We start from the raw sequence: 144,179 nt of genomic DNA, 5'->3' as shown, positions 1-144,179 counted from the left end.
TCTACTGTTCAGTCGTGTGATCAGGTGCCACAAAGAGGGACTTAGGAAAATTGCAATAGGCTCAGAACAGGGCAGTACGGCTGGCCCTTGGATGCATACAGAGAGCTAACATGAACAATATACATGTCAATCTCTCCTGGCTCAAAGTGGAGGAGGGATTGACTTCATCACTACTATTTATGAGAGGTATTGGCATGTTAAATGCACCACTCGGACACCCATGCATACTCCACATGCTACAAGAGGTCTCTTCACAGTCCCCAAGTCCAGAACAGACTATGGGAGACACACAGTACTACATAAAGCCATGACTATATGGAAGTCTATTCCACATCAAGTAACTGATGAAAGAAGTCAAATTAGATTTTAAAAACAGATAAAAATACACCTTATGGAACAGCAAGGATTGTGAAGAAACCCAAACATAGGCACCGACACATACATACACACACACACACACACACACACACACACACACACACACACACACACACACACACACACACACACACACACGATAACATAAAATCAAATCAAAATCAAATTTTAATGGTCACATACACATGGTTAGAGGATGTTATTGCGAGTGTAGCGAAATGCTTATGCTTCTAGATCCGACAGTGCAGCAGTATCTAACAGGTAATATCTAACAATTCCACAACTAAACCTAATATCTAACAAATTCCACAACTAAACCTAATACACACAATCTAGTAAAGGAATGAGATAAGAATATATCAGTATAAAATATATGGATGAGCATTGACAGAGCGGCTAAGATGCAATAGATAGTGTAGGATACAGTATATGAGATAAGTAACGCGAGATATGTAAACATTCTTAAAGTGGCATTATTAAAGTGACTAGTGTTCCATTTAATAAATTGGCCAATGATATCAAATATGTAGGCAGGCAACCACCTCTCTGTGCTAGTGATAGCTGTTTAACAATCTGATGGCCTTGAGAAAGAAGCTGTTTTTCAATCTCTCTGTCCCAGCTTTGAAGCACCTGTACTGACCTCGCCTTCTGGATGGAAGCGGGGTGAACAGGCAGTGGCTCGGGTGGTTGTTGTCCTTGATGATATTTTTTGCCTTCCTGTGACATCGGGTGTTGTAGGTGTCCTGGAGGGCAGGTAGTTTGCTCACGGTGATGCATTGTGCAGACCGCACCATCCTCTGGGGAGGGTGTGGGCAATGCAGTTCCCGTACCAGGCGGTGATAGAACCCGACAAGATGCTCTTGATTGTGCGCCTGTAAACGTTTGTGAGGGTTTTCGATGACAAGCCACATTTTTTCAGCCTCCTGAGGTTCTTCACCACACTGTCTGTGTGTGTGGATAATTTCAGTTTGTTGGCGATATGTACACCGAGGAACTTAAAACTTTCCACCTTCTCCACTGCTGTCTCGTCAATGTGAATAGGGGGGTGCTCCCTCTGCTGTTTCCTGAAGTCCACGATCATCTCTTTTATTTTGCTGACATTGAATGAGAGGTTATTTTCCTGACACCACACTCCGAGGGCCCTCACCTCCTCCCTGTAGGCCGTCTCGTTGTTGTTGGTAATCAAGCCTACCACTGTTGTGTTGTCTGCAAACTTGATGATTGAGTTGGAGGTGTGCATGGCCACGCAGTCGTGGCCAGGGAGTACAGGAGGGGGCTGAGAACACACCCTTGTGGGGCCCCAGTGTTGAGGATCAGTGGAGATGATGTTTAGTACCTTCACCACCTGGGGGCGGACCGTCAGGAAGTCCAGGACCCAGTTGCACAGGGCGGGGTCAAGACCCAGGAACTCAAGCTTAATGATGAGTTTGGAGGGTACTATGGTGTTGAATGCTGAGCTGTAGTCAATGAACAGCATTTTTACATAGGTATTCCTCTTGTTCAGATGGGATAGTGCAGTGTGCAGTGTGCAGTGTGATGGAGATTGCATCGTCTGTGGACCTATTAGGGCGGTAAGCAAATTTAAGTGGGTCTAGGGTGACAGGTAGGGTGGAGGTGATATGATCCTTGACTAGTCTCTTAAAGCACTTCATGATGACAGAAGTGAGTGCTACGTTGCGATAGTCATTTAGTTCAGTTACCTTAGCTTTCTTGGGAACAGGAACAATGGTGGCCATCTTGAAGCATGTGGGGACAGCAGACTGGAATAGGGATTGATTGAATATGTCCATAAACACACCAGCCAGCTGGTCTGCGCATGGTCTGAGGACGCGGCTAGGGATGCCGTCTGGGCCGGCAGCCTTGCGAGGGTTAACACGTTTAAATGTTTTATTTATTTCAGCCACGGAGAAGGAGAGCCCACAGTCTTTGGTAGCGGGCTGCATCGGTGGCACTGTATTGTCCTCAAAGCGGGCAAAGAAGTTGTTTAGTTTGTCTTGGAGCAAGACATTGATGTCCGCGACAGGGCTGGTTTTCTTTTCGTAATCCGTGACTGTCTGTAGATCCTGCCACATACGTCTTGTGTTTGAGCCGTTGAATTGCGACTCCACTTTATCTCTAAACTGACACTTTCCTTGTTTGATTGGCTTACAGAGGGAATAACTACGCTGTTTGTATTCAACTATATTACCAGTTGCCTTGCCATGATTAAATGCAGTGATATGTGCTTTCAGTTTTGTACAAATGCTGGCATCAATCCACGTGTACTGGTTAGGGAAGGTTTTAATAGTCACAGTGGGTACAACATCTCCTATACACTTCTTATAAACTTGCTCACAGAGTCAGCGTATATTTCAATGTTGTTCTCTGAGCCTACCCGGAACATATCCCAGTTCACGTGATCGAAGCAATCTTGAAGCGTGGAATCCGATTGGTCAGACCAACATTGGATAGACCTAAGCACGGGCACTTTCTGTTTTAGTTTCTGCCTATAGGAGGGGAGCAACAAGATGGAGTCATGGTCAGATTTGCCAAAAGGAGGGTGGGGGAGGGCCTTGTATGCATCGCGGAAGTTAGAGTAGCAATGGTCGAGTGTGTTACTGCAATCGATATGCTGATAGAATTTAAGTAGCCTTGTTCTCAAATTAGCTTTGTTAAAATCCCCAGCTATAATAAATACAGCCTCAGGATATATGGTTTCCAGTTTGCATAAAGTCCAGTGAAGTTCCTTGATGGCCGTCTTTGTATCCACTTGCGGGGGGATATACACGGCTGTGACAATAACCAAGGAGAGTTCTCTTGGGAGATAATACGGTCGGCATTTGATTGTGAGGAATTCTAGGTCAGGTGAACAAAAGGACTTGAGTTCCTGTATGTTGTTACAATTACACCATGAGTCGTTAATCATGAAACATACACCCCCGCCCTTCTTCTTACCGGAGAGATGTTTATTCCTGTTGGTGCGATGCACTGACTCCGACAGCATGTCCCAAGCTAACCATGTTTCCGTGAAACAGAGTATGTTACAATCTCATATATCTCTTTGGAAAACAACTCTTGCCATGATTTCGTCGACTTTGTTAACTAGGGACTGGACATTAGCGAGTAATGTACTCGGAAGCAGTGGGTGGTGTGTGCGCATCCGAAGCCTCACTAGAAGACCGCTGCAGCACCCTCTCCTAAGGCGTCGTTTTGGGTCGGCCTCTGGAATCAGTTCAAATGCCCTGGGAGGTGCAGACAAAGGATCCGCTTTGGGAAAGTCGTATTCCTGGTCGTAGTGCTGGTAAGTTGACGTCTCTCTGATATCCAATAGTTCTTCCCGGCTGTATGTAATAACACTTAAGGTTTTCTGGGCTAACAATGTAAGAAATAATACATAAAAAAACGAAATACTGCACAGTTTCCTAAGGACTAGAAGCGAAACTGCCATCTCTATCGGAGCCATCTTTCTACATACACACTATACACACACGTACACATGGATTTTGTACAGTAGATATGTGGTAGTGGTGGAGTAGGGGCCTGAGGGCACACAGTGTGTTGTGAAATCTGTGAATGTATTGCAATGTTCTTAAAATTGTATAACTGCCTTAATTTTGTTTGACCCCAGGAAGAGTAGCTGCTGCCTTGGCAGGAACCAATGGGAATACATAATAGATACAGTACAGTGAATGCATAGGGAATCAATTCCTACAGGGAATTGAGCCCGCGACCTTGGCAGTGTTGTCATCGTGACACTCTTACCAACCAAGCCACACGGGACCATAGCATAGGTTGGTCTATCCACTGAGGGACAGTAGCTCTGAAGGTTGCCCTATGTAATCGCTGCAGGAATTGAACCCACAACCTTGGCATGTAAGGTGTTGGGAGTACAGAGCAGGTTCTAGTATCTACTAAGTGAGGTTGTCCTACTCCTAGCCAACTCATCAGAAGTCTCACTGAGTAGCTGTCTGGTTGGTTGACAGACAGACAGACAGACAGACAGACAGACGGGTTTGATTGTGTTTGAATACCAAATTGTCCGTGCAGAGCTGCACTCATACGGAAAATTGGATCATTAAATTTGCATAATTTACATTGCTCAAACAGGAGTTGTTTCTATGAGGGAGAAAAGTAAAGAAAAAGGTTTTGGACAGAATTGAACAATATGGGGGGTGTTGTTGGTATCACCATCTGTTTATAGAGAGAGATGTAATGATGGGGAACACATGTACATGTACGCACGTACACACACACACACACACACACACACACACACACACACACACACACACACACACACACACACACACAAACACTCAGGAAGTATGTTCTCCTAGATAGCTTCAGTCAAATATGCAAAGCGAGGAAGCAGAAACGAGGTCAGTGTTAGAGACATCACCACTTTAGAAACAGAGAGACTGTCTGGCTGTTCATAATTTACTAGTTTCAACATGCCATTACATTTTCATTTAGGAGCCTTTAGTGTAGCTTTCCTAAACTGCAGGAGTGTGAAATCTGAATCATCATTAGCATTACACAGCACTCTTCCTTTTGAAAAACAAACCACTGAATGTTATTTTAAAGCAGATTAATCCCAGAATGGTTCAACTAAATGAATAGCTTGGATAATCAAAATGTGATTCTGTTGAGTTTTTCCAGTCCCCTCATCATCACCAACATTAGGCTTTGCTTTGTGACTGATTTCTGTTTTGTTGTTCATTTGTGTGCTTGTTGCTTACTGCAATTCAGCTTTTAGCTGCCAATGTATACATAATACTAAACTATCACCCACGGCTGGGATGTTGTGAGGACCGTTCGTGAATAACTCCCTAATGACTTAATTCCAACAAACATCATGTTAGACCAACCTGTCAAATATGAATACATAAAAGGCTGAAATGTGGCCCCTGACTCAAACAGACAACATATCCCTCACTCAGAGTAAATAACAAACTTTCCCCCAAAAAGATGCTGCTAAACATGTTCTGGTATAAATTACCCTGAATAATTATGACTAACTGCACGGGAGAAGTTAATACTCTTTGGTTACCCACAATAAACTTGACCGCAGTTGCTGTTATCGCATGAAACCAACATTTTGAGATAAATATATTTTTTGAAGATGTGTATACTGCCATCTAGTGGAATGTTTGCTTAAGGTTTGCATCACACAGACCCTTAATCCCAAATTAACCCCTTCCCCCATCCACCAATCCCATCTATCCCATCAGAGGGCAAGATGGAGCAACAACCATATTGTTTACACCTATCCAATCCTATCAAAGTGCCTAGGCCGTAGGGGCGAGGGGTTGGTTTGGGGAGTGAGGGAACGAGGGATTGGGGATAAAAGTTCCACTGCAGTTTATGCAACAAGCCCCCTGCTACATCCTGTAATTAGGTTATCATCAGGCTGATGATGAGTGAGAAGAGACCCCTCAGTATAAAGCCATGAAGTTCTGTTGTGGAATGATGCTTTAGTTGACCCAGTTAGATGACATAGTTAGTTCACATAGTTAGTTGACCCAGTTAGTTGACATTGTTATTTGACCCAGTTAGTTGACATAGTTAATTGACCCAGTTAGTTGACATTGTTATTTGACCCAGTTAGTTGACATAGTTAGTTGACCCAGTTAGTTGACATTGTTATTTGACCCAGTTAGTTGACATTGTTATTTGACCCAGTTAGTTGACAGGGTTAGTTGACCTAGTTAGTTGACCCAGTAAGCTGACACTGTGAAACAGGAAGAAACTGTCAAATAGGCATCATCAGTCCCTCCACACCAGAGACTATGTGTGTGTGTGTGTGTGTGTGTGTGTGTGTGTGTGTGTGTGTGTGTGTGTGTGTGTGTGTGTGTGTGTGTGTGTGTGTGTGTGTGTGTGTGTGTGTGTGTGTGTGTCTGTGTGTGTGTGTGTGTCTGTGTGTGTGTCTGTGTGTATGTGTGTGTGTGTCTCCACACCACCAACACCAGAGCCTGTCTCCAGTCCTGCAGCTGTAAGCTGTAATTACATATGTCCGGCTCAGACCACCCCAAATAATGGCACGGCTCATTAAAGTTTCAGTGCAACAGACACCCCTGCTGTGTTTAAAAATGTAGCTGTAGAACGGCTCAACTGTTGTGTGCTGGTCAAATGCATCCAATCCAACTTCACTCCAAACTAAGAATGACAGAAGGACACCCACTCTGATCAAATATAAGGAAGACAGCTGTGTGTCGACTGTCAACTAAAGGAGTCAGAATCTCCTATTTCTACACAGACAAATACTGCATTTCACAAGCATTTCACAGGAGCCCTTTATTCATACAGACTCTGCTTTTAGCAGGGTTCAGAGAGCCCGCTTTTCTAAAATTCTATACCCAAATACACCAGACAGACATTGTGGATTACTCTAATGTCTGCAAAGCCTGTCCTAAGAAGAAGGCTTTATGAATCCACTATTACATTCCATCATCTGACCTTCATTGACCTCTACAAACACACACACACACACACACACACACACACACACACACACACACACACACACACACACACACACACACACACACACACACAGACACACACACACACACACACACACACACACACACACACACACACACACACACACACACACACACACACACACACACACATACCTGTGTTCACTACATTAACCCCCCCAGCTGTACTGTAGGATGAAAAAGTTTCAGCATGAGCTGCCTATGAACACTTTTCACTGTAATTGCTGTTTATTGGGGGTGTGTGTGGCCCCAGCACAGAGGGCTGATGTTGCTGCTACTGTGGTGTGTGTGTGTGTGTGTGTGTGTGTGTGTGTGTGTGTGTGTGTGTGTGTGTGTGTGTGTGGTGTGTGTGTGTGTGTGTGTGTGTGTGTGTGTGTGTGTGTGTGTGTGTGTGTGTGGAAATGTGTGTGTGAGAAGCCATGCGAGGGGGTTGTTACAGCAGGACGGACACAGGCCACCTGACAACTAACCCCCATCAACCTCCCAGGGGCCACGGACCTTGTCACACACAAACACTCTCTCGTGCAAGACATCAACAACACCTCCTCTAAACCACCACTGTCACTCACTCCATCGCTCTGTCCTTTCAGCCTGGGAAGATATGGAGGAGGTAGCGTCTGTTCGGCTCCAACTGTCAATCAATCAGGAGTCAACCTCACAGCATGTACATCATTCCAGAATCAGCCACACTGTTCAATAACTTTATGGCCATATTGAAAAAACTTGGATACTTAGATTATTCATCAAATTTCAGACAATATGTCCCTGTCTCTTCAAAACTCTTAACTGTTTACCAAGCTTTAATTCAGAGAGACCGTACATTTGCCTTATCTGTTTACGTCTCTTTTTTAAAGTGATGCAATTTAAGTTACACCATGTTGAAGTAAAGCCAGTCTGGAAAGACTATCTTTATCCACTGCCTACGGTTGGAGCATTTATTTATTTTGCACTAGTCTGTACAGAGTAACTCAACTCAACATTTCCACAGCCAGCCAGGCACTAAACAGTCATGATGAGTGTATTTAAACAAGGAGCCAAAAACCTGGGCTTAGCACTGAGCCCTCTTTCATGAAATTGAGTGAGCTGCTAATTCACATTAAATCATCTGTTTTAAAGAGGAAATCGCTCTCTCTGTATGCACGTCACACACAAAGCATAAAGAAAACAACAAAAGGTCAAAGCAGAGAATTTGGCCTTCAGTCAAATATGTAGAATATGAAGAATATGAAAATCCTTAGGCCACTCCTGGTGAGAGTATGGAGGCAGCGATTACAGCAGTAGTAAACAGAACACACACACACACACACACACACACACACACACACACACACACACACACACACACACACACACACACACACCACACACACACACACACACACACACACACACACTGATTGGCATGGGAAAGTAAACAAAATTGTCACAGATAGGTGCAGTGAAATGTGTTGTTTTACAGGGTCAGTCATAGTAGTACAGCACTCCTGGAGAAAATTAGGGTTAAATGTCTATCAACAGATTTTTCACCTGGACGGCTCAGGTATCCGAACCAGCAACCTTTCGGTTACCAACCGCAATGCTCTAACCGCCTGGCTACCTGCAGCCCAAAGTAGCTAAGTCTGTTTCAAAATAGTCACCCCAAACACCCAACAAAAACACATGTATTTGTCCCTCTCGTCAGGCACGGGGCACTGTAGACATGGAAAGGTTAACATTAATATTCATTTTCCCAAATAATAATTAAATAGGATCTCCGTGCAAAGTTTGTCAAACCGAGCAGTGAAAGAAAACAACAAAATGGCTGAGAGGGATGACCAAGCCATGTGTGCGTCCCAAATTACACCTTATTCCCTATGCAATGCACTACTTTTGACTAGGCACTATATAGGGAATAGGGTGCCATTTGGGACACAACCTTGGTTCTGAGTCAAATGCTGCAAACCAAACTCAGCATGCATCACCATCACCACCACCTCTAGTCTGTTAACGTCTCTAGAAGAGAAAGTACAACAGTCCAATCCTTGTCATTTCGATAGAGTTATCTGTGGGCGTAAGAGAGTGCTCTCTCTAGTCACTATAGACCCCTTAGTCAGATCCCCCTTCAGAGACATCTCTCATCTGATATCAAAGGCACTACCTTGTAAAATAAAGGTAAAAAAAATGAAGAACTTTTGGCCACCTATGTTTACGGCTCTGGAGTAGAATACAGACCTTGTCATTTCTACAGTTGACGTCGGAAGTTTACATACACTTTAGCCAAATACATTTAAACTCAGTTTTTCACAATTCTTGACATTTAATTCTAGTAAAAATTCCCTGTTTTAGGTCAGTTAGGATCACCACTTTACATTAAGAATGTGAATTGTCAGAATAATAGTAGAGAGAATGATTTATTTAAGCTTTTATTTCTTTCATCACATTCCCAGTGGGTCAGAAGTTTACATACACTCAATTAGTATTTGGTAGCATTGCCTTTAAATTGTTTAACTTGGGTCAAACGTTTTGGGTAGCCTTCCACAAGATCCCACAATAAGTTGGGTGAATTTTGGCCCATTCCTCCTGACAGAGCTCGTGTAACTGAGTCAAGTTTGTAGGCATCCTTGCTCGCACACGCTTTTTCAGTTCTACCAACAAGTGTTCTATAGGATTGAGGTCAGGGCTTTGTGATGGCCACTCCAATACCTTGACTTTGTTGTCCTTACGCCATTTTGCCACAACTTTGGAAGTATGCTTGGGGTCACTGTCCATTTGGAAGATGCATTTGCGACCAAGCTTTAACTTCTTGACTGATGTCTTGACACGTTGTTTCAATATATCCACATAATTTTCCATCCTCATGATGCCATCTATTTTGTGAAGTACACCAGTCCCTCCTGCAGCAAAGCACCCCCACAACATGATGCGGCCATTCCCGTGCTTCACGGTTGGGATGGTGTTCTTCGGCTTGCAAGCCTCCCCCTTTTTCCTCCAAACATAATGATGGTCATCTTTGTCCCCATGTGCAGTTGCAAACCGTAGTCTGGCTTTTTTATGCCGGTTTTGAAGCAATGGCTTCTTCCTCGCTGAGCTGCCTTTCAGGTTATGTCGATATAGGACTCATTTTACTGTGGATATAGATACGTTTGTACCTGTTTCCTCCAGCATCTTCACAAGGTCCTTTGCTGTTGTTCTGGGATTGATTTGCACTTTTTGCACCAAAGTACGTTCAACCTCTAGGAGACAGAACGCGTCTCCTTCCTGAGCGGTATGACGGCTGCGTGGTCCCATGGTGTTTATACTTGCGTACTATTGTTTGTACAGATGAACGTGGTACCTTCAGGCGTTTGGAAATTGCTCCCAAGGATGAACCAGACTTGTGGAGGTCTACAATTCTTTTCTGAGGTCTTGGCTGATTTCTTTTGATTTGCCCATGATGTCAAGCAAAGAGGCACTGAGTTTGAAGGTAGGCCTTGAAATACATCCACAGGTACACCTCCAATTGCCTCAAATGATGTCAGTTAGCCTTTCACACGCTTCTAAAGCCATGACATCATTTTCTGGAATTTTCCAAGCTGTTTAAAGGCACAGTCAACTTAGTGTATGTAAACTTCTGACCCACTGTAATTGTGATACAATAAGTGAAATAATCTGTCTGTCAAAAATTGTTGGAAAAATTACTTGTGTCATGCAGATGTCCTAACCGAATTGCCAAAACTATAGTTTGTTAACAAGAAATTTGTGGAGTGGTTGGAAAACGAGTTTTAATGACTCCATCCTAAGTGTATGTAAACTTCTGACTTCAACTGTATATAGATATCTGTGGATGTAGGAGAGTAGCAGCGTTCCCTTCCCTGGGCAGGCTTTGCTAGTCAGTATGGACCTCATAGCCAGGTCTCCCTTGGGAGAGGTCTCTCTTCTGACCTCAATGACACTACCTGGTTAAAGGGGCAATCTGGGATTGAAAAATCAATGAAGTGGTCATCCCACCATTTGTTTAGGCAGCCAAGGGATAGGTCTGGAGAAATGAAACCAAACAAATAGAAAGAAACATTTGACAGAAAAAATAATTCACTGTGGGCCTACCTGTACTACTGCTGGTGGTGCTGGTACTAAGGGTTAGTGTAGAGGTGGGTAGAGACCCAGTAGCTGGTGCCGGAGCCGGAGGAACCTCCCCATTGTTCATCTGTTTGATCCTCTTCAGGTGGGACCTCCCGTTGTAGTGCACCTGGGCCTGAGCCTGGGAGTTCAGCTGGATGTTACACACGTCACACATCGAGTAGAACAGCTTCTTCTTCTCCTGCTGCTGCTGCTGTATATCCATGTTGATCTGGGCTTGGCTGTTGGTGGTAGGGTCCATCCCCATCAGCTGATTCAGCTCCAGACAGCCTTGGAAGGGGAAGGCCATCTGGCCATGCTCTATGAAGTGGGCAGGACTCAGCGGTGTCTTCATACCTGCAGTAGACAATGACAACAATGGATTAGAATGATAGACTTCGCTACCATAAAGCAAACTTGGTGCAGGCACACACACCCACTCGCACACGCAGGCACGCCAAAGCCCCTGGGACTGTGTAACGGAGCTTCCTAAGGTAGAGCTAGAGCTCAGCTCCACCTATGATGATATCGCTATACTGTCTGACAGTCTGGTCCCACAGCGTCATTCATACTGTCTGACAGTCTGGTGCCCAGCGCACGCCCGCGTCGGGCCACGCGTCTCATACTGTCTGACAGTCTGGTGCCACAGCGCCCGTCGACGTCTGGGCCCGCGCACGCCTATCTGACAGTCTGGTGCCACAGCGTCATTCATACTGTCTGACAGTCTGGTGCCACAGCGTCATTCATACTGTCTGACAATCTGGTTCCACAGCGTCATTCATACTGTCTGACAGTCTGGTGCCACAGTGAGCATCCTTCATACTGTCTGACAGTCTGGTGCCACAGCGTCATTCATACTGTCTGACAATCTGGTTCCACAGCGTCATTCATACTGTCTGACAGTCTGGTGCCACAGTGAGCGTCCTTCATACTGTCTGACAGTCTGGTGCCACAGCATCCTTCACACTGTCTGACAGTCTGGTGCCACAGCGTCATTCATACTGTCTGACAGTCTGGTGCCACAGCGTCATTCATACTGTCTGACAGTCTGGTCCCACAGCATCCTTCACACTGTCTGACAGTCTGGTGCCACAGCGTCATTCATACTGTCTGACAATCTGGTTCCACAGCGTCATTCATACTGTCTGACAGTCTGGTCCCACAGCGTCATTCATACTGTCTGACAGTCTGGTGCCACAGCGTCATTCATACTGTCTGACAGTCTGGTGCCACAGCGTCATTCATACTGTCTGACAGTCTGGCGCCACAGTGTCATTCATACTGTCTGACAGTCTGGTGCCACAACGTCATTCATACTCATTAAACTGGGAATTGCTGCATACCTAAAACTCACAAAATATCCCTTCATAAGCATGAAGAAAATCAATAATGCTGCATTTAAAGCAGCAAATCTTTGCAAATGCTTGCAAATCTTAACACACTTTACTTCTTGTATCATATCTGGCAGGCACCAGGGGTATATCAACAGTCTCTATATTCAGAGTGTGAATTATACCGTGACCTTTGGGGTCTCTATTTACTTCAGAGTGGGAATTATACTGTGATCTTTGGGGTCTCTATTTACTTCAGAGTGTGAATTATACCGTGACATTCGGGGGTCTCTATTTACTTCGGAGTGTGAATTATAATTTGACCTTCGGGAGTCTATTTACTTCAGAGTGTGAATTATACTGTGACCTTCGGGGGTCTCTATTTACTTCGGAGTGTGAATTATAACTTGACCTTCGGCAGTCTATTTACTTCAGAGTGTGAATTATACCGTGATCTTCGTGTGTCTCTATTTACTTTCACGGGACCTCCTATGCGTGCACACTTCTTTTTTATTGGCCTAATAGTAAAGACATGTCATTTGACTGTAAAACATGTCTTATTATCTGACAAATGACTTTTTTTGGAGAAAGAAAAGTTGGGACACGTGAAAACGGGCTGAGATACCGGACTGTGCAGCCACATGGGGGACATTTTTTTTAAACCATGACACAGAAGCGGGGGTAGTCGTTTGATTTGGTATAAGCTATTATTTTATATTTTACCACTGTAGCAGTACACATTGCATTTTAAACAAATAGCAGAATGGTTAAATTAGCATTATTTAGAGACCCCACCAAGGTTTGACTTTGTTGCATTTTGGGGGGCTCATGTCTCATTCAAGGGGTCTGAGAACCCCCTTGGCCCCCGTAATGCGCACTCTGTCTATATCTATGGTTAGTTATGATATCAGGATGAAAGGAAAGGAACATGCTTTTGATTGACTGGAATGGCCAAGCCAACTTCCCCTTGCAGTAGCTTCCTGTGCATGATACTGTTTGTCTTCGTCCAAAACAGCACCCTATTCCCTATGTGGTCAAAGGTAGTGCACTATACTGCATATGGAATATGGTGCCATTTGGGATGCAGTTTGTATCTGTGATGATATAGTGAAAATGGAGGCTGTATTGTATGAGGGAGGACCCATAGTGCAGTGTGGCCATGTTACATGTCCCTCTCACTGGACAGTAAGATAATCCTTCTGACACACGCACACACATACTCCCTCTGACACAGACAGACTGGGTAATCTCTATGGGCAACTGCAGGCTTCTAATCCCAACAGATAAACTTCCTCAGGGCTTAGTGTTGTGGCCATTCAGTTTCATTTACTACTAATCCCTTCCCTCAGAACACCTTTACATTTCACACAACAGGCATGCAAGCAAGGCAAGCACAGTGCAAACAATCAGCATTCAATAGTTTATGTGAATATCCTCAGTGTTTCTTCTGCTAGCAAAGCTGCTGTGTTCAGTGGCTTGTCCTAGTTAGAAGAAGTAAGGAGAACACTTAGAGAAATAATAAATGCTGAATTGCTTTGTTAGGGATGTATTCGTTGTCTGACTCTGTGGCAGGAAGATGTCTTGTACTGTAAGTGTGTGTGTGTGTGTGTGTGTGTGTGTGTGTGTGTGTGTGTGTGTGTGTGTGTGTGTGTGTGTGTGTGTGTGTGTGTGTGTGTGTTTGTAGGCTCTCCTTCTTGAAGGGTCGGAAACAGGGACAGATCTGACTACACGGTCATTCCATCAGACAGGGAGTCAGGGGACTAGAGGGCCAGGGAGACAGGGAGCCAGAGGGAGGGCAGGGTCCAGGCAGTGTGGCCTCACACACCACCAGCCCACATCAACATACACACACTAGTGAGGTTATGTTTGATGCCGGAGCTCTGAGGCATGCGCCAATGCCTGTATAACTTTATCAGAAGCACGTGTTCAATGACGTCCGAATCTTCGTTTCCACCTGATTGGTTTGGTATTGGCTTCGGTAGTAGATAAAAAGGCTACGCTGTGCACGCTCAAAGGTGTGTGGGACGTCATCTATAATAATTTGGCTGCTCTAAATTCTTTTGACCAGCAGGTACCACTAGCATACACTGTGTTGATCAAAGCCTAGATTAATGAACCTACTTTAGACACAATTGGCAGGAAAACCTCAACGCTTCAAGAATCTTTGTTTCCCCATTACTAACACACACCATGACAGTGACCTCCAGCAACAATGAGACGTTACTAGGCTTCCTCAACTGCAAAGGGTACTCTTCTCCTTGAAGATGGTACACAGCAAACTCGCTAGTGTTAAATCAACACTGAGAGTGAGGACCCATATAGACACTGGAACAAGGTTAATGATAACATATGCATTTAGGATCTTACTTGGTGATGTTCACAGCACAGACTACAGATGAATGCACAAAGTATGTCTATGTCACTAACAAATTCAGTCATGGATGGTAACTTTACAAATCACTTTAAAATGCAAGGCAGTCTGAGAAATATGCAAATAAAGCTTCACACTAAGCATTGTGTTAAGTCAACACTGTTCAGTGTCTATACGGGTCCACACGTTCAGTGTTAATTTAACAGTGGGGAATTTGCTGGGTACTTAATGGTATTCCATTGGGTATTATAACAATACTTTACAACAAATACCATGTTACAATCTTTCTACTTGCTCTTTAAACCAAGTAAATATGTTCATCTTAAATCAAGCTACTCACTGTTAGCAGTTGTTGTAATTTTATCAGTAACTTACTGTATTTATCAACAGTATGATACTGTATAAACTGAATAGAGTAGATTACTGTAGAATGAACAGGAAAATATTGTGCATTTGTTTCACAGCACACCTTTCAGTAATTTCAAAAGTAAAACAATGTAGCATGCACAGTAAAATACTATAAATATGTTTTACAGTATTAATTATGGTGCATTGTGGTACAATGTTGTTGGTGGGGAGAGAGTCTCTGGGTCATTAACATATTTTAAGGCTTGCCTTGTAAGCAGCTCTATTTGTTGCACCCCAAAGTGAGAATGCTGTACCCACACAGACTACAGAAATGTACTGTAATTTAGGAGTTCTACAAATCTTGTCTTAAAACTCTGCAGTAGTTTACAGGCCAATTGCTGCTAGTAATTTACTGTAATTCAGAATACAGAACCATACACCATTTTTGGAGCGCCAAAAATCTTTTGAACACTAGTGGGTGCATGGTATTGTTGTTTTTCACATTTTCAAATATTTATGGCGTGTCTTGAAAGAGGCTATATTTGCTGCATCCATTAGTGAGAGTGCTTCAAGAGTTTAAGTGATATGTGGTAGTGGTTTGCTAACAATAACATCTATATAGGAGACAGAGCAGAGTGGCAGCAAGTCTCAAACTTTTAATGGTTGAGTGTTTAGCCATGTCCTTTTGATCTGTTTTGGCTTGCAATCACTGTCAGTTTAGAAGCATTTGTTAAAGCTTAAATTGCAAGTGATATAAAACACCAAATATCAGTTGATATGCTGTAATATATAAATACACTTTAACTTTTAACAATTGCTGATCATATTTTCAATTCATTTAACAATAAAGTGCTGTTTGGCTATATAAAATAAACATCCTCTCACTGTCAAGTGCGTTTATTTTCAGCAAACTTAACGTGTAAATATTTGTATGAACATAAGACTCAACAACTGAGACATAAACTGAACAAGTTCCACAGACATGTGACTAACAGAAATGGAATAATGTGTCCCTGAACAAAGGGGGGGTCAAAATCAAAAGTAACAGTCAGTATCTGGTGTGGCCACCAGCTGCATTAAGTACTGCAGTGCATCTCCTCCTCATGGACTGCACCAGATTTGCCAGTTCTAGCTGTGAGATGTTACCCCACTCTTCCACCATGGCACCTGCAAGTTCCCGGACATTTCTGGGGGGAATGGCCCTAGCCCTCACCCTCCGATCCAACAGGTCCCAGACGTGCCCAATGGGATTGAGATCTGGGCTCTTCGCTGGCCATGGCAGAACACTGACATTCCTGTCTTGCAGGAAATCATGCACAGAATGAGCAGTATGGCTGGTGGCATTGTCATGCTGGAGGGTCATGTCAGGATGAACCTGTAGGAAGGGTACCACATGAGGGAGGAGGATGTCTTCCCTGTAACGCACAGCGTTGAGATTTCCTGCAATGACTACAAGCTCAGTCCGATGATGCTGTGACACCGCCCCAGGCCATGACAGACCCTCCACCTCCAAATCGATCCCGCTCCAGAGTACAGGCCTCAGTGTAAGGCTCATTCCTTCGACGATAAATGCGAATCTGACCATCACCCCTGGTGAAATAAAAACCGCGACTCGTCAGTAAAGAGCACTTTTTGCCAGTCCTGTCTGGTCCAGCGATGGTGGGTTTGTGCCCATAGGCGATGTTGTTGCCGGTGATTTCTGGTGAGGACCTGCCTTACAACAGGCCTACAAGCCCTCAGTCCAGCCTCTCTCAGCCTATTTTGGACAGTTTGAGCACTGATGGAGGGATTGTGTGTTCCTGGTGTAACTCGGGCAGTTGTTGTTGCCATCCTGTTCCTCTCCCGCAGGTGTGACGTTCGGATGTACTGATCCTGTGCAGGTGTTGTTACATGTGGTCTGCCACTGCGAGGACGCTCAGCTGTCCGTCCTGTCTCCCTGTTGCGCTTTCTTAGGTGTCTCACAGTACTGACATTGCAATTTATTGCCCTGGCCACATCTGCAGTCCTCATGCCTCCTTGCAGCATCAGTAGAAAGGCATCTTTAGTGTCCTAAGTTTTCATAACTGTGACCTGAATAGCCTACCGTCTGTAAGCTGTTAGTGTTTTAACGACCGTTCCACAGGTGCATGTTCATTAATTGTTTATGGTTCATTGAACAAGAATGGGAAACAGTGTTAAAACCCTTTACAATGAAGATCTGTGAAGTTATTTGGATTTGGACTAATTATCTTTGAAAGACAGGGTCCTGAAAAAGGGACACTTCTTTTTTTGCTGAGTTTATATCAATGGTTCATTTTCTTCCCCTCATGCTTTAAACTGTGGAGTATCGCAGGGCAGCTGCCTTGGACCACTTCTTTACTTAATATATACCAATGACCTCAAGCTACTATATTTGCAGGTGATACTACACTTTATATAGCAAGACAATCGGTTGAACAGGTACAGCAAGCTCTACAAGTAGATTTGGAAAATATCATGGAGTGGGTTTGCCAGAACAAACTTGTTTTAAACACCAAGAAAACCAAAGTTATGTTGGTCTGTTCCACCAGGGAAAGGCAAACACAGCATGGGATACAATTAATTATGGGGGGAGTACAAATTGAGGAAGTGCCAGAAACCAAACTACTTGGAGTGCAGCTAGACAACTGCTTATCATGGTCGTCTCAAATAACTAATCTATGTAAAAAAATATATATATATATTATAACTGCATGCATGATTAGAAGGATAGCTAAATATTTACCGGGAAAGATTCTTAAGCAAATAACACAAGCATTAGTTTAGAGTCAGGTGAACTACTGTTCTGTGTTCTGGGGAAATGCATCATCAAGTGAAGTTAGGAGGCTGCAGTTTGCACAGAACAAATCAGCAATGATTGGTGAAGATGGAGGTATGGTGGAGATATGGTTCTTCTGTTGTAGTCATGCTCAATTCTCTTGGTTGGTCATCAATCAACAAGATCATTGAAAAAAACATATTTTATTTCATAATATACACCATTTAAAACGGCCAAACTCTATTCACAACAGTATTCAGTTGGTAAGAGACAGACATTCAGTAAATACTAGGAATAGATTGTCCACTATCTATGTGTTATCCAGACAGAAAAGAGAAATAGGCAAAATAACATTTCGATTTAGAACAATAAAGAAATGGAATAATTTATCTGAGCAAACCAGAAACCTTTCAATATATAAATTCAAACAATACTTTAAAACCATGTAAATGTAATACATAGGAAAATTGTGCTGGACTATGGTAGATGAAGAATCAATCTATCTTTTTAGACTGTTAGAGTATTAATCTGGTCAATATGTTAGTGTATTATGTCTGTTTGTAACAGTGTGTTTTATGTGAAAATGTGAACATATTATGAAATTGTATATTAATGTTTAAGGACACATGGAAGATTAGTCAAAATGAGGATCCTACTAAAATAATATAAAATGTCATTGCACAGGTGCACCCTGTGCTGGGGACAATAAAAAGCCACTCTAAAATGTGCAGTTTTGTCACAAACACAATGCCATAGATGTCTCAAGTTTTGAGGGAGCGTGCATTTGGCATGCAGACTGAAGGAATGTCTACCTGAGCTGTTGCAGGATAATTGAATGTTCATTTCTCTACCATAAGCCACCTCAAATAGCATTTTAGAAAATTTGGCAGTACGTCCAACTGGTGTCACAACAGTAGACCATGTGTAATCATGCCAGCCCACGATCTCCACATCCAGCTTCTTCGCCTGCGGGATCGTCTTAGACAAAACACCTGGACAGCCTATGAAACTGAGGAGTATTTCTGTCTGTAATAAAGCCCTTTTGTGGGGAAAAATGTTTTCTGATTGGCTGGGCCTGGCTCCCCACTGGGTGGGCCTATGCGTGAGCAACATCTGTCAAACTACGACATTTCTCTGAAAACACAGGTATGTCGATTTGCATGGGTCTACTATTATCAGAGAACCTTGGAGTTCGCCAAACAGCAGGTTATTCTGGCTGGAATTGTTACCCTCCTGCCATGTAAATGGCAGTTTCAGATGGGACTAAAATTACAGATGTGGTGTTTTGTACTTGTGCACATAATTACAGTGCATTCGGGAAGTATTCAGACCCCTTGACTTTTTCCATATTTTGCTATGTTACAGCCTTATTCTAAAATGGATAATAGTTTTTTCACTCATCAACCTACACAGAATACCCCAAAACGACAAAGCAAAAACAGGTTTTTAGAAATATAACATATACATAACTATTCAGACCCTTTACTCAGTACTTTGTTGAAGCACCTTTTGCAGTGATTACAACCTCGAGTCTTCTTGGGTATGACGCTACATGCTTCGCACACCTGTATGTGCTGAGTTTTTCCCATTCTTCTCTGCAGATCCTCTCAAGCTCTGTCAGGTTGGATGGGGAACGTCTCTGCACAGCTATTTTCAGGTCTCTCCAGAGATGTTCGATCGGATTCAAGTCCGGGCTCCGGCTGGGCCTTTGCCCCAGTCTGAGGTCTTGAGCAGTCTGGAGCAGGATTTCATCAAGGATCTCTCTGTACTTTGCTCCGTTCATCTTTCTCTCAATCCTGACTAGTCTACCAGTCCCTGCTGCTGAAAGACATTGCCACAGCATGATGCTGCCACCACCATGCTTCACCATAGGGATGGTGCAAGGTTTCCTCCACACATGTCTCTCATGATGTTGCCACCACCAAAAGACTCTCAGACCATGAGAAACATGGTTTCTCTGGTTTGATGAAACCAAGATTGAACTCTTTGGCCTGAATGCCAAGCTTGGTTCCTCCAATCTTGGTTTCATCAAACCAGAGAATCTTGTTTCTCATGGTCTGAGAGTCTTTTAGGTGCCTTTTGGCAAACTCCAAGTGGACTGTCATGTGCCTTTCACTGATGAGTGCCTTTCATCTGGCCACTCTACTATAAAGGCCTGATTGGTGGAGTGCTGCAGAGATGGTTGTCGGTCTGGAAGGTTCTCCCATCTCCACAGAGGAGCTCTGGAGTTCTGTCAGAGTGATCAGGGCGGCCCTCCTTGACCAAGGCCCTTATCACCCGATTGCTCAATTTGGCCGGGCGGCCAGCTCTAGGAAGAGTCTTGGTGGTTCAAAACTTCTTCCATTTAAGATTGATGGAGGCCGCTGTGTTCTTGGGGAGCTTTAAAGCTGCAGAATTGTTTTGGTATACTTCCCCAGATCTGTACCTCGTTACAATCCTGTCTCAGAGCTCTATGGACAATTCCTTCAACCTCATGGCTTGGTTTTTGCTCTGACATGCACTGTCAACTGTGGGACTTTATATAGACAGGTGTGTGCCTTTCCAAATCTTGTCCAATCAATTGAATTTACCACAGGTGGACTCCAATCAAGTTGTAGAAACATCTCAAGGATGATCAATGGAAGTAGGATGCACCTGAGATCAATTTCAAGTCTCATTGCAAAGGGTCTGAATACTTATGTAAATAAGGTATTTCTGTTTTTTATTTGAAATACATTTGTCATTATGGGGTATTGTTTGTAGATTAATAAAAAAAATGGAATCCATTTTAGAATAAGGCTGTAACGTAACAACATGTGGAAAAAGTCAAGGAGTCTGAATACTTTCTGAATGCACTGTATATGTCACACCCTGATCTGTTTTCACCTGTCCTTGTGATTGTCTCCACCCCTCTCCAGGTGTCACCCATCTTCCCTATTACCCTCAGTGTATTTATACCTGTGTTCTCTGTTTGTCTGTTGCCAGTTTTTCTTGTCTTGCCAAGTCAACCAGTGTTTTTCCAAGCTCCTGTTTTCCCCGGTCTCTCTTTTCTAGTCCTCCTGGTTCTGACCTTTTGCCTGCCCTGACACTGAGCCCGCCTGCCTGACCATTCTGCCTGTCCCTGACCTTGAGGCTGCATGCCGCCCTGTACCATTTGAACTCTGACCTGGTTATGAACTCTTGCATGTCCTCGACCTGCCTCTTGCCTGCCCCTCGTTGTTTAATAAATATCAGAGACTTGAACCATCTGCCTCCTGTGTCTGCATCTGGGTCTCGCCTTGTGTCGTTATAGTATAAGTAGATGCATGTGGCATTCTGTCAACTTTGAGAAAAACAACTTAGTTGTTGTGCCTGTTGTTCAGAAGCGTATCTGACTTCTCATTGGCTAGAATGGTCCCACCTGATCTCGCATGCCTTCCATCGTTGAGCAGGCATGTACACAGATAGGGTTCTACCTGTACAGACCACATTCCCCTTTGCCCTTTCTGTCTCAAAAGTGCACATTTGGGTGGTGATATAATTTCTCCATAAAAATGTTTTTGTATACATTTATCATCGCTGTTCGGAACCCACTGCCCGCAGGTCGTCATCAAGTTCGCCACCCCCCATCCTTCACTCCTTCTGTTGGATGTGCCTGGATCTGCCCTGTACGGAGCTTGTGTGCGCCCGGTTGCACCTTTTTCCCAGTCTGCCATGTATGGAGATTGTGCGCACCCGGTATCCAAACATGCATGGCTTGAGAGATGCGATCACTGGTCGAGTGTGTGTAGCTAGCTACCTAGTCAGTAAATATCAACAGTGCTGCGACAGAAGCATAACATTTGATTAACACTTGATAACACTTGATTTAGCCTACATCATCATCATCAATATTGGGTCTGGTTGGCTGATACATGCAGCATAGAGATGCAGAAAGACATAGAGAGGTAAATCACAATCAGCAAAAGAAATCGAGCTAGCTAACTTCAAGATTTACATCATCAACAACAATAATCAGCTGATAGCCCACCCTCTTTTCACAATGTCAATCATGTCTTAAGGAGGCACTGTAACCAGCTTGCTTGCAATTTGTGATGAGTGAGTGTATTGTTGCAAAAATGCATTTAAAACATTTTGCTACAGAGGCATTTGGTATGTTGTGAATTTTTAAATCAAGTGGGGGAGGGTGCCCTTTTTTTATTTTGAGCACCTGCCCCCTGAAAGGTCTGTGCACGGCTGTCACGCCCTGACCTGAGCGAGCCTTTTTATTTCTCTATTTAGGTTTGGTCAGGGTGTGATTTGGGTGGGCATTCTGTCTGTATTTCTATGTTGGGGATTGCTTTGTTTTGGCCGGGTATGGCTCCCAATCAGGAACAGCTGTACATCATTGTTGCTGATTGGGAGTCATACTTAGGCAGCATGTTTTTCCTTTGGGTTTTGTGGGAAGATAATTTCTGTTTAGTGTTTGCACCTGACAGAACTGTTTGGCTGTCGGTTTCTTGTCTAACGTGTTCTTTCTTGAATAAATTCATGATGAGCACTAACCACGCTGCGCCTTGGTCTACTCTCTCCAAAGACAGCCGTTACAACGGCCCTGTCGTTGAGGACATGTATTTCCATTGTTAGAGTGGTCACTCATATATCTTGTCAATTTTATATTTGTATTTATTAAACCAGGAAAAGCCCATTGAGACCCAGAGTCTCTTTTTCAAGGGAGACCTGGCCAAGAAGGCAGCAACAATCAATACATTTCAGAATTAAAACATACAACAATACAACTACCATGACACAAGGCGAGACCCTAATCCAGACACAGGAGGCAGATGGTTGGAGTCTTACAGTGTTTATTAATCCAATAGGGCAAGGCAAGAGATTGGTTGTAGATAGGCAAAAGGGTCAAGGTCAGGGCAGGCAGGATGATCAGGCAGGCGGGAAAGTAGTCCAGAGTCAGGCAGGGGTCAAAACCGGGAGGACTATCAAAAAGAGAATAGCAAAAGGAGTACGGGAAAAACACACTGGTTGACTTGACTAACGTACAAGATGAACTGGCACAGAGAGACAGGAAACACTGGGGAAAATAAGTGACACCTGGAGGGGGTGGAGACAATCACAGGAACAGGTGAAACAGATCAGGGCGTGACAACAACAACATGATCCAGCCTAAAAAAAGCATTTACACTCCTCTGTAACAGAGTCTTCCATCAATATTTTATATTAATTCAATGGCACTAACATATCTAGATGAAGCATGGATTGTAGACTATTCCATGTGTCTGGTGCACAAGAAGAGAAGGCAGTCTTGCCTAATACTATGAATGTCCTGGGGACTTTAAGTAGCAACCACCTAGCAGACCGGGTATGGTAACTGCTGGTGGTGAAGGAGACCAGACTACAGAGGCAAAGAGGGAGTTTACCCAAAAGGGCTTTGTAGACAAACACATACAAATGTGTCTTTCTGCGCATATAAAGTGAGGTCCAACCTACCATTTGGTACAATGTGCAATGGTGGGTGAGCGACTTGGCATTTGTAATAGAGCACAAGGATGCATGATAAACAGAGTACAGTCTCTGTAAGACAGAGGAGGTTGCATACATATACAACAAGTCAACATTTTTTTTTGTACCTTTATTTAACTACGCAAGTCAGTTAAGAACAAATTCTTATTTTCAATGACAGCCTAGGAACAGTGGGTTAACTGCCTTGTTCAGGGGCAGAACAACAGATTTTTACCTTGTCAGCTCAGGGATTCAATCTTGCAACCTTTCGGTTGCGAGTTCAACTCTCTAACCACTAGGCTACATGCCGCCCCAACCATAATCAATTACAGAGAGAAAAGTGGCCTGAACAAGCTTCTTTCTAGCCATAAGCGGGAAGGAAGCCTTAATACGAAAATAAAAACCCAATTTCAACTTAAGCTTTGTCATAAGATTATCCACATGAACTTTAAAGGACAAATTGTCATCCAACCAAATACCTAGGTATTTGTCGGATGACACTTTTTCAATGGATAAGCCACCAGATGTGACAATGCTAACCTTCTCTGGCAGAGTGCTAGCTCTGGTAAATTGTTTGTACATTCAAGACCAGTTTGAGACCATAAAGTGGAGGCCTGCAGTGACTGAAAATCAGTCTGGAGCTCCTCAACAGCCTGAACCAGAGAAGGAGCACATGAATACAGTTGAAGTTTACATACACCTTAGCCAAATACATTTAAACTCAGTTGTTCAATGTCAGAATAATAGTAGAGAGAGTGATTTATTTCAGCTTTTATAACTTTCATCACATTCCCAGTGGGTCAGAAGTTTACATACACTCAATTAGTATTTGGTAGCATTGCCTTTAAATTGTTTAACATGGGTCAAATGTTTTGGGTTGCCTTCCACAAGCTTCCCACAATCATTTGGGTGAATTTTGGCCCATTCCTCCTGACAGAGCTGGTGTAACCGAGTCAGGTTTGTAGGCCTCCTTGCTCGCGCACACTTTTTCAGTTCTGCCCACAAATTGTCTATAGGATTGAGGTCAGGATTTTGTGATGGCCTCTCCAATACCTTGACTTTGTTGTCCTTAAGCCATTTTGCCACAACTTTGGAAGTATGCTTGGGGTCACTGTCCATTTGGAAGACCCATTTGCGACCAAGCTTTAACGTCCTGACTGATGTCTTGTGATGTTGCTTCAATATATCCACATCATTTTCTACCTCATGATGCCATCTATTTTGTGAAGTGCACCAATCCCTCCTGCAGCAAAGCACCCCCACAACATGATGCTGCCACCCCCATGCTTCACAGTTGAGATGGTGTTCTTCAGCTTGCAAGCATCCCCCTTTTTCCTCCAAACGTAACGATGGTCATTATGGCCAAACAGTTCTATTTTTGTTTCATCAGACCAGAGGACATTTCTCCAAAAAGTACAATCTTTGTCCCCATGTGCAGTTGCAAACCGTAGTCTGGCTTTTTTCATGGCAGTTTTGGAGCAGTGGCTTCTTCCTTTCTGAGCAGCCTTTCAGGTTATGTCGATATAGGACTCATTTTACTGTGGATATAGATACTTTTGTATCTGTTTCAACCAGCATCTTTACAAGGTCCTTCGCGTTTGCTCTGGGATTGATTTGCACTTTTTGCACCAAAGTACGTTCATCTCTAGGAGACAGAACACGTCTTCTTCCTGAGCGGTATGACGGCTGTGTGGTCCCATAGTGTTTATACTTGCGTACTATTGTTTGTACAGATGAATGTGGCACCTTCAGGCGTTTGGAAATTGCTCCCAAGGATGAACCAGACTTGTGGAGGTCTACAATTTTTTTTCTGGGGTCTTGGCTGATTTCTTTTCATTTCCCCATGATGTCAAGCAAAGAGGCACTGAGTTTGAAGGTAGTCCTTGAAATACTCAAATTATGTCAATTAGCCTATCAGAAGCTTCTAAAGCCATGACATCATTTTCTGGAATTTTCCAAGCTGTTGAAAGGCACAGTCAATTTAGTGTATGTAAACTTCTGACCCACTGGAATTGTGAAACAGTGAATTAATTATAAGTGAGATAATCTGTCTGTAAACAATTGTTGGAAAAATTACTTGTGTCATGCACAAAGTAGATGTCCTAACCGACTAGCCAAAACTATAGTTTGTTAACAAGAAATTTGTGGAGTGGTTGAAAAACAAGTTTTAATGACTCCAACCTAAGTGTATATAAACTTCCGACTTCAACTGTATGTGACTGTATCATCTGCATATAGATGTAACTTTGCTGGTTGCATCCCATTTCCCAATCATAAATAAAAATTGAGAACAACACAGGAGCTAGGGGCACACCTCTATTAATCTCAAGAAAGCTAGACTTGCAATTGTCAGTATATACACATTGTGTTCTGTCAGAAAGATAGTTCCTAAACAAATGTACTGCCCCTTCACTGAGACCAGTGTTTCTGAGTCTAGCTAGCAACAATTAATGGTCAACTGAATCAAAGGCCTTTGATGAATCCACAAACAGAGCAGCACAATGTTGTTTTTTATCAAGTGCCTTAATGAAGTAATTTGCCACTGCCATAGCAATTAATACGTTTTTTTAACTGTGATTTCACTAGGGATTCATATACTTTGGCCAGGATAGGGAGTTTAGAGATAGGACAATAGTTATTAGCAACTGAGGGATGTCCACCCTTTAGCAGTGGGAGGACATAAGCTGATTTCCAAATGCTGGAATTGGTCAAGATACTCAAGTTGAAAATGTGAGCCACAGGTTCAGAAATAATATAATAGATAATCTTTGCCAATACATTGCATCAGCAATCCAGGGTTTATATATACTGAACAAAAATATACACGCAACATGCAACCATTTCAATGATTTTACTGAGTTACAGTTCATATAAGAAAATCAGTCAATTTAAATAAATTCATTAGGCCATAATCTATGGATTTAACATAACTGGGCAGGGGTGCAATGAGGCGACGCACAATTGGCCCATTGTCGTCCCGATTAGGGGAGGGTTTGGCCGGCCGGGATGTCCTTGTCCCATCGCGCTCTAGCGACTCCTGTGGAGGGCTGGGTGACACGCTGACACGGTCTCCAGGTGTACGGTGTTTCCGGGATAAGCGTTGTGTCAAGAAGCAGTGCGGCTTGGCAGGGTTGTTTTTCGGAGGATGCATGGCTCTCGGCCTTCACCTCTTCCGAGTCCATACGGGAGTTGCAGCAATGGGACAATACTGTAACTACCAATTGGATATGATGAAATTGGGGAGAAAAATGGGGGGAAAAATAATAAAACAGCTCTGGTGGACATTCCTGCAGTCAGCATGCCATTTGCATGCTCCTTCAAAACTTGAAACATCTGTAGCATTGTGTTGTGTGACAAAACTGCATATTTTAGAGTGGCCTTTTATTGTCCCCAGCACAAGGTGCACCTGTGTACATCTTCTTGATATGCCACCCTTGTCAGGTGGATGGATTGTCTTGGCAAAGGAGGATTTCCTCACTAACAGGGATGTAATCAAATGTGTGCAAAGAATTTGAGAGAAATAAGCTTTTTGTGCGTATGGAACATTTCTGGGATCTTTTATTTCAGCTCATGAAACATGGGACCAACACTTTACATGTTGTGTTTATATTTTTGATCAGTATACATCATTGATGCAAACTCTTAGTGGATCTAACAGCAAGGAGGAGGAACTGTGCCGCTTGAGTGACGGTGCGGGCTTGGTGTGTGGAAAGCAACTGCAAGAGGAAAAATATAAATGAATGAAACTATAAAAATGGATGTTACACACGTCAACAAAAAATGTTTGCATAATTTTTTTTTTTAAATCTCTTGCGAATTGAAATCGCACAAGTCAATATTGTGATTTCAATATGAATTTGATATATTGTGAAGTCCTACTCCTGACTCCACACCAGGAAAGTATCAATAATCCATATCATCCTGACTGTAACCCAGGACAGTATCAATAATCCATATCATCCTGACTGTAACCCAGGACAGTATCAATAATCCATATCATCCTGACTGTAACCCAGGACAGTATCAATAATCCATATCATCCTGACTGTAACCCAGGACAGTATCAATAATCCATATCATCCTGACTGTAACCCAGGACAGTATCAATAATCCATATCATCCTGACTGTAACCCAGGACAGTATCAATAATCTATATCATCCTGACTGTAACACAGGACAGTATCAATAATCCATATCATTCTGACTGTAACCCAGGACAGTATCAATAATTTAGATAAACTCGGATGAATCCTTACTATTTATATTCCTTGACACCTCGTAGATCCCCCAGAAGCCCTTGTCTCTGTGAGTCACATCTGATGCCAGATGTACTATTCAATAAGAGATCATAAAGTGCATACTGTAAAGGTACAAAGAACTACTGTATTGGAACTCAATGTTATTATGGAATACATAAACTGTCTGAAAAGGTAAATCACTTCCTAAACTACACAATTAAGTCAGTTCTTCCTGGGCTTACCTTGGCCATATTTTATGAAAACAGCAGTACATGTACTTGAGGGGTGATTTCAATGTGGGCAGCCGTACTGGAAAAGCATGACACATTAGCCTCAGCGCACATCAACAGCAGAGCAGACACCAACTCACTGACGCCCACCCAACCAGCACTGTTTCAGGGTACGGGCAGAATCGTTGAGGATTCATGTAGGCCTGGATGGAAGTAGTACAACTAAAAGGGATGTTCTAAAAAGTGATGTTGACATTCTGTAGAAACATGGGAACATTTTGTCATGAGATTTTTGCCATGGAATATTTGTCTATATGTTTGAAAAGTATGCTGCCAAGTGTCAAAAAGTAAGCTATAAAAACCACACACAGCAAGTTCCCCAGTGTTAAATTAACACTGAAAGTGTGGACCCGAATAGACACTGAACAGTGTTGAATTAGCACACTGCTTAGTGTAAAGCTTTATTTGCATATTTCCCAGACTGCCTTGACTTTTGAGTCTGGTTACTAACACTAACACTGGGGGTTATTTTACACTAACGAGTGTTAATTCAACACTTACAGCGTTAATTGTTATGAGTGTAGGGCCTGTGGTGGATGTTTAGTCTAGTCTGGTCTGGACAAGTCTGACAATAACACAATGGATAAATACCCCACAGAGCCAGATTATATTTCAAAGGTTTTACATTAATTCTAATGAAACATACATACGTATAATGCAACCAATGAGAGCCATACAGGATGATTCCAATGTTTTAGCTATCAATCTCTCTGTCCCCCACTGTGTTTCCTTGCTTGATTTATCATGGCCCGCTGTGGGCTACTCAGCATAAGGACATGTTGTGTTTGTGTGTGTGTGTGTGTTTTATTGTTGCAACCCACAGCAGACACACGCCATAGTGCTCTGTAGTGCTCGGCTTGCCACAGTGTGTACTGATATACAGTATGTGTGCGATGAGTTCCATTTCATAGGCAGACAGACAGTCACCTTGGACAAAGGCATCAGTCTGGTTCATAAATATCGATATATACCATCTATTTACAGGTTGTCCAGGAGGATGACACCACTCTTTGTTGCCAAGTACTGTGTGATATTCACAGTGACATACAAGTTGAGAGAGCTTAAGAGAAAGAGAGAGCAACAGAGACAGAGAAAGAGGAGAGAAAGAGAGAGAGAGAGAGAGAGAGAGAGAGAGAGAGGAGAGAGAGAGAGAGAGAGAGAGAGAGAAAGGGGAAGGTAAAACGTGGGAGGCCTGCCTGTAAGCTGTGAGGACCAGATGGCTTGGTGAAGGGGTGAAGGGTTGGCTTATTCACATGAGAGGCACATAACCACAACCCACTACAGACAGGAGCGGAATGTGACCCCATTACTAAGAACAGAGAAGAAGAAGAACATTACGAGAAAAAGTTGTTTGGTCCATAAAGAGAAAGAACTCTAAGAATGCTGTTTGGTCTGAATAGAGAAAGTGACTACAGTTGAAACTTTTCCCTTCATTTCTGACCACTTCGGGCTGCTCACCCAAGCAGCAGACTAACCTAACGAATAGGGCAAAACATTTCCATTTGCTTTTTGACAGGTTGGAAATCAGACCTGTTTCTGTGAAGGATTTTCCTCCTCCTGAGAACACACCTGAAAGTCATGGTGCCCAGTAATTGCCTGTGCAGTCCTGCCTGTCTGTCTGTCAGTATGGCAGTGTAGCTGAAAGGACTAGCGACTAGAGAGACTAGAACAAATTTGGGCAATCTGTGTTAAAGTCATGGATGGCTGTGTCCCTTAACATACGCTGATAACACTGCATGCCTGACAAGGGACTCATTCCTCCTGGTGGCAGGGTGGTGGTGGGGGTTGGACTGGAAACTATATTCTATGATGGAAATGGGCTTAGTCAGTTGTGCTCCAAACACAAAGGCTCATGGAGCAGACAAAGGAACAGACCAGTCCAAAGTATGCTGCAAATCAGTCTCCCATCTAGGATAATACAGTAACTACAACTAATACTACCACTACTGCTGCTACTATAGAGAACAGACTACTGAAGTATGCGCCAGAGCTACATAATCAGGGCCAAGAACAAGCCACTAGGAGAGTGTGCCATGTGCTGTGCATTTTAAAGCAAAATACTGTAAGTTTGCAATCCATGTTTTTTTTTAACTACCCGATTTGGGTAAATATTGGACAGAGCACATGTTGGGTTATTTTTGACCCAGCCAGTGTAGTCACTTAGTTGGATTGTTGGGTTATTGATGCTGGGTTATTGACCGATGACCCACCGGGTCAGATCAGTAGACTGGAGGTGTGGCTTAGTAGCCGTGTTGCTTTCAAATAGTTATTTTGGGCCACCCGTGATAGTGAATGTAATTCCAGTTCATGTTCTTTTGTATTGTCATCACATGTTAAGGTTTAGCACTGACACTTTTGTAGGTTTTATGAGGCTTACACAAGAGTATGAGTTCCTCAAGTGCCTATGCATATCCCAATGTTGGGATAGTTATCACTTTGTTATAATGTTTAAATAATAGAAGTGTACAAACTAGGGTTGGGTGGAATCCAGATTTTCATAACGTCATACTGTTTCTGTACCATACCGGGGAATACGGTATTACCAAATGGCACACAAGGGAAGCAAATAATGTATTATTTTGATGCAACAGGAATTTTGATCCACGAGAGGATTGGATGTCTCTGGTGTAACCAAGTAGCTTGATCTTGATAGCAAGTTAGCAAACCAAACGCATAGCTGGAGCTCTGAGCTGGATATAATTTATTTGACACATCTTAGATTTCTTACAGCTATACTTAACATAATTATAAGCAGTGGTGTAGCACACACACCCACACCCCCCCAAAAAAACTAACAAAAATAAATAAAATACAATAAAAAAAATGTTAACAAATGATAAATTATTGTACAGGGCCTCCCAAGTGGCGCAGCAGTCTAAGGTACTGCATCACAGTAGCCGGACGGAATTTCCTTGCCCCATTGCTCTCTAGTGACTCCTTGTGGCGGGCCAGGCACCTGCAAGCTGACCTCAGTCACCAGCTGGACGGTGTTTCCTCCAACACATTGGTGTAGCTAGCTTCCGGGTTAAGCAAGCAGAGAGTCAAGAAGCAGTGCGGCTTGTTTTGTGTTTTGGAGGACGCATGGCTCTTGACCTTTGCCTCTCCCGAGTTGCAGCAATGGGACAAGACTGTAACTATTAATTGGATATCATGAAAAAGGTATATATTTTTTTATATAATATATATATATATAAAAGGTACTACAAAATACTCTGGTATTGGGTATAAACGCTATATCGACCAAACTTAACATGATGAACAGGAATTACATTTACTCTCACAGGTGGCCAAAAATAACTATCTGAAAGCCAAAGCCCTACTAAGCCACGCCTCCAGACTTCAAAGAAAACAACCCGACTAAGTCACCCAACTGGCTGGGTCAAAATAACCCAATGTGTGTTCTGTCCACTATTTAGCCAGCATTTTTCTGAATGTGGGTTGACCTTTTGCAATGGACTGGCCGGCTTCCACCAACAATACAGGTGTGAGGAAGCGAGGCAAGCAAACGTACTGAGAATTACAAAGGCTTTTAAGAAGATGACAAGAACTCCGGGATAGCAGCAAAATAACAGAAGGTTAAGAAGACTATTTAAGTGCTGCCTGCTCCTGAGTCCTGACACTATTTATTTGCAGAGATGAACAGGAGTAACACTGTGTGCAAAGTGAACTAACAGAGTTACAGGAGATTAAACAGACAGCAAACAATTTAATGCATACACCACCACCAAATGCAAATGCTAGAAAAATTGTGGATAAAATAAAATAAACATTTGTGGTAAACATCAAATCCTTCCGGGATTATAGAAAATTCATGTTGGAGAATACCAGGAATTTACATAATCAGTTATCACACATAAATACCAATGGCATGCTGTGTCATATAATAAAATAGAACAGTGTATTATCTATCTCTATGTGCATTTTCCTCAGTATGGTAACAGGAGGGGCATAAGAGGGGCAACCAATCACTCACGCTGTGTGACATAATATAATATCCTACGCTTCATATTTTGTGAACGACAAAGACCCAATGGATTACAGACGATCACAGGTCACATGTCACAGGCGATTTACTAGCACGCTAGCTGCATCACTACATCACGAAATGGAGGGAATGACAGAATGGAGGTGGAAATTATTTTCAATATCATAACCGTGCATTAGAAATGGACATGTTGATCCATACTGCTATTACGCATTCGGTATTAGGATTATTTAACCTCACAATTATCTCTGGGTGAGTAATCCTAATCTGGCCTGGACCAATAAACTCACAGATAGCCTTTACAAAGCCTGGCTGTTAACCTACATGCCGGGCCATTTGTGCTATAATTTGAACCTTCCTGCAATCAGATTACATCTAATTTAACTGATTTGTATCCTCACTGACTGGACAGATTATCCCTAAAAAACAGCCAGGTTACAAGTGTTGTTCTGTGAGATCTGTGTAGTATTGCATGGCAAAAGGGTGTGTCTAGAGAGCTGATTGTGATGTGCGAGGTCAGCTGGGGTATGAGGTAGGAATATGTACTGTAGCTATAGGGTACTAGCCACAACATCTGTGGCTGCCCATCCGTCACACTTTGCACTTTGATTCAAAGCAGACAGCTAGACTGAAAAAGGGAAAATAATGCTTCATACAATATTAAACTCCAATCGTAACATTTAGAGTAAAACATAAAATGAAATATTCCAGGCTAGAGGGCTACAACAGAAGTAAAGATTATGTTCAGAGTCTGGCTGCAGTGATTTCAGACCGATGTGATTTAGCCTTCCCTGTAGCTCAGTTGGTAGAGCATGGTGTTTGCAACACCAGGGTTGTGGGTTTGATTCCCACGGGGGGCCAGCACAGAAAAAAAAAATGTATGAGTTGTATGAAATGTATGCATTCACTACTGTAAGTCGCTCTGGATAAGAGCGTCTGCTAAATGACTAAAATGTAAAATGTAAATTTCTGTCAGGTCCAGAGAAGATGATGATGAACAGTGGAAAGAGGAGGTGCCGTGAACCAGTCACAATTACGACAATTCTCTTTTATGTAGTGCAGGTATTCCCAAACTGGGGTACGCCAAATAAAAATCTGATTCACATTTTTCTTATATATACAGTTGAAGTCGGAAGTTTACATACACTTAGGTTGGGGTCATTAAAATTTGTTTTTAAATCTCTCCACAAATTTCTTGTTCACAAACTATAGTTTTGGCAAGTTGGTTAGGACATCTACTAAGTAATTTTTCCAACAATTGTTTACAGACAGATTATTTCACTTATAATTAATTGTATCACAATTCCATTGGGTCAGAAGTTTACATACACTAAGTTGACTGTGCCTTTAAACAGCTTGGAAAATTCCAGAAAATTATGTCATGGCTTTAGAAGCTTGTGATATGCTAATTGACATCATTTGAGTCAATTGGAGGTTTACCTCTGGATGTATTTCAAGGCCTACCTTCAAACTCAGTGCCTCTTTGTTTGACATCATGGGAAAATCAAAAGAAATCAGCCAAGACCCCAGAAAAAGAATTGTAGACCTCTACAAGTTTGGTTCATCCTTGGGAGCAATTTCCAAACGCCTTAATGTGCCACGTTCAGCTGTACAAACAAGTATACACCATGGGACCACGAAGCCATCATACCGCTCAGGAAGGAGACGAGTTCTGTCTCCTAGAGATGAACGTACTTTGGTGCGAAAAGTGAAAATCAATCCCAGAACAACAGCAAAGGACCTTGTGAAGATGCTGGTTGAAACAGGTACAAAAGTATCTATATCCACAGTAAAAGGAGTCCTATATCGACATAACCTGGAAGGCCGCTCAGCAAGGAAGAAGCCACTGCTCCAAAACCGCCATAAAAAAAGCCAGACTACGGATTGCAACTGCACATGGGGACAAAGATCGTACTTTTTGGAGAAATGTCCTCTGGTCTGATGAAACAAAAATAGAACTGTTTGGCCATAATGACCATTGTTATGTTTGGAGGAAAAAAGGGGGAAACTTGCAAGCTGAAGAACACCATCCCAACCGTGAAGCACGGGGGTGGCAGCATCAAGTTGTGGGGGTGCAGGAGGGACTTGTGCACTTCACAAAATAGATGACATCATGAGGTAGAAAATTATGTGGATATATTGAAGCAACATCTCAAGACATCAGTCAAGAAGTTAAAGCTTGGTCGCAAATAAGCCTTTCAAATGGACAATGACCCCAAGCAAATGGACAATGACCCCAAATTGTGGCAAAATGGCTTAAGGACAACAAAGTCAAGGTATTGGAGAGACCATCACAAAGCCCTGACCTCAATCCTATAGAAAATGTGTTGGCAGAACTGAAAAAGCGTGTGCGAGCAAGGAGGCCTACAAACCTGACTCGGTTACATCAGCTCTGTCAGGAGGAATGGGCCAATATTCACCCACCTTATTGTGGGAAGCTTGTGGAAGGCAACCTGAAACATTTGACCCATGTTAAACAATTTAAAGGCAATGCTACCAAATACTAATTGAATGTATGTAAACTTCTGACCCACTGGGAATGTGATGAAAGATATAAAAGCTGAAATAAATCATTCTCTCTAGTGTTATTCTGAGATTTCACATTCTTAAACTAAAGTGGTGATCCTAACTGACCTAAGACAGGGCATTTTTACTAGGATTAAATGTCATGAATTGTGAAAAACTGAGTTTAAATGTATTTGGCTAAAGTGTATGTAAACTTCTGACTTCAACTGTATAAATACAAAATACAAAAATAAAAAATGTCTTCCCATTTTTAAACAGTACATTTATATTTTCCAACGGGGCTATACATTTGGGTGATTTTTTTTCCCTCATCTGAGTAGCCTCATTTCACTGCCAAAAATAAAATTAAACCATCTAGTGTTCAGAGAAATAACAACACGATGTCAAATACAGGTAGCCTAGTCAAATAATTAACATCCAATCACATTAACCGTTACTCTCTCGTGGGAAACCTTCAGTCTTGCGCAGACGTTTAGAAAACGAAATATGACAATTTGAAAAATAAGCCATGGGAGTTTTTTGAGCGAGAATAAAGACGCATTTCGAGTAGTAAGACATGTTTAAAAGCAAAATATACCATTAATAAGAAGGGGCTAGAAGCGTCTTATATGGTGAGCTACCGAGTGGCTAGGACAGGCAAGCCCCATACTATTGTGGAGGACTTAATTCTTCCTGCTGCCGCGGATATGGCTGGGACTATGCTGGGGGAAAAGGCCAAAAAAACTATACAGACAATGTCTCAATCAAACAGCACTGTTTCATGATGCATCACTGACATGGCAGGAGATGTTTTGAAACAATTACAGCTTCGCATATAAGCCAGTGAATTACATGCATTACAGCTGGATGAGTTAACAGATGTGGCGGGCCTGGCACAGCTCCTGGTATTTGTCCGTTACGTTTATCGGGGGTCAATTAAGGAAGACATCCTCTTCTGCAAACCACTGTAAACCACAACAACATGAGAGGGTATTTTTTAAGTACTGGACAGTTTTGTGACATCAGATGGACTTTGGTGGTCAAGATGTGTTGGTATCTGTACTGATGGAGCAAAAGCCATGACAGGGAGACATAGTGGAGTGGTAACGCGCGTGCAAGTATTTGCTCCCGACGCCACTTGGGTACACTGCAGCATCCACTGAGAGGCTCTTGCTGCCAAGGGAATTCCTGACAGCTTGAAAGATGTTTTGGTCAGTACAGTGAAAATGGTTAACTTTGTTAAAGCAAGGCCCCTGAACTCTCGTGTATTTTCTGCATTATGCAATGATATGGGCTGCGACCACGTACCGCTGGTTATCAAGGGGCAAAGTACTGACACGTCTTTTTGAATTGAGAGACGAGCTTAAAGTTTTGTTTACTGACCATCATTTTCACTTGTCTGATCGCTTGCATGATGAGTTTCTCACACGACTGGCCTATCTGGGTGATGTTTTTTCTCACCTGAATGATCTGAATCTAGGATTACAGCGACTCTCCCCAACTATAGTCAATGTGCGGGACAAATGTAAGGCTATGATCAAGTTGGAGCTCTTCTCTGTCTGCATTAAAAAGGACAACACACAGGTCTTTCCATCATTGTATGATTTTTGTGTGCAAATTAACTCAAGCTTACGGACAATGTCAAATGTGATATAGCGAAGCACCTGAGTGAGCTGGGTGCGCAATTACGCAGGTACTTTCCCCGAAATGAACAACTGGATTCGTTATCCCTTTCATGCCCTGCCTCCAATCTGAACAAGAGAGCCTCATCAAAATTGCAACAAGCGGTTCTGTGAAAATTGTATTTAATCAGAAGCCACTGCCAGATTTCTGGGTAGGGCTGCGCTCAGAGTTTATTGCAACCACTTACTGTACCTATGTGAGAGTGGATTCTCGGCCCTCACTAGCATGAAAACTAAATACAAGCAGACTGTGTGTGGAAAATTATTTCAGACTGAGACTCTCTCCAATTCAAGTCAACATTGCAGAGTTATGTGCATCCTTTCAAGCACACCCTTCTCATTAACCTGTGGTGAGTTATTCACCAATTTTGATGAACAAATAAGGTTTTATATGTAAGATGGCTAAATAAAGAGCAAAATTATAGATTTTTATTATATTATTATTTGTGCCCTGGTCCTATAAGAGCTTGTGACAAAAACTCACACTCATTCTTATGTTTAATAAATGTATCATATAGTGTGTGTGTGTGGCAGGCTTACAATGATGGCAAAAAACAACATTTGAGAGTCCGCTAACACTGGTGCTAGAGGGGGTACGCAGCTGGAGGTTGGATGTTTGAAGGGGTATGGGACTATACAAAGTTTGGAAACCACTGATCTAGTGGAACCACAAATAATTTAACAGCAGCGCACTTCAGCTAATGGAAGTATTCATGATCCTTGTAATGTTACTCCCAGACAGCAACACGTACCTGAGGCTGAGGGACGGGAAAGTAAGGAGGGCAAGTTAGAGGAAGTAGAACGAGGACTCAACTCTGTGCTAACCTCTGTGGTCCACCTGCCATATGGGACTATGGCTACATCCCAAATGGCACCATATTCCCTTTATAGTGCACTAGTTTTGACCAGGGCCCTCTGCACTATATAGGGAATAGGGTGCCATTTGGGACACAACCTACAGTATGTTCAACTCTATTTAAAACCCTCTGTGGTACACTTGTATGCTACACTCCATTTAATGTTCCTATTAAAAGGCCTTTACTATTGACCCGGTTCCAAAGCAGTGCAGATGTCAGGGACTGACCGTGGACATGTTCTATTCGCAGTGGTTGTATAAGACGTCCGTGTGTGTGTGAACGTGAGTGTGTGGCCTACTGACTGCAGCCGACCCTCTCTCAGTTTCTCGGTCAGTATCAGGATATGGTTAACGTGGTGTGTTTCCTATTACGTCAGCGGAGTGTGTGTGTGTCCTGCGTGGCACTGTGGTGTCAGTGTTGAAAGGATTAGAGGTGCTGTAATGTTTCCCAGCTGTCACTGAGCCATTCTCTCTCTCTCTATCTCTCTCTCTTGCGCTCTCTCTCGCTCTCTCTCTCGCACTCTCTCTCGCTCTCTCTCTTGCTCTCTCTCTCTCTCTCTCTCTCTCTCTCAATACAAATCATTCTACACATAACTTAATGTTGCTTCCTTGCCGATTTTCACTTCTCCCATATTTTTCACAGGTTTGATAGAGTGAAAATCTTCAAACTGATTTTTGCAATGTTTTGCACTTTTTTACCCGATTTGACTCAATCACTCTTTATTGAAATCCATACGAAAAGAAGGTGCTGATGCTACAACAACTAGGTTAATGTTAATTGAAAAGAAGGTGCTGATGCTACAACAACTAGGGTAATGTTAATTGAAAAGAAGGTGCTGATGCTACAACAACTAGGGTAATGTTAATTGAAAAGAAGGTGCTGATGCTACAACAACTAGGGTAATATTAATTGAAAAGAAGGTGCTGATGCTACAACAACTAGGGTAATGTTAATTGAAAAGAAGGTGCTGATGCTACAACAACTAGGGTAATGTTAATTGAAAAGAAGGTGCTGATGCTACAACAACTAGGGTAATGTTAATTGAAAAGAAGGTGCTGATGCTACAACAACTAGGGTAATGTTAATTGAAAAGAAGGTGCTGATGCTACAACAACTAAGGTAATATTGAGCGGAAAAGTGATTAAGGACTCAAATGTGAGAGAAAAAGATGACATGAGGCATTATTTTCCCAGTCAGTGTCAGGCAGCATGTCTGCTTTGAATCAAGGTGTGGCAGTACAGTCACAACTGTCTGTGGGCAATTTTAATTGAGGTGAAAGTGATTAATAAGTACCTTCTGAAGTTCAAAAATCAAATGTAAAAAAAATACAACCGCATCATTGTCAGTGGTAACTAAGATTCAACAGATCATCTCACTGAAACTCTTATGTCAAGAATTCCCTGAATAATTAAAACACATATATATTTAACCAGGTTCACTCCTGCATGAGTAAGCTAAAACACTAAAGGATTCACTCAACTCAGAACCCACAAGAAAAGCTGTTTTTCCCTGTAAACCACATTGACAGTTTGTAGGTTGAGGAATAGTATGTCAGTCTCTCGTCTAGAACCCCGGAGATAGTAAAAGGGCCAGAAAAAGATATCAGGAACCAGAAAAAGATATCAACAGAGGAAAAGGTGGTAAAGTTAATCAAATAATACAAATGTTCAACTGAGGTTATAGCCCACTGGGCACTAACATCAGTTTAACGTCTAGTTTTGATGTACATTTTGACCGGGAGACCCATGAGGCTGCGCACAATTGGTCCAGCGTCGTCTGGGTTAGGGGAGGGTTTGGCTGGCCGGGATCTCTTTGTCCCATCGCGCTCTAGCGACTCCTGTGGCGGGCCGGGTGCATGCAAGCTGACTCCAGTCGTCAGTTGTACAGTGTTTCCTCCGACACATGTGGCTGGCTTCCGGGTTAAGCAAGCCGTGTGTCAAGAAGCAGTGCAGCTTGGCAGGGTTGTGTTTCGGAGGACGCATGGCTCTTGACGTTTGCATACTAAAACTCCTGTGATAAATAAATACATGTAAAACTGAAAATGTATCAGCTGTTGCATTTTGAAGTTAAAAACACACTCCTGATTGGATCAGTATCCAGCTCTGGCTGTGTGTGTAGTTGACAGGCTTTTTCTTAACCTGTGGTTTAATGAAAGTTCTGGTACTGAGCGTCTGCTTGGCCTGCCAAGAGTGCCAGGTGGGTGGGATTTGCACTTTTGCAATATTCTATTGGTTTCATTGCACCAGGCAAGATCAATCAAACACCAGCTTAAGTATTTGAAATTATTCCAAGCAGTATATGAACCCAGTTTTACTTGGACATACAGACCAGTGTCTGGCAGGGACCACACTCTGGCTCCACATTACAGCCTTGGGAACAAGAGGATGTTACAGACTGCGTCTGTTCAGTCAGTGGCTACAGTAGCAATGTAGCACCCACTCAGAGAGAGAAAGCAAACTGGGTACCGGTCTATTTTTCAAAATACAGCTTATTTTAACTTCTCATCCAGGATACAGTGCATTCGTAAAGTATTCAGACCCCTTGACTTTTTCCAAAATTTTATTACGTTATAGCCTTATTCTAAAATGGATTAAATAAGTAAAATTCTGCATCAATCTACACACAATAGCCAATAATGACAAAGTGAAAAAGGTTTTAGAAATATTAGGAAATTTATAAAACACAAAAAACTGAAATACCTTATTTACATAAGTATTCAGACCCTTTGCTATGAGACTCAAAATTGAGCTCAGGTGCAACTTGTTTCCATTGATCATCCTTGAGATGTTTCTACAACTTGATTGGAGTCCACCTGTGGTAAATTCAATTTATTGGACATGATTTGGAAAAGCACACACCTGTCTATATAAGGTCCCACAGTTGACAGTGCATGTCAGAGCAAAAACCAAGCCATGAGGGTGAAGGAACTGTCCGTAGAGCTCTGAGACAGAATTGTGTCGAAGCACTGATCTGGGAAATGGTACCAAAACATTTCTGCAGCATTGAAGGTCCCCAAGAACACAATGGCCTCCATCGTTCTTAAATGGAAGAAGTGTGGAACCACCAAGACTCTTCCTAGAGCTGGCCACCCGGCCAAACTGAGCAATCGGGGGAGAAGGGCCTTGGTCAGGGAGGTGACCAAGAACCCGATGGTCACTCTGACAAAGCACCAGAGTTCCTCTGTGGAGATGGGAGAACCTTCCAGAAGGACTGGACAACCATCTCTGCAGCACTCCACCCATCAGGCCTTTATGATAAAGTGGCCAGATGGACAGTAAAAAGGCAAATGACAGCCCGCTTGGAGTTTGCCAAAAGTCACCTAAAGGGCTCTCAGACCATGAGAAACAAGATTCTCTGGTCTGATGAAACCAAGATTGAACTCTTTAGCCTGAATGCCAAGTGTCACGTCTTGAGGAAACTTGGCACCATACCTACAGTGAAGCATGGTGGTGGCAGCATCATGCTGCGGCAATGTTTTTCAGAGGCAGGGACTAGGAGATTAGTCAGGAGAAAGATGAATGGAGCAAAGTACAGATAGATCCTTGATGAAAACCTGCTCCAGAGCGCTCAGGACCTCAGACTGGGGTGAAGGTTCCCCTTCCAACAGGACAATGACCCGAAGCACACAGCCAAGACAATGCAGGAGTGACTTCTGGACAAGTCTATGAATGTCCTTGAGTGGCCCAGCCAGAGCCCGGACTTGAACCCGATTGAACATCTCTGGAGAGACCTGAAAATATCTGTGAAGCGGCACTACCCATCCAACCTGGCAAAACTTGAGAGGATCTGCAGAGAAAAACGGGAGAAACTCCCCAAATACAGGTGTGCCAAGCTTGTAGCGTCATACCCAAGAAGACTTGAGGCTGTAATCGCTGCCATGTGCTTCAACAAAGTACTGATTAAGGGTCTGAATACTTAAGTCAATGTGATATTTCAGTTTTTTCTTTTTAATAAATGTGCCAACATTTCAAAAACCTGTTTTTGCTTTGTCATTATGGGGTATTGTGTGTAGATTGATGAGGTAAAAAAACATCAATTTTAGAATAAGGCTGTAACGTAACAAAATGTGGAAGAAGTGAAGGGGTCTGAATGCTTTCCGAATGCACTGTATGTCCTGTTAGTGGTTCTGGCATGTCTCAGTAGATGCTTGTTATGTTACGGCCTTGCCTCCTAGACCCGTATTCACAATGAGTCTCAGAGTAGGGGGTGCTAATCTAGGATCAGTTTTGTCTTTTAAATCATAATGAATAAGAGCGGGGACCTGATTCTATACTGTACATCAACACTCCTACTCGGAGACAGGCCCTCATCTTTTCTGCTTCCTGCTGTGCTGTTTTTACTATGTGTTCATTCTACTGGTAGCGCGACCATATTTGAGGTATTGCATATCGTTCCATAATAGTGTAGAGTCAAGAAACTCATGACACATAAATTACACGTCAAGTACTGAAACGCAAAGTTACATCCCCTGACGATCTGTATTGCCTTTGCAATGAGTACTCATCTTAATGTTTTAGATTAGAAGCTGTAGAATATGAACTTTAATTCCTGACAAGAAGAAAATGTCGAAATGAGCATATATCCTGCCAGCCCGTGGCAGTGTACTAGCTGTGCCATGCTGGGTCAGGGGTTAGCATTAGCATTTTGAGAAAGAGACAAACAAACAACAGAGAAATAAGACATGCATAAAGAGAGCTTAGTTGGAGGATGTCATGCCAGTGAACCACACAGTATTGTGGCCAATGAGACAACCTGACAAGACCAGAGGCAGGGGAGCAATTAAAAGGCCATTTGAAAGAAAGAACCATAGGGTGAAATAAGCTGTTTAAGTCAGAGGTGAAATGGAAGTAGTAACGAAAACAAACATGCAAGAAGAAAATAAAAAGTAATGTGTAATACTGTGTGGTTCAGTTAATAAGAGCAAGCTCCTAGCAACACCAGGGTTATGGGTTCAATTCCCTCTGGGATCACATATAAAATATATATGCACCTGTGGTACTGTAAGTTGCTTGGGATAAAAGCATCAGCTAAATGGCATATCAAAGTATGTAGCATGGATTTCACACATCAAATCTTTATTGGATGTTCTCAGGCAGACAGTGTTCCTTTTCACTTTCTGTTTCTCCTGAAATAGGACCTAACGCCCTAGTCCTGTCAGGAACGACACTGTATGATTCATTACCCCTTTAGAAAGAAAGAAGAACACTCTACTTCTTTCTTCTCTTCTTTTCCTCTACCTTCCAGCCTTGTCCTTCCCTCCATCCTGCTATACTGAACAAAAATATAAATGCAACATGCAACAATTTTAAAGATTTTAACAGAGTTACAGTTTATATGAGGAAATCAGTCAATTGAAGTCACATAATTAGGCCCTAATCTATGTAGTTCACATGACTGGGAATACAGATATGCATCTGTTAGTTACAGATACCTTAAAAGAAATGGGCCTCACAATGGGCCTCAGGATCTGTCATTGTATTTCTGTGCATTCAAATTGCCATCGATAAAATGTAATTGTGTTAGTTGACCATAGCTTATGCCTGCCCATACCATACTCCACCATCACCATGGGGCACTCTGTTTACAACGATGACATCAGTGAACCGCTGTGGCATTGGGTTGTGTGACAAAACTGCACATTTTAGAGTGATCTAGAGTGCACCTTTATAATGATCATGATGTTTAACCAGCTTCTTGATATGCCACACCTGTCAGGTGGATGGATTATCTTGCCAGAGGCGAAATGCTCACTAACAGAGATGTAAAAAAAAATGTGTGCACAACCTTTGAGAAAAATAAGCTTTTTGTGCGTATGGAACATTTCTGGGATCTTTAATTTCAGCTCATAAAACATGGGACCAACACTTTACATGCTGCATTTATATTTTTGTTCAGTGTAATTACTTAGAGCAGCTGAACTTCCCTCCATATTTCTCTCCATCCCTCCATCCTAGGCTATATCCCAATTGGCACCCTATTCACTATGTAGGTATATATTAGATAGGGAATGGGGTGCCATTTCGGATGCAGACTCAGTCTCCTGGTTATCATTTGTTAAACTCCGTAGAGATGTGCTGTAGAGGTGGGGTGGCTATGTATTAGTTTCTGCCCCATTCCTGACCACTTTACGAGAGGCAGCCCCTGGGCTCAGAGAGAGATAGAGAGAGAGGTGTGTGTGTAAACATATTTTATATTCAAACCAACCAACAATTCATTCCACTTCGTCAACAGTTTGTATAATTATGTAACCTTGACCAGAAAACATCTTACAGTAATGTACTGAAGTAATGTACTGTTTGTAATGTACCAAATGCATTGATTAGAGTCAGCATCACTCATACATATCATACCTAGAAAGTGGGTGTGAAACAGTAGTGTTGTGCTCCTAGACAAGGCTCATCATATCATTGTCAACAGTGTCAATCTCATTGCTTCCAATACACTGAGAATGATTACAACCAGAGCTTCAGGAGAGAACAGGTGGAGGGCTGAAGAGAATATACAGTGCTGTGTCCCATAAGGCTCTGGTAAAAAAGTAGTGCACTATATAGGGCAGGCCTGGGCAACTCCCGTCCGGGCAGGCCTGGACAACTCCAGTCCTCAGGGCCCTGATTGGTGTCACACTTTTTCCCAGCCCCAGCTAACACACCTGACTCCAACAATCAACTAATCATGATCTTCAGTTAAAAATGCAATTCGTTTAAATCAGGTGTGTTTGCTAGGGATGGGGGAAAAGTGTTACCCCCGAGGACTGGAATTGCCCAGGCCTGATATAGGGAATAGGGTTCCATTTGGGATCCAGACTGTTTTTCAGTATCTTATAGATCACCTTCACACTGAGAGGGATGCTCTATAAATCATACCAGACAGAATGGGACTAATTACAGTCTGCACCCTATTCCCTATATAGTGCACTAAAAGCAAACGCTAAGAAGCATTTGAAAGATTTCAACTATAATTTTCACCCAGGTCTGCCAGTAAAAGCCATCTCATCTCACTGCACAGCAGCAGCAGTCAAACAACAGGGACAGGGATAGGGACAGGGACAGGGGTAGGGACAGGGACAGGGATAGGGACAGGGATCACATATGCCTATCCTATCCTAAGAGTCTGCACAGTAGCAAAGTGTGCAGTAATAATAGCTGTTGACTTTATTATAGATGGCGATTAAAGCCCCAATCCTGAGTTTGTGTTTCAGCCCAACGACAGCCCCGCACCACTTGATTTGGAATTGAGGAATGGTGCTGGGGATAATACGAGTTATAGATACAAGGAGTGTCAGTCCATGAGATTGGCATGATAGTTTGCAACTGAATAAAGCCAGTCCATTTTGTTACAATGAAAACAACCATTCCCTCTCTCTGTCTCTCTCTGTCTCCCCACACACACGCACGCACGCAGGCACACACACACACACCTTTCATTGCCCCACTCACTCAATAAAATCTCTCTGTACTCCATTGGTGTCGTCAATAAGCAACCATGACAAAACAATGTGCTCCTCCTCAACCTGCCTGCCAAGAGTGATGGTTGGCAGCCGGGCAGACAGGTGGCAGAACAACACACTCAGAACATGCCAGGTCACCAGGCCACAGATAGATCAGGTCCTAATCAGTATGTCAATGCAAAATACACACCACACACACAGGCATACACAAGCACACATACACATAAAAACACACACACACATACACGCACCCACAGATACTCCATAAACGGTATATAAAAAATGGTTGTGACTTGGTATTTTGGTATTTTATTAGGATCCCCACTAGCTGTTGCAAAAGCAGCAGCTACTCTTCCTGGGGTCCACACAAAACATGAAACATGACATTATACAGAACATGAATAGACAAGAACAGCTCAAGGACAGAACTAAATCACTTTTTTTCATTCTATCCTGCAATAAAACGTGTATAGAAAATTATGTGTCAATGTCAAACAAGGTTAAAAAAAGTGAATATAGCTATTGGTGACTGCTGCAGTCTCATCCACTTATTCTAACATTTTCAAACAGCATTCTGGGCACTGTAGGCAAAACAGTTCTTCCACTGAAGCAAAACACATAGCCTAACAGACAACAAAACCCATGACCTTACGTCGGAATAATGGATTTGTATAAAGGAATGTAGCCCATTGATTGACAACATTATCACTAGGCTACACAAAACGAAACCGTTAGCCTATCAGTCTTCGCAGACAGTCTTCTATCTCACGCATTGCCTACAATCAAGGTGGACTGACCTGCGCCAAACGGTCACTGTAGCTGTAGAAACTAAAACCTAATAATTAGATGGAGAGATTTATTTGTATTTGATTTCCTTCTTTTTTGGAATAAATGCATGTCCTATTTAGCCACCAAGGAAATGATATACTTAACACTATGCCATCGATGTATTTCCTAACAGGTGGCATGTGTGCAAGAGCCGAGACAAATGTAAGAAATAACCTCTACTGGTGTATTAATAACACGTGCATTACAGGTCCGCAGAATATAAACTATGCACTACGATGCTCAGTTGACATAACTTGGTCGCATATCACAGAGCCGACAAGCGCGCTTTCAAATTGTAATGACAAATAATAAAGAAACGATTTTATTGCAATCTAAAACGTCCAGATAACTTTTACCTAAGAAAATAGATTCCAAAACTAGACTAATCTTAGCGTAAATTAAAGCAAAATGCCCCTTATATATTCTTTTAGTGAAAAGTGAAGAAATTTTTTTTACTGGTTGCCCTATTAGTGGAAATAGAAATATGAAACTTCCCATTGACTCCATCTATTTACCTTGCACATTTTCGCTGTAAAATACAAGGAAATGCGATCGAATGCATTTCATAATCAATCACGTCTTGCAGTTTATTGACTTACCTGTGGTTAGGCTTGGGTGTCAGGAAAGTAAAACGGTCTCCGTTCTGTTCTTGCTGCTTGCCGGCCGGTTATTCCAAATGCCTTCTCCACTGACTCGCGCTCCAAATATTTGACAGCGAGGAGCGGAGTAGTATTCTGCCAGCAGCACAAACAATGACGTTACTTCATATGGTAATAAGAAAACGTTCAAAATAAAAGCCCGCATTTCAAAACATTGCAATATGGATAACTCATTCAAATGATATTGAATTTGACTCTATGGCCACTTTTATTATGCCAACAAGAAAATAAAATAAAAAATGTATGAAAACAAATGAAAATATGGTTTAAAAAACATTAAGACCAATAATGAACAAATACAAGGTATGTACTGGTATGTTGTGAATATTGGGCTATAGAGATACCTTTTGTACTTGTATCAGCTAAAGTGGGGTGGAAAATACTCAGTAGGGTCTCAATGAACCAAATATGTTTAGTTTTGGAGGGGCACTGTATCGTACATACCCAGCAGCACTTAGTTCTCCACCCCTTCCATAGCCTCCAATGCAATACACTCTAATAGACTGTACATGGGATGCTAAGTGGCTTGCAGAGAGAAAAACGTTCTACCTGTCTCAGTGGGGTGGGAAATACTCAGTAGGGTCCCTACTAACCAAATATGGTACGTTTTGGAGGGGGACTGTGTTATAGATATATGTATTTAGTCCTGCGTTTTATATTCATTCCAAAACAATACATTCATGTACTGTTGTTGTGTTGAATGTTAGTTGTTTTGCTTACCCTGTTTGCTTCCAGTGTGAAATAAAATGTAAACAAAGACAGACACAATGTAAACGATGATGGACTGGCATACCTGTTAAAGACCTAGATTAACCTAATGGTGATGGTAATGAGGGCACCTTTACACATTTAAATCAGCCCAAGGACCACCTTGACATGTGCCAAAAAATCAGGTCAATCACTTGGCCAGACAAATAAAATATATTTTAGATAGCATCCTAGTAAAATCATGTTGCTATAGGCAGGGGCAAAAATCTGATATCAACTTTGGAGGGGACAATTACATGAAATTTTCTCAAGAGCAATTCCTGAGGGGGACACCAAAAGTAGTGCTGTAACACATAGCCTACATTGTAATATGGTAAATGTATATTGAGGAACCAAAGAAATAAGGTGTTTGCCGTACTCCTAACTACCGGTACCCAAAACTACACAACTAATCACAACAGCAATACCATTGCCTTTAACAAATCTTAGTTCAGTCACCAGTTTAAGTTGAGAGTGGGGGTATCCATGGCATTTTCCAATTATGTTCCTATTTTACAAGTCAAAAAAATTGAGAACCTTTCATAATGTTGCCAAACAAAGACTCAACAAACTTACCTGAGACTCCCTGTCTCTGCCAGTCTGTCCCTGCATATCTGTCCCCAACTCTGCTGTCTGTGTGCCATCTGTTGCCTGCTCTGCCTAATGACATCATTGTGAAACATTTCCATTAGAATTTCATTTCTTTCTTATGAACATTTTATCAACTAGTCTTTGAGATATTAGGCTACTAGGGTTCTTACTATGCGTTTTGGTGTATTGAAAAATACTCTGATGTCCATCTTATTTTTCTGCCATTTTTCTACCTGGCTGGCTGGCTGGCTACACACACAGTGTGTAGGTTATTTACAGTAGGAGATGGGCTTCTATCATCTTCAATCATTCTATTTGGGCTTCGATCTAAAAGGTAGCTAGCAAATGTGAAATGGGTTAAAATGACAAGAGTTGACAGCTGTATGAGTTCACCATTTACACAACATACGACGCCACATAAATGGAATAGGTACTAGCTAGCTTAATAGTTAATATTTGCCCGCTAGCTCTGCATATTCAGCTAGTGTGTGTGCGCGATTGACTGGATTAACCTCACGTCAGTTACGTGCATTGAGTGCCTTTCAGACAGTAGATACGACCTCTCTGTTACCTAGCAAGCTAAGGAACTGGCAGTGGATCAAACCATTGTGAGGCAAAGGGTGGGGGGGTCGCAATCTTTTGAAACTTAAAAACGCGCTATTAAGTGTCTATAATCAGCACAATTGCTTTCATTGCGTATTATTAATATTATTTAAATTACATAGTTATGTTTCAGTGATATATTGGGGGGGACAAATCATATTTTTCCCAGGATGGGGGGGTCGTGTCCCCCCCGTCCCCCCCGGGATTTCCGCCCCTGGCTATAGGTTTATATCACCCATTATGCATAGCCTTCCAATAATTTTCCTAAACCCACCTTGGACGCAATCAATCCGAAGGTTGGCCTCCTGAACTTGGGTTTTGGACTGATTCATGGATCATAGCCCATCTCTCCAAATTGTACTTTGTACTTAGTAGACAAAGAATTTGGACCAACACTCCAGATATTCTTATACTTTATGATTCTCATGTAAGGTCACCACTGTAATACGAAACCCTGTATCCCCATCTCGCTTTATTGATTTTCCAGCACTTGGCAAAGAGCAGTTGACCTACAGATTGAGTAATCAGTAATCTCAGTAATCTGTCATTCAGGGATAACCACCAACAAAGGACACTACTGGGCACAGTTTATATTTGACTCTCTTAAGATTATCTCTATGGAGATTATCTCTATAGAATCTACAAACATTGAGGACACAGCAACAGCTATATATTTTTTTTATGAATTATGTAATGAGGGAGGGCCTTTACAGAATCTCTGATATAACTACTTGACGAACATTTCATTCCAAAATAATGGGCATTATTATGGAGTTGGTGCCCCCTTTGCTGCTATAACAGCCTCCACTCTTCTGGGAAGGCTTTCCACTAGATGTTGAACATTGCTGCGGGAACTCCATTCAGCCACAAGAGCATTAGTGATGTCGGGCACTGATGTTGGGCAATTAGTCCTGGTTCGCAGTCGGCGTTCCAATTCATCCCAAAGGTGTTTGATGGACTTGAGGTGAGGGCTCTGTGCAAGCTAGTCAAGTTCTTTCACACCGATCTCGACAAACCATTTCTGTATAATGGACCTTGCTTTGTGCATGGGGCATGTCATGCTGAAACAGGAAAGGGCCTTCCCCAAACTGTTGACACAAAGTTGGAAGCACAGAATTGTCTAGAATGTCATTGTATGCTGTAGAGTTAAGATTTCCCTCCACTGGAACTAAGGGGCCTAGCCCGATCCATGAAAAACAGCCCCAGACCATCATTCCTCCTCCACCAAACTTTACAGTTGGCACGATGCATTGGGGCAGGTAGCGTTCTCCTGGCATCCTCCAAACCCAGATTTGTCTGTCTGACTGCCAGATGGTGAAGCGTGATTCATCACTCCAGTGAACACGTTTCCACTGCTCCATAGTCCAATGGCAGCAAGCTTTACACCACTCCAGCCGACGCTTGGCATTACACATGGTGATTTTAGGCTTGTGTGAGGCTGCTCGGCCATGGAAACCGATTTCATGAAGCTCCCGACGAACAGTTATTGTGCTGACGTTGCTTCCAGAGGCAGTTTGGAAATTGGTAGTGAGTGTTGTAACCAAGGACAGTCCCATTCTGTGAGCTTGTGTGGCCTACCACTTCGCAGCTGAGTCGTTGTTGCTCCTAGACGTTTCCACTTTACAGTAAGACCACTTACTGTTGACCGGGGCAGCTCTAGCAGGGCAGAAATTTGACAAACTGACTTGTTTGAAAGGTGGCATCCTATGACGGTGTCACGTTTAAAGTCACTGAGCTCTTCAGTAAGGCCATTCTACTGCCAATGTTTGTCTATGGAGATCGCATGGCTTTGTGCTCAATATTATACACCTGTCAGCAAAATGTGTGGCTGAAATAGTCAAATCCACTAATTTGAAGTGGTGTCCACATACTTTTATATACATAGTGTATCAGTGAGCAAGTACAGTCCTGTAAGTCAGATTCAGGTATTGATGTTATTACAACATGTAACTATTTACCCAATCATCTTGAGGGTAAAGCCTTTCCTGTTTTGACATTTCTGAAGAAAACATCCGCTTTCAAAGAATGTCACAAAAGATTACTTAAAGCAAACAGTCCAAATCAGCAATTCAGTAACTTCATCTCACAGTTGGATGCAGTGAAAACAGGACAGACTACACGACCATTGCTTCAACAGAGGCTTCATAACAGCAATATGTGTGACATTAAATAATATTTTGTGAAGGAAATGCTAACTTCAACTTTCTTAGCAAATGATCTCCTCTTACACATTTATGCTCTCAAAATTGCAGTAATTTCAAGAAAACCATGTATAGCCAGGGTAAAAAAAGACGAGTTGAACCAAGTCATATTTCAGAAAGAGGCATCAAGGAATTACTTTCACTGCAATCATCCCAAGAAAACAAGATTTGTAAAACATGTAATACTGCTAATATATTTCAGTGGTCAAGCTTTAATGTCAACCTGCTCCAAATACATTATTTGTGAAGGTAAGCCGGTCAGCAGAGAGCTGGTTACCCAAGAGCTTGAATATATCCTGCATATACACTACTGTTCAAAAGTTTGGGGTCACTTATAAATGTCCTTGTTTTTGAAAGAAAAGCACATTTTTTGTCGATTAAAATAACATACAATTTATCATAATTACAGTGTAGACATTGTTAATGTTGTAAATGACTATTGTAGCTGGAAATGGCAGATTTTTTATGTAATATCTACAGTGAGGGAAAAAAGTATTTGATCCCCTGCTGATTTTGTACGTTTTCCCAGTGACAAAGAAATGATCAGTCTATAATTTTAATGGTAGGTTTATTTGAACAGTGAGAGACAGAATAACAACCAAAAAATCCAGAAAAACACATGACAAAAATGTTCTAAATTGATTTGCATTTTAATGAGGGAAATAAGTATTTGACCCCTCTGCAAAACATGACTTAGTACTTGGTGGCAAAACCCTTGTTGGCAATCACAGAGGTCAGACGTTTCTTGTAGTTGGCCACCAGGTTTGCACACATCTCAGGAGGGATTTTGTCCCACTCCTCTTTGCAGATCTTCTCCAAATCATTAAGGTTTTGAGGCTGACGTTTGGCAACTCGAACCTTCAGCTCCCTCCACAGATTTTCTATGGGATTAAGGTCTGGAGACTGGCTAGGCCACGCCAGGACCTTAATGTGCTTCTTCTTGAGCCACTCCTTTGTTGCCTTGGCCGTGTGTTTTGGGTCATTGTCATGCTGGAATACCCATCCACGACCCATGCCCTGGCTGAGGGAAGGAGGTTCTCACCAAAGATTTGACAGTACATGGCCCCGTCCATCGTCCCTTTGATGCGGTGAAGTTGTCCTGTCCCCTTAGCAGAAAAACACCCCCAAAGCATAATGTTTCCACCTCCATGTTTGACGGTGGGGATGGTGTTCTTGGGGCCATAGGCAGCATTCCTCCTCCTCCAAACACGGCGAGTTGAGTTGATGCCAAAGAGCTCCGTTTTGGTCTCATCTGACCACAACACTTTCACCCAGTTGTCCTCTGAATCATTCAGATGCTCATTGGCAAACTTCAGACGGGCATGTAAATGTGCTTTCTTGAGCAGGGGACCTTGTGGGCGCTGCAGGATTTCAGTCCTTCACGGTGTAGTGTGTTACCAATTGTTTTCTTGGTGACTATGGTCCCAGCTGCCTTGAGATCAAGATCCTCCCGTGTAGTTCTGGGCTGATTCCTCACCGTTCTCATGATCAATGCAACTCCACGAGGTGAGACCTTGCATGGAACCCCAGGCCGAGGGAGATTGACAGTTCTTTTGTGTTTTTTCCATTTGCGAATAATCACACCAACTGTTGTCACCTTCTCACCAAGCTGCTTGGCGATGGTCTTATAGCCCATTCCAGCCTTGTGTAGGTCTACAATCTTGTCCCTGATATCCTTGGAGAGCTCTTTGGTCTTGGCCATGGTGGAGAGTTTGGAATCTGATTGATTGATTGCTTCTGTGGACAGGTGTCTTTTATACAGGTAACAAACTGAGATTAGGAGCACTCCCTTTAAGAGTGTGCTCCTAATCTCAGCTCGTTACCTGTATAAAAGACACCTGGGAGCCAGAAATCTTTCTGATTGAGAGGGGGTCAAATACTTATTTCCCTCATTAAAATGCAAATCAATTTATACCATTTTCGACATGCGTTTTTCTGGATTTTTTGGTTGTTATACTGTCTCTCACTGTTCAAATAAACCTACCATTAAAATTATAGACTGATCATTTCTTTGTCACTGGGCAAACGTACAAAATCAGCAGGGGATCAAATACTTTTTTCCCTCACTGTACATAGGCTCACAGAGGCCCGTTATCAGCAACCATCACTCCTGTGTTCCGAGGGGCCAGCATCCCAGAGTCGCCTCTTCACTGTTGACGTTGAGACTGGTGTTTTGCGGGTACTATTTCATGAAGCTGCCAGTTGAGGGCTTGTGAGGCGTTTGTTTCTCAAACTAGACGCTCTAATGTACTTGTCCTCTTGCTCAGTTGTGCACTGGGTCCTCCCACTGCTCTTTCTATTCTGGCTAGAGACAGTTTGCGCTGTTCTGTGAAGGGAGTAGTACACAGTGTTGTATGGGATCTTCAGTTTCTTGGTAATTTCTCGCATGGAATAGCCTTCATTTCTCAGAACAAGAATAGACTGACAAATTTCAGAATAATGTTCTTTGTTTCTGGCCATTTTGAGCCTGTAATGGAACCCACAAATGCTGATGCTCCAGATACTCAACTAGTCTAAAGAAGGAAAGTTTTATTGCTTCTTTAATCAGAACAACAGTTTTCAGCTGTGCTAACATAATTGCAAAAGGGTTTTCTAATGATCAATTAGCCTTTTAAAATGCTAAACTTGGATTAGCTAATACAACATGCCATTGGATCACAGGAGGTGATGGTTGCTGATAATGGGCCTCAGTCACTGCCTATGTAGATATTCCATAAAAAATCTGCCGTTTCCTGCTACAATAGTCATTTATAACGTTAACTATGTCTACACTGTATTTCTGATCAATTTGATGTTACTTTGATGGACAAAAAATGTCTTTCAACAACAAGGACATTTCTAAGTGACCCCAACATTTTGAACGGTAGGTTATATCATACACCTCTTTGAATAATCTAGTATTATAACATTTTCTGATAATTACTCATTTGTGAAATCGTACACACTACATGGCAAGCTCTGGTATATTGACTGCACTCAAGTATCAAAATCAAGTTAGAGTAGGTCCAAGAAGCAAGCTGTGTTCTATTTGGTGTCATATGAAAAGAAACACATTGAAAAAGTACTACATTTTCTTCAGAAAGATAAAAGTAATCTGTACTCTGACAAATGCACAAAGATTGACTCTTCTGTGTCTAAACTTCTAATTCCAACCAATTTACTAAAGATGATTATAAAATATGAAACAATGTCAACAAGTGGTTCAATGACCGAATAATTGACGAGTACACTTATCTTTTGAAGTCCCATCTGAAGGAACAATTTCTGTTAATGTCCCCTGCGTCTTTTGCGAGTCAGAAATGACAGAGTCTGTTTTGTGAAAGCAAACAAGTTATGCCAAATGTGCCTGGAACGGTGCACAATTTCTGGCGTTTTCTGCATGTGATAGTGCCTGTGAACTTAAAGTCACATTGGACAGTTATAGCCATAGATGTGCAACTTATAGTTAGTAGCAGTAATTGCATTACATTAAATCTAAAATGTATGGATTCCTTAAGCCAGTATGAAAAATAATTAAAGGATACACTACAGTATCTGGTAATGCATGGATTTGTGGTGGATTTGACACCTAACTATGCATTTTTTCATCGGTGCCCCCATTTTAGAAAACAGTCAGACGGTTGTAGTTGTGGTGTTTGTGTACTTATTCTCTAAAGCAGTGTTATTAGAGGGCAATGTGAATACGCTTTGTCACAATGGCATGCAAGAGTATGTTTTATATCAATTATCAGAGAGAATTATTATGTAATACATTTTAAACTCGACAGAAAATGCCTTTGCTGACCTTGATAGATAATCAACACCTCTATGTATTATGTATTATCTTACAATCTTGCCTCTGTTTTTTGTTTTGAAAACATGGTTAATAGGCCTTTAACATGTACTGGTAACCTTGACAGAAAAGCAACACATAGGGGGCTATAACTTGTAAATAATGTTCTCCAGTGTTGTTCTAAAAGCTTGATAAACTGTGTACTGTTAGCCTTGTAGTCTCTTGTAATACATTTTAAACTCTACAGAAAGTACCATTGCTGACCTTGATTGATAATCATGACAATATAGCTGGTAAATAATCTTGTTAATCTTAAATCCTAATACCCTGGTTAATATTAATTACATTTAACTTGTGAATAAATTCGTTTTCATTTTAATAAAAAAGTTTGGCTTTTGTGTTTATTTTTTATTGTTGTTGAGTGTGTATTGATTTCAGGAACATGGATAGTACCAGGTAATTTAAAGCTGTGTTGATGGATGTGTACTACACACTCCCCCTCCAAAACTACACATATTTGGTGAGTAGAGACCCTACTGAGTATTTCCCACTCCACTTTAGCTGAGAGAAGTAAAAAAGTTATCTCTACAAGCCAATAAGTATCCCATGTACAGTGTATTGCACTGCAGTGAAAGGAGTGGGTGGAGTATGGAGTCACTAGTACTCTGTATTAAACCCTTTTCCCAGCACAAGAGACCCATTGACTTTTTGCAGACTCTGAGTAATTCCCCCATAACATATATTTGTATTTTATTGCGAGTGTATTTCTTAAAGTATACATTTTACATATGAAAAAAAAGTATGCACTGACTACTGTACGTTGCAATGGATTGAACCTTTATATAACTAGGCAAGTCCGTTAAGAACAAATTCTTATTTACAATGACAGCCTACCCTGGCCAAACCCAGACGACACTGGGCCAATTGTGCGCCGCCCTATGGGACTCCCAATCACGGCCGGACGTGATACAGCCTAGATTCAAACCAGAGACTGTAGTGATGCCTTTTGCACTGAGATCCAGTGCCTTAGACCGCTGCGCCACTCGGGAGCACTTGGATAAGAGTGTCTGCTTAATGACTAACATGAAAATGCAGTATAACCCTCTGTTTTTGTAATATAGCCTACGCCCAATAGCTTTCAACATACCAGTATTTGTGTAAACATTCAAAATAAATGCTGTTATAAATAATACAAATATAAAATATGTGAAATTATCCATTTATGTGTTTACAATTCTGTGAAAAGCAGTTGTACTGCACTAGTAGTTAAAAAAATGTGATATTCCCAAAATGTAGCATGTCTTTGCAGGGGTACTCTTTTTTTCAATTTTTTATCCTCTATCATGCTGCCAGCATAATATACTGCTGCTAGGAGAACTGTAATACACTTCGGTGTTGTAGCTCTGCAGCCCAGAAAACATCCACGCATGATCATCCCTGGGCCTTTAGGGGCAGTAGCAGCACTACCTGAGCCTGTGCACAAGGCTATGCCCTACATTACGCTGCTCTCAAAGTCTTCCATGATTCTTGCTGCTTGAGTCTCACTGCTTTTTATTTAGAAAAGGAACAAAGTTCGACATTACCCGCTGGGGCTTACTATAATAAACATGTGTAAATGCACAGTTGTAGGCTAAACTATATTTTAATACTCAGAGGATAAAATCAACATACACAATCTCTTGGGAGATGAGACTTAATTGTATGCTATAGCGTTGGTCATCCTGTAAACCTACTATTTTAGAAGTTAAATGCAGTGTTCAGAACACCACCCACACACAGAGGTCCTCCTCCTCTCCTCTCCTAAACTTCCTGTGGTCAGTTGGCTAGGGAGATTATACACCCCTTCTTTCTCTGGATTAAAAAGCATTCATGAGTAAAGCCACATGAAAATGCACACACTTAGTAACTGTTCCGGGAAAATAGAGCACTAACATCCACAAATGCATCCCTAGTAGGCTACCTACAATATAGATTAGAGACATCATTCATTGGAACACCACCTACTCAGCATGTTTAAGGATGGAACAAAAATATTCAAGACTAAAAGCACATGAGATTGCACTCTTACTAACTGTTCTAGTATGATAGTTGCATGCATCCATCCTCAAATCGATCCCTTCCCTACCTACAGTACAGAGAGAAACATTCTTTAGCGCAACACCAGCAAATGTACATGAAATTGCACACTGCTCCAGTAAAATTGTTAATTGGGCTACATTCATCCACACATCCTTAGTCCTACCTACTGTAGGCACCTTTTTAGCACAGGAGAGGCAGGGAATGTAAATCTGTCCTATGTATGGCCCAGGGGCAATCATCACACTAATGCTATGCTTGATGTAGTTTCATTATCAGTGTAAAGGCTGCCTGCCTGTTTCCTGTGGCTGCCTGTTGCCTGGCTGCCTGCTTCCTGGCTGCCTGCTTCATGACTGCATTATACCTGCAACCTGGCTGCCTGTTACCTGGCTGCCTGCTTCCTGGCTGCCTGCTTCATGGCTGCATTATACCTGCAACCTGGCTGCCTGCTTCCTGGATGCCCGCTTCATGGCTGCATTATACCTGCAACCAGGCTGCCTGCTTCATGGCTGCATTATACCTGCAACCAGGCTACCTGCTTTATGGCTGCATTATACCTGCTTCATGGCTGCATTATACCTGCAACCAGGCTACCTGCTTTATGGCTGCATTATACCTGCTTCATGGCTGCATTATACCTGCAACCAGGCTGCCTGCTTCATGGCTGCATTATACCTGCAACCAGGCTACCTGCTTTATGGCTGCATTATACCTGCTTCATGGCTGCAACCTGGCTGCCTGTTACCTGGCTGCCTGCTTCCTGGCTTCCTGCTACATGGCTTCTTGCTACCTGCTACCTGATTCCTGGCTGTCTGCTTCCTGGTTTCCTGCTACATGGCTTCTTGCTACCTGCTACCTGATTCCTGGCTGTCTGCTAACTGGCTGCTACTGCCTGGAGTGGAAGGGTGATCTGTGGAGCTCCACAGAGAAGAGTCCCACGAGTCAAGAGATGTGTTCCAAATGGCACGCTATTCCCGATGTAGTGCACTACTTTTGAGCAGAGCCCTGTGGGCCCTATATAGTGAATAGAATGACACTTGGGACAGAACCAAGGGGGTATGAGGGACTGAAATTCTTCAGACGCATAAGCTATCAATATTTGGAAGTAGCACTACTATCTCTGAGCCTCTCTATGAACCCCCTTCTGAATAAGTTCATTACCAATTTACAGCTGCTCTCCGATTCACTATATATCCACTCAGGTTATATATCATATAACTATTGCATATAGGTTATCACATATATCCTTTAGGACACACTGTAAATACTTACATATTCTGAAGGGTTAAGAGACTGTTCTGTTTCTCTGAGTTGAGCAGTCTCATCCCAGTGCAACTGGTAATGGAAAAGCTTGTCTCTACCTCAATTGGTATTTCCACCATTCCTCGACTCCCATCTCCTTGCTCCCTTCAAAACCTTACTGGAGGAGAAGGTCTAAGGTCTCTCCCATCAGACCATCTTATCCAATGCATTCTGAGGCAGCGAGGAGGATGAATGCAAGGAAATCGAGGAAAGATTAACTGAGAAAGTGCCAAGGACTCCTTCTAGATAACCCATTGAGAATCTACCAGGCATTATATTCCTCCTTTCATTGTTCTCTAAGAATTCTCAACCATTTGTATGACAGTTGAAATGAACCAGTACTGTTCTCTTGGAATCCAATATTTGAAAAGGAAAACACTGAGCAGGAAAAAAAAAATTAAAAAAAATGAAATATCACATTTACTTAAGTATACAGACCCTTAACTCAGTACTTTGTTGAAGCATCTTTGGCAGCGATTACAGCTTTGAGTATTTTTGGGTATGACGCTACAAGCGTGCCACACCTGTATTTGGGGAGTTTCTCCCATTATTCTCTGCAGGTTGGATGGGGAGCACCACAGCTATTTTCAGGTCTCTCCAGAGACGTTTGATCGCATTCAAGTCTGGGCTATGGCTGGGCCACTCAAGGACATGTCCCAAACCCATTCCTACCTTGTCCTGGCTGTGTGCTTAGGGTCGTTGTCCTGTTGGAAGGTGAACCTTCGCCCTAGTCTGAGGTCCTGAGTGGTCTGGAGCAGGTTTCATCAAGGAGCTCTCTCTACTTTGCTCCGTTCATCTTTCCCTCGATCCTGACTAGTCTACCAATCCCTGCCACTAAACAAATAGATGGTGCCAGGTTTCCTCCAGACAAACACTTGGCATTCAGGCCAAAGAGTTCAATCTTGATTTCATCAGACCAGAGAATCTTGTTTCTCATGGTCTGAGAGTCCTTAAGGTACCTTTTGGCAAACTCAAAGCGGGCTGTCATGAGCCTTTTACTGAGGAGTGGCTTCCGTCGGCCTGATTGGTGAAGTTCTGCAGAGATAGTTGTCCTTCTGGAAGGTTCTCCCATCTCCACAGAGGAACTCTGGAGCTCTGTCAGAATGACCATTGGGTTCTTGGTCACCTCCCTGACCAAGGCCCTTCTCCCCCGATTGCACAGATTGGCCGGGCTGCCAGCTATAGGAAGAATCTTGGTGGTTCCAAACTTGGAGGCCACTGTGTTCTTGGGGACCTTTAATGCTGCAGACATTTTTTGGTACCCTTCCCCAGATATGTGCTTTAACACAATCCTGCCTCGGCGCTCTAAGGACAGTTCCTTCAACCTCATGGCTTGGTTTTTGCTCTGACATGCACTGTTTACTGTGCCTTTCCAAGTCATGTCCAATCAATTGAATTTACCACAGGTGGACTCCAATCAAGTTGTAGAAACATCAAGGATGATCAAAAGAAAAAGAATGCACCTGAGCTCAATTTCAAATCTCATAACAAAGGCTCTTAATACTTATGTAAATAAGGTGTTTTTTATTTTTAATACATTTGCAAAAAATATAAAAATCACTTTTCACTTTTGTCATTATGGGGTGTTGTGTAGATTGATGAGTAACATTTTTTATTTAATCCATTTTAGAATAAGGCTGTAACGTAACAAAATGTGGAAAAAGTCAAGGGGTCTGAATACTTTCCGAATGCTCTGTATGCTGATTTTATTATTTCGATTGTGCTTCAAATTTTCAGTGGCATCATAAAGCAAAGCTTGAATCAGCTCCCCTACTCCCCTTCCCCACCACACTAGGGCATGATTCTGACAGACATCAGGGGCGTATTCATTACGGAAACCGTTACCTTTTATGAACCAAATGGAAGCAAACTGAGCAAAACCAGAACTGCCATTGGACAAATTCAGTTCTGTCCCGCCCGCTTCATTTGCTTCTTTTTTTTTTACCCCTTTTCTACCCAATTTCATGGTATCCAACTGGTAGTTACAGTCTTGTCCCATTGCTTCAACTCCCATACGGGAGAGGAGAAGGTCGAGAGCCGTCCGTCCTCCGAAACACAACCTAGCCAAGCCACACTGCTTCTTGACACAATGCCTGCTTAACCCGGAAGCCAACCGCACCAATGTGTCGGAGGAAACACTATGCACCTGGCGACCGTGTCAGCGTGCATTGTGCCCGGCCCATCACAGGAGTCGCTAGTGCGCGATGGGACAAGAACATCCCTACCGGCTAAAACCTCCCCTAACCCGGACGACCCTGGGCCAATTGTGTGGCGCCCCATGGTTCTCCCGGTCACAACCGGCAGCGACAGAGCCTGGACTCTAACCAGGATCTCTAGTGGCACAGCTCCTTAGAACACGTCGCCACTCGGGAGGCCGGCTTCCATTTACTAAACGTTTTGGAACAGAACCGGCGTAATGAATACACCGCGATTTGCCAGAGTTCCCAGCCTGGTCTCCTAGACTAGATGTGACACAATAAACATAAAATTGGGACACTCAAAACTAGTGTCATATGTCATGTTTGGTGTGGTTACATAAGACAGGTGTACTTTAAGCAAAAATGAAAGTAGGGTGGTTGGTCGAGGTGGATGGGTAGGTGTATAACGGGAACTTCTAGTAACCGAAAGTTTGCATGTTCAAAACTCATCACAAACAATTTTAGCGAATTTGCAACAGCTTACTACTTTCTAAGCTACTTTGCAACTACTTAGCATGTTACCTAACCCTTCCCATAACCCCTAACCTAGCTAACGTTATCAATAACAAATTGGAATTTGTAACAATTCATACGTTTTTCTAAATTCATAACATATCATACAAAATGGATGGACATCCACAAATAAATACATACTATACGAAATGTAACATACTATTTGGAGTGTCCCCGATTTACATTTACTATGTTACGTCTTCCATCCCAATATTGACCCAGTTTTCCTGGAACCCTGTGTAATGCATTTTGGTATGTATGCCCTTGGGGAAAATGTTGAAGGTCAAATAAGGTAGGATCCATCTGGAGATCACAATGTGAAGATCTATGTAAATTATGTAAGCAGCATGTATTCATACTGTATGCATGTTGTATGTACTGAAACTGTGATGACAGGTTATTGAATGCATTCTTACAAGTGTTTAACATAAACAATGTTGGAATTGCTCAGAACTGATCCTTTGTGGGTTGATGTGTGTTAGCAATCACCTGCTGGGTGTCCAAAAATGGTGGCGATTCAACAATTTAATGAACTGAAGTTGGCGGCCGATGTTCTGTAGTCAGAGGCAATAAGATTAGGGTTAGACAGCACCCGCTGCTTTTAAGTACACTCTGCCATCCGTTGCTCTGGTGTATAATATATACTGCTCCAAAAAATAAAGGGAACACTTAAACAACACAATGTAACTCCAAGTCAATCACACTTCTGTGAAATCAAACTGTCCACTTAGGAAGCAACACTGATTGACAATACATTTCACATGCTGTTGTGCAAATGGAATAGACAACAGGCGGAAATTATAGGCAATTAGCAAGACACCCCCAATAAAGGAGTGGTACTGCAGGTGGTGACCACAGACCACTTCTCAGTTCCTATGCTTCCTGGCTGATGTTTTGGTCACTTTTGAATGCAGGCGGTGCTTTCACTCTAGTGGAAGCATGAGACAGAGTCTACAACCCACACAAGTGGCTCAGGTAGTGCAGCTCATCCAGGATGGCACATCAATGCGAGCTGTGGCAAGAAGGTTTGCTGTGTCTGTCAGCGTAGTGTCCAGGGCATGGGGGCTCTACCAGGAGACAAGCCAGTACATCAGGAGACGTGGAGAAGGCCGTAGGAGGGCAACAACCCAGCAGCAGGACTGCTACCTCCGCCTTTGTGCAAGGAGGAGTAGGAGGCCAGAGCCCTGCAAAATGACCTCCAGCAGGCCACAAATGTGCATGTGTCTGCTCAAACGGTCAGAAACAGACTCCATGAGGGTGGTATGAGGGCCCGACGTCCACAGGTGGGGGTTGTGCTTACAGCCCAACACCGTGCAGGACGTTTGGCATTTGCCAGAGAACACCAAGATTGGCAAATTCGCCACTGGCGCCCTGTGCTCTTCACAGATGAAAGCAGGTTCACACTGAGCACGTGACAGACGTGACAGAGTCTGGAGACGCCGTGGAGAACTTTCTGCTGCGTGCAACATCATCCAGCATGACCGGTTTGGCGGTGGGTCAGTCATGGTGTGGGGTGGCATTTCTTTGGGGGGCCGCACAGCCCTCCATGTGCTCGCCAGAGGTAGCCTGACTGCCATTAGGTACCGAGATGAGATCCTCTGACCCCTTGTGAGACCATATGCTGGTGCGGTTGGCCCTGGGTTCCTCCTAATGCAAGACAATGCTAGACCTCATGTGGCTGGAGTGTGTCAGCAGTTCCTGCAAGAGGAAGGCATTGATGCTATGGACTGGCCCGCCCGTTCTCCAGACCTGAATCCAATTGAGCACATCTGGGACATCATGTCTCGCTCCATCCACCAATGCCACGTTGCACCACAGACTGTCCAGGAGTTGGCGGATGCTTTAGTCCAGGTCTGGGAGGAGATCCCTCAGGACACCATCCGCCACCTCATCAGGAGCATGCCCAGGCGTTGTAGGGAGGTCATACAGGCACGTGGAAGCCACACACACTACTGAGCCTCATTTTGACTTATTTTAAGGACATTACATCAAAGTTGGATCAGCCTGTAGTGTGGTTTTCCACTTTAATTTTGAGTGTGACTCCAAATCCAGACCTCCATGGGTTGATAAATTGGATTTCAATTGATTATTTTTGTGTGATTTTGTTGTCAGCACATTCAACTATGTAAAGACAAAAGTATTTAATAAGATTATTTCATTCATTCAGATCTAGGATGTTATTTTAGTGTTCCCTTTACTTTTTTTGAGCAGTATATATACATATCTATCTAATATCTATATAATATTCAGTAATAAATCAAGTACAATTGAACAGTTGAAGGATTTTTTTATGTTTTGTCTTATTTTTTATCAACACAAAAATAGGTTGCCACTAATACAAAATAGGTTGATGCATCAAATACAAACTCACAAGCTTTCTTGACTTTACCAGTCTTACATTGTTTCTTTCACTGGGTGTTATCAATCATAGAAACACTACTTTTGCAAGCAGATCTCTGTACTGTTATTGTTCCTATACAACCGCTGAACCATTCCTAACAAAGATTTCATTGGGCAATATAAAATTGTAAAGGTTATGCATAAGATGCATACATTGAGAGAGACAGACAATGACAGAGAATGAGATGGTTGAGTTCAAGCTGGCACATGAACAGCATTACTATCATAACTACTATGGCTCTGTTTCAATGTCTGCAGTAGCACACAACTTCAAATTATGCAAGTATGGACATTGGAAAGTAAGCCTACTACTTTTCTCATTGGTCCGGCTATCTCCGTCTGCGCGGGGAGCTATTCCTGCTCCGTTCCTCGTTTCGCCTGGGTTCTCTGTATCTGTCAGAGTGATGGCGGTTCTCCCTGTTCTCCTTGTCTGCCCGCTCTGCCCTCTCCGCCTGCCGCTCCACCCCGTTCCTGTTCGAGTCCCTGGAGGAATCCATGTCCTTCTCCTTGCGGCTGCTCCTCTCCCGTGACTTTGACCTCTCTTTTTCTCTGTCCCTGCCTCTACTGCTCACTGGTTCCTTCTCTTTCTCAGTGCTACGGTGTCTGACTCGGTCACGGTCGGCCTGGGGGGCTTGGTGTTTCCCATCGTTTCCCCCCCCATCGTCCTTGTTGTGCCTGCGGGCCTCTGGCTGTCTGTCCCCGTCCTCATAGTCTCTGTCTCTGCCAGGCCTGCCACGAGGCAGCTCCTTGTCTTTGTGCCCTCCACGGTCAGCACGGTCGGGTCTCTCGTGCGTGGGTGGCGGAGCGTCTTCTACTCGACCCCGGTGGCGAGAGGCTTTGTGGCGGACCTCAGGCCCGGGTCTCCCCCCACTGCGCTCCGCCTCCTCTTCATCGCTACTGCTGTCATCACGGCGACGGTTCTCGTGTCTCAGACTCCTATTGGGCCGTTCCTCCAGAGGTGACTTCTGAAGGGAGATCTTTTTGGAAGAAGCCTTGTCCTTGGTCTTCTTATCTTTCTTCTTGTCTTTGTCGCTCTTCTTTTTGTTCTGGCCCTTGCTCTTTTTACGCCTAGAATCGGAATCTGCAAAACAGTACATTTGTCTTAGAAACTAAATATATCCAGACTTTGAATCAAAATCTATTAAACATGAGTAAAGAGCCTTAATACATCCAGAAGCATGCACACAGTTTGCCAGCCCATAGAGGGGCACATTCTCTATGCTGTGTATAAAAAATTAAAATAAATTGACAGTCAGTTTTGCCATTCCATACGAGTGGTCTGAGCTATGCCATGTGATGGGAGGTTGAGGGGGGCTTATGTGTGTCCTAAATGGCACCCTATTTCCTATATAGTGCACTACTTCTGACCAGAGCCTTCTACGGAATAGGGTGCCATTTGGGATGCAAGCCTGTGTGCAGATGATGTGTGGTGATGACAGACTGTGCTTTTGGCCAGTGCCTGGAGTGCTCTACTCTGCCATGTTAACATGTCACTCTGCCCTACAGAGAGCAGGCCAGGGGCACCCAACACCATACTAGTCAAACAGTCACTAGACCGCCAGAGTACAAAACTGACTGCAGGCGTTTGTTTGTTTGTGTTTGTGTTTGTGTTTGTGTGTGTGTGTGTGTGTGTGGACCACTGCCGGACTGTCTTTGCGTGCATGTTTTGCATAGAGATTTGTATACATATACACACAGGCTGAATGGTAAATAGCCACATCAACATCACAGCCGAGAAACACCTCACACAGGCTTGATGTTCAGGACAATTTACTGAGAAACAACTAAAGCTCAGAGGTATTGGACATTTCAGTGAACAGAGGTCATTTTGTCACTATTGATTTGAAAGCAGTGATTATGTAGAGGACATCTGTTTCACCAGGACAATCGCTGCTCTCTTGTTAAATTGGATATTTAAAATTTAGCCCTGAAATATAAATGCTTTCTTAAATTGAAAAAGTGAATACAGACTGGTCCTTGGTTGGCAGTATTTGCATTTCATCAGCATGGGACTGACACAAAAAGCCATCTTAATGTCCCTGATGCCACGATTCACACTATGTAGCCTAAACACTCCCATAAGTTGCTTTGGATAAAAACCAACACTAAATGGCAAATATTATTACCATATAATGTGACATGGGGGACAGGCCTTTTCTAGGGAAATAGTGATGTGATTCAAAACAGACAAGTTTCATGTCAATAGAGCTGGCCAATTAAAATAATTATCATGCTGAGTTAGAGGGCTAAGTACAACACTGACATTCCTCAAGGTGAGGCATGCAATGATGCAGGCTGACACACACACACACACACACACCACACACACACACACACACACACACACACACACACACACACACACACACACACACACACACACACACACACACACACACACACACACACACACACACACAAAGCAGGCTAGGCCACCTTCACAGCAGGGACAAGGAAAGAAGGGTACAACCATAGGAACATAATTACTAATTGAACAGGCCCCACCACCTCCCCGGACACAACACAGGCATTAGAATTAGGTTGAGGTGAAGGGCAGACAGTTAATAAAGGACTAGTACTTTTAATTCGTCTAAGAAAATATTCAGACTGCTGGTTAAAAGAGAGCTGGGTTGTAAGTTGATTGCAATGATGTCCTCTCAACTACCTAAGTCTAAGTGTATCAATTAAAAAAAGCATAGTGAGGGTGGCCTGGTCCCAGATTGTTTAAAGTGCTGTTTGTGCCGCCAATGACCAAAGTAGAAATAACAAACAGATCTGGGACCAGGCTATTGTAAGGGACTATCAGGGTGGTAAAGCTACTCTGTACCTGAGCTGTTGCTGGACGAGTCGGAGTCAGTGGAGGAGTCAGAGCTGTCACTGTCGCTGCTGTCACTGTCTGAGGAGGACGAGTCAGAGGAGGAAGAGGACGAGTCGGAGTCTGACGACTCCACGTCCTGGTTCTGGGTCATGATTATCTTGGGGGCGTTCTTCAGATGCTCACGGAGCTCATCCCTATGGGAGGGAGGGAGAGTGGGTAGAGCGAGGGAGAAGGAGAGAGAATGAGAGAAAGAGAAGGGGAAAGAGAGCAAGAGAGAGAGATCGAGAAAGAATAAATTATGACACATAGCCTCGTTATTGTGTTACTTTTATTATTACTTTTTATTTTAGCTTACTTGGTAAATATTTTCTTCTTCTTGAACGGCACTGTTGGTTAAGGGCTTGTAAGTAAGCATTTCACGTCTATACTTGTTGTATTCGGCATATGTGACAAATAAAGTTTGATTTGGCAGGAGATCACAGCAGGATGGTGACGCAATACCCCAACCTGTTATATTACAATGTGTTCCTGTGTGGCTCAGCAGGTAAAGGCAGCAGCAATGTGAAGGTTGTGTGTTAACAAATCACAAACACAAAACGTATATGCAATCTCATTGTGCTGTTGCGTTGAATGAAAGCGGCACGTATTATGATTATATTATTAGAATGGAGACACTTACGTAAGTCCACCCAGGCCAATGGAGGTGAAGAAATTTATGGCGAATCGGGTGTTCCTGGGGTTGTCACGAGGGAAGAGACCCTCGAAGAAGGGCTGCAACGTCCTGGAAGATACAAAAAAGATCGGATGAGACAATCCCATCCATCAAAAAGTGACAACTAAATGTATTTATATTCAACTTAATTTATCCCCTCAGAGAATAACAGAGCCAGATTACAAGTATCAACATTCTCAAGTGACATATTAGTTGACAGTGGAGGGGGAAAAGACTAGATTGACGTACATATCCTTGAGTCGTTCATTGAGCCTGGGCAGACCCATGTAGGCACAGAGCTCCTGGAACAAGATCTTGACGAAGATTCGACTGGACGACGTGGTGGTGTCCTCACTGACTTTAATACATTCCAGCACCTGAGAGAGAAACACACAGACACGCAGTGTAACTAGATTAGTAGCTGTTGAAGGGAACTCAAATCAACTACGTTGCCTTAATGCCCAGCATCAGATGAATAGATCAATAAGATTTAAAGCCATATTGATGCTGTAATACATTCTGATATGAAAGAGAGGATGCATTATGTCACGAACCCATGTGCGTGGTAACGGCAGAGTCAGCACAAGGTTTTAGGTTAGAGATGTTGAGTTACTAGGGCCAAAATGGCACCCTAATCCCCATGTAGTGCATGGGGATTAGGGTGCCGTTTGAGACGCAACCCTAGAGAGCTACAATACATACACTCCACGGGACAGAGTCAGTGTACAGGAGATGAGCAAACATCCTGGCAACGTTTCTCAGTTTATTGGTCTCTAGGCGATGGATGGTTTCATACTGCTCCATGAAGATGGCCTCAAAACTCTCCATATAGTCCTTCTTCAGCAGACAAAACCTCTGAGAAATTAACAGAGTTCACCAATGTTAGTTGAGAGTAGAATATAGTTGGTCTTAACGCAGTGCTCTTGAATGCGAGACAAATTCCTGTAAAAAGCCAAATGAACTGCAGTAAACTACAAGGCTTATCAACAAATGTAATTTCAAGGGTGATGAAATTCCAACTTTCAGCATGCAACATAACAGACTAAGTTAATGAAAATTGTCTCAGGGATAACGGAAAATGATGAAATATATATTTTGGTTATATTTAAATTAAAGAATATAAAAACATATATTATTTGGTCTTCTTACCCCTGCTAGAAGACCAAAAAACTTCTCGTAGGTCCTCTGTTGGGCACAGCAGTCTAGAATCATGTTGCACAGCTCTTTCTGTTGGGAGAAGGCAGACACAAAAATAGCTTTAATCACTGGAACATGGACACAGAGGGGATGCTGAGACTTGGCCAAGCCAGGAAGGACTGCACCTATGGGGGATATAAAAAGACCCATCTGTTACATCGTCCTGCAGCCAGCGAGAAGCCGGTCCTAAATGGGACCCTATTCTCTACAAAGTATACTACTTTGACGTGGCCCAGGTGAAAAGTAGTGCACGACATAGGGAACAGGGTGCCATTTTGGACATAACCATTCTGTGTCCTCTCATCCTCCAACCAATATCCCAGCCAAGCAGATTATTGATTTCATAAGACTATATTTTCATTGAGGAGGCCAGCCTTGGGCAACCATGGGCTGTGGTGTGATCAATCTTCAAATGAACGTCCTGGACAGGCCATGACCTGGCAGGGGCTGGCACCAAATTACACAGGTGGTGAGGAGAGATAGGAGAATCATGTTTGTGATATGGAGGGAGGAAAAATCGATACAAATTGGACTATTTGCTCATCATGTAAAATCTGAATGATTCCTTGGAATCATACCAAAGAACGCCGAAGTCATGTCAGAAAATGTTTTTCCGGGGTGTGATGTAATATGGAAGACCCGGCAAGCCAGCATATTTCTTATAATGTAAATTCCAACAGATATAACTTCCATGTATAACTTCAAATTAAAGCAAATCGTTTGCACTCATGACTGCTGGTTTCAATAAAATGTTCAGGTAAGTTACAAGCAAATACTTTATGAATTTATTGTTACAAATCAATTTGCAAGGTTGCTAGCCAACTAGCCTGCTAACATTAGCCCTACCAGCCTGCTAATGTTACGTTAGCACCGAGTCAGCCAGTTGCTATCAACGCCTATCTTACAGCTACATCAAAGTAAATCAAAGTTTTGGAAATATATAACACAATCTAACCAGTTATCAAAGAATGTTAGGTATATGCAGTTATCTTAGCCAGCAAGTTAGCCAGCCAGCTCACATTAGCTCTTTAGCCAACTAGCTATTAGCCTAGCCAACCACCACGGTGTAGGTCGGCAAGCTAAAGCCCAACTACTGGAGACCAGCTAGAATACAACTAACACAACACAACTAAAACATAACCGCAGATTAAAAGAAAAGAGAGCAGAGACTTACAGACGGATGGCTGGGGCCCAGCCAAAGGTAACACGCTTTTAAATTAGTCCAGGCTGAGTTAGCTTTCAAAGCGAGGGGGAGGCGGGCGCTTCACCTGGCTGAAATCCAAATTGGATAGATTACAGATGTCAGTCTGCTAGCGAGGTAGCACTAAGCCAAGGTAGAAAAAGTTACAAAACTCCCCAAAAGCACCAGTCTGCCGTACTGACGAGTTCCCACTAGAGAACACAGAACACAAAATCTGTGAATAGCATGAGGCGTGGCTATCGTAAACCAGCTTGAGCTAGCTACCGAGCTAGCAAACAAATTGGTAGCCAGAGTAGAGTAGATCCTTCATGACGCTGACAAATAGTGCATTGTGGGGAGTTTAGAAGTATTCCGGAATTAAGTTAATAAATATGTAATAACCTTGAAACATAACTATATTGTACTTATAGGTAACCAGATTGAGACTACAACTAAATATTTGACTACACTGAGTTACATTGGTGAGGAAAAACTCATGCTTCCTTGCATTTAACTTATCATGTGGGCTAAAACCTGAATGATTCATGTGTGAACACATTTAAATTCATTGAGAAAGTAAAGGTGTGAGCGAAAGTTCTCAGCATGTAGCCTTGCTAGCTGACAGACTGAACAACTCATTTAACATCTCAGCACAGTTATCAAAATAATGATGGTTATGACTGAGGCTAGAAGCTGTATGGTTTGTTATTGAGAGGCACGTCTGTCTGGTAACTGTCTCTCTGCCACAGACGAAAAAGCCCTGGCAGCAGACAGCAGCAGGAGGCTGTGTTATGTTGTGTGATACTGAGATTGGAAAGTGTGATGTTCACACAGTGTGCCTGATTCTCTGCCTGGCATGGCAACACGATGGGAATGCAATGAGACTCTGTTGTCTGTCCCCCATCTCATCTCAGAACCCTCTCCATCCTGAGAACACTCAGGGTACCTCCCAAATGGCACCCTATTCCCTAATAGTGCACAACTTTTGACCAGAGACAAAAGTAGTGCTCTCTATAAGGACTAGGGTGCCATTTGGGATATATCCTCATTCTCAACCACATCCACTACATTACCAAAAGCATGTACCCCATGCTCGTCGAACATCCCATTCCAAAATCCTAGGCATGAATATGGAGTTGGTCGCCCCATTGCTGCTATAACAGTCTCCACTCGTCTGGGAAAGCTTTCCACTAGATGTTGGAACAATGCTGCAGGGACTTGCTGCCATTCAGTCACAAGAGCATAAGTGAGGTCGGGCACTGATGCTGGGCGATTAGGCCTGGCTCGCAGTCGGCGTTCCAATTAATCCCAAAGGTGTTTGATGGGGTTGAGGTCAGGGCTCTGTGCAGGCCAGTCAAGTTGTTCCACACCAATCTCGACAAACCATTTCTATATGGACCTTGTTTGTGCACGGGTCATTGTCATTGTATGCGTCTTGCGGTTATCATTTCAACAGGAAAGGGCTTTTCCCAAACTGTTGCCACAAACTTGGAAGCACAGAATCGTCTAGAATGTCATTTTATGCTGTAACGTTAAGATATCCTAACGAAGATTTTCTAACTAAAAGGGCCTAGCCCAAACTGTGACATTTGGCACTATGCAGTCGGGCAGGTAGCGTTCTCCTGGCATCCGCCAAACCCAGATGGTGGAGTGTGATTCATGACTCCAGAAAACAGTTTCCACTGCTAGGCTTGTGTGCAGCTGCTCAGCCATGGAAACCCATTTCATGAAGCTCCTGACGAACAGTTATTGGGCTGACATTGCTTCCAGAGGCAGTTTGGAACTCGGTAGTGAGTGTTGCAACCCGAGGACAGACAATTCTTACGCGCTACATGCTTTAGCGGTCCTGTTCTGTGAGCTTGTGTGGCCTACCACTTCGCGGCTGAACCGTTGTTGCTCCTAGACGATTCCACTTCACAATAACCGCACTTGACGGGGCAGCTCTAGCAGTGCAGAAATTTGACTTACTGACTTGTTGGAAAGGTGGCAATCTATGACGGTGCCACGTTGAAAGTCACTGAGGTCTTCAGTAATGCTATTCTAGTGCCAGTGTTTGTCTATGGAGATTGCATGGCTGGGTGCTCGATTTTATACATCTCTCAGCAACGGGTGTGGCTGAAATAGCCGAATCCACTAAATTTCAAGGGGCATCCACATACTTTTGAATATATATAGTGTATCAGCCAGGGCCCATACAGGGCCAGCAAAGTCAATGCATAGAAATGACCAACTCTACCAACACTTTACAACTAGTGGTTCAGGTACAGTTGAAGTTGGAAGTTTACATACAGCTTAGCCAAACACATTTAAACTCAGTTTTTCACAATTCCTGACAATTAATCCTAGTAAAAATTCCCTGCCTAAGGTCAGTTAGGATCACCACATTTTAAGAATGTGAAATGTCAGAATAATAGTAGCGAGAATGATTTATTTCAGCTTGTATTTCTTTCATCACATTCCCAGTGGGTCAGAAGTTTACATACACTCAATTAGTATTTGGTAGCATTGCCTTAAAATTGTTTAACTTGGGTCAAACGTTTCCACAAGCTTCCCACAATAAATTGGGTGAATTAAGGCCCATTCCTCCTGACAGAGCTGGTGTAACGGAGTTAGGTTTGTAGGCCTCCTTGCTCGCACACCCTTTTTCAGTTCTGACCTCAAATTTTCTATAGGATTGAGGTCAGGGCTTTGTGATGGCCTCTCCAATACCTTGACTTTGTTGTCCTTAAATTTTTTAGGATAGGGGGCAGCATTCGGAATTTTGGATGAAAAGCGTGCCCAAAGTAAACTGCCTGCTACTCAGGCCCAGAAGCTAGGATATGCATATTGGTAGATTTTGATAAAAAAAAAAAACACTATAAAGTTTCTAAAACTGTTAAAATAATGTCTGTGAGTATAACAGAACTTATTTGGCAGGTGAAACACCGAGGACAAACCATCCAGGATAGTTTTTTTTTTTAGGTGAGACTGTTTTCAACGGAACCTAGATTTCTGTGGCACTTGGTTGCAGTTCCTATTGCTTCCACTAGATGTCAACAGTCTTTAGAAATTGGTTGATGTTTTTCTTTAGAGAAATGAAGAAGCACGGCTGTTCAGAACGAGGGTCCAGCCTAGTGCTCTCTAATGTTTTGATGCGCGCTCCAGGTCACACGCTTCACATTGTTTTCATCCGGTATTGAACACAGTTTATCCCGTCTTAAATTTGATCGATTATTTACATTTTAAAATACCTAAAGTTGGATTAGGAAAGTTCTTTGAAATGTTTGGACAGCGTTTACAGGTAACTTATTAGATATTTTGTAGTCATGCTGGTCGAGTTGGAACCGGTATTTTTCTGAACCAAATGCTCCAAATAAATGGAAATTCTGGAGATATAACGAAGGAATTAATCGAACAAAAGGACCATTTGTGATGTTTATGGGACATATTGGAGTGCCAACAGAAGAAGTTCTTCAAAGGTAAGGGATGAATTATATCGTTATTTCTGAGTTTTGTGTCGCGCCTGGCGGGTTGAAATTTGATTTTCATGTGTTGGTATGCTGGGCACTGTCCTCAGATAATCACATGGTTTGCTTTCGTGTAAAGCCTTTTTGAAATCTGACACGGTGGCTAGATTAACAAGAAGTTAAGCTTTAATTTGGTGTATTGCACTTGTGAATGTATGAAAGTTAAATATTTCGAATAAAAACATTTTTGCGCTCTGTAATTTCACCGGATGTTGTTGAAACGTTCCGCTAGCGGAACCCCTATCCATAACAGGTTTTAAGATATTTTGCCACAACTTTGGAAGTATGCTTGGGATCATTGTCCATTTTGAAAGATCCATTTGAGACCAAGCTTTAACCTCTTACATCTAGACGTTCCGCTAGCGGAACACCTGCTCCATTATCCAATGATGGGCGTGGCGCGAAATACAAACTCCTCTAAAATACAAAAACTTCCATTTTTCAAACATATGACTATTTCACAGCATTTTAAAGATAAGACTCTCCTTTATCTAACCACACTGTCCGATTTCAAAAAGGCTTTACAACGAAAGCAAAACATTAGATTATGTCAGCAGAGTACCAAGCCAGAAATAATCAGACACCCATTTTTCAAGCTAGCATATAATGTCACAAAAACCCAGAAGACAGCTAAATGCAACACTAACCTTTGATGATCTTCATCAGATGACAACCCTAGGACATTATGTTATACAATACATGCATGTTTTGTTCAATCAAGTTCATATTTATATCAAAAAACAGCTTTTTACATTAGCATACCCCCCGCAAACTTCCGGGGAATTCGCTAACATTTTACTAAATTACTCACGATAAACGTTCACAAAAAGCATAACAATTATTTTAAGAATTATAGATACAGACCTCCTCTATGCACTCGATATGTCCGATTTTAAAATAGCTTTTTGGTGAAAGCACATTTTGCAATATTCTAAGTACATAGCCCAGGCATCATGGGCTAGCTATTTAGACACCCGGCAAGTTTAGCACTCACCAATATCAGCTTTACTATTATAAAAGTTTCATTACCTTTTGTTGTCTTCGTCAGAATGCACTCCCAGGACTGCTACTTCAATAACAAATGTTGGTTTGGTCCAAAATAATCCATCGTTATATCCGAATAGCGGCGTTTTGTTCGTGCGTCCCAGACACTATCTGAAATGGTAAATCAAGGTCGTGCGCATGGCACAATTCGTGACAAAAAAAATCTAAATATTCCATTATCGTACTTCAAAGCATGTCAACCGCTGTTTAAAATCCATTTTTATGCCATTTTTCTCGTAAAAAAGCGATAATATTCCGGCCAGGAATCTCCTTTTAGCTAAACTGAGGAAAGTAAACAAAGCTTTCGGTCGATGCGGGCACGAGCCTGAGTCTCACAGTACTGTAACCAGCCACTACCCAAACGCGCTACTTTGTTTCAGCCAGAGCCTGCAAAGCCACGATTCAGCTTTTTACCGCCTTCTGAGACCCTATGGCAGCCGTAGGAAGTGTCACGGGACAGCTAAGATCCTCACTCTTCAATAAACAGAGACAAGAAGAACGACACCTTGTCAGACAGGCCACTTCCTGCCTGAAACCTTGTCAGGTTTTTGCCTGCCAAATGAGTTCTGTTATACTCACAGACACCATTCAAACAGTTTTAGAAACTTTGGAGTGTTTTCTATCCATATGTAATAAGTATATGCATATTCTAGTTACTGGGTAGGAGTGGTAACCAGATTAAATCGGGTATGTTTTTTAACCAGCCGTGAAAATACTGCCCCCTAGCCATAACAGGTTAACTTCCTGACTGATGTCTTGAGATGTTGCTTCAATATATCCACATCATTTTCCTCCCTCATGATGTCATCTATTTTGTGAAGTGCACCAGTCCCTCCTGCAGAAAAGCACCCCCACAACATGACGCTGCCACCCCCGTGCTTCACGGTTAGGATTGTGTTCTTCAGTTTGCAAGCCTCCCCCTTTTTCCTCCGAACATAAGAATGGTCATTATGGCTAACATTTCTATTTTTGTTTCATCAGACCAGAGGACATTTCTCCAAAAAGTACGATCTTTGTCCCCATGTGCAGTTGCAAACCGTAGTCTGGCTTCTTCCTTGCTGAGCGGCCTTTCAGGTTATGTCGATATAGGACTTGTTGTACTGTGGATATAGTTACTTTTGTACCTGTTTCCTCCAGCATCTTCACAAGGTACTTTGCTGTTGTTCTGGGATTGATTTGCACTTTTCGCACCAAAGTACGTTCATCTCTAGGAGACAGAACGCGTCTCCTTTCTGAGCGGTATGGCGGCTGCGTGGTCCCATGGTGTATATACTTGCGTACTATTGTTTGTTCAGATGAACGTGGTAACTTCAGGCGTTTGGGAATTTCTCCCAAGGATGAACCAGACTTGTGGAGGTCTCCAATTTTTTCCCCCTGAGGTCTTTGCTGATTTCTTTTGATTTTCCCATGATGACAAGCAAAGCAGCACTGAGTTTGAAGGTAGGCCTTGAAATACATCCACAGGTACACCTCCAATTGACTCAGAAGCTTCTAAAGCCATGACATCATTTTCTGGAATTTTCCAATCTCTTTAACCTGTTGGGGTGTAGGCGGCAGTATTTTCATGGCCGGATGAAAAACGTACCCAATTTAAACAGGTTACTACTCTGGCCCAGAAACTAGAATATGTATATTATTAGTAGATTTGGATAGAAAACACTCTGAAGTTTCTAAAACTGTTTGAATGGTGTCTGTGAGTATACCATAACTCATATATGGCAGGCAAAAACCTGAGAAAAATCCAAGCAGGAAGTGGAAAGTCTGAGAATTGTAGTTCTTCTTTTGATTCTCTATCGAAACTACAGTGTCTGTGGGGTGACGTTGCACTTACTAAGGCTTCCATTGGCTGTCAACAGCCTTCAGAAAGTGGTTTGAGCATTCTCCTGTCACTGGGCAGAGTATAGGAGCTCAGTTACTGAGTGGACTGCCTGGCAACAAAGGGATTGGATATGCTCGGTCCCGCGAGCACGCCGTTCCTTCTTTTTCTTCTTGAATGAATATGCTATTGTCCGGTTGGAATATTATCGCAATTTTACGTTAAAAATACCAGAAAGATTGATTTTAAACAGCGTTTGACATGCTTCTAAGTACGGTAATGGAACATTTTGACTTTTCGTCTCTGGTTCCGCGCTTGCGCGTTATGCCTTTGGATAAGTGATCTGTACGCACAAACAAAATGTAGGTATTTGGACATAAATATGGAGTATTTCGAACAACATTTCTTGTGGAAGTAGCAGTCCTGGGAGTGCATTCTGACGAAGATCAGCAAAGGTAAGACAATATTTCTAATACTAATTCTGAGTTTAGATTCCCCCGAACTTGGCGGGTGTCTGTATTGCTCGCCGTGATGGCTGAGCTATGTACTCAGAATATTGAAAAATGTGCTTTCTCCGTAAAGCTATTTTAATATCTGACACAGCGGTTGCATCCAGGAGTAGTCTATCTATAATTCTTTAAATAATTGTTATATATTTTGTCAACGTTTATGATGAGTATTTTTGTAAATTGATGTGCACATTCACCGGACGTTTTGGTGGGAATACATTTTCCGAACATCACGCGCCAATGTAAAATGCTGTTTTTGGATATAAATATGAACTTTATCGAACAAAACATACATGTATTGTGTAACATAATGTCCTAGGAGTGTCATCTGATGAAGATCGTCAAAGGTGAGTGCTTCATTTAGCTGTGTTTTGGGTTTTATTGACATGTCCTTGCTTGGAAAATAGCTGTGTGATTATTTTTGTCTATGTACTCTCCTAACATAATCTAATGTTTTGCTTTTGCTGTAAAGCCTTTTTGAAATCGGACAATGTGGTTACATCAAGGAGAAGTGTATCTTTAAAATGGTGTAAAATAGTTGTATGTTTGAGAAAGTTGAATTATGACATTTTGTTGTTTTTGTTGTTTTTGAATTTGCCGCCCTGATATTTCACTGGCTGTGTCCCACGTAGCCCATAGAAGTTAAAGGCACAGTCAACTTAGTGTATGTAAACTTCTGACCCACTGGAATTGTGATACAGTGAATTATGAGTTAAATCGGTCTTTAAACAATTGTTGGAAAAATTACTTGTGGCATGCACAAAGTAGATGTCCTAACCGACTTGCCAAAACTATAGTTTGTTAACAAGAAATGTATGGAGTGGTTGAAAAACAAGTTTTAATGACTCCAACATAAGTGTATGTAAACTTCCGACTTCAACTGTAAGTTAAGGTTCATGTAAAGACCAAGGGGATAGATTTGAGACAGAGAGAGACAGGCCGCTCACAGAAGATAATAATTTCCCTTCCTGTTTTAATAGAGTCCTTTTCATTTGATCTCATTTAAAAACATAGACAGTGTTCCTGTGTGTGTCCAGTGAGTTCTGAGAAAAGAACAGGGTTGTGGTCTGCTGTGCAGTGGTTGTGAAGAATTGGGCGACTGTTACTGATTCATTCATTAGCTTTCCTAATGTGTCTATCCATCACAGCTGGAATATTGAGCAGACCATGAGCTCTATAGAAGAGCCTGTTCCTCAGGATCATAGCAGGCAGGGAAGGAAATCTCCAGGTCTCAGTTCTTATCCTATCCATTTGGCTGTCAGTCCAGGGAAATCTCTAAATGCCTGTGTACTCATAGAATTACATAGCCTATAGAATTATATGTGAATTATAGGATCTCTGTGTGTACCCCTGTCCACCTGGCTGTGGATGCAGAAACCCCCGTCGCTGACACTCCCTGAGTCCATGCATCTGGGTGAGTATTACTCTGGTATTATTCTGCTACTCTAGGCTCCATAGGAAGTGTGAGGATTACATGCATAGACATAGAACCATATAGAAATACACTATATATATTCAAAACTATGTGGACACCACTTCAAATTAGTGGATTCAGCTATTTCAGCCACACCGGTTGCTGACAGGTGTATAAAAATTGAGCACAGACATGCAATCTCCATAGACAAACATTGGCAGTAGAATGGCCTTACTGAAGAGCTCAGTCACTTTCAACGATGCACCGTCATAGGATGCCACCTTTCCAACAACTCCGTTTGTAAAATGCCTGCCCTGCTAGAGTTACCCCGGTCAACTGTAAGTGCTGTTATTGTAAAGTGGAAACATCTAGGAGCAACAATGGCTTAGCCACAAAGTGGTAGGCCACACCAGCTTACAGAACGGGACCGCCAAGTGCTGAAGCGCGTAAAAATCGTCTGTCCTCGGTTACAACTCTACCTCCCGAGTTCCAAACTGCCTCTGGAAGCAACGTCAGCCCAATAACTGTTTGTCGGGAGCTTCATGAAATGGGTTTCCATGGCCGAGCAGCCGCACACAAGCCTAAGATCACCATGCGCAATGCCAAGCGTCGGCTGGAGTGGTGTAAAGCTTGCCACCATTGGACTCAGGAGCGGTGAAAACGCATTCTCGGGAGTGATGAATCCCGCTTCCCCATCTGGCAGTCCTACGTACGAATCTGGGTTTGGCGGATGCCAGGAGAAGGCTACCTGCCCAAATGCATAGTGCCAACTGTAAAGTTTGGTGGAGGATGAATAATGGTCTGGTGCTGTTTTTCATGCTTCGGGTTAGGGCCCTTATTTCCAGTGAAGGGATATCTTAACGCTACAGCATACAATGACATTCTAGATGATTCTGTGCTTCCAACTTTCTGGCAACAGTTTGGGGAAGGCCCTTTCCTGTTTAAGCATGACAATGCCCCCGTGCCCAAAGCGAGGTCCATACAGAAATGGTTTGTCGAGATTGGTGTGGAAGAACTTGATTGGCCTGCAGAGAGGCCTGACCCCAACCCCATCGAACACCTTTGGGATGAATTGGAATGCCGACTGCAAGCCAGAGCAAATCGCCCAACATCAGTGCCCGACCTCACTAATGCTCATGACTGAATGGCAGCAAGTCCCCGCAGCAACATATAGTGGAAAACCTATCCAGACAAGTGGAGGCTGCTATAGCAGCAAAGGGGGACCAACTCCATATTAATTCCCATGATTTTAGAATGAGATGTTCGACGAGCCGGTGTCCACATACTTTTCGTCATGTAGTGTAGTTCTATGATTACATGCTTTTTCCTTACCATGAAAGCAGTCTATGGACAGGGAAAGACATCAATACCTGCGAGCTAGGTGGGTATAGTACCCTGGTATGACAATGGTATTACTTTGGGCTGGGCCGTAAAGGAAGCGTGGGGATTACATGTTTCCCAGCAGCATTAGGCCCACACCCTACACAATTCCTCCGGCAGCACCTGGGGTCTCTGTGGCTATGTGGGTGCAGTGTAGCAGCCTTCTCAGGACATAATGTCATGCCATCTCTCTGTGGTCGTCAGGGCCTATAGCCTCAGGAGGGGGATGCAGGCTGGGGCTATACAGGCAGGCTGGGTGACATTCTCATCCCTTACAGCATGTACTGTCCTTTCCCATCTGGTGTGTGTGAGAGAGAGGAGCCCAACACTAACCTTTGGCTCAGGGACTTGAAGCTGCAGGCTGAGGAGACTTAGCCTAGGTTGAGGAGCACAGGGAATGTGATTGACACTGACAGAACTACTAGCTCGCTACCCATCAGCAGCTGGAATTCCATATGGAATAATAAAAAGCGTTCAACAAGAATAATTTCAGAGCCGTCTCGAATATGAGTCTTGCTTTGCCTTGACTAGCTTGAACACCCAGGGCCACTTCAACACATATGGTGTCATAGACAGTCACGTTACTTAGTGTGAAACCCTGAAAGCAGGCAAACAAACAGGCTGTCCTCTGAATGCTCTTAGCACTGGATAGATAGCTTCACGGGCAGACAAAGCCCTTCCATCTCCCCCTCTCCTTTCCTGTGTTCCTTCCATCCATCTTCCCCCTTCCCCAAAGGACCACTGCTGTGCTAATGCATCTCCCGCCACCATGGGACAGACATTCCTGTTCTTATAATTATATTTCTATGGGCTTCCCTCTGCCAGAAGGGTCTCACTCCATGCGGCTGCATCACAGGAGGCTGAATACTTAACAAATAATTCCAAGGAGAGAGACAACTTCCAGTAAAAGGTTTGTCAAAGAATTAACCCATATTGAGTCAAGAAATGACTTTGAAAAATAGGAAATAAATATTTCAATCCACATAGGGTTCGGTAAATGAAAGTACATTCTTTCATATGTCCTGGATTCTAAAGATGAAACAACTCCTACAAACAACAGCATATAATTTATAACACCATCCCTAGACAATCTCCGAGGCTCTGCAGCTGAAAGACTGTAAACTAACAACATTGGTGTGCTTAGCTACTACTACGGGTAGTATCTATGCATGCCATATGGGTATGAACCAGTAAAATGTAACTTCAAAAAAATTATCTAATATGAAAGATCACTGAAATACTGGCTGAGATTTATCTGTCCTGCTTTATCAATCTTAATTTTTCTAGCAGACCAAACTAGCATGGTGAGTCATGGAGGCAAGCAGATGTGCTGTGAATAACGAGAGTGGAATCGACTGATTCATTCTTCACTCTCACTCCCCTTACAGTGATGTGTTCTCTCTCTCTCTCACTGCTGACAAGGACAATAATCACATTGCCAGACTAGTAGACAGTGGTGGTAGCGCTGCTAGCCGTCCACACAGCCCATCTTCTTTATTAAGTCTACTTTACAGTTCACACAATCACACCTCATAGAAATGAATGAATAATAGGCTGTGTGACTGCGTCATACAGGCCAATCCAGCACCAAGATGTAGCCTAGGGTGTCAAATTTGGGATATCACACCTTATATAAATGAATAAAACTGTGTGAATGTGTCATAATCCTAATATGTTCACATTATCCCCCGACCCTCCGTTATCCACACCATTAATATATTAGATATACTATACGAAATCAGAAAAATCTAAACTCCTATTAATGTTTCTTGCCTCAGAGGAGCCTAATTATCTTAACAGAAATCCATTGGGTAAAATAGACACAGTGCCTTCAGAAAGTATTCACACACATTGACTTTTCCAAATTTTGTTGTGTTGCAAAGTGGGATTAAAATGGATTTGTCATTTTTAGTTAACGATCTACACAAAATTATTTAATATAAAACACTAATACAGTACATCTTGATTAGATAAGTATTTAACACCTTGAGTCAAATCCTGTTAGAATCACCCTTGGCAGCGATTACAGCTTTCTGGGTAAGGCTAAGAGCTTTGCACACCTGGACTGTACATTATTTGCCCATTATTCTTTAAAACAATAACTCAAAGTCTGTGTAGTTGGGTTCTAGGTAAGCAACTCTAGTGTATATTTGGCCTTTTGTTTTATGTAATTGTCCTGCTGAATGGTGAATGTGTCTCCCGGTGTCTGTTGGAAAGCAGACTGAACCAAGTTTTCACTCTAGATATTTGCCCTTTGCTTAGCTCTATTCCTTTTATTTTTTATCCTAAAAAACTCCCTAGTCCTTGTCGATGATAAGCATACCCATAACATGATGCAGCCACCACTATGCTTGAAAATATGAAGAGTGGTACTCGGTGGTGTTGTGTTTGCCCCAAACATAACGCTTTGTAATCAGGACAAAAATAAAAGAGTATTTCTTTGTCACATTTTTTGCTGTATTACTTTATTGCAAGCAGGATTTATTTAGGCTTGCCATAACAAAAGGGTGGAAAACTTGACTCAAGACATTTCAGCTTTTAGTTTAATTAATTTGTAAACATTCCTAAAAAGAAAGCCACTGACATTATGGGGTACTGTGTGTAGATCAGTGACAAAACATCTAAATTTAATCCATTTGAAATTCAGGCTGTAACACAACAAAATGTGGAAAAGGTCAAGGGGTGTGGGTTTCTGAATGCACTGTAGATAGATGCTGTGTAGATTAAAGTGTAGTTAAGGAAACTAGGCGTATGACGTGCATCACAACTTCACAGGAAAGCCATTTGAACGCAAACTAAAAAAAAAAACATTTTGGCACAAATGCCTTCTGGAACATGTGCCTTAACAAAATTGTATGCCATCTGTAAATATGAATGCAATTGTTATTTACGAGCCTAGTTGGTTTAGCCATGGAAAAAGACAGCATCCGTCCCGCTAGCCATGATTGGCTGAGACAATGGATTGGCTGGACATGCCGAGAGATGAGTTTGGATTGGTCTGCCATGTAGCATGCTTCTGTCTATTTGAGCTTGTCAGTATGTCTAGGTAATCCTTTCTAAAAATATATATATATCACTTAGTAGAACTGCTTAAGTGTTGGTCTCCACTTTCTGGAGGACCGAGTTTTGAAATCAGTGGAAGGCCTGGTGGAATTAGAGTATGATAGCTAAGGAGATGGAGACAACACCTGTCTCAGGATTACATATTCAAACTAAGGGCAACCATGGCATCTGTGAGAGAGGGATATACAGGTAATGTATACAGGTAATGTATACGGGTAAGACAGCCTAAGCCAGCTACATTTTCAAATATTACACGTTTCTAATTCTGTCAGAAAGTAATTTTCATTTCAAGTTAAAGTGTACTGTTAGCTAGCTAGCTAACATTAGCTGGCTGGCTGGCTCGATCGCTAGCTAACGTTACGTGCATGATCTGTGTAGTAATATTATTCGTATCTCAGAGCCATTTGCTTTGCTAGTTATAGCCTAATGTTAGCTAGCTAACATTGAACCTGGTTGGTTAGCTACCTGCAGATTCATGCAGGGTAGTAACATTATGAGTTGGGATTATGGTTCGTGGTTTAGCTTGCTACATGTCTTAGCAAAACTCCACTATGCAAGTAACCATTTCATTAGAATGTTTATGATGCCACTGCGACAACTGTTGATAGACGTAGCTGGTAAATTCGCTCAGAATAACTGACAAATTTACAAATGCTCAACACCTGTTGAATATAGCTGGTGTCAGTAAACGTTGGCAAAAAATTGTTGCCAGCAGCACAGTCACCAACGCTCTGGATAACATAGAAACAGCCTAACCAGCTCTATATGGGAGCGTAAAATGGTCAGAGTGAGCTGTCCTCTCATTTGTGTCTGGAAGGAGCTAGCAAGCTAGCCAACGTTAGTCAGTTAGCTTGGGTCCTTGACTGGTGTTGTTAGGACAGAACGTTCAGATCAACCCTACTCCTCGGCCTCCCACGCAAATCCTTAAAGAGATATAGGGGGCTAAACCTTAAGAGGGTGTGAACGATGCTGAATGGGTGTAGACAAAGAGACAAAGAGCTCTCCAGTAGGTGTACCAAAACATTCAAAGGCCATTTTCTCAAAAGTGAGGTTACAAGTTGATCAACTTTCAAAGCAGAATGACTTTTCTATTGTTCCTCAATTGTAGTGTATGATATACAATTTCTAGCTATGAGTCTCTACTTTTATCCAATGTAAAAAAACACAATTTCAAATGTTCCTAAATAAGACCGAATCGAGCCGGTCGGTCACTTATAAACTCACCCTAGCCATGACAGTATACTTAACATTGATAGAGTAAAAATGATTCAGTGGACCCAGATTAAGCATAGTCCTGGCCTAAAAAGCAAGCTCAGTGGAAAATCCTAATTTAAAGGGCTTCTTTCCCAGGAGTAGGCTTAATCTGAATCCAGGATATAGAGTGGCCAAACCTCTGCCCCCCCCCCTCTAATGACCTTGTATTTCAGACAGACAGGACCTGCAGGGTTGTTTAATCATAGTCCATCAGTACTCATTACAGTCACTCCTCACTTTAACAAAGACCTTTCTCAATCTTCTTCCATCTCTAATTATCTGTGACTGATATGGTAACAGAGAGCTAGGGGGAAGGATAGTAGGTGAGCGTGAAAAAGAGAAAGTGAGCAAGAAAGAGTGAGCAAGAAAAATATGTAAGGAAGGAGGAGTGGGACAGGAAAGGGAAGAGTAAATTGTCTCTAATTGTCTCTACAAACGGTACAGTATAGTAGCCTATTATCTCAATTATCCAGGTAATGACTGTGGCTGTACAGTCTGAGCTGGACCAAGTGGCCAGTAAACAGTTACAATTAAGGTCTGGATGACAGCTGTGAGAAACTGACAGTTCCTTACTCTGTGCTCATCTCACAATGATGTGTTTTGGAACACCTCAGCATGTATTTTGGAATCGATTATAAGGTCATGATGTAGAAGCCATGAACAAAACACAGCTATAGGTTCAGAGAACATGTTAATTAAAATACCATAGGTTACAAAAACGTGAACCAAATAGTCTAGTATGTCAATCATCCGCATGAGCTCAAGAAATGCCACGCCCAAGAATAGCCATATAGCTATATAATACAGCCACTACCAGATTAAGCTCTGTCAGACGCTCTCCTGACACAAAAAAACTAGACGATGGGCATACTGATGATTTTTTTTTAAGTTAAAAGTGACCTACTTAGTAGCACGCTCACAAAAGCAGCCATTTGATGTGTTATATAACTGCTGACCCCGTGGCTATATGACACAATGTACACGTGATCTAAGCCGAAGTGATTCCTTAATACAGCAGGGAAAAGACAGATATCAAAGATGGCTGGGTATATTGTCTTAGCTACACTATTTACTTACATATCATAGCTTTATTTTCAATCAATCTCTTATGGAAATGCATAACATACCAAATGTATTGCAGAGTTCAGGTAAATGAGAGTGATCACATAATATTATTTCCACCCACAAACGTTTGTAGTGTTGGCAGGCTACTAGAAGAAACACGACCTATCGTACAGCTATTAAAGGGAACATACAGTGCCTTCAGAAAGTATTAATACTCCTTAACTTAATTGCACATTTTGTTGTATTACAGCCTGATGTATTAAATATATATTCTTTCTACACACAATTCCCAACAATGAAAGTGCTAACATTTATTGAAAATGTAATACAGAAATCTCATTTACGTAAGTATCCACACCTTTGGCAGCGATTACAGCTTTGAGTCGTCCTGGGTATGTCTACCAGCTTTTCTCCCATTCTTCCTTGGAGATTTTTTCGGGGAGCGGGGAGCGGCAGTGAACAGCAATCTTCAAGTCTTTCCACAGATTTTCACTGGGATTCAAGTCCGGACTTTGACTTGGCCACCCAAGGACTTTCACATTCTTGTTCTGAAGCAATTCCAGCATTGCTTTGGCTGTATGCTTGAGGTCATTGTCCTGTTGGAACGTGAATCTTCGCCCCCACTCTAAGGTCGTTCGCACTCTGAAGCACCACCATGCTTCATGGTAGGGACGGTGTTACATGTGATGAGCTGTGCTTGGTTTTCTCCAGACATAGTGCTTTGGCCAAAGAGTTTGATTTTTGTCTCATCAGACCACAGAATCTTTCACATGCCTATTTGCAAACAACAGGCAGGCTGTCATGTGCCTTTTTCTCAGGAGTGGCTTCCATCTGACCACTCTCCAATAAAGTCCTGATTGGTGCTATCGAGACTGTTGTCCTTCTGAGAGTTCTCCCATCTCAGCCAAGGAACGCTGTAGTTCTGTCAGAGTGGTCATTGTGTACTTGGTCACCCCCCTGACCGTCCTTCATGGCCGGTTGCTTAGTTTGGCCAGACTACGGTTTGCAACTGCACATGGGGACACAGATCATACTTTTTGGAGAAATGTTCTCTGGTCTGATGAAACCAAACCAGAACTGTTTGGCCATAATGACCATCGTTATGTTTGGAGGAAAAAGGGGGAGGCTTGCAAGTCGAAGAACTCCATCCCAACCGTGAAGAACGGGGGTGGCAGCATCTTGTAGTGGGGGTGCATTGCTGCAGCAGGGCCTAGTGCACTTCACAAAATAGATGGCATCATGAGGTAGAAAATTATGTGGATATATTGAAGCAACATCAAGACATTAGTCAGGAAGTTAAAGCTTGGTCTCAAATGGGTCTTCCAAATGGACAATGACCCCAAGCATACTTCCAAGGTTGTGGCAAAATGGCTTAAGGACAACAAAGTCAAGGTATTGGAGTGGCCATCACAAAGCCCTGACCTCAAGCCTTTAGAAAATGTGTGGGCAGAACTGAAAAAGTGTGCGCGAGCAAGGAGGCCTACAATCCTGACTCAGTTACACCAGCTCTGTCAGGAGGAATGGGCCAAAATTCACCCAACTTATTGTGGGAAGCTTGTGGAAGGCTACCAGAAACATTTGACCCAAGTTAAACAATTTAAAGGCAATGCGATGAAAGAAATAAAAGCTTAAAATCAATCATTCTCTCTACTATTATTCTGACATTTCACATTCTTAAAATGTGGTGATCCTAACTGGCCTAAAACAGGGAGTTTTTACTAGGGTTAAATGTCAGGAATTGTGAAAAACTGAGATTAAATGTATTTGGCTAAAGTGTATGTAAACTTCCGACTTCAACTGTATGTATGTATGTATGTATGTATGTATGTATGTATATATATATATATGTATATATACACATATATATACATACACATATATATTTATACACATACATACATACACACACACACACACACACACACACACACACACACATACATATATATATATATATATATATATATATATATATATACACACACACACACACATATACACATACATATATATACACACATACATATATACACATGTATATATACATACATATATATATACATACATACACTATATTTACTATATATATATATATTTACTATATGTATTATATATATACACACACATACATTTATTTATTTTAGGCCTATATTTATTTTGTTTGCAACTATAGTTGAAGTGTTTTCTATTTAGCCTTTTTAGATTTTATATATTCATATTTTGTAACAATGCTTAATTGAAAATTTGCACAAAGGTTCTAAATAAAAGGATAAATAATCAAATATGAGTAAGCACCTTTTATTTGTTGAGTATAATTCAACATGTAATAAGAAATAGGAATTTACATGTAATCATTTTATATAAACTATTTATTCATTGAATTTACAGAAAATGTGCTATATCGGGATATGAGATTTTGGCCATATCGCCCAGCCCAATTTGGTGTCACAGCAAAGGGGTGTGAATACTTAAGAAAATTTGATATTTATGCATTTCATTTTCAACAAATTTGCTAACATGTCTAAAAACATGTTTTCACTTTGTCATGGGGTATTGTGTATAGACAGGTGAGAAAAAAATACACTGCTCAAAAAAATAAAGGGAACACTTAAACAACACATCTAGATCTGAATGAAAGAAATAAACTTATTAAATACTTTTTTCTTTACATAGTTGAATGTGCTGATAACAAAATCACACAAAAATAATCAATGGAAATCCAATTTATCAACCCATGGAGGTCTGGATTTGGAGTCACACTGAAAATTAAAGTGGAAAACCACACTACAGGCTGATCAAACTTTGATGTAATGTCATTAAAACAAGTCAAAATGAGGCTCAGTAGTGTGTGTGGCCTCCACGTGCCTGTATGACCTCCCTACAACGCCTGGGCATGTTCCTGATGAGGTGGCGGATGGTCTCCTGAGGGATCTCCTCCCAGACCTGGACTAAAGCATCCGCCAACTCCTGGACAGTCTGTGGTGCAACGTGGCGTTGGTGGATGGAGCGAGACATGATGTCCCAGATGTGCTCAATTGGATTCAGGTCTGGGGAATGGGCGGGCCAGTCCATAGCATCAATGCCTTCCTCTTGCAGGAACTGCTGACACACTCCAGCCACATGAGGTCTAGCATTGTCTTGCATTAGGAGGAACCCAGGGCCAACCGCACCAGCATATGGTCTCACAAGGGGTCAGAGGATCTCATCTCGGTACCTAATGGCAGTCAGGCTACCTCTGGCGAGCACATGGAGGGCTGTGCGGCCCCCCAAAGAAATGCCACCCCACACCATGACTGACCCACCGCCAAACCGGTCATGCTGGAGGATGTTGCAGGCAGCAGAAAGTTCTCCACGGCGTCTCCAGACTCTGTCACGTCTGTCACGTGCTCAGTGTGAACCTGCTTTCATCTGTGAAGAGCACAGGGCGCCAGTGGCGAATTTGCCAATCTTGGTGTTCTCTGGCAAATGCCAAACGTCCTGCACGGTGTTGGGCTGTAAGCACAACCCCCACGTGTGGACGTCGGGCCCTCATACCACCCTCATGGAGTCTGTTTCTGACCGTTTGAGCACACACATGCACATTTGTGGCCTGCTGGAGGTCATTTTGCAGGGCTCTGGCAGTGCTCCTCCTGCTCCTCCTTGCACAAAGGCGGAGGTAGCGGTCCTGCTGCTGGGTTGTTGCCCTCCTACGGCCTCCTCCACGTCTCCTGATGTACTGGCCTGTCTCCTGGTAGCGCCTCCATGCTCTGGACACTACGCTAACAGACACAGCAAACCTTCTTGCCACAGCTCGCATTGATGTGCCATCCTGGATGAGCTGCACTACCTGAGCCACTTGTGTGGGTTGTAGACTCCGTCTCATGCTACCACTAGGGTGAAAGCACCGCCAGCATTCAAAAGTGACCAAAACATCAGCCAGGAAGCATAGGAACTGAGAAGTGGTCTGTGGTTACCACCTGCAGAACCACTCCTTTATTGGGGGTGTCTTGCTAATTGCCTATAATTTCCACCTGTTGTCTATTCCATTTGCACAACAGCATGTGAAATTTATTGTCAATCAGTGTTGCTTCCTAAGTGGACAGTTTGATTTCACAGAAGTGTGATTGACTTGGAGTTACATTGTGTTGTTTAAGTGTTCCCTTTATTTTTTTGAGCAGTGTATTTAATCAATTTTGAATTCAGACTGTAACAACAAAATGTGGAATAATTCAAGGGGTATGAATACTTTCTGAAGGCACTGTAAATCATAGGCAGTGAAAAATCTCAACACAGGTTTTGAAACATAAAAGGTGTAGGTGCATTAAAAAGGTGAACTCAGAAGATATGCTTCCAAACATAAAAGTTGTAGGTGCTTTAACAGTGTGTAGGATGCCTATAAACCTCCTCTGCCTACTACTGAACTTCTACAGAAAAATATATAGCAGTTGGTTATTACAATGTCCACAAATGTTGAAAAAGGGCCACTTGGGGGGGGTATTTTATCATTTAAATCATTGTGGAGTACACCAAGTTCCTACATGAGGGTTTTATTTGGGCTGTGTAAAGCTGCAAAACAAGGAAATTAAGATGACAAATGCTTCCCGAGTGACTTGGAAGAATCCAACAACCCAGGAGGCCAGTAACAAATATTTAGATGATGGTCGGGGTTCAGATAAAAGGCTTTGGAAGCTCTTTAGATTAGATGGGCATGACACGGCAGGCTGGCAGCTAGGGAAAAGTACACTGGTGGAAGGGTACTGGGACAATAAGTATTGTAACCTACCGTTTGGCTGTCAGGAAAGTCCATCTTGATCAACTTGTGGGCACACTCCTCAAAATCCAAACTGTTGAAAGACGAGAAACATTTATTCATAATTCATTATCACTTTATAATAATTATCCTATGAGTGCATACGTTTGCATGATCAACTTTCAAACAGCTTCATCAAGTCATATGGATGAGGACATAGTGTCTGGGCACAAGGTAAGGTAACAACTTGCTCTGTGATGAAATGTTCCAAAATTATCACACAAAAAAAGAAGTCTATGTCCTCATGTATATTTTAGAAGTACGTTCAGTACCCATTTAGTGGAGTTTATATATCCATAAACTAACATGGGGCAGATTACTTATTTGAGTGTGATCACATTGGAAAATTCCACCCAACAGTTCAATTTAGGAAGCAGGCAGAACTGCATCCTGCAGACATGGTATAAAACTGTGGTGAACACCATGGAGTTCTCATTTCATTCAGACATGGTGTAAAACTGTGGTGGACACCATGGAGTTCTCATTTCATTCAGACATGGTGTAAAACTGTGGTGGACACCATGGAGTTCTCATTTCATTCAGACATGGTGTAAAACTGTGGTGGACACCATGGACTTCTCATTTCATTTAGACATGGTGTAAAACTGTGGTGGACACCATGGAGTTCTCATTTCATTCAGACATGGTGTAAAACTGTGGTGGACACCATGGACTTCTCATTTCATTTAGACATGGTGTAAAACTGTGGTGGACACCATGGAGTTCTCATTTCATTCAGACATGGTGTAAAACTGTGGTGGACACCATGGAGTTCTCATTTCATTCAGACATGGTGTAAAACTGTGGTGGACACCATGGAGTTCTCATTTCATTCAGACATGGTGTAAAACTGTGGTGGACACCATGGAGTTCTCATTTCATTCAGACATGGTGTAAAACTGTGGTGGACACCATGGACTTCTCATTTCATTTAGACATGGTGTAAAACTGTGGTGGACACCATGGACTTCTCATTTCATTCAGACATGGTGTAAAACTGTGGTGGACACCATGGAGTTCTCATTTCATTCAGACATGGTGTAAAACTGTGGTGGACACCATGGACTTCTCATTTCATTTAGACATGGTGTAAAACTGTGGTGGACACCATGGACTTCTCATTTCATTCAGACATGGTGTAAAACTGTGGTGGACACCATGGAGTTCTCATTTCATTCAGACATGGTGTAAAACTGTGGTGGACACCATGGACTTCTCATTTCATTTAGACATGGTGTAAAACTGTGGTGGACACCATGGACTTCTCATTTCATTCAGACATGGTGTAAAACTGTGGTGGACACCATGGACTTCTCATTTCATTCAGACATGGTGTAAAACTGTGGTGGACACCATGGACTTCTCATTTCATTCAGACATGGTGTAAAACTGTGGTGAACACCATGGACTTCTCATTTCATTCAGACATGGTGTAAAACTGTGGTGGACACCATGGACTTCATTTAATTCAGACATTTCTCTTCTCTAACCGCCAAAACTGCTGACACAGACCGACACACTGCTGAGCCAACGGTGTTGATTCACAACGTCTGTAAAATTCACAGAACACGAAAAACTGTCCTGACCGTGTCACTCAGATGGTATAGCATGGCACTTGCAAAGCCAGGGTTGTGGGTTCGATTCCCACGGGGGACCAGAACGAATGAAAATGTATGCAGTCACTGGATAAGAGTGTCTGCTAAATGACTAAAATGTTAAACATTTTTTTTTATACCATGACTAGACAGGGGAATTCTGATGGGGGCGGTGTTAAAACACATAGGTTGGATAATCCCAGGTAGTGAATGTTACGTATCCTTATTCAATACATGTGACTATCACATTTATGAAGGAAGATTTGTAGAAACTCGTTTGGAAGACGACACTGATCGGTGTGTAAATTATGCAGAAGGATATGCATCATACCGGCTATATTCATGTTTCTGTAGACGAAAAAGAGGAGAGCGCAAGGCCTAATGTTATCCTCCTCCTGCTGGCCTTTGCAGATTGTGCAGTTATGCTTCTGAAGTTGCGGGTAATTGGCAATTTATCTTACCATGTCCTATGATTTGCAGCCACTTTTGATTTTCATATGCATGTTTTTGTGGAACAGTTTTATTTCATTTTTAACAGTCTTCTCAAAATCATTGTCTGTGGTTAATCTACATTCTATCTAAATGAAAATGATACAAATCTAAAAGTAGCTTATTGCCAACCATGTTAAAATAGACTACACAAACAAATAAGCTTATAATTGGCTCATTCATCCCCCCTCCTCTCCCTTGTGACTATTCTCCAGGCCATTGCTGTAAATGAGAACGTGTTCTCAGTCAACTTACCTTGTAAAATATAACGGTTAAATAAAAATAAATAAAAACACCGCAGCTTACAGGTAGAAATTATCCTGATAAAAATAAATATCCTATAAATCACATAGGCCATGCGTAGCCAGTCTACAACCAATTTGAAAATATTTTATCAACTATCAACTGGGTCAGCCCAAAACTAGTGCTCGCAAATTTGCAACATAATATAAAATACTCTGAGAAATACATTTTTCTCATTCATGCCGAGTGGTTATCGAAAGGAAGAGAGCTGGAAATATTTCTCAAATACATTGAGGAACTATTGTCATTCTCAATAGATTCTAAAAAAAATACTTTTTTGACTTGTTGTTTGAGGTGAAGAAAAAAATACTTTGAGAAGCTCCACAGATCATCAGTGGTGGTGAGTTAACTTCTCTAGGGTAGGGGGCAGTATTCTGACATCCGGATGAAAAGCGTGCCCAAATTAAACTGCCTGCTACTCAGGCTCAGAAGGTAGGATATGCATATTATAAGTAGATTTGGATAGAAAACACTGACGTTTCTAAAACTGTTTGAATGATGTCTGTGAGTATAACAGACCTCATATGGCAGGCAAAAACCTGAGAAAAATCCAACCAGGAAGTGGGAAATCTGAGGGTTGTAGTTTTTTTCAATTGATTGCCTATACAGTGACTTAGGGTTCATTTTGCACTTCCTAAGGCTTCCACTAGATGTCAAGTCTTTAGAATGTTGTTTCAGGCTTCTACAGTGAACAGAGAGCGAACAAGAGTCAGATGACTGAGAGAATGACATGAGTTCAGTGGCGCGCATTCACGTGAAGAGGTAGCTGTGTTCCATTACATTTTTGAAGACATTGGAATCGTCCGGTTGGAATATTATTGAAGATTTATGTTAAAAAGGCCCTAAAGATTGATGCTATACATCGTTTGACATGTTTCTAAGAACGTAAATATAACTTTTTTTGACTTTTCGTCGTGAAATTTTCAGTGCGCTTCCTGCATTTGGAGTAGCTTACTGAACGCACTAACAAAAAGTAGGTATTTGGACATAAATGATGGACTTTATCGAATATAACAACATTTATTGTGGACCTGGGATTCCTGGGAGTGCATTCTGATGAAGATCAAAGGTAAGTGAATATTTATAATGCTATTTATGATTTTAGATGACTCCAAAATGGCGGGTATCTGTATTACCTGATGTTGTTTTCTGAGCACTGTACTCAGATTATTGCAAAGTGTGTTTTCCCCGTGAAGCTTTTTTGAAATCTGTCAGCGCTTGCATTAAGGAGATGTTTATCTATAATTCTTTGAATAACAGTTTAATATTTTATCAACGTTTATGATGAGTATTTCTATAAATTGATGTGCTCATTCACCGAAAGTTTTTGGAGGAAAAACATTTCTGAACATTACGGGCCAATGTAAAAATGGGTTTTTTGGATATAAATATTAACTTTATCGAGCAAAACATACATGTATTGTGGTTTTTGTGATGCCTCTCCTTGCTTGGAAAATGGCTGTGTGGTTTTTCTTGTCAAGGTGATGTGCTAAGATAATCTAATGCTATGCTTTCGCCGTAAAGCCTTTTTGAAATCGGACAATGTGGTTGGATTAAGGAGAAGTGTATCTTTAAAATGGGATATAATAGTTGTATGTTTGAGAAATTTGAATTATGAGATCTTTGATGTTTTGAATTTGGCACCCTGCTATTTCACTGGCTGTTGAATAGTGTGTCCCGCAGGTGGGACGGTCACGTCCCACATACCCCAGAGAGGTTAAGACATTCTGAAATACTAACAGACATCCCCAAATAGTCACATTTCTAGGCCTGCAATTGCACGCAGGCCAGGTAGCCTTGGCCTACTTCTGAACAAAAAAAGAAACGTCCCCTCACTGTCAAGTGCGTTTATTTTCAGCAAACTTAACATGTGTAAAAATGTGTATGAACATAACAAGCTTCAACACCTGAGACATAAACTGAACAAGTTCCACAGACATGTGACTAACAGAAATGGAATAATGTGTCCCTGAACAAAGAGGGGGGGGGGGGGGGGGCAAAATCAAAAGTAACAGTCAGTATCTGGTGTGGCTACCAGCTGCATTAAGTACTGTGGTGCATCTCCTCCTCATGGACTGCACCAGATTTGCCAGTTCATGCTGTGAGATGTTACCTCACTCTTCCACCAAGGCACCTGCAAGTTCCCGGACATTTCTGGGGGGAATGGCCCTAGCCCTAGCCCTCTCCCTCCAATCCAACAGGTCCCAGATGTGCTCAATGGGATTGCGATTCGGGCTCTTCGCTGGCCATGGCAGAACACTGACATTTCTGTCCCGCAGGACATCACGCACAGAACGAGCAGTATGGCTGGTGGCATTGTCATGCTGGAGGGTCATGTCAGGATGAGCCTGCAGGAAGGGTACCACATGAGGGAGGAGGATGTCTTCCCTGTAACGCACAGCGCTGAGATTGCCTGCAATGACAACAAGCTCAGTCCGATGATGCTGTCCCAGACCATGACGGACCGTCCACCTCCAAATCGATCCCGCTCCAGAGTTCAGCCCTTGGTGTAACGCTCATTCCTTCGACGATAAACGCGAATCCGACCATCACCCCTGGTGAGACAAAACCGCTACTCATCAGTGAAGAGCACTTTTTGCCAGTCCTGTCTGGTCCAGTGACGGAGGGTTTGTGCCCATAGACAATGTTGTTGCCGGTGATGTCCGGCGAGGACCTGCCTTACAACAGGCCTACAAGCCCTCAGTCCAGCCTCTCTCAGCTTATTGTGGACAGACTGAGCACTGATGGAGGGATTGTGCAATCCTGGTGTAACCCGGGCAGTTGTTGTTGCCATCCTGTACCTGTCCCGCAGGTGTGCTGTTCGGATGTACCAATCCTGTGCAGGTGTTGTTACACGTGGTCTGCCACTGCGAGGATGCTCAGCTGTCTGTCCTGTCTCCTTATTGCGCTGTCTTAGGCGTCTTACAGTACAGACATTGCAATTTATTGCCCTGGCCACATCTGCAGTCCTCATGCCTCTTTGCAGCATGCCTAAGGCACGTTCACGCAGATGAGCAGGGACCTTGGGCATCTTTAGAAAGTCAGTAGAAAGGCCTCTTTAGTGTCCTAAGTTTTCATAACTTTGACCTTAATTGCCTACTGTCTGTAAGCTGTCAGTGTCTTAACGACCGTTCCACAGGTGCATGTTCATTAATTGTTTATGGTTCATTGAACAAGCATGGGAAACAGTGTTTAAACCCTTTACAATGATGATCTGTGAAGTTATTTGTATTTTTACGAATTATCTTTGAAAGACAGGGTCCTGAAAAGGGGGCATTTATTTTTTTGCTGAGTTTATATGCGTAATCAGGTGGGTGTCCTTACTCAACATTGACAGGAGCGATCTAAAAAAAACTATGAATAAATTGACCAAACTCGTAAATGAAATAAACCAAAACTTGTTTCTCACAAATGTAGCATAGGTTGTGTGCTCTGCAAAAAAAAGTACGGTGGTCCCGGACTAAACGACAGAGTCGTCCTTTTCTTTCGACCAATTGATAGGTAAAAAATATTTTTACTTATTTTTCCAGTACAGACACACCCTTTGTTTGAATAAAACCGACCACATATGCACAGAGCTTGTCTAATGCTTTAAGCACACCGTTTGATTAAATACACACAAATGACTCCAGAAAAATCTGACAGCAAGTGCCTGTGTGACTGACGGACGTGGTCTAACTCTCCTCCTTACTGCAGTGAAAAGGCACCACAACACAACAAGTGTTTATTGCAGTGTCTGTGCTAAGGGCATCATTTCAGCGATTTAGTTTCTTACTTGTTTCTGACTGAAAAGTTCTGTTACGGAAATCGCTAATTTGTTTACAAAAAACATCCCCTATTCCCTCAACCCCATAGCCTATCATAATCACATCAATAAATTGGTTAGAACAATATCTGAACAAAGTAATGTTGACAGCAAAATGGATGCAGAGGACGTGAAATAGAAAACCGAAAAGGTGAAATAGAAAACCGTTGCTCAGGGGGGAAAGGGGAAGTCAGATGTGTGGAAGACATTTGACTTAGTTGTGGAAGCTACTGGAGATCCAGAAAAAGGAGGGTATAGGAGCAAGCTTTGTGTGAGTACTGTGTGTGTCAAACGGTTGCTGTTAGACTACAATATTATAATTTTATCTGACCATTTGGAACAATTATTTGTTGCTTTCTCCAACATTTTGCCATTGTAGGAGGCTTGGTGCTCACTCAATCAGTAGGCTATTAAAGAAACACTCAAAACAGGCACCAAACGCAAGATCTGTCTTATTTCGGAAGATATACAGTGCCTTCGGAAAGTATTCAGACCCCTTGACTTTTGAATTTTTTTTTACATTACAGCCTTATTCTAAAATTGATTAAAAAAATAAATCCCCAGCAATCTATACACAATAGCCCACAATGACAAAGCAAAACAGGTTTTTAGAAATTACCAAATATATTAAAAATAGAAAACAGAAATACCTGATTTACATAAGTATTCAGACCCTTGCTATGAGACTCAAAATTGAGCTCAGGTGCACCCTGTTTCCATTAATCATCCTTGATATATTTTTAAACTTGATTGGAGTCCACCTGTGGTAAATTCAATGGATTGGAAATTATTTGGAAAGGCACCCACCGGTCTATATAATGTCCCACAGTTGACAGTGCATGTCAGAGCAAAAACCAAGCCATGAGGTAGAAGGAATTGTCCGTATTCCGAGACAGGATTGTGTTGAGGCACAGATCTGGGGAAGGGAACCAAAACATTTATACAGCATTGAAAGTCCCCAAGAACACAGTGGCATCCATCATTCATAAATGGAAGAAGTTTGGAAACACCAAGACTCTTCCTACAGCTTGTCACCAGGCCAAACTGTGCAATCGGGGGAGAAGGGCCTTGGTCAGGGAGGTGACCAAGAGCCCGATGGTCACTCTGACAGAGCTCCAGAGTTCCTCTGTGGAGATGAGAGAACCTTCCAGAACGACAACCATCTCTGCAGCATTCCACCATTCAGGCCTTTATGATAGTGGCAGATGGAAGCCACTCCTCAGTAAAAGGCACATGACCATGTGAAACAAGATTCTCTGGCTGATGAAACCAAGATTGAACTCTTAAGCCTCAATTCCAAGTGTCACGTCTGGAGGAAACCTGGCACCATCCCTACGGTGAAGTATGGTGGTGGCAGTATCATGCTGTGGGGATGTTTTTCAGTGGCAGGGACCGGGAGACTATTCAGGATCGAGGGAAAGATGAACGAAACAAAGTACAGAGAGGTCCTTGATGAAAACTTGCTCCAGAGTGCTCAGGACCTCAGACTGGGGTGAAGGTTCACCTTCCAACAGGACAACAACGCTAAGCACACAGCCAAGACAACGCAGGAGTGGCTTCGGGCCATGTCTCTGAATGTTCTTGAGTGGCCCAGCCAGAGACTTGAACCCGATCGAACATCTCTGGAGACCTGAAAACAGCTGTGCAGCGACATTTTTCCCAAAACACAGGGCTGTCGATACACACGGGACTAGTATTATCAGAGGACCTTTGAGTTCGCCAAAAAACTATTGGTTATTCTGGCTGGAATTGTTACTCTCCTGCCATGTACAAATTAAAGACATGGCAGATTCGGACAGGACTAAAATGACGTGGGGTTTTGTGCTTGTGCACATAATTACATTACCCGATCATCCCCAGTAAAACTAATCCGTCCAAATAGGGTTTAAGGCAAGGGCTGTTACCACGCCTCCGCTGCTACTGCCTCCACTGCATTGTTCTCAATCCAATTATGCTGGCAAATTTTGCTATTATGCACATAGCAACAAGCGCCAATTCTACGGCGCACTGAAAATTATATTTCAGGACCATGGACAGCGACCATATCCAAAGTGGGAGAAAGAGCATTTGTTATAAAATCTTAGATTTATTAGTGTTGCACCATTATTTTCACATAATATAACCATATACAATTTCAATACCACATCTTTGAATGATTGACTGTGCCATCCCTGTGGCCTCCGCAATGGATTAGTCCACTGAGACAGGCGCGAATCAGACCAGTGTCTTGTGCACCATGGAAAAAAATTATAATTGCGACTGCTCGGTCGACCAACTGCCTATAAACCAAACAATCGGCCAGTTGACTAAATGGGGTCAGCCTTAAAACAAAGTGTCCACTCTGACAATGAGAATGGTAAACGACTGTAATAATAACACTAATGATATATTGAATACATTAACCAACATTACCATAACCAAATATTGTAGATGAGAAATTATGGGAATTAATGTTACATGTAGGCAACTACGGGTGACATATACAGCTGAAATCGGAAGTTTACATACACTTAGGTTGGAGTCATTAAAACTCATTTTTCAACCACTCCACAAATTTCTTGTTAACAAACTAAAGTTTTGACAAGTCGGTTAGGACATCTACTTTGTGCATGACACAAGTAATTTTTCCAACAATTGTTTACAGACAGATTATTTCACTTATAATTCACTATCACAATTACAGTGGGTCAGAAGTTTACATACACTAAGTTGACTGTGCCTTTAAACAGCTTGGAAAATTCCAGAAATTTGTGCCTTGGCTTTAGAAGCTTCTGATAGGCTAATTGACGTCATTTGAGTTAATTGGAGGTGTACCTGTGGACGCATTTAAGGTCTACCTTCAAAAAAGAAATCAGCCAAGACCTTGAAATACATTGTAGACCTCCACAAGTCTGGTTCATTCTTGGGAGCAATTTCCAAATGACTGAAGGTACCATGTTCATCTGTACAAAACAATAGTACGCAAGTATAAACACCATGGGACAACACAGCCGTCATACCGCTCAGGAAGAAGACGCGTTCTGTCTCCTAGAGATGAACGCACTTTGGTGTGAAAAGTGCAAATCAATCTCAGAACCGCAGCAAAGGACCTTGTGAAGATGCTGGAGGAAACAGGTACAAAAGTATCTATATCCACAGTAAAACGAGTCCTATATCGACATAACCCGAGAGGCCGCTCAGCAAGGAAGAAGCCACTGCTCCAAAACCGCCATAAAAAAGCCAGACTCCAGTTTGCAACTGCACATGGCGACAAAGATCGTACTTTTTGGAGAAATGTCCTCCGGTGTGATGAAACAAACACCATCCCAACTGTGAAGCACGGGGGTGGCAGCATCATGTTGTGGGGGTGCTTTGCTGCAGGAGGGTCTGATGCACTTCATAAAATAGATGGCATCATGAGGATGGAAAACTATGTGGATATATTCAAGACATCAGTCAGGAAGTTTAAGCTTGGTCCAAATGAACAATGACCCCAAGCATACTTCCAAAGTTGTGGCAAAATGACTTAAGGACAAGACAGTCAAGGTATTGGAGTGGCCATCACGAAACCCTGACCTCAATCCTATAGAAAATTTGTGGGCAGAACTGAAAAAAGCGTGTGCGAGCAAGGAGGCCTACAAACCTGACTCAGTTACACCAGCTCTGTCAGGAGGAATGGGCTAAAATTCACCCAACTTGTGGAAGGCTACCCGAAATGTTTGACCTGAGTTAAAAAAATTAAAGGCAATGCTACCAAATACTAATTGAGTGTATGTAAACTTCTGACCCACTGGGAATGTGGTGAAAGAAATAAAAGCTGAAATAAATCATTCTCTCTACTATTATTCTGACATTTCACATTCTTAAATAAAGTGGTGATCCTAACTGACCTAAGACAGGGAGTTTTTACTAGGATTAAATGTCAGGAATTGTGAAAAACTGAGTTTAAATGTATTTCGCTAACGTGTATGTAAACTTCAACTGTAGCTCCAGTCAAAAGTTTGTACACACCCTACTCATTGAAGGGTTTTTCTCTATTTTTACATTTTAGAATGATAGTGACGGCATCAAAACTATGAAATAACACATATGGAATCATGTAGTAACCAAAAAAGTGTTAAACAAATCAAAATATATTTTATATTTGAGATTCTTCAAAGTAGCCACCCTTTGCCTTGATGACAGCTTTGCACACTCTTCGCATTCTCTCAACCAGCTTCATGTGGTAGTCACCTAGAATGCATTTCAATTAACAGGTGTGCCTTGTTAAAAGTTAATTTGTTTAAATTCTTTCCCTCTTAATGCATTTGAGCCAATCATGTGTGTTGTGACAAGGTAGGGTTGGTATACAGAAGACAGCCCTATTTGGTAAAAGACCAAGTCCATATTATGGCAAGAACAGCTCAAATAAGCAAAGAGAAACAACAGTCAATCAATACTTTAAGACATGAATGTCAGTCAATGCTTCACAGAGTTCAAGAACTTTGAAAGTTACTTCAAGTGCAGTCGCAAAAACCATCAAGCCCTATGACGGAAACTGGCTCTCATGAGGACTGCCACAGGAAAGGAAGACCGAGAGTTACCTCTGCTGCAGAGGATAAGTTCATTAGTTATCTGCACCTCAGATTGCAGCCCAAATAAATGCTTCACAGAGTTCAAGTAACCGACACATCTCAACATCAGCTGTTCAGAGGAGACTGCGTGAATCAGGCAATCATGGTCAAATTGCTGCAAGACTACTAAAGGACTCCATAATAAGAAGAGACTTGTTGGGCCAAGAAACATGAGCAATGGACATTAGACCAGTAGAAATCTGTCCTTTGGTCTGATGAGTCCAAATTAGAGATTTTTGGTTCCAATCGCCGTGTCTTTGTGAGACGCAGAGTAGGTGAACGGATGATCTCTGCATGTGTGGTTCCCACCGTAAAGCATGGAGGTGGTGTGATGGTATGGGGGTGCTTTGCTGGTGACACTGTCAGTGATTTATTCAAGGCACATTTAACCAACAGCATTCTGCAGCGATACGCCATCCTGTCTGGTTTGCGCTTAAAAAACTATCATTTGTTTTTCAACAGAACAATGACCCAACACACCTCCAGGCTGTGTAAGGGCTATTTGACCAAGAAGGAGAGTAATGGAGTGCTGCATCAGATGACTTGGCCTCCACAATCACCCGACCTCAACCCAATTGAGATGGTTTGGGATAAGTTGGACCACAGAGTGAAGGAAAAGCAGCCAACAAGTTCTCAGTATATGTGGGAACTCCAAGATGGTTGGAAAAGCATTCCAGGTGAAGCTGATTGAGAGAATGCCAAGAGTGTTCAAAGCTGTCATCAATGCGAAGGGTGGCTACTTTGAAGAATCTCAAATATTATTTTGGGTTCCTACGTGATTCTATATGTGTTATTTCATAGTTTTGCTGTCTTCACTATTATTCTACAATGTAGAAAATAGTAGAAATAAAGAAAAACCCTGGAGAAGGTGTGTTCGAACTTTTGACTGGTACTGTATGTAATGGGGAATTGATAGACTACCAATCAGAGGGCAAACAATTCACACAATTAAGTTATGAAACAATGAATGCGCACGAAATGGCAGGAGCGCACATTCTGGAGACGTGCCTTGTGCATCTTAGCCACAATCCCAATATTCTTGGACAGTGGCAACTCTGTGGCCTCCTCAATGGATTATTCCACTGAGACAGGCCCAAATGACCGGTGTCTCGAGTGCCATGATAAAAAATGATATTTTGCACTGCTCGACTAAAAAAAATCTTGGTCAACCAACAGCCTATTGAACATCCAACCCCACTACAGACACAAACCCAGCTAATCCAAGCCAAATTGTAAGGGGCTGGCCTTGCTACACATTCACCATAGTGGCTTGAACCATGCTGTAAAGGCCAATGTGAAAGGAAAATAACCAAGCCGGCCCAGTTCGATTCAGGTCAGTACAATAATGTGAAAAGGCTAAGGAGGAGGACCAGGATCACAGCTCTACCACAGCCTTTCAGATTGAGTACGGTCTGGGTATTTTCTGTCTCCTCTCTGGGGTCCTGCTAATCTTTTAATTACAGACTATCACACTAAAACAGACAGGCCAGTCAATGGAAACCGACTTGAGTAGAATGGAAAATAATGGGAAATGTGACAAACAACTAGGCTAAGTCAAACAACTAACCTTCAATAGAAGGACTGATCGATACGCCAAATGTCTACGTCAACATGCTATGCAAACATGCTAATGCTATGCAGTATGCAAACATATAATACAAATAGGTCTACGTGGGAGGTCTACACTGTGTACATAAGATACATACAAATACTCTGGCTATGTCTATTCGTGGCCTGAAGACATTCTTCCAGAAACAAGATTCAAAATAGACTGCACACATGCATAACCGCTTATCTAAAAGGGTTTAAAAGAGAAGAGCTTTCAGCATCATTAACATCTGACTGGTCCCTGAATGGCCCCGAGGCAGACTGTCTGATAGACAAGTGAATGGCTCTGTGGTACCTTCCTTCCACCTACCTACTTCATCTGACAGTAAGTGAATGGTTATCTGCTCTGTGCTCTCCTTCCTACACCCTACACCTGCTGGAAAAAGACCAGCTCAGCTTTAGGGAAGGAGAATGTAGGCAGAAAAGCCCACAATGGTTGCCGTTCTCTTTGAACTCTGACTAGGGTTCATTCATTAGGCAGCAAATGGAAGCAACTGTGAAGGACAATCTGGACCAATGTTGTTACGATCAGGGACGCAAACTTGTGAGGGCCCAAAAAGTGACCTTTTTTTGGGCACTGAAACATGCAAAAAAAATCCCTGCTAGGGGGAATGAAGGTTTTAACTAATTAAACAACAAAGAACATGATCTATATGATTAGTCTCTGTGTGTAAAATAAAGTGGTTAATGTGAACCTAACTCACAGCTTAAAAAAAAAATAGCAATCCAATGTTATTTGTTGCCTAGACTTTACTGCAAATGACACTCTTGAGAAAAAACATTACACTAATATTGCAGTTAGCCATGACAGCCTTTATAATAGAACGCTTGTGACCACACACAGGTCTAAATATTGCAATTGGGAAAAACGCATCTTAAAAGAAGAAATAGAATGAAACAAACAGGCATTCTATTTTTGCTCTATTATAGTGGCCACTATGGTAGACATCGATCAAGTGCACAAGGCTACATGTGTGCAAAAATAATGTTCACTGAGTAAAACATTTTATAATCCCCCATCACTCAAACACAAGTGTTACTGTCAAATTCAACACAACAAAAGCAATATCTTTGGGCTACACATTATTACATTGTACACTTTCTGCCTGTGGACATCTGTTCTACAATGTGCCAGCGGAGCATGATTCCGTTTGTTGGCATAACTGATCTCTTTCAGGCAGAATACACCTAGCATACTCATTTTCATCTACTGTATTTTAAAAAGTGAAAAAGACGGAGCGTGTGGCATCCAGCTTAAGCCAGGCCCAGCTCCAGCTAGAGTACACCTGATCCCTGAATCCACTTGTTTAACCTGTTGGGGCTAGGGGGCAGTATTTGCACGGCCGGATAAAAAACGTACCTGATTTAAACTGGTTACTACTCTTGCCCAGAAACGAGAATATGCATATAATTAGTAGATTTGGATAGAAAACACCCTAAAGTTTCTAAAACTGTTTGAATGGTGTCTGTGAGTATAACAGAACTCATATGGCAGGCCAAAACTTGAGAAGATTCCATACAGGAAGTGCCCTGTCTGACAATTTGTTCTCCTTCATTGCCATCTCTATCAAAAATACAGCATCTCTGCTGTAATGTGACATTTTCTAAGGCTTCCATTGGCTCTCAGGGCGCCAGAGTGGAGCGCCCAGCCGGGCGACGCGGGTGGAGGGCCGGCGAGCGTGCCGGGGCGCGCGGCCCCCCGCGTCCGTCGCCCGGGAAATATTATCGCTATTTTACGAGAAAAATCGAATAAAAATTGATTTTAAACAGCGTTTGACATGCTTCGAAGTACGGTAATGGAATATTTTGCATTTTTTAAAGCACGAAATGCGCTCGCGCGTCACCCTTCGGATAGTTACCTGAACGCATGAACAAAACGGAGCTATTTCAATATAACTATGGATTATTTCAAACCAAAACAACATTTGTTGTTGAAGTAGAAGTCCTGGGAGTGCATTCTGACGAAGAACAGCAAAGGTAATCCAATTTTTCTTATAGTAAATCTGAGTTTGGTGAGGGCCAAACTTGGTGGGTGTCAAATTAGCTAGCTGTGATGGCCGGGCTATCTACTCAGAATATTGCAAAATGTGCTTTCGACCGAAAAGCTATTTTAAAATCGGACACCTCGATTGCATAAAGGAGTTCTGTATCTATAATTCTTAAAATAATTGTTATTTATTTTGTGAACGTTAATTGTGAGTAATTAAGTAAATTCACCGGAGGTTTGCGGTGGGTATGCTAGTTCTGAACATCACATGCTAATGTAAAAAGCTGGTTTTTGATATAAATATGAACTTGATTGAACAAAACATGCATGTATTGTATAACATAATGTCCTAGGAGTGTCATCTGATGAAGATCATCAAAGGTTAGTGCTGCATTTAGCTGTGGTTTTGGTTTTTGTGACATATATGCTTGCTTTGAAAATGGCTGTGTGATTATTTTTGTCAGGGTACTCTCTTGACATAATCTAATATTTTGCTTTCGCTGTAAAGCCGCAAGCGTCCCACCTTGCCCAGTGAGGTTAACAAGCAACACCTCATTTTCACCTAATTCTCTCATTCTGGAAATTAACCACATTCTGTAGAGGGAAAACATTAGTTAACAGATAGATAGTGGTTAGTTCGTTAGATAGTTAACATTTCACAGATTGCCAGGGTCCAATAAGCAACTAACACGTTATAACTTGAGGAACGGCAAAGGAGTAGTTAATACTATAGCAAATTGGTTAGGTTACTAATGTTAGTACATCTGATGTTGTAACGTTAGCTAGCTAATGTTAGCTGTGTGACTTTATTAGCCAGCTAATTCTCATAAACTCAATGATTTGATCAGATAAATTGGCTAATGTTACTCAACATTTCTCTGGCTACCTAACGGAGAATTCCATCCAGCTAGCAAGATTCTTAACAATGCTAACAATACTTGTTCCACCACACTTTCTCCCTCACCTCAAACTTTCCAAATGCCAGTTGTTTTCAGTTACAGCTCATGAAGTATGCTTCATCAACTTCTCACCCCCAACTCCGTGGTCAGGCTTCTCACCTAACGTTACCTTTCAGGGGACAAGCTGCTGTAACTGGCAAGCTGCCTTTCCACTCTCTGCGGTCTTTCCAGAGCGCGCGCTGATGCTGTAACTAGTAAATTGGTTGCCTCATTCTGTTATGTGAACGATTGGCTGAACCTTGGATACAGCCAGTATTGCTCCAAAAGCGCATCACTGGCTTACTACAGCCAGTAGTGATCCGAAACGTTTCTCATCGGATCTACACGAATCACGCAGGTCACCTATTTTGGATTCAAAACGGTGAATTTCTCCACGAAAGCTGACTAGTTTGTGTAGTATGATCTAAAATAAGGACGCACGACAACGAGGTTCTAGCTCCAACATGTTTATTAACCTAACCCTCGCATGTCATACATAGGTACGGATACCTCCAAGGGACATCCAACTACATCTTCCCCTCTCCCATGAACAAGAACTCAACATGTATAACCACTGAAGCATAACTGAAATGCAATTTGGAAACCAGTATTATTCTCTAACATGCTACTTCACATCCTGAAACAGTATGAAAGCATTAAATCACACAGTATGAACATTAACTTAGGTACAGTCTCTTTTTGCTGGGTATGGTCCCCAACAGTATGTTTTCTCTTCACGTAACATAGTTTTTCAGCCACTCTGGTGGCTTCACATCCTTTTTTGGGCGTGCTTGTGGCTCTGTGAGCATTCTCTCTCCTTCACCCTCTTTTTGTGCATTTTCTGTGGCCTCATTCTGTGTGGCTAGTAGATCTGGAAGAGCTCTGAGGTGTGTTATGTTCCTTCGTACCTCTTCTGAGCCTGTGTCCACCACATAGGTGCGTGGGGCATCCGCTTTCCTCAGCACTATTGCTGGTGTCTTTGAGTTTGTAATCCACACACGTTGACCTTCGGTCAGCTCTGGCCTCTCCGTAGCACGGTGTCTCCGATTAAAGTCTCCAGTTTGCATTTGTTTCAGCCGTTTGTTCCTCTCAGCGAAGGCCTTCCTGTTAGGCCATTGGGGATTAAGCTGAGCCGGCGAGACAGGCAATGGTGAACGCAGCCTCCTGCCCATCAGGAGCTCGGCAGGCGATGGCCCATGATGCAGTGGTGTAACTCTTTAAGCTAACAGAGCCCTGTATGGATCGCTGTTCTTTTTCAGCAGTCCCTTGACTGTTTTCACAGCTCTCTCTGCCTCACCATTCCATTACTCGGTGCATGGTAGGCTACTGGTCACATGTGTGAAGTCATATTCTGCGGCAAAAGCAGAAAAGGAGCTTGCAGAGAACTGGGGAGCTTTATCTGTAACTAGGACCTCAGCAACCCCTTGCTGGAAAAAATGTACTTTAAGTCATTGATAATACCAGCTGATGTGGTTATGGGTGTCTTTGCTATTTCAATGTATCTTGAATAGTAATCTACCACTAGCAGATAAGTGTCATTTTTCCAATAGAACATATCTGCTCCTACCTTTTGCCATGGCCGTTTTGGCAGCTCCATTGCCATCATTGGCTCCGGATGACAAGGTTGACATTTTGTACAGACCTCACACTGGGCCACCAACTTGGCAATCTGAGTGCTCAGACCAAGCCACCACACCGACTGTTGAGCCCTCAGTCTGCATTTGGTTATCCCCATGTGTCCCAAATGCACTCTGTCTAGCATTTCTGGTTGTAGAGTCTCTGGGATAACTATCCGTTGTCCTTTCATGAGAAGATCTCCATTACAGTGGAAGTCACTTTGGTGCACCCAATAGGGCTTCAGCAGCTGAGGCAGTTCCTCCTGCCTGGGCCATCCCTTTTTGCACTATCTGTCGGCAGATGGGGTCTCGTTGTTGCTCCTCTGCAATCTGCTGCAGTTTGGTCTGAGATGCATTAATGGACACCTGTACCTCACCCTCTAGACACGGCTCCTCTTCTGATAATGGACGTTTAATTGGGGCCCTGGAGAGTGCATCTGCTGTGATCAGTGCCTTCTCTGGCACATACACCATCTTGTAGGTGAACCTCAGTAATCTGAGGCGAAAGCGCAGAACTCTGGGAGGCAAGTCGTCCAGTGCTTTTGTCCCTAACAGAGCCAACAGTGGTTTGTGGTCAGTCTCTGCTGTAAACTGCAGGCCAATAAGGTATTGGCTGAACCTTTCACATGCCCATGTGATAGCCAACACCTCCTTCTCCACTTTAGCATACCTTTGCTCTGTGTCGGATAAGCTTCGGGAGATGTATGCTATTGGACGCCACTCCATGTTGTCCTGCATCTGTGTGAGGACCGCCCCTAGCCCAAAGGATGATGCATCTGCTGATACTTTTGTCTTAGCGTGGGGACGGTACTGGGCCAGCACTCTCTGTGAGGCCAGGTCTCTTTTGATTTTGTCAAACGCCACCTGTTGCATGTGACCCCATGACCAGTCATTCTCTTTGGCTAGTAAGTCTCTCAGGGTTTTGGTTGTATCTGAAAACTGTGGGAGGAACTTACCCACATATGTGGCCATGCCTAAGAAGGTCCTGACTTCAGCCACATTCTGGGGTCTGGGCATATCTGTGATGGCACTGATCTTCTCTGGGTCCGGCTCTATTCCAGCTGCACTGATTTTGTGTCCCAAGAACAAGACCTCTGACTGTGCAAAAGTGCATTTTTCATTGAGTGTTAGGCCAGTCTCCTGGAGTCGGGTCAGAACTGCTGTGAGCCTTACATCATGTTCTGCTCTGTCCCTTCCGCACGCGAGCACATCGTCCTCGTGGACTATGACGCCACTCAGCCCATCCAACAGCTGGGACATGCGTCTTTGGAAATGCTCAGGACCGGAAGCGATTCCAAATGGCAAAACATTAAAACAGTAACGTTGTGAGCGCCCTACTCTCTGATGACAGCGGTATCTGCCAGAAACCTGAGCAGGCATCCAGCTATGTGAAGACTTGTGAGCCATCCAACTGAGCCAGTGACTGCTCCACTGATGGTAAGATGTGTCTCTCTCTGCAGAGTGCCTCATTCGAGTTAGTCATGTCCACACAGATCATTATGTCCCCATTGGCTTTTGGGACCACTACCATCCCTGCACACCAGTCAGTGGGACTCTCTATTTTAGACACCGACATTTCCCACATTTGCGACAAACACTTCAACTAGCTACTGGTGTTGTCTGTGATTGTTTTCTCCACGTCTGTCTCTGTTCTGTGTTCCCCTCTGTTGTTTTAGCTCGGTATGAAAATGCATTTATTTCCTCACTCTCTTAGCTCTGCAAGGAGGTGCTGTGGCACAGCATCGTCTGCTGTCTTTTTACTGTCTCACTCTGCCTAACCTGGTTTACAGCTTTGGACAAGGTAAGCTGGGAATCCAACTGTAACTTTTCAGAAAGTGATATATTTCTTATTCCCACTACAATCCGATCTCGGATCAGCTCTTCCCTGAGCGCGCCAAACTGACAATGTTCTGCTAGTTTGTGAACAGCTGTGATAACTGTCGGTGGTATCACCCTGCTCCTGTTTGCGCATATTAAACCTAGCTCTCTCAAATATAACGTTGTGTCTCCCTACAAAATGTGTTTCAAAACAGTCTTTAACGGCACTGTAGTTAAGTTTCTCTTCCTCAGTCAACGTTGAAGCATTTAATATATCCGCGGCTTCATCACCCATAGAGTAGATCAGTGTATTAACTTGAAATGCCTCATTTTTCACTTTTAAGCCTGATGCTACCCTGTACCTTTCAAAGCGTCTGATCCATTTCGGCCAGTTTTGAATTACCATATAATCAAAATTCTCCGGGGGACTAATGCGAATTCCGTCAGCACTAGCCACTGGTGTTTGCGCCAGAGCCCGTTGAACTTGGAGTCGCAAACTATGAAATCCCGCCAGCTTCTTCCTCTTGCAACATGTTGCTTAGCAGTAACTTAGTCCTTGCTCGTTAGCTAGCAAAATAATGATATGCTCTCTTATCTCCAACACTGTGCCCTCCCTGCTTTGAAACAGCCTGAATGTATGATGTACTTGGTTCGTCCTTCACGTTTATGTGAATTTTAAACCCACTTCTGACTCCATGTAGTATGATCTAAAATAAGGACGCGCGACAAAGAGGTTCTAGCTCCAGCATATTTATTAACCTAACCCTCGTATGTCATACATAGGTACGGATACCTCCAAGGGACATCCTACTACAGTTTGCATCCCTGTACGATGTACTCTAATAACCCAGCCATGCACGCCGCTACACTGGGGCTAGGGGGTGCTATAGCCCCGTCACAAATCTGCGGAGCCCCCAGTTAAGCCCCCTAAAGCATTTTAGTATTTAAAAAAATAATTATTAAACAAAGCATTCTGATCCTAGACTTCACCTCAGCTGCTGTGCATTAATGAATACTTCACCACCTGCTGCAGCCCCCCTACGGGCTCACACACACCAATAGCGTTTGCTGGCCCAGAGTACTTAGCAGCTCTGAATGTAATTTGCGAAAGACCGAGTGTGCACCAATTTTACATGTAGAATTGCATGAAAAATTTCAGCAGGTCTACAGCAGGTGGTCCCTAAAACACAGTGCGCTGAACGATCACCCGAAAATGCAAGATCCACATTCGGTGTGCTGTGCTCAAGCCTTAACAGCAATTCTATATCTAGAGTCAATAAAACCTAGATTATGCCCCCCCCCCCCATTTTTTCACCCATTTAAAACATTTTTTGTTAATGAATGTGTGCAAACCAAACTTTTCATGAAACTAAGGGGGCGGGGGTGTTCTTAAAATACAGCTTTAAATAAACTGCATCCTTCTACACTCTTCTCTCTTTATCTGCAGTGGACATGGAGGGATTTTCAGCCATCTGGTTAGGGTTTTATTTGAGCCCAGAGGAAAAGTCTACTACTGCCCCATTTCTGTTGAAAACATCCGTGGATTTGGGCATATTCCCATTCTGTTGGCATTAGCAGCCCTAGTTTACTTTTGTTAACAGAAAAACAGCATTCAGGCAGCGCGGACACACACACACAGTATAGTACCCACCTTGACTGGATGGCGAGATAGATGGTGCGACGAAATGCGACCAGGTTGACTTCCGTCTGGTCGAAGATGGTGACTTTCTCTGCTTCTATAAAAGGAAAACAATCAATAGTTGGAGGGGTTGTATTCATTGTTGCACCATCACGAGTTTGTCATTCTATCCGTCTCCAAACAGAGGTCAGTCAGTCTGTCTCACTCTTCACAGAGAGTTATTTAAACTCTTCTTAAATTGTTAGTGAAGTAAGGATGCTGAGCAAATTAGCAATGAACAATGTGGTTCTGTGGCATGGTGCAACTAGCCCACAGAGATAACAGACATGGCTCTTGGGCAGTTCAAAATGTTGATTGGGGACCTCCTTGCTGCGAAAAGTGAATATTCTTCTGGAAAATGTGTATTATATTGTATTTTACATTGTAGATTGTGTATATGCAGGGCTCCCTTGTAAAAGAGACTGTGGTCTCAATGGAGACTCCCTTTGAAAAAGGTAAAATAAACAAACTGAAAAAAGACTGCACTCACTGTAGTAGAAGTCACTTTGAATAAGTGTCTGCTACGTGGCATATCATATTTTATTGAAACTGTGGGGTCACACAAGTCTATAAAGTAGGAGTACTTTATGGATGTAGTGCAGAAGTGTTCTGACAGGTTGTCTAGAAGGAGAGCAGAGCAGTCAGACCACTCCTTCCTTCCTAATGGTCTTGGTATGTGGTGCATTTCCTTTGCAGTTCTGAGCCGCTGGGGATGAGATTTCTGGGACAGATAACCTCTGGGACCAACGAGGACAGCCAAGGCCACCAACACTGTCCCCAAGTGCTCCCCTGTCAGTGAGGACACAGAATACCTACTGCAACATCAGTGAAAAGTTACATGTAGCCTAATCTATACCTTTTCAGGTGTGTTCAGGTGTCTGTCTGTTTACTGTTGTTTGTTTCTTATTTCGATTCTATGTGACTTGGGAGCTGTGGAAAGAATTGGCTCATGAGGGATATCCCTAATAAAAGTAATCAATGGCATCAATCAATCAGTCACTATCAAGAGTCACATGGACCCTAGTACATGCATATATACCATCTCCGCCCTCTTCCCCCTCTTTTTCTCCATCATCTTCATCATCGTCGTCACTTCCATCCACGTCTTCTCCAGAGTCACTGCTGCCCTCATCCAGGATCTCTGAGGGGAAAAGACAGGTAAATGGTATACTGTACCGTTAAAACAATAACTTCCTTCCACATTTTTCTCCCAAAACAACAAACTGAAATGTCTCCCAATATGTTACCATAACTATGTTAATTAACATAATATGTTAACAATGTCATTGTGACAGTAGAATGCAATTCAATTGGTTTTGGTAATACAAAATGACTACTCTATGGTAGCTGCAACACTAGCTAGGTAGCAGCATGGCTCCACAACCACTTGTCCATTACACTTTACGCAGCATTCATTTCAACGGTATACAGTAATAAGAATGGCCTTATTGCTTCACCTTAAGGCATTTAATTGGCCGTGTGATCTATCAAACTATCAACTCACCCTTCTTAATTGCTTTGTACTTCTCCTCGTTCTCCAAGAAGTCTGGATCCATCTTAAAGACATCTGCAAGATAGACAGAAGCATTGTTTTTAATAGCAACCATTAGTTCGCAATTAGTACATTTCAGAGCAATTAAAGTTATTGCAAATGAGAGGCAATCAGAAGTAATTACCCATAAAAAACAGAAGCACTGTGTATTAAGATGCAATTCATTATAGGGCTTAATGTGACAATTGCTTTCCTCCCCTCTTGCCCCCTGAAGGGATGCTTGTATAGATTTTCAATTAGGACAAGTTTGTCTGTGCTGAAGCTACAGAAAAGATGCTTGTTCTGTTGAATTGTACAAACATAAATAAATTGCAACACAGAGGCATAGTCTTAATGTCAGTATGGAAATGTAACCCTCTATTATGAGACCGAGGGAGAGAGAGAGACCGAGAGAGAGAGCAAGAGAGAGACCGAGAGAGAGAGCAAGAAAGAGGGACAGAGAAGGATATTGAAAGAGCGAGCGAGACAGAGACCGTGTCCAAATATCCATACATGTGTCCTAAAACAGTAGACCGTTTGAGTATGCGGAATTTTTTTTGTATACTTTAAATGCCCATATGTCATACTCATTTCAGCTATTAGATATTGGGATGCGCAACCAAAATCATTGAATAGCGGGAAACCACGCAATCACACATTCTCAGTATGCGAAAAAATTATGTTTAATAATAGTATGTGACATTTCTAAAATCGACTATGGTTTAAATGCCAGGATGTTATACTCATTTCGGCTTTTCATCTAGTAGAATTCAATGCACAATTTTCCAACAAAAGTAGACTTCTTAATTGGGAAGATGCCCGAAGCCCTGTTCTCTTGGCCTTCAGAGCTTTTAAACTGAATACTAAACCACCTTTTGATTTGTGAATGTGTCGGCACAGGGGACTCAGGATGTGGCTGCGTTATTGATGCCATGTTAATCAGGACTTTTCATTTTAACATATGGATTGTTTCAGTACTGTAGTCAAGGCTACCTATGTAATTTATGAATCAAGCCTAAGCAGTCGTTCTGATCTCTTTCCCAATGATCAGTGCTTTAATTTATTTTGTTGCTGTCCAGCAGTTCTGAATTTACGATGCACCCATCCAAGTTTTTCTGTGCAATAGTTTTATGATTTTAACATTTTAAGGTTTTGGTGTGTGTACTAGGCTATTTGATTTAATTTATCTATGTTATAGCACTTTTGTTTCCACTAATAAATATGTTGAAATGGAACCAAATTATCTTTACCAGTCTTCAGTCCTTTTTTTAAATAGGATAGATGGTGGAATGTGATAGTCTGCCTATATCCAGCTTCGAGAGAGAGGTCAAGAAAGATAGAGACTGACTGTGATTTCTCTCTTCTCAGAGAACATTATTCAACACTGGGACATCTACAGAGAGACTGATAAGAGCGGAAACCCCCAGCTAAATCTGTATAATAATCCCCAACCCTTAGGGACCTAAAGGACAGCAGGTGAATTTTCTTTCTCCCCTGGCAATGAACGATCATGCTGAACACTCAAATGATCACAGTTATGGCTCAATCTCAGTTGCTTAAAAATGTGTTATCTGCTTGTCTCCTCGCATTCATTTGCACTGATTTGAAAAGACATGGTCAATGCTAATCAATAGGGTGGATTTTATCTGGTCAGTAGAGGCAAGGACAGATTTTCAGACAGTGGAGAAAGAGCCAGGATGTTGAAGTGATGCTCCAAGTGATGTATCATTTCAGATAGAAGATTTGAAAGTAGTGCTCACGAGCCAAAATGGGTCCCCGAATGTGTTGTTCTTGTGCAATTTGTATGATACACTACATGACCAAAGTATGTGGACACATACTCATCGAACATCTAATTCCAAAATCATAGGCATTAATATGGAGTTGGTCCCCCGTTTGCTGATATAACAGCCTCCACTCTTCTGGGAAGGCTTTCCACTAGATGTTGCAACATTGCTGAGGGGACTTGCTTTCCTTTCAGCCACAAGAGTGAGGACGGGCACTGCACTGATGTTGGGCGATTAGGTCTGGCTCGCAGTTGGCGTTCCAATTCATCCCAAAGGTGTTCGATGGGGTTGAGGTCAGGGCTCTGCGCAGGCCAATTAAGTTCTTCCACACCGATCTAGACAAACCATTTCAGTATGGACCTCGCTTTGTGCACGGGGGCATTGTCATGCTGAAACAGGAAAGGGCTTTCCCAAAACTGTTACCACAAAGTTGGAAGCACAGAATTGTCTAGAATGTCATTGTATACTGTAGCACACCTCCGAACCATGAAAAACAGCCCCAGAGAATTATTCCTCCTCCACCAAACTTTACAGTTGGCACTATGCTTTTGGGAAGGCAGCATTCTCCTGGCATCCGCCAAACCCAGATTGGACCGTCAGACGCGTTTCCACTGCTCCAGAGCCAATGGTGCAAAGCTTTACACCACTCCATCTGATGCTTGGCATTGCGCATGGTTATCTTAGGCTTGTGTGAAGCTGCTCGGCCATGGAAACCCATTTCATGAAGCTCCCAATGAAGAGTTCTTGTGCTGACTTGGTAGTGAGTGTTGCAACCGAGGACAGACGATTTTCACGCGCTAAGTGTTTCAGCACTCAGCGGTCCCGTTCTGTGAGCTTGTGTGGCCTACCACTTCGCAGCTGAGCCGTTGTTGCTCGTAGACATTTCCACTTCACAATAACAGAGCTTACAGTTAACCGGTGCAGCTCTAGAAGTGCAGAAATTTGACGAACTGACTTGTAGGAAAGGTAGATCTTATGACTGTGCCACGTTGAAAGTCACTGAGCTCTTCAGGAAGGCCATTCTACTGCCAATGTTTGTCTATGGAGATTGCATAGCTGTGTGCTTGATTTTATTCAACTGTCAGCAACGGGTGTGGCTGAAATAGCTGAATACACTAATTTGAAGGGGTGTCCACATACACTATATATATATATATATATATATAAAAAATAAAAAAATTCGTACAATATGCCACGAATTTGTAAGTGATCCCAGACTGCATCTTTAACCGCTTAGGCCTGCTAGCTAGGGGGTATTCAGTATATCTTCTTGGATGTAGTCGTCTTGGGGTGACATGTGTGAACTGATTCTATATTCTATTGTATATATTATTCTATAGTATATCTTATTGGTTGTAGTCCTCTAGGGTTAACATGTGTGAACTGATTCTATATTCTATTGTATATATTATTCTATAGTATCTTACTCAGTATATCTTCCTGGTTGTAGTCATCCTCTAGGGGCAGCATGTGTGTGAACTGATCGTCCTCCTCCACTAGGTCCAGCCCCTCGGGGACGATAGGGTGGTCCTTAAACCCGTCCTTCCTGATGGCGAACATCACCTCGATCATGTACTGCACACGCTTGTCTATCTCCGACTCGTGAAGGATGTTACGCAGCCGCTCAAAGATGGCTGACAACAGACATAGACAATATTTGAATCATAGAATTCTATTTCTATGGTTTGAATTTAATACCAATAAAAACGCAACATAAGAGCACCAAAAACAAGATCACCAGAGAAATGAATAAAGAAATCACTACATTTTTCTGAATGAGCTGTGATAAACTGCTAAAAGGATTCTGTAGCTGTGATGATGGATCTGATGCTTCAATCACCCAAGCCTGTTCAAACTAAGAGCGAAGCGGAAGTGTTTTGTATTGCTATGTACCATTGATGCCTCTAGGGGAGACTTCAGTGAGTTTGAGGCCACACTCCTTGAGGAAGCTGATGGACACCTCCACGCTGTCGTCTGTAGGTCTCTCCAGGAGCAGAGTCAACATCTCCAGACACAGCACCTCATGGGCCTGGGTGGGGAACAAGGGAAATAGGGTTACAACACTAAGTGCCTGTGCGCGCGTGTGTGATCTAGCATAGAAAAGAGGACGTACCACATTCTGATTGACCAGGTGGGCAACGAACTTTGATGCCGTGAGACATTGTGCCTGAAAAACAAGGATACAAAATCATTTGGAGTTCAGTTGGTAGAGCATGGTGCTTCTAAGGCCAGGGTAGTGTGTTTGATTCCCCAGACCACTCATACATCAAACATATGCACACATGACAAAGTCACTTTGGATAAAAGCGTTTGCTAAATGGCATATATTGTTATTATTATACATTTAAACAACTACAAAGAGTGACTTAGATACATTACAACTCCTTATTCTCCACAATATGTATCAACATTTAAGTTGTTTTAGTTCAAACATCTAGTGCATAACCAGCCAGTCACCTTGTCGTTCCTCCGGTAGCCCTTGCGAAAGTTAAGGATGAGTCTCTTGAGGATGAGCTCTCCTATCTGAGGGAACTTGGAGTTGATGATGGCTACCACAGCAGCATAGACGTGGGTGAAGGTGGCCGAGGCACTCTGGGCCTGCAGGGTGGACCTGGCCAGGAGACCTCTGGAGAGCAGACACACAGACATGAAACACACACACAAACACACACACACATTAGTGATCTGCACTTTTATGAAGTTAATCTATGTCACAAAGCACACTAAGAAACTTGAAATGTTTCCAACAGCAAAGATAATTGAGAGGTCTCTCTTGTAGAAGACATTTGATCTCAATCAGAATAGCCTACATAAATAAATATGAAATAAATCCATTAAAAACCTTGGTCCATTACCTGCCCCTGACGATGTTCTCCTGCAGCAGTTCCTGGATGATCATGGCGATGTTGGATACGTTCACCTTGTTTATCAGACCATTGATGGACTTCTTCAGAGCCTCCCAGCTCATACGCTGGTAAGCCAGACTAGAAAGAGCCGAGGGATAAGTAAGCTCTTTGAAACAATTGGCAAGACCTACTGTATTTTTTGTGTATCTGAACTAAGTGGTGTGATGGGTATCCTTTGATTAGAAAAAATAATTGTAATACATGTTCCCTGACAACTCTGGTCTTTTTCAAAATGGTGTTTCTCCACCAAACTGACTTGTTGCAGATAGAAATCAGTGCGTGACGACATAGTTCACACAAAATGTACTTTTTCGCTTATGTTTTCATGTACCGAATAAAAATCTAAAGTTCAATGTGTTTCCATCGCATTTTCAACTCTACTGATTTTGTCACAAAAATTAAATAGCAAATGTGCGCTCTAGCCAACAGCTCAGATACAATGCGGCTACTCTATATGATGAGATTATTATGAATAGCAAAAATATTTCAATATGTCAAACGGCAGGCAAGCATTGATCATCATTTCACCAGAAGACGACCCTGGATATTTATTGGAAAGCAGCATCAAGTTCACCGTTCATCATGACTTATTTTATCTGTAGCCTAATAAACTGCATGGTTTCCTGAGTCGTAGTGGGAGGACCACATACCATATCATCGCGACTCAACGTTTACTTCGATATGATAATTATATAAATATTTACGCATAAAGGCGTTTATTTATCTCAAATAAATAAATTATCTATCGGCATTTATGAAATTGTTCCCGAAACATCCTTTTTCCATCACAGCTCTCATGATTCAATTTTTTTTATACAGTATGACTTTACTTGGATGGAAACTGTGGATGGAAATGTGGTTAGTTACCGGAAACGTTCCCTGAAATAACTAAAACTCCTCCTGCATCCTCAGATCAGCTGGTCTGGGATATAGCGATGATGGTGCTGCTTTATTCAAGGCCCCTAGAGTGGGGCACTGTGTGTGGTGAGGTGTGGTGTGTGTAAGTGTACTCAGTGTGTGTGTGGTGTGTCTAAGTGTACTCTGTGTGTGTGTGGTGTGTCTAAGTGTACTCAGTGTGTGTGTGTGGCGTTGCGTGTGTATGTCAGTGTATTCAGTGTGTGTGTGGCGTTGCGTGTGTATGTCAGTGTATTCAGTGTGTGTGTGGCGTTGCGTGTGTATGTCAGTGTATTCAGTGTGTGTGTGGCGTTGCGTGTGTATGTCAGTGTATTCAGTGTGTGTGTGGCGTTGCGTGTGTATGTCAGTGTATTCAGTGTGTGTGTGGCGTTGCGTGTGTATGTCAGTGTATTCAGTGTGTGTGTGTCTAGGCTCTGGGAGGACGGAACAGTCCTCCCATCTATCCTTCCAATCCCCTTCATTGCCCTCCTCTGCCCCAGATGATCTTAGTGAACCAATCTCTACTTCATTATCCGTGTCACCTCCTTGGCTGTGTCCCATACGTCACCCTATTCTCTTTATGTTGCACTTCTTTTGACCGGGGCCTGTAGGGCTCTGATCAAAAGAAGTGCACAAAATAGGGAGCCATTTGGGAAGCACAGCCTCGTCTCGGGGCGCTCGGCCTCAAGGGGCCAAGATGCTTTTCCAGGAGATGAGATTAGAGGTAGGTGACTGTGTGAAAACAGCTTGAGTGACTCTGTCCGAAATAGCATCCTTTTCCTTATATAGTCCTCTACAGGGATTCCCTATATAGCAATAGGTAGGGAGTAAGGTGTCATTTCAGACGCAGGCAGATATCCACACCTCTCTCAGAGAGTCAGCTGCTAATTTTAGAGCCTGGCTCTGACACCTAGCTCCCGCCAGACCAAAAATAAATATCTATTGTGTCGTCATCGATTGATTTCCTTGACAGCTCGGAACAAACGATATGGCATTTGAGCCTGGTTGCATTTCATCATTTAATTGAAATAGTCATATTTCATTCTTTCAAATAAATATGGTCAAGTTTCATTCTCGTTTCGAGTTCTTGTGTCAACTACACCATCCCATCATGAAGTAGGCTATAAAGTATTTCCAGTCTAGCAGACATCAGCTGAACTCACCTGCTCTTGTCAGTGATCTGAGCCTGCATCATACGTAGCTTGGCCGGGGGGATGTAGGCTCCACCAGTTCGCGTCAGGATAGGGTCCAGTTCATCCTTCTTCTTCTTCACTGGTGGTTCCTCTGCAGCAGTGTCCTTCTGGGCTGGGGAGGGCGATCGGCCTCTCCTCCTGAACTCAGCCTCTCTGTCCCGACTCGACCGGCGCTCATAACGGTCGTAATATCTGTCTCGATCATCGTCCCTTGACCTGTGGGTGATGCAAAGGCATCTCAATATATCAATACTGCAGTGGTCTTTTTAAGAATGAAGCTAGGGCAAGTCTGAATGTGGTCTACTCTAAATTAGTTGTAAACACAATATAGATGAATCACATTTGATTTAGAAAGCCCTTTTTACATGAACAGTTGTCACTAAGTGATTTACAGTAACCCGGTCTAGACCCCAAAGAACAAGCAGAAGTGGCAAGGAAATGCTATCCCAGAAGAAAGAAACCTCAAGTGGAACCAGACTGTGCCATGTTGTTTCCGTACCCGCTGTAACCTCCTCTACCGTAGCGCCGATCCCTCTCCTGACTTCTGGAACGGGACCTGGAGCGGGACCTACGGCGATCATCATCCCTGGATGGACCAATGAGAAACAAAATTAGGGTTGCAAAATTCCTGATTTGTTTCCCAGTTTGAGGATTACCGGAATCAGGAGGGAATAAGCAGGGGGTGAATCCTCCAACTGGGATTTTTGAAAAATCTATGGAACTTTTGAATTGGGAAAGTTGAACATTTGGAAGGCCTGAAGAGTGAAGGATGACATAGCTTTTATCTGCAGCTCTATGGAGTTAGTCACTCACCTGTCATCTGGGGTGGGGCTCCTGCCTTTGTTTACACTCTGGTCATCTGGACCATGCTGGAACACAACACACACCATGTCAGAATCCCCTATCTGGTCAGTGTCTGCCAACACATCCCAACACTGCAAACTTTTGTATTTGTATAACCCTAACAGTGCAAATATCAGCTTAGAGGGCCGGCTTCTCAGACACAAATGAAGCCTAGTACTGGACAAGAACGCATGCTCAATAGAAAATCTCTATTGAAAATGCTTCTTAGTCCTGGACCAGACTTTACAATAAGTGTCAATGAAATGGGCCCCTGAATATGCCTGTCAGTCACTCACCACGATCTGTGCCACACTGCTCTTCATCCTGCGGGCCACTCCCTCATTACTGTCTTCATCACTGCTCTCATTGTCAGAGCCACTAGACTCCCCCTCCTGGCTGACACTGGCATTGGAAGGGACCCTACTGCCCCTGGTGGCTTTGGAGCTGGCTACTCCGGGACTGCCCAGAACTATGGGGGCCTCCGATCCAGGGCTGGCCGCTCTGGGGCCTTCGTCTCTGGGACCGGCTGCAGGACTATCTGCCCCCTCTGGTGCTTCCACTGAAGACAAAACACAGTTAGGTTAAAAAGTGTATTTTCAGTTCCACATGAAATTGTATGATTTATGAGTCTAAGTCTATTTGTCTGAAATTAAATTGGTTTTCCTTGGAGACAAACTCATAGGTCTTAGCTTCATCACGCATTCCTATTGTTGAAAATAGTGAACGTGCTGTTAATGAAAGTGGGTTATGGGCATGCGTCTTGAGTCTTTTAAAATATAGACCATCTACATTCAGACCACAAGCAACCAGCAAGAAAACAAGAATGAAATGGTGCGAGAGTGAACTTTAAAAATGTCAATTGACATTCAGTTAATGCTCTATATGAGGGACCTGACTGTGCTGAAGGCTTAAGAGCAGGAATAATTGATGAAGTGCACTGTAGCGGCCTGCTGAGATGGAAGCCTTATTGGACCAGTGACTCATCCTCAGTTCATGTATTTCTGACTGTAAGCAGATTGCTGAGTAGACTGTGGCAATATTAACTTATCATGCAGCTGTTACAGTTAACCTGTTCAAGAAACAATAGTGCAGAAATTAAATAGTAATACAATTAAATAATTTAAAGTTGAATACTGCGAACATTACTTCAAGTTCTGTCTAATGTGTATAGTAGGGGTGGAAATGCACTTTGGTGATGAAATTTCACATTTTACCAAGACAAATATGATTATTCATGTTTTGAATTGTTCAGTGGGGTCTTTCTCTAACATATCATTAACATTGATTATATCCAAAAAGGCAGATTTCTTAACCTGATACATCCAATAATAAGTCCTGAGCTTGGTTGACATAGCGGCGCAGGTTACTCGTAACAACTTGAGGATTTTACATTGTGTGATCGTCGTCAAAGTTGTTTGGTCTCAAAAAGCAAAATAAGCATGACAAGATCTGATCAAATAAAAGCTTGGCATTAGTCAATGCTCCGTTGCCATTTCACAGACATACGCTTGTTTTTATGAGAGATCTAAAAGAACAGAAATGTTGTATTACTATGAAAAGCCTATACAAAAAATATGAAAATACTACATCTCAAAATCAATATCCATCTTTATTTTTCATTTATTCAACTAGGCAAGACCGTTAAGAGCAAATTCTTATTTACAATGACGGCCTACCCCGGACGATGCTGGACCAATTGCGCGCCGCCCTATGGGACTCCCAATCACGGCTGGTTGTGATACAGCCTGGAATCGAACCAGGGTCTGTAGTGACACATCTAGCACTGAGATGCAATGCCTTAGACCACTGCGCCACTTAGGAGCCCATCTAACCTCTATATATATTTTTTTTTTTCCTGTGGATTCAAGAAGATGACGAGTTCAACAGGAAAATGAGCCCGTCAGGTAGTCAGTAGCCTTAATTCTTGCAGAGAATGCAGCCTAGCTGACAATGTCATTTTCCAGATTTTATTTTAATCCTCTGGTCTCCATTGATTTAGTCACCCTAATTCTGGCCATCCTACAAGGGTAAAAACTCCAATCACTTTGAACAGATTATGATAGAGACATGAGGTTTGAAACTTTTGATAGAGTATTATCGATACAATGAACATTATTTTACCCATTGGTCAAAAGATGCGTTTTGATTGGACACACTACCTATAGTGAAACAATTAGCCTACAAAATAGCTTGAGGGAAAGACTGAGAAACATCCATAAAATCCATACAGTAGCTGCAATCCCAAAGCAGTGAGGTGTGCCTTTCAGGCAACTGCTATCAGTGCTAAAACTGAGTCAAAAGGTCTGACAGCAATATCCACTTCTAGATGGTAACAGCACTGCCTCACCACCACTCACTGATATATGATGCATTGCTGAAAATTGGCTTTCGCAACTTCTGATTTGTGTAATACCAATTAAAATGTTCTTACGTTGATACTGAGAAATAAACAGTAAACAACATTCACTGACACTATTTGCAACCAAGACAGTGAGAACATCCAATCTCCATAGCGCAATAACAACAATAGCGTCATAATTCCCTCCCTAGACTGCTGTGGGGGAAATGCAACAGCTCTAAGGTTCTGCCCCAAATGGCACCCTCTTCCCTATATAGCGCACCACTTTTGACCAGAGCCTTATGTAACCTGTTCATAAGTAATGCACTACATATGGAATAGGGTGCGATTTGGCACACAGTCTACTCAAGGCAGCCAGAGTAAGACCCTGGGTGTTACAGGGGATCTACTTAAAGGACTATCAGCAGCAGGCAGCACATTCTGCGCTCTGGCACTTTTCAAATACCCTTGGGTGGATGTCGGGAGGCTTGTGTTGCCCTCTCCGTCTGTCTCCCTTTTTCTCTGTCTCCTATTCCCATTCCCTCACTCTCCATCCTCTTGCGCTCTATTCTCCGTCTTTCTTCCTCTCTCTCGGAGCGGAGGAAGGATTTGCAACAGCTCAGCAGAAGGGATGATTGAAAGCATTATCTGGACAATAACACAGACTCAGAGAGCTGCTAGGCTGGAACTCTCCGTTTGTCAGTGATGAGGATGAGAAACCAGGTAAACAACGGAAGGGAGATAGTGGTATTGGAGGTTATTGGGACAAATCCAAGTTCCAACAAGGCTTGGGAAAAATATATGATTTCTTCTAGACATACAGTACCAGACAAAAGTTTGGACACACCTACTCATTCAAGAGTTTCTTTATTTTTTATTATTTTCTACATTGTAGAATAATAGTGAAGACATCAAAAGTATGAAATAACACATATGGAATCATGTAGTAATCAAAAACTGAAAACTGAAAACAAATCAAAATATATTTTATATTCTTCAAAGTAGCCACACTTTGCCTTGACAGCTTTGCACTCTCGGCATTCTCTCAACCAGCTTCATGAGGTAGTCACCTGGAATGCATTTCAAATTACAGGTGTGCCTTGTTAAAAGTTTATTTGTGCAATTTCTTTCCTTCTTAATGTTTGAGCCAATCAGTTGTGTTGTGACAAGGTAGGGGTGGTATAGAGAAGATAGCCCTATTTGGTAAAATACCAAGTCCATATTACGGCAAGAACAGCTCAAGTAAGCAAATAGAAACAACAGTCCATATTTACTTTAAGACATGAATGTCAGGCAATGCAAAACATTTCAAGAACTTTGAAAGTTTCTTCAAGTGCAGTCAGAAAAACCATCAAGAGCTATGAAATTGGCTCTGATGAGGACCCACCACAGGAAAGGAAGACCCAGAGTTACCTCTGCTGCAGAGGATAAGGCCATTAGAGTTACAAGCCTCAGAAATTGCAGCCCAAATAAATGCTTCACAGAGTTGAAGTAACAGACATCTCAACATCAACTGTTCAGAGCAGACTGTGTGAATCAGGCCTTCATGGTCGAATTGCTGCAAAGAAACCACTACTAAAGGACACAAATAACAAGAAGAGACTTGCTTGAGTCAAGAAATACGAGCAATGGACATTAGACCGGTGGAAATCTGTCCTTTGGTCTGATGAGTCAAAATTAGAGGTTGACCGATTATGATGTTTCACCGCCGATATAGATTATTGGCGGGCCAAAAAAAAGCCGCTACCGATTAATCGGCTTATTATTATTTTTTTTGTAATAATGACAATTACAACAATACTGAATGAACACTTATTTTAACTTAATATAATACATAAATACTATCAATTTAGCCTCAAATAAATAATGAAACATGTTCAATTTGGTTTAAATAATGCAAAAACAAAGTGTTGGAGAAGAAAGTAAAAGTGCAATATGTGCCATGTAAAAAAGCTAACGTTTAAGTTCCTTGCTCAGAACATGAGAACATATGAAAGCTGGTGGTTCCTTTTAACATGAGTCTTCAATATTCCCAGGTAAGAAGTTTTAGGTTGTAGTTATTATAGGAATTATAGGACTATTTCTCTCTATACGATTTGTATTTCATATACCTTTGACTATTGGATGTTCTTATAGGCACTTTAGTATTGCCAGTGTAACAGTATAGCTTCCGTCCCTCTCCTCGCTCCTACCTGGGCTTGAACCAGGAACACACCGACAACAGCCACCCTCGAAGCAGCGTTACCCATGTAGAGCAATGGGAACAACTACTCCAAGTCTCAGAGCGAGTGACAATTGAAATGCTATTAGCGCTCACCCGCTAACTAGCGAGCCATTTCACATCGGTTACACCAGCCTAATCTTGGGAGTTGATAGGCTTGAAGTCAAACAGCGCAATGCTTGAAGAATTGCGAAGAGCTGCTGGCAAAACGCACGAAGGTGCTGTTTGAATGAATGCTTACGAGCCTGCTGCTGCCTACCATCGCTCAGTCAGACTGCTCTATCAAATCATAGACTTAACCTCTCTTGGGTAGGGGGCAGTATTTTCATGGCCAGATGAAAAACGTTCCCAAATTAAACGCCCTACTACTCGGGCCCAGGAACTAGAATATGCATATTATTAGTAGATTTGGATAGAACACACTCTGAAGTTTCTAAAACTGTTTGAATGATGTCTGTGAGTATAACAGAACTCATATGGCAGGCAAAAACCTGAGAAAAATCCAACCAGGAAGTGGGAAATCTGGTTCTTGTAGTCTTTTCAAGTCATTGCCTATCTAACACACAGTGACTTAGGGTTCATTTTGCACTTCCTAAGGCTTCCACTAGATGTCAACAGTCTTTAGAAAGTTGTTTGAGGCGTCTATGGTGAACAGAGAGCGAACAAAGGAATTTAGAACTTGTTGACTCAGGAAAGCACATGAGTTCATTGGCGCACGTTCACGTGAAGAGGTAGCTGTGTTCCAAAACGTTTTTCAAGACATTGGAATCGTCCGGTTGGAATATTATTGAAGTTCTAAGTTAAAAAGGCCCTAAAGATTGATGCTATACAACGTTTGACATGTTTGAACGAACGTAAATATAACTTTTTTTGACTTTTCGTCGTGACATTTTGGCCGCGCTTCCTACACTTGGAGTAGCTTACTGAACGCGCAAACAACAAGGAAGTATTTGGACATAAATTATGGACTTTATCGAACAAAACAACATTTATTGTGGACCTGGGATTCCTGGAAGTGCCTTCTGATGAAGATCATCAAAGGTAACTGAATATTTCTAATGCTATTTATGATTTTAGATGACTCCATGGCGGGTATCCATGGCGGGTATCTGTATCGCTTGATGTCTTTTTCTGAGTGCAGTACTCAGATTATTGCAAGTGTGCTTTCCCCGTGAAGCTTTTTTGAAATCAGCGGTTGCATAAAGGAGATGTTCATCTACAATTCTTTGAATAACAGTTTAATATTTTATCAACGTTTATGATGAGTATTTTTGTAAATTGTAGTGCTGATTCACCGGCAGTATTGGAGGCAAAATATTTTCTGAACATCACGCGCCAATGTAAAATGCTGTTTTTGGATATAAATATCAACTTGATCGAACAAAAAATCCATGTATTGTATAACATGATGTCCTAGGAGTGTCATCTGATGAAGATCGTCAAAGGTTAGTGCATAATTTTAGCTGGTTATCTGGTTTTTGTGACGCTTGTCCTTGCTAGGAAAATGGCTGTGTGGTTTTTCTTGTGTTGGAACAGTCCTAACATAATCTAACTTTATGCTTTCGCCGTAAAGCCTTTTTGAAATCGGACAATGTGGTTACATTAAGGAGACGTGTATCTTTAAAATGGTGTAAAATAGTCGTATGTTTGAGAACTTTGAATTATGACTTTTTGTGGTTTTGAATTTGGCGCTCTGATTTTTCACTGGCTGTTGAATAGTGTGAACCGTGACTAGCGTCCCACCTCCCCAAGAGAGGTTAATTATAACATAACACACAGAAATACGAGCCTTTGGTCATTAATATGGTGAAATCCGGAAACTATCATTTCGAAAACATAACGTTTATTATTTCAGTGAAATACGGAACCGTTCCGTATTTTATCTAACGGGTGGAATCCCTAAGTCTAAATATTCCTGTTACATTGCACAACCTTCAATGTTATGTCATAATTATGTACAATTCTGGCAAATTAATTAGGGCCTTTGTTAGGAATAAATGGACTTCACACAGTCCGCAATGAGCCAGGCGGCCCAAACTGCTGTATATACCCTGACTGCTTGCACGGAACGCTAGAGAAGTGACACAAATTCATGTTAGCAGGCAATATTAACTAAATATGCAGGTTTACAAATATATACTTGTGTATTGATTTTAAAGAAAGGCATTGATGTTTACGGTTAGGTACATTGGTGCAACGACAGTGCTTTTTTCACAATTGCGCTTGTTACATCATCATCCGTTTGTCGAAATAGGCTGTGATTCGATGAGAAATTAACAGGCACCACATTGATTATATGCAACGCAGGACACGTTAGATAAACTAGTAATATCATCAACCATGTGTAGTTAACTGGTGATTATGTTAAGATTGATTGTTTTTTATAAGATAAGTTTAATGCTAGCTAGCAACTTACCCTGGCTTCTTGCTGCCCTCGCGTAACAGGTAGTCAGTCTGCCATGCAGGCTCCTCGTGGAGTGCAATGTAAGGCAGGTGGTTAGAGCGTTGGACTAGTAACCGGAAGGTTGCAAAAACAAATCCCCGAATCCCCCCTGAACAAGGCAGTTAACCCCCGTTCCTAGGCCGTCATTGAAAATAAGAATGTGCTCTTAATCTGACTTGCCTAGTTAAATAAAGGTGTAAAAAAAAAAAATCTGCAAATCGGTGGCCAAAAATACCGATTACCGATTGTTATGAAAACTTGAAATCGGCCCTAATTAATCGGCCATTCCGATTAATCGGTCGACCTCTAGTCCAAATATGAGATTTTTGGTTCCAACTGTCTTTGTGAGACGCAGAGTAGGTGAAAGGATGATCTCTGCATGTGTTGTTCCCACCGTGAAGCATGGAGGTGATGGTGCTTTGCTGGTGACATTGTGATTTATTTAGAATTCAAGGCACACTTAACCAGCATGGCTACCACAGCATTCTGCAGTGATACGCCATCCCATGGGGTTTGCGCTTAGTGGGACTATCATTTGCTTTTCAACAGGACAATGACCCAACACACCTCCAGGCTGTGTAAGGGCTATTTGACCAAGAAGGAGAGTAATGGAGTGCTGCATCAGATGACCTGGCCTCCACAATCACCTGACCTCAACCCAATTGAGATGGGTTGGGATGAGCTGAACCACAGAGTGAAGGAAAAGCAGCCAACAAGTGCCCAACATATGTGGGAACTCCTTCAAGACTGTTGGAAAAGCATTCCAGGTGAAGCTGGTTGAGAGAATGCCAAGAGTGTTCAAAGCTGTCATCAAGGCAAAGGCTGGCTACTTTGAAGAATATCAAATATATGTTGATTTGTTTAACACTTTTTTGGTTACTACATAATTACATACACTACCGTTTATAAAGGTTGGGGTCACTTAGAAATGTCCTTGTTTTTGAAAGAAAAGCACATTTTTGTCCATTAAAATAACATCAAATTGATCACAAATACAGTGTAGACATTGTTAATGTTGTAAATGACTATTGTAGCTGGAAACAGTTGAATTTTTATGAAATAACTACATAGGCATTGAGAGGCCCATTATCAGCAATCATCACTCCTGTGTTCCAGTGGCACATTGTGTTAGCTAATCCAAGTTTATCATTTTAAAAGGCTAATTAATCATTAGAAAACCTTTTTTGCAATTATGTTAGCACAGCTGAAAACAGTTCTGATTAAAGAAGCAATCAAACTGGCCTTCTTTATACTAGTTGAGTATCTGGAGCATCAGCATTTGTGGGTTCGATTACAGGCTCAAAATGGTCAGAAACAAAGGACTTTCTTCTTTTCCACTCACCATTGCTCTTCTGCTGTGCCACATTGTTCTCCCTCTCTCCTTCCTCGGACGGGCTCCTGCTGCCACTCCTACTCCTCCGGGGCTGATCCATGCCACTGGTCCTGGGAGGCTGGAGGAGGAACAAAGGACACATAGCTGGTTTAGCCTACTTGGAAGGATGGCTATCTGAACTGAAGCTTGATGTTATGGTGTATGAAAGCAAAGGGCCTGGAAACAAATAATGCAAGCTCCTCCGTGAACAACAAACACCTAGCGCAGACATTAAATACACAGGAGCAGGCGCCAATATGATTACTGAGATCATGTCGTAGGCCACTGGGCACTGGCTACCACTGCTGGAAGGAAACTGAAATCAGAGGCTGAAGTGGAGAGGTTCTATAAACACATGCACAGGTTATAACAAACCTGAAGGAAGCCAAATTATGCTGCAGTTGTTAGTTATGAGGTCATGGGTGCTGGATACAGTAGGGAGGTTAAGAAAGGGGTAGTTCTAAAAGCCACAACCCGAGGCTACACTTAGCTGCTGTATGCCTTCCTCTGCAGAAATGAAATGCTTCATGAAATTACACGTTTTGTTTATTCTCCAAGACAAACTGTGATCTAAGGTTAAACATCTTAAGCAAGCTGCTGGGAATCTGACTGAAAGTTTTACATGGAGGAGACGCCAGTCAGCAGATAGGTTGTATTTACTGCTGCTCTTTAATTATTTGTTATTCTTCTCTTTTTTTGTATTTTCTTACAACTGCATTGTTGGTTAAGGGCTTGTAAGTATGCATTTCACTGTAAAGTCTACACCTGTCTATACGGCGCATGTGACAAATACAATTTGATTTGAGGTAGACACTGCCATGTTTCTCTGCCAATGTGCACAGAATGCACATTTGCGAGCGACACATTGTCTATCAACACTGACCACGTTTAGCAAGATATTGACTAAAATACATATTGTCAGCTAGCCTGTTGCAATCCAGCGTCCCAACTTTCTGTTATCATATTCGATGTGGCGTAGCTAGCTAACTTGGTCAGCTAACGTTGATATGACGTGACGTTAGCTATCCAAATAGCTGATGCTAGCGATTTTATTTGATCCGACATTAGCACATCAAAACTTCACTGAAAAACGAACTATCTAGCCATCTAGCTAGTACCTAGATACATCGAAACGGCAGTTAACACCTTGCTTCTACTCTATAGCGTTAGTTGCAAAGGCGCTCTCCTCCATGTGTGCCGCTTTCTTCCATGTGAGAAGTGCAGCAAGCTAGCTAACTTTACTAGCCTGGCTAGCCGGCAGTAGAAAAGGCCCGCTGTAAGTAGCATATCAAATGTTTTTAAAACTTAGAAGAACTACTAACTAATACTGTTGTATTCCTTTGTGGGATTTTCTCGTTCGAGTTATTATATATGGGTACAAACTTCTTAGCTACCTCTTCTCTAGAATTAGGGCTTAGCTCCACTGCTAAATCGTTGTCGATTGTCTCTGTAGCCATTTTCTCCCTTATCCTCTTCCGCAAGTATTGCTACGGATAGCAGTAAGGCCCAAAAAGAGCGGACATACACGTAAACGCTAAATCACAGAGACTCACTGGTCTGGTGCTATTTGAAAGACAACAAATCAAACAGCAAAGTATTTTGCGGTATGTACATCACATATTACAATGTAACGCATGCCCTGCATGATTAGCTTAGATATGAGGATGCTTGAAGATACTAAACGTTATTACTGGATCTTAATTGGAGACATTCTGCAGGTGACAGAGTAGAAACCATACTTTCTGTCCATGTTTCCCAGGGCTACCTAATTACTAGTGATGTTAAAGGTATAAACCACAGAGATAGAAATAGGACTCATATGTATATCTGTGCCATTATAGCGTCTGTGACCGCATGGGCAATGCCATTGAGGCTACAACCCATAGGAATCCCCACCCAGTTGACTACTTAGTTGACAACTTTAAAATAGCAAAAGCATGGTGGAAGCCCTCAATGGCTCATGCTTAAATGTTTTTATTTTATTTTTTACTTTAGTTTATTTAGAAAATATTTTCTTAACCCTATTTTCTTAAAACTGCATTGCTGGTTTTAAGGGTTTGAAAGTAAGCATTTTACGGTATGGTCTACACCTGTTGTATTCGGGGCAAGTGACAAATAAAATGTTATTTAATCAGATAAATGGTATTTTGGCCACTAGAGGCTTATATCATTCTCTATGGTATTGACATAAAACCAACCCCTTATTCTTCTTTAGATTAAAACAAAGTTTGGTACATGAAAGTGTGTATGTGTACAGGCCGTGCTGTGTTGCTGCTGCGAAGGTCATTTTTTTTCAGAGCCATTTGAGAAACATGCTGTCTTGCAAATTGTTTGGGGATGTGTGGGCAAACGGTTAGTGCTATCAGGGATCATTGAGACGTCCCTACCTTCAGCCCTAACCTTAACCCCTACTCTAGCCCAATAATGGACTAAAGGAGCCTAACGTAACTCCTTATAGTCCAAGGACCTTACATGTTCTGTTTAAAGGTAAATTGGCTCTGGCAGCCAAAACAGCCAAGTACAGCCAATCTAAACGTGAGTCGATTTTCAATTGCGGTATGGTTTTAGAAACGTAAAGCCCTCTACTTTCATATCCAATCAAAATATTTTCACAAATGCAAAATATACACTTAGACTGTTTTAACAAAGTTGCAGCCGACAGTATTTTTCAGTGACAACACGTTTGTGGCGTTAATCTTCCCTTACACAGAGGTGTTTGAATACGCAGATACAGTATCTTGGAACCAAGGCAATGATATGATGGTATGAGGCTAGATTGAGTAAAAAAAAGGGGGGGACCAACTCCATATTAATGCCAATGATTTTGGAATGAGATGTTCAATGAGCAGGTGTCCACATACTTTAGGTCATGTAGTGTATATCATTTTTTTATTTAACATTTATTTAGCTAGGCAAGCCAGTTAAGAACAAATTCTTATTTACAATGACAGCCTACCCCGGCCAAACCCTAACCCGGACGACGCTGGGCTAGTTGTGCACCGCCCTATAGGACTCCCAATCACAGCCGGTTTTGATATAGCCTGGAATCAAACCAGGGTCTGTAGTGATGCCTATAACACTGAGATGTAGTGCCTTAGACCGCTGAGCCACTCGGGAGCCCCATCAATGAGCTACTATACCCTACCCTCCTCTTGTCCTTTTACCATCAGTCTGCTTGCAAACTTTTGAACAGGACCCATAAGTAGTGCAAGTACAGTAGTCCCTATATAGGGCCATAAGTAGTACACTCTAATTATATAGTATAAGCCGTTTTTTTAGCAGACCCTTTTAACCATAGGGACTTAGTCATTTGCGCAAACAATTTAAGTATCTGTGGTCCCGGGAATCAAACCCACTATACTGGCGTAGCAAGTGCCAAAGTTGGGGAACAATAGTATGTTAAGCGGGGAATAAGGAAGAAAGAAGTTGAAGAAAGGGGGAGAAGAAAAATTTGAATACATTTTGGAAAAAAATTGGGAAAATAAGAAAAAGAGAAAAATGTAGGGTTCTTCATTATACAAGTGTTTATTAATGATAATTTTTTATGATAAGTTGAAAAACAATGCAAATGTTTTTTTTTTATCTGTGGGGAAGAGCGGCCTCGGCCACTCGGCCAGAAACAAAATTTGTAAACAAAACCACTATGGTCTCCAAAAGTGTTACTTTTCACATTGGTGAATTTAAGATCACTTGAGTTAATGGAACGATTATGGTAGCGCAATCATAACATATAGAAGTGTTGTTCTAAATGATCAGTTATCTGTTTCTTGTGGACTGCATATTACCTAATATAATTATATTTACATACTCTGAGAGCCACATATTTTCAAAAGTAATTCAAAGAATTGGTTGAAATATAGAAACATGTTTGTTAATGACAAACGTGAAACGTTACACGCACACATACAGCCTCTTGGGTCCCAAAGTAATGAGTGGGTATGGCAACTGACTGATTCTGAGTGAACGACACAACAGGATCCAAACATATAACAACATCCACGCAAACAGCAGAAAAAACTCCATCTGAAAGTTCTAGGGCTCGATTAAATCAGATTAGCTTTGGTCGACACCTGCATAGAGGTTGTTATGGCAGTGGAACTGCGATAAGAGCTGTGAAATCCACAAGTGGCTCCTTGTGTTACCTTATCGCCCTACACTGCCATTGGGTGCAATGAAACCAAGCAACTTTATATATGACAAATCCCATGCAGCCGCGTTAGAAGTTCAAACACTTGAATGTGTGATGTTCTATTGTAGGCAATAGGTCCTACTCCCGATTAGACAGTGGTGTAAAGTACTTAAATATAAATACTTTAAAGTACTACTTAAGCAGAAAGTAAAAAAGTACTTTTAGGTATCTGTACTTTACGATTTATATTTTTGACTACTTTTACTTCACTACATTCCTAAAGAGGATAATGTACTTTTTACTACATACATTTTCCATGACACCCAAAAGTACATTTTCAATGCTTAGCAGGACAGGAAAGTGGTCCAATATCCTCACTTATCAAGAGAACACCCTGGTCATCCCTACTGCCTCTGATCTGGTGGACTGACTGAACACAAATGCTTTGTTTCTAAATTATGTCTGCATGTTGTAGTGTGCCCCTGGCTAACCGTAAATTTTAAAAAAAACAAGAGAATTGTGCCATCTGATTTTCTTATTATAAGCAATTTCAATGATTTATACTTTTACTTTTGATACTTAAGTATATGTTTGCAATTAGATTTACAAAATGTAATACACAGTAATACACTACACTTTACTAAGCCTGTCCTTCCAAAATTCTATCCATTGAGCTGTAAGCATGAGGCATTTAAGATACAACACTGCCATCTACTGGTCACAGTGAAACGCTGACATTATCTCTGTGCCATAAATGAAGACTAAACGACCTCAGTCATTTGAAATTTCATAGCTGTCAGGTTCATTCTACATTACTTAGTGGTGACATCATATGTCGCATTTGATCTTATTCAGACAACATACTGTGTGTTTAAAGTCTGAATCTGATGGCTTCATTACAGTGTATTTAATAATCCACTTCTGTGTCAATATTTACCATGATGATACACAGTGGAGAAAATGAAAAATCTATGTTCTGTGACTGTGAGTAATAAAGAGACCAGCAGACAATGGATTACATACTAGTATCGATCATAAAAGAGACTCATCTATATTGTACTACTGTCGATCAAGGTATGTTCAGCAAATGATCTAGCATGTCTCTATCTTTACTTTATTCATCTAAAGCAGATGTGTCAAACTCAATCCATGGAGGGCCGAGTGTCTGTGGATTTTCGCTCCACCCTTATACTTGATTGATGAATTAAGGTCACTTATAAGTAAGGAACTGCCTTCACCTTGTTGTCTGGGTCTTAACTGAAAAAAAAAAACGAAAACCCGCAGACACTCGGCCCTGTGTGGAATGAGTTTGACACCCCTGATCTAAAGGAAAGATAATTTCCTGATGCAAATATAGTGACTAACAAGACATTTGCATGTGAAGTGTTCTGTCGACCGGTAGGCTTCAGTGAGGCATGCAGTGCACTTGAGTGTAAATACCCAAATAAACCTCTGGCTCATGATCATGTGGGGATCAGGTTATATATAGACACACACACACACCACACCATACCACACCACACAAACCCTAAAACTAACCGTGACCCCTAACCTTAATTGTAACCTTAAACCTAAACCTAACCCCTAAGCCTAAAATAGCAATATTCCTTGTGGGGAATGGCAAAATGTCCCTACTTGTCCAAATTGTCCTTGTTTTTTATCCTTCTGAAGACTTCTGGTCCCCATAAGTATAGTTAAACATGTCCACACACACACACACACACACACACACACACACACACACACACACACACACACACACACACACACACACACACACACACACACACACACACACACACACACAAAAGCAGCAGCAAGACAGTTCCTCCTTGGTCTCTGGTTGAGGGGACAGAGGCTGAAAGGTCATGGAACTAATGAATAACACCGTTCCAGCCAATTGATTTAGCTGAGTGTGTATGGGGGCATTAGAGGACCTGGCTAGTAATCATACTATGTTCAAGCACTGTGTCTCTGTCTATCCGTCTATCCTTCCTTGCTCTTGCTCTCATATGTTCATACAGTATGTCTCCCAGAAGGCCAAAAGTGTAGTGCTGAACATTTTATTGATTAGTTGAACATTTGAATATGAAGAGTGAAGGTAAAACTTTTTTTTATTTTTTTATCTCTTCATATCTTCATATTTCCCACCCCATAATAGAGCAAGAGACATGATAGGGCTATTCAGCATGGTCTCTATTGCCTGTTCAGATCTCCTCGTGGAGGTGATGAATAGCCCAGCTCCAACCTGACAGACAGCACAGTGCTCTGCTCTAATGGTTAAATCATATGGGGTGCTGTAATTTAAAGATGCACTTCACTACATCCTCCTTCCTCAATTAAAACATCTGATTTTGGTTCACACTAAATAGGGAATAGAGTGCCATTCGGGACACGTTCCAATTCTTGCAGAGAGAATTCACCATGCTAATCGGGGGACCAGAGGCAGGGCACTTCAGCGAGAGGGGAAAGCTGTGTTATTATTGGTCCTAGCATTTTGCCTTATACCTGGTCAGCTTCATTAGATACACAGCTGTGTGTGTATGTGTGTGTAAGTGTGCATGAGTGTGCCTAGCATTTCGCTACACCCGTAATAACATCTGCTAAACACGTCTATGTGACAAATAAAATTTGATTTGATTTTAAATGCTTGTGTGAGAGTGAGTGTGTGTATGTGCCACAGAGCAATAGACTACAGGCATACAAGAGGTGAGCCCTGCAAAGTAAATCAATGGTGTATACAGAATATGACTGTTGGTTCTATCAGGGCAGAATATTCCTCAGGGGCTTGGAGATCTAATGGAGGGAGAGGTTTCTGCTCTGCTGTTTACTGTATGAAAGAGAAGCATTTCAATTTAAACTGAATGCATGAAGAGAAGGTGCTAACTGTGACCTCTGTGAAAAGTATGTGTGCATGTGTTTGCGTTTGTGTGTGTGTGTGTGTGTAGTAGAAGTCTACTACACGCATGTGTGTGCGTGTAGTAGAAGTCCAATGAAGAGAGGCAGTGGATCTGATCGCATATTCAGAGCTAGTCATACTGGAGCTGCTCAGTGATTTGCATCTGAGAAAGCTTTGTTTGAGAAGCATGAGATCTGACAATTTCCCAACCTTGGTAACCTTTTTGAATTAATTGAATTGTGTGTATGGCATACCAATGCAGTCTACCTATACTCTCTGGGTTATTTTCCACTGACTGAATTGTCCCTTGATAAATGTGATAGAGAACCTCTTTAAATGACTGTTTTGAACTATGACAAGTTGACCAAGATGTGTCTAGCCTACTGTATAATTTCAACATAAGGGTCTGGACACAGATTAAAGCCTAGATTCAATAAGATCAAGCGTTACCCGGCGATATCCGACACCCACATAGCTGATGTTTTGGCGGCGTTGGACGTGTAACTGCGCTGGCACTGTCAAATCGGTCAACAGTTGTTCTTGCGATCATTGTCAGAAAGCCACACCTGCCCCACTTGCATTAGAAGTTCAGAAGGAGAAAGTGTAGGCTGTATAGAAATAATTACATAATAGAACATCATTAAAGGAAATAATGAGGGTTTCTATCATCCTAATGGGGGTGTAAATTACATCTCATGTTCCAGTGTTCCTAATGGAGGTGTAGATTACAGCTCATGTTCCAGTGTTCCTAATGGAGGTGTAGATTACATCTCATGTTCCAGTGTTCCTAATGGAGGTGTAGATTACATCTCATGTTCCAGTGTTCCTAATGGAGGTGTAGATTACATCTCATGTTCCAGTGTTCCTAATGGAGGTGTAGATTACATCTCATGTTCCAGTGTTCCTAATGGAGGTGTAGATTACATCTCATGTTCCAGTGTTCCTAATGGAGGTGTAGATTACATCTCATGTTCCAGTGTTCCTAATGGAGGTGTAGATTACATCTCATGTTCCAGTGTTCCTAATGGAGGTGTAGATTACATCTCATGTTCCAGTGTTCCTAATGGAGGTGTAGATTACATCTCATGTTCCAGTGTTCCTAATGGAGGTGTAGATTACATCTCATGTTCCAGTGTTCCTAATGGAGGTGTAGATTACATCTCATGTTCCAGTGTTCCTAATGGAGGTGTAAATTACATCTCATGTTCCAGTGTTCCTAATGGAGGTGTAGATTACATCTCATGTTCCAGTGTTCCTAATGGAGGTGTAGATTACATCTCATGTTCCAGTGTTCCTAATGGAGGTGTAGATTACATCTCATGTTCCAGTGTTCCTAATGGAGGTGTAGATTACATCTCATGTTCCAGTGTTCCAATTTTTAAATAAGGCTGCATGTGATATGTCTTAATGTGACTCCGTGCAGCCAATGGCAATATCTGCTTTAGGTATATTGCCAGGACCCACTTGTGGATTTGACAGCTCTAACACAGTTCCACCTACGACACTGCCAAAACAACCGCTATACGGATGTTGGCTAATGCGGATCTGATTCAATAGAGCCCTAAATCTAGAATCCTTAATTAAAACATTAACAAAGCGTCACCCAGCCTCTGTTTCGGTAAAAAGCTGAGGGATGGGCCTGGAGAAATGTAAGCACTCTCAAATTCATGGATAGAGCTATGGATGAAAGGACTGACCATCCATGATATCAACATTACAGTTGCAACCATGTTTTGAGGATGTACATTGTTTCTTTACATTTACATTGTTTACAAACATAGTAAAACAAGCTTATATTTTGGGTTCTGATGGAGTATGATAGTTGAACTAAACTCATGAGGCATTTATAAGTTAAATTCTTCAGGAATCAATGGATATATATCATTGGATGTATCAACTAAGGATTCCAGTTTTAAACCTAATCCATACAGATATCCATATTAGGACAGCTTCAGAGTCACGACTGACGCAAAGGGTGTCCCAATATGGGCACAGTCTTCATTTAGCTAGAGGTTGGCCAAACAAATTAGTTTAATCCCATCAGATCCAATAATTACTGTCTGCTCACATTAGGCTCTATGGCTTGGCCCGAGCAGGAAGGGAACATAAGTGTTTCTTCCAGTGGGTAAGAAGCAACACAGCCCTGTTCATGTTCTCTTCATCTATCTGCCCTGTGGGGATTCTGACAATCACACCCTGCTGGGCCTAAGAATCCTAGCCTGGTCTCAGATCAGTTTGTGTGGCTTGCCACAAGTTTATGCTGCTAATGCATGACAATGACCATAGAAGCTGGCAAGACAGCACAAACGGATCTTGGACCAGGCTACAATAATCCCTCTTGCCCTCCCTGGTGGATTGTTTGGCCTAGCTAGCAATACAGAAAGATCAAAGCCTGGTCCCAGATCAGTTTGTGTTATTATCTGTTTCTATTGGCCGCACAAAGATCTTGCTGAGGTAAAGTCTGCAGAAACAGCTAAGGTCAGGGGATGGTGTAACTGACTCAGAGCTGTCTGTCCTCAAACACTGAGTGATGAGAGATGAGACTGATCCATGAAGAAAAGGACAGTGGTGGAGGGTCACAGAGAGAGCTAGGAGGAAGACACTGATGGCTTTAATAGGCGGTTTGTGAGGTTCTAAACTAGAGAGGATATGTGATGGATATATTGATTGTTCAGTGTTCATACCACTGTCAGCAAGACAGTGTTGCACTATAACAACAATTGGGATGTACCATTTTAGATGGTAGTCATTAAGATCAAAACCGTAGTGAACTGCTGTCCAATCATCAACAATGTAAACATATCCTGTATCCTCACTTGGAGTCAGTGGACAAATATTATAATCATATCCTTTACATTTCTACTAACCACCTTCAAAGTCCATTATGATCCGTCAGCCTAGCCTAATTAATATAAGAGACACTGTTGCGTTGCTCCTTAGCAGAGAGAGAGAGGGGGCATAAGAGAGGAGGGTTCATTTCATGTCAGTAAATTCAACTTCAGAGGCATAGCTGCTGTAATCTTTGGCAAACTTAACATTGCTTTTATTAGTTTTAAATAACAGCCTTAATGACTCGAAACAGAATGCTTAACAGCTTATGATGAAAACATCTGATAGATAGCTGCATTTGATGATACGATTTGCCGATAAATCACAGCGTTCCATAAACATTATTTGATGTTCGAAAACAAGCCGTTTGTCATTCACAGACCTGCCAACCTTAAATCATTTTTATGAGCACCACTTTAGAGCGGCGGCGGCCTCATGGACACCATGACCACACACGTGCGACACCCATACTGCTCAAATCATAGGCAAATGCCTAATAATGATGATGTTGGCAGAAAACTGCCTCAGTAGGCATGGCAGACTATAGACTGTTATGGGTACTTGGTAATTGGCTGCTCTTCAGTAGCTAACTAGAAATACTATTAAATGTACAATCAGGGATCTCCCTGGGATTTTCTGACAAGGCCGGTGGTGCTGATGTAGGCCTAAGGTTGGGTAGGGAGGAGATCCGGAGGGGGTCAGTCAACTTCCCCCTCAGGAAGTTGGAGCATTTAGCATTTTTTTGGAAAAACCTGTAACTGCCAATTCCTGAAACCCAGAGTCTTAAAATTATATCAAACAATGTAGCCAACCAGGGTCGGTGCCAGAACGAATCAGCTGGACGGACATTTGATTTCCATAGGGGGGGAACGTTTTTTCCACAGGACCTTCTATGTGTGCACGCAGCAGCCTCTGCCAAATAGACACATTGATACACCGTGGTCCATTGGCAGCTAAAGAAATGAGCGCATGGAACTCAGAGATAGCCTATAGGCCAATGCAGCAGTAGGCCTATAACTTCCTTTGTCAACTAAGTAAAATCCATAGGCCTAAAGCCGACAAAGAAAAACAGTATAAAATATCCTGATGATAATTCAGGTTCTTTCAATCGCATTCATCTCTCTACTCCACCTGTCTGCCTCCCTTTCTATCTGTCTTGACTTGAGCTATTGCTAGTGAAGTGCAACATTGTATCAAATCAATCAACTGGGTCCGGCCTGAAGCTTTCGCTAGCGAACTTGCAACATCAACAGTCTATTTCCTGGCCCTCAGAGTTTACAGCACCAGTGAACATGGGACAGACAGCTGTTTTTAGGAATGTCAGGTATTTTATGACGTTTCTACAGAATATATGGGATCCTCAGATAATAATATTATCATAAAAGTTTTCTCTTTCGCACCGAGGCTTGGTGATTATCGAGGCCGGGAGAGTGTTGGAATTATTTTTCAAATGAGGAACTATTATCATTCGCAATGGATGTTATAAAAACAGATTATGTTTACTTACTGTGTGAGGTGAAATAAAATTACTGAGAAGCTCAGCTTATCAATGGTGGAGTTAAGATGATCAAAACTCAGACATTCCAAAATGGGCATTTTCCTACATTTGCTAGCAGCAGGCCAGGTACTTCTATGCGTACACAGGCGCGTGCGCTGCCTCGGGACAGAGAAACCAGACACATTGCTCACATGAAGCACTTCAAACAAAAGACAATGAAACAATTGACAAAACTTATAAATGATGGTTATGAAATATAGCAAAACTTGTTTCTCACAAATATAGCAGGTTGTGAACTCTTTAAACAACGTTTCCACTCCAGGAAGAGGAATGGTAAATGAGTGTAATTAATAAACTCAGCAAAAAAAGAAACGTCCCTTTTTCAGGACCCTATCTTTCAAAGATAATTCGTAAAAATCTAAATAACTTCACAGATCTTCATTGTAAAGGGTTTCAACACTGTTTCTCATGCTTGTTCAATGAACCATAAACAATTAATGAACATGCACCTGTGGAATGGTCGTTAAGACACTAACAGCTTAATGACGGTAGGCAATTAAGGTCAAAGTTATGAAAACTTAGGACACTAAAGAGGCCTTTCTACTGACTCTGAAAAACACCAAAAGAAAGATGCCCAGGGTCCCTGCTCATCTGTGTTAACGTGCCTTACGCATGCTGCAAAGAAGCATGAGGACTACAGATGTGGCCAGGGCAATAAATTGCAATGTCCGTACTGTGAGATGCCTAAGACAGCACTACAGGGAGACAGGACGGACAGCTGATTGTCCTCGCAGAGGAAGACCACGTGTAACAACACCTACACAGGATTGGTACATCCGAACATCACACCTGCGGGACAGGTACAGGATGGCAACAACAACTGCCTGAGTTACACCAGGAACGCACAATCCTTCCATCAGTGTTCAGACTGTCCGCAATAGGCTGAGAGAGGCTGGACTGAGGGCTTGTAGGCCTATTGTAAGGCAGGTCCTCACCAGACATCACCGGCAACAACATCACCTATGGGCACAAACCCATCGTCACTGGACCAGACAGGACTGGCAAAAAGTGCTCTTCACTGATGAGCCGCGGTTTTGTCTCACCAGGGGTGATGGTCGGATTTGCGTTTATCGTCGAAGGAATGAGTGATACACTGATGCCTGTACTCTGGAGCGGGATCGATTTGGAGGTGGAGGGTCCGTCATGGTCTGGGGCAGTGTGTCACAGCATCATTGGACTGAGCTTGTTGTCATTGCAGGCAATCTCAATGCTGTGCGTTACAGGGAAGACATCCTCCTCCATCATGTGGTACCCTTCCTGCAGGCTCATCCTGACATGACCCTCCAGCATAACAATGCCACCAGCCATACTGCTCGTTCTGTGAGTGATTTCCTGCAAGACAGGAATGTCAGTGTTCTGCCATGGCCAGCAAAGAGCCCGGATCTGAATCCCATTGAGCACGTCTGGGACCTGTTGGATTGGAGGGTGAGGGCTAGGGCCATTCCCCCCAGAAATGTCCGGGAACTTGCAGGTGCCTTGGTGGAAGAGTGGGGTAACATCTCACAGCAAGAACTGGTGCAGTCCTTGAGGAGGAGATGCACTGCAGTACTTAATGCAGCTGGTGGCCACACCAGATACTGACTGTTACTTTTGATTTTGACCCCCCCCCCCCCCCTTTGTTCAGGGACATTTCTGTTAGTCACATGTCTGTGGAACTTGTTCAGTGTATGTCTCAGTTGTTGAATCTTGTTATGTTCATACAAATATTTACACATGTTAAGTTTGTTGGAAAAAAAACGTAGTTGACAGTGAGAGGACATTTATTTTTATGCTGAGTTTACATGCATTAACATACACTACCGTTCAAAAGTTTGAAGTCACTTAGAAATGTCCTTGTTTTTGAAAGAAAAGCAAATTTTTTGTCTATTAAAGTAATGCTTTTCTGTGGCTATGTCATGGTTGATTTTATGATTTGAATGATTTTATTTAGACAGGAGTAATTATATTATTTTGGCAAAACATCAATTTACTTTAGGGGAAGCCATCATCCGAACAGTTAGGGCTGGCCTGTATACCATATTTTACGACGCACCGGTATTGATCCGCGGACCGGTTTGGGTTTTTACTTTTCCTTCTATAGTAATAATAAGTAATCTCCTGCCACTCTCTCTCTCTTTCTCTCTCTCTCCCATGCCACTTTCCACCAGTCACTCAAGGAGCACATTTGTTGTTGCTTGACCACGAGACACTTGCATTTAGTCTGCATGGTCAATGAAGCACAAGCAACAATGTTGAGGACAACGATGCTGTTTTTACTTTGCTTCTTAATATAAATCCACTAGCGTTCAATAATTACACTATTCATTTGTTTCTTACATCTGCCAATGGCTAGTTTGTCTTTTCTTAGCAAGTTCAGCCTAAATCGTGTTAGCCACTAATGATAATCGCTTGTTAGCTTGATAGCTAGCTAGCTAATAAATGCACTGAGTCAAAGCAAACGTAACTAGCTATACAGACTGATAATACCAGTGAGGGTGTAGACCTAAATCAGCATGTGGTTTGTGCAACAGTATCTTCTAAATCAAAGAAGAATGAATATGTTAGCTACATGAAGTAGCTAAGGTAAAACATTCAATTTAGCCAAAGATTATAGGGTCCCCTAGGAAACACTTATCAACACTTTGGTCCCTACCTGGTCACAATAACTCCTCCCTGGCATTTTCATTCGCTGTCATGTCAAACAACACTGTATTCAAAGTGCCCACTATTATATTCGATTAGAATAATCATTCTATTTCCATGATTCCAACAGTTAACCCAAGTGTCATGTTTTGCTCTAAATCGCAAATCAAATCGTAGTTGCAACACTTGAATAAAAATAATGCTTAGATTGTTTGCCCATATAGTTTAGACATACGAGGCAATGTGGAAATGATCTGAAATGAGTGTTTGAAATTCAGAAATTGATGAAAATGCTGAAAATTATTTTTGGTTTAATTGAACAGTATAAAGCAATCAGAATGGAGAAAGACTCATCGAAATCACTTAAACTGGGTGTACAATACACGATTTTGGCCAGATATTTTCAAACATGTTTGATTTTATCGCCACAAAATCTGTAATGCTCTTGTAGTGTGAGATGTGCAACAACAAGTTTTGAGAACGTGATCAGCAATAGCCAATGAGAGCTCGCAAGAGAAGAAGCCAGTGAGATGATGACGTTGTTTGCGTCACCCAGAATGTGTAGACTCGAGCAGGAGCGATGACTACAATTAGTATGCGATTGTACTTGCCTTTATCCAAAGTAAAAGTGTCAAGTCGTTACAGCTCTTATGTTCACAAGGTAATGTTATTAAATAAAAAATGTTGGCTAGATATTTAAATTCTGAATGGCAAGTGCGAATGTCTAACTTAATGTTTATGAGGCTGCTTTGAGCCACAGCTAATCACATCATATACTGTGTCCGTAAAATGTATATAGGTTCAGAACTTTTGTGAAACAGCACAGTTGAAAAATATATGACAAATATAAATCAAAACTGGATGGTCTTCAGAGATAGATGGATGGGAGGGGTTGAGGGTAGCTGAAGGATGGGACTAAAAACAAACTAAAGATAACTAATGTAAAATATACTGTGTCCGTAAACTAGAAGTAGAAGCCTAAGCCTAAGTGTTATTGTCCATTAGTTTAATCAAATTAGGGGAGGGGTGGGGTTAGTGGAAAATAAGGAAGGACAATATTTTAAAAGATATAAATACAATACCAGTCAAAGGTTTGGACACACTTACTCATTCAAGGGTTTTTATTTATTTTTACTATTTCCTACATTGTAGAATAATAGTGAAGACATCAACAACTATGAAATAACACATATGGAATCATGTAGTAACCAAAAGGCTGTTAAACAAATAAACATATCTTTTATTTTTGAGATTCTTCAAAGTAGCCACCCTTTGCCTTGATGACAGCTTTGCACACGCTTAGCATTCTCTCAACCAGCTTCATGAGGTAGCCTTTTTAAAAGTTAATTTGTGGAATTTCTTTCCTTCTTAATGCGTTTGAGCCAATCAGTTGTAGGGGTGGTATACAGAAGATAGCCCTATTTGGTAAAAGAGTTAACTGCACCTCAGATTGCAGCCCAAATAAATGCTTCACAGAGTTCATTTAACAGACACATCTCAACATCAACTGTTCGGAGGAGACTGCGTGAATCAGGCCTTCATCATTGAATTTCTGCAAAGAAACCACTACTAAAGGACACCAATAAGAAGAAGAGACTTGCTTGAGCAAGAAACACGAGCAATGGACAATAGACCGGTGGAAATCTGTCCTTTGGTCTGATGAGTCCAAATTTTAGATTTTTGGTTCCAATTGCTGTGTCTTTCTGAGACGCAGAGTAGGTGAATGGATGATCTCTGCATGTGTGGTTCCCATCGTAAAGCATGGAGGAGGAGGTGTGATGGTGTGTGGGTGCTTTGCTGGTGACACTGTTGGTGATTTATTTAGAATTCAAGGCACACTTAACCAGCATGGCTACCACAGCATTCTGCAGCGATACGCCATCCTATCTGGTTTGCGCTGAGTGGGACTATCATTTGTTTTTCAACAGGACAATGACCCAACACACCTCCAGGCTGTGTAAGGGCTATTTGACCAAGAAGGAGAGTGATGGAGTGCTGCATCAGATTACCTGGCCTCCACAATCACCCAACCTCAACCCAATTGAGATGGTTTGGGATGAGTTGGACTGCAAAGTGAAGGAAAATCGGCAAACAAGTGCTAAGCATATGTGGGAACTCCTTCAAGACTGTTGGAAAATTATTCCAGGTGAAGCTGGTTAGAGAATGCCAAGAGTGTGCAAAGCTGTCATCAAGGCAGACTCCTCATGACCAAGTGAAGAATCTTGTAGTATGTGACCACCATGTGTGCCACATAATTTCATGTGCGCACCACTACAATGGCAACACACAAAAGAACTACAGGAAAGACGTTGTTTAATGTGAAAGGCTCAGCGATGTTAGGATTTTTTAAGTCGTGTAGTCTCCACCCGGCTTTAGAATGTTTGTGTTGCCGGGCTCCCAAGTGGCGCAGTGGTCTAAGGCACTGCATCTCAGCAAGAGGCGTCACTACAGACAACCTGGTTCGAATCCAGACTGTATCACAACTGCCCCTGATTGGGCGTCTCATAGGGCGTCGCACAATTGGCCCAGTGTCGTCTGAGTTTGGCCGGTGTAGGCCGTCATTGTAAATAAGAATTTGTTCTTAACTGACTTGCCTAGTTAAATCAAACCCTAGGGTCACGTACAACTTTTATTATTCAAAAACATAAAATACCATTAAATATCGTCATACCATCAATAAAATTAAAATAAAAACATACGATATTTTGGCCATATCGCCCAGCCCTACGAACAGTGCACTGTGTAGTGTGCACACGCCAACATTCCTTTCCATCGCAAGTAGCTGCTTGAAACCAGAGATCTGTTTATAATGTGTATAATGATGTTTATAATGTGTAATAATGTCTCCGCCCTAACAATGGGAATCAAATCTAATTTTGTTTGTCACATGCTCCATAAATAATAAATAATACACAATAATTAACGATAACTCAGCTATATACATGGGGTACGAGTACCGAGCCGATGTGCAATGTCAAGGTAATTGAGGTAGATACAGTGCCCTCAGAAAATATTCATACTCCTTGACTTATTTTTGTTGTGTTACAACCTGAATTCAAAATGCATTAAATATACACTACTGTTCAAAAGTTTGGGTCACTTAGAAATCTCCTTGTTTTTTAAAGAAAATCTAATTTTTTGTTCATTAAAATAACATCAAATTGATCAGAAATACAGTGTAGACATTGTTAATGTTGTAAATTACTATTGTAGCTGGAAATGGCAGATTTTTTATGGAATGCCTACGCAGGCGTACAGAGGCCCATTATCAGCAACCATCACTCCTGTGATCCAATGGCACATTGTGTTTGCTAAACCAAGTTTATCATTTTAAAAGGCTAATTGACCATTAGAAAACCCCTTTTGCAATTATGTTAGCACAGCTGAAAACGGTTGTTCTGATTAAAGAAGCAATGAAACTGGCCTTCTTTAGACTAGTTGAGTATCTGGAGCATCAGCATTTGTGGGTTCGATTACAGGCTCAAAATGGCCAGAAACAAAGAACTTTCTTCTGAAACTCGTCAGTCTATTCTTGTTGTGAGAATTGAAGGCTATTCCATGCGAGAAATTGCCAAACTGAAGATCTGAAGATCTCGTACAACGCTGTGCACTACTCCCTTCACAGAACAGCACAAACTGGCTCTAACCAGAATAGAAAGAGGAGTGGGTGGACCCGGTGAACAACTGAGCAAGAGGACAAGTATATTAGAGTGTCTAGTTTGAGAAACAGACGCCTCACAAGTCCTCAACTGGCAGCTCCAATAAATAGCACCCGCAAAACACCAGTCTCAACGTCAACAGTGAAGAGGCGACTGGCCTTCTAGGCAGAGATTCAAAGAAAAAGCAAAATCTAAGACTGGCCAATAAAAATAAAAGATTAAGATGGGCAAAAGAACACAGACACTGGACAGAGAAACTCTGCCTAGAAGGCATCCCAGAGTCACTGAATATATATATTCATACCCCTTGATTTATTCCACAGTTTGTTGTGTTACAGCCTGAATTCTAAACGGATTACTTTTTTTTTTATCTAACCCATCTCCACACAATACCCCATAATGACAAAGTGAAAACATGTTTTTAGAAATATTTTGGGTATGTCTGTATCAGCTTTACCCATCTGGATTTGGGGATTTTCTCCCATTCTTCCTTGAAGATTTTCTCAAGCTCTGTGTGTGTTTTGTATGTGTGTGTGTGTGCGTGCTTGCCGTCTCTCGTCTCTCTGCTCCGCTGCACCAGCTCTATTTCTCATCCTCAGCGTCTTGGACACGGCCAGGCTAGAGGGAAGTTAGGAAGTCAGGATGAGGTCTCACTGTGCGAGGAGACAGC

General features: G+C 42.2%; 2 protein-coding genes across 2 annotated transcripts in view; both read right to left on the bottom strand.

The window, feature by feature from the left end:
• The window catches only part of LOC106582272 (zinc finger protein 385B), a 175,718-nt gene extending 129,984 nt beyond the window's left edge, over positions 1-45,734 (bottom strand). The window contains exons 1-2 of the mRNA XM_014165173.3: positions 45,647-45,734; positions 10,923-11,291 (exon numbers count right to left, since the gene is read on the bottom strand). Coding sequence (XP_014020648.2) covers positions 10,923-11,289 — 367 coding nt within the window. The 5' untranslated portion in view covers positions 11,290-11,291; positions 45,647-45,734. The remainder of the gene's footprint in view (positions 1-10,922; positions 11,292-45,646) is intronic.
• Positions 45,735-61,976: 16,242 nt separating this feature from the next.
• LOC106582271 (pre-mRNA-splicing factor CWC22 homolog) lies at positions 61,977-127,319 on the bottom strand. Its single transcript, XM_014165172.3, has 21 exons — positions 127,208-127,319; positions 125,784-125,892; positions 117,736-117,998; positions 117,410-117,465; positions 117,096-117,182; positions 116,567-116,812; positions 114,459-114,587; positions 114,061-114,229; positions 113,717-113,770; positions 113,497-113,632; positions 113,031-113,237; positions 109,790-109,852; positions 109,325-109,426; positions 108,259-108,343; positions 87,830-87,890; positions 66,789-66,866; positions 66,342-66,494; positions 65,889-66,016; positions 65,607-65,708; positions 64,937-65,121; positions 61,977-63,190 (listed from the first exon to the last, which is right to left on the bottom strand). Exons 1-21 carry the CDS (start codon positions 127,268-127,270, stop codon positions 62,439-62,441), a joined length of 3,228 nt encoding a protein of 1,075 aa, XP_014020647.3. The 5' UTR covers positions 127,271-127,319; the 3' UTR covers positions 61,977-62,438.
• Positions 127,320-144,179: the final 16,860 nt, after the last annotated feature.

The sequence above is a fragment of the Salmo salar genome, chromosome 21 (genome assembly GCF_965601325.2).
Source record: "Salmo salar chromosome 21, fSalSal1, whole genome shotgun sequence".
NCBI classification, from domain to species: Eukaryota; Metazoa; Chordata; class Actinopteri; order Salmoniformes; family Salmonidae; genus Salmo; species Salmo salar.
Note: the sequence above shows the minus strand (reverse complement) of the source record. Positions and strands in the feature narration are given on the sequence as shown.

Bases quoted from the DNA above. Each gene is read 5' to 3' on its own strand.
- LOC106582271 (XM_014165172.3), bottom strand. From the start codon at position 127,270: ATGGCTACAGAGACAATCGACAACGATTTAGCAGTGGAGCTAAGCCCT. The intron at 117,183-117,409 runs GTGAGTGACTAA...TGGTCCATCCAG, and splicing joins AGCCCCACCCCAGATGACAG to GGATGATGATCGCCGTAGGT. The intron at 116,813-117,095 runs GTACGGAAACAA...CATCACCCACAG, and splicing joins GGTAGAGGAGGTTACAGCGG to GTCAAGGGACGATGATCGAG.